Here is a 115059-nt window from a genome sequence, read left to right as displayed (position 1 = left end):
TGAAATTTGTGATTAAGGAGGCTGATAAGGAGAGTAGATGAGATTCAATTCCTAGGAATTGTAATTGACCATAAGTTAAGATGGCCAAGTTAGCAAATAGTACAAAAAACAGCAAGGAGTACTAAGCAAGGTTACATATATTATCAATTGATAGTATTGCAATGTGCTATAGTACTGCCCTACCTCTACTATGGTATTGAGTAATGAAGAAATGCCTACAAAGGCACCCTACAGCCACTATTAATATGACAAAAATGAGCCATTAGATTAATTCATAAAGTGGGATATTATGTTTTATTCTATAAATGACTAGAGGTTACAGATGTAATAAAATATAGTCTATACAATGCAAATAATTATAAAGCTAAAAAAACCCTCTTCCAAAAAACATACAAAACTGTTTTGAAAAGAGAAGGCGAATATTTACTAAGAAAGAAAAATCTAAAGAACAAGACAAAAAAGTGTATTTCTGTCTGTGAGATGATGTGGAATAATGTGGCAGAAAGTATCCCAATGAGTAAACCTGAAGTGCAATTTAAAAAATTCTAATTAAAAATTTGGGAAATACATTAATTAGAAAATAGGAGGCCTAATGGGACAATTCAGGAACAGTCATGATGTTTTTTTGTTTTTTTTCAGTATCTTGATACTTTTTTCTTTAATTTGAATAATATTATATGTAATATAAAATATTGTATTATATGTAAGATAAAATATTGTAAGATTGGAGGTGGGAGTAAAAAGAATTTGTTTCCTACCCGCTCATTTTCAAGAACCTAAATCCCTTTATGTTTGTCATGTTTATCCTAATATTTAACTATTTTATTTCATTTAAAAAAAGGAAATCAAATAAAAACCTCTGATGTTCGATGATTTAGTAACTTTATAAGAGTTTACAGATGGGAAAAATGCAAGCGTTCATTCAAAATGTGTATTATAAGTATAGCTACACAAATCCTGGAGAAAATACAAAATCTAAACAAACAATATAAACTAACCCCGATGCTATTTTTATTGAAGTTGGACCAAAAAAGCCAAATGAAATGGCCATCAGAGTGGTGACGTCTTACACCCTGTAGATGGCGCTGTTGTGTTTACTGCTCCATGTTTCTGCTTTCCTCGACTGTTTGGCGGAAAGCGGCGTCTCGGTTTCCCTGGCAACAAGCGACAACAAACGTGAGTCAAAATTAACAACTACTTGTCAAGTGACTGTCACGGCAGATTAATGAAGACAGATAATGGGGTAACTCTATTGTTTTACATCTAAATTCGTCACCTTTAAGACTCAAAAAAAACAAATTATAGTTTTTTTTTTTTTGTTTTTTTTTTTTTTTTTTTTTTTTTTAAAAAACAAATTATAGTTTGATGTGACACGCGGTCAGAAAGACGGCTGTCATGACGGAAGAGTGCGTCTGTGTGGCGGTCCGTGTCCGGCCGCTTCTCGCCAGAGAAGTCCTCCACCGTCACCAGGTGTGCGTGCGAGTGGTTCCGGGCTCGGCTCAGGTGATGCTCGGCTCGGACAGACTCTTCTCCTTTGACCATGCGTTCGGACCGACAGCCAGCCAGGATGAGGTGTATGAGTCCTGCGTCCAGCCCCTGGTGGAGTCCTGCGTCCAGGGCTCCAACGCAACTGTGTTTTGTTACGGGCAAACTGGGTCAGGCAAGACGTACACGCTGGGAGGAGGAAACCAAGGTCAGGTCGTCAGGGACCCTTGCTGAACATCTTTTCACTTGTCCATTACATAGTTTTTCTTTTGGTTTGGTTTGACAGCACATTTCCTCAGTTTGCTCTCATTGTCATCTACACTATACCCCCAATAAGTTGTTATAACATGCTTTTCCTTATTTGGTCTGAATCTTAATGACATATGTAAAATTTCCCTTTAGTGTTATTGATAATGAATGGCAATTGTCATTAGTTTGATATTTATTTTACCCCAAATTAAGACAATAACAAAGATAGCCCAAAATAACAAAAGTTGGCCGTGTCAATAGCAGGAATTTTCATCATTCTCCGCAGTGACAGCTTGACAGCGACGTCTCCTACTATTGTTTTATTTTTTGTCTTAAATCAGTGTTTTCCTCTGCTTCTTGGACACCAGCACAACAGATGCTCCCTCTTTCTGCTTCTGTCTTTCTATTATTCCTCATTTTTTTATTCCAAATTACGTACATCAACTGTAATGATTCTATTTGTTTTATTATTTTTCTTGTCTTTTGTCTCCAAGACATCCTTATTGTGAACCGATGCTTGAAATGAAATGAATCAACTTGTACCTATAATTGCATCTCTTTTTCTCGCTCTTCCTCAGATGACGAGGGCGGGATTATTGATCGTGTGGTGCAGGAGGTGTTCCGACTGCTCCAGGAAAAAAAGAAAAACAATGAGGGCCTGGACACCAGAGTGAGAGTCTCATATGTGGAGCTGTACATGGAAGAACTCAGAGACCTGCTGGAGCTCCAAAACATCCACAAAGAACTTCACATCAGAGAAGACGAGAGGGGAAACACAGGTCATTCAAATTTGGTTGGGACAAACTACCCAGTTATTAGCTGATGGTAGATTTCAAGGATAGTGTGAAGCCTAATTACAACACAGCACATTTATTTTACTGTTTTTTACTGTAAAAAAGGGATAACAGTTAGGGTTTTTCATTTTTATTTTACTGATCTGTGTGGTGTTTGTGTGCTTCTAGTGGTGGTAGGAGTCAAAGAGTTGGTTGTCACTTCAACAGAGGAGCTGCTCAGCTTTGTAGAGATGGGAAATGCCCTGCGCCACACGGGCACCACGGGAATGAATGAACACTCCAGTCGCTCTCACACCGTTCTCACACTTCACGTCAACATCTGTCGCCGTGGCACCAGCACCCCTCCCATAAACTACAGCCAAACTTCTAAACTTTGCTTGGTGGACCTTGCCGGCTCTGAACGGGCTGGGAAAACTGGAAACACTGGGACGCGGCTCAAAGAGACTGCTCACATCAACACAGGCCTGCTTGCTCTGGGAAACGTCATCCGTGCTCTCACTGACAGTCGAAGTCGCCGTGGCAGCAGCTGCACTAGTGCCTATATTCCATACCGTGATGCCAAGATCACTCGCCTGCTTCGGGATTCACTGGGAGGCACAGCCCACACGCTGATGGTGGCATGCGTTAGCCCCTCCCACCACTATGTTGCTGAGACGCTGAATGTTCTCCAGTTTGCATCCAAGGCTCGACACATCCACAACCGTCCAGGAGCCATAACTCCTGAAAGTAAATCATGTCACACAGCCTGGCATCCTGATGAGGCTCGACTAGAAGAGCTGAAGTATGAAGTCCAAACACTGAGAGGGCTCCTGGAGGAGAAGGAGAGGGATATTAAGGTAGAAAAGCAGAAAACAGGAGAAAAAGACAGTTTTAAGGAGTCAGATCAGATACAAATGCCTGAACCAGATAAGGTGAGCCCAGAGGAAGGAATGACGTACTACCTCTTGGCTCAGGAAGCTGCAGACATCCTTCCAAAGCTCTCTAGTGTTTCTTCAAGTCTTTCATTCAAGCAGAGACTAGAAGATTGGCAGGAAAGATTCAAAGCTGTGAGTCTACCATGTCAAACAGATGATGGAGACCGTGCACTGAGAACTAAGGTGGATAAGGCGGAAGAACACCACAAAAACATATCAAAACTCAGAAAAGAACTCTACAAATGCAAGGTAATTACAGTAAATAGAATGACCATCAAAAGCCTGAGAGAATTTTAGCAAATATTTTACATTTTAAATTTTTTGTAAACAAGCCATAGAAAATTATCAAAAGTGATCTGGAAGACTGCAAGTAAATATTTTGAAATATCAAAGTGATACTTTAGACGGCATTGTCTTCATTGTCTTTTGGAGTGAATTGTATATCAGAGAAAATACTATATAGTTTAGCAAAAAAACAGTCCATCAAAGTACAAGCACTAATACAGTGTTTTATGCACAACTTTTTAATTAATTTACACTGATGATGAAAAATTCTTTGAGTATAACTGAAAGCATACATGAGCTGGATCCAATAAGATACATTATTTGATGGAAAAAGTTAGTCTGACGATTTCAACTACCTTACCCTTAGGAATTACTTCACACAAAAGAGCAGCTTATTCAACAAAAAGATGCCAAACAAATGGAGGTGCAGCAAAAGGTTGAGGAACTTCTTCATGAAAATAAAGCCCACCAGATGGCCCTTGAGGAAGAAAAGGAGCGTTCCAGAATAAAGGTAAAGAAGGTGAAACCCCAGTTGGACACCCAAAGTCTTACAGTTTTTTTCTGTTTTTGTTTTATTAATAATGAGTATTTGTGTGAAATTGACCAGACAGAACAACTCGTGAACCAGGAAATTTTGATCAACCAGCTTCGCAGTAACCTCATGACCCATCTTAGGGGAGTTTCAGGAGCCTCTGCAGAAGAACAATCTCCTGCATGTTCAGGCAAAAGACCGCACAGTGTCCCTCCGGTCAGACACAGCTGTTTGAATGGTCCTCCCAGAAAGGTAGGTACACTAGTTATATAGCTTTTGTTTTGGGTGTAAATATGTTTATGTTACCCATTTATTCTCACAAATACAATTTTTATACCCCCCCCCCCCCCAAGTTCAATTATCATGAGGGCCCAAAGCAGAAGAATTCCACACTGTTATTTTCTTCTGATGATATTTCTGAATTTTTATATCTTTAGATTCATTCCAGTCCTCCGGGTTATTCCCTGGAGAGGGTGATGGCAGCTTTTAAGATGCGCGGCCATCTTCTGCTGGCCGAGGTAGAGGAGAAGGATGAAGTGTACTGTCCGTTCCTTAAGAAAGAGGAAGAGGAGGAAGAAGAAAATGGCATTCTTACTGGCAGAGAGAGAGTCAGGTGAGTGTTTTTTTGTCAAGTCTCCGTCTTTTACGGTTATCAGTGAAAAAAATGTGTCAAAAAAATTTTAAAAAGAGTCCATAGCTTTTCACTTTGAAATTTGTCTTGATCATGAGAAATGTTAATAACAAGAGTTCTTGTATTACAGGTGGTACGTGCTTGGTTTTACTGTTAGTATTATATTTAAAAGCTGCTTCAAAACTTTGCATACATTAAGTTTATTACATACATTAAGTTTATTGCATTGGCCTTGTAAAGAACAAGTTGTTTTTGATTTGCTTACTGTAGACGGCCGACATTTCATTCCTATTAAAAAAACGGTCTCATCAAAATTGAACTTAATCTCTTCTAACTCTTTAAATCCGTTATTGGTTTAATTCAACTAAATGAAATATTAATGCAGTGGATTGGGTGTTTTTGTTTTTGTTAACAGCCAGAATATTAACATTAAGCAGGTTGGTTATGTTTTCCACCTAGATTTGAGCTTTCGTTCACTTGGAGCTGCCAGAAATAACAGTGTTTTCCTTCCAACACTCTAAAGGCATATCTTTGCTCAGATGACTATTTTTTAAGTTATGATTGTGGACACAAGACATTGGGAACATGACTTTAAAGAGCAGATACCCAAAGTGGTTGTTAAAGATGATAGCTCACAATAATCAATAGTATTGTGTTAATATTAGCTTTTTTAATTTAGTAAACTTTCTTTTCACAGCTATTCTTCAAATGTAACTGAAACACAATTTTTTTTATCTTAAACCTGCTATAAAACAGCTTAAACACACACACAATTTTAAGTTATTTCATATTTTTTCCTTTAGTTATTTTTAAGTTAAATACATTTAATTTTCCAAATCCTTTTGCATGTCTTCTTCCTTCATGCTGTCTGTCCACGACTCACTGTTTTCAAGTAATAAGATATAAAATAATAATGATTTTCCTAAATGTTATGTTACTTTAGTCATTCCTTAAATAAAACATGGACCAGCAATCTGAGCAAATCAGCTCTAACAGAAAAAAGCTCAATCCGAGCTCAAACAAATGATGGAGACCCAGACGTACAGCAGCCTCAGGCGACCACAGGTACATTTTGCATTTCATTTTCCTATTTTCCATAGGCAGTGAATAATCATGTATGTGAAACTCAAGGCTTAATACTCAGTAAGTTGGAAATTCATTGCAGACATAGTGGAAGGCATCAATAAAAGCAACATGAGGAGGGCAAGAAGAGCCGGTGCCACTGAGAGAAGGATACACGATTTGTCTGTCAGCATGCGAATGAAGGAGGAACTCATCAAAGAACTTCAGAAAACTCGTGCGTCTGCTGTCACTTCAATTAAATTAAAATCAAGCCAGTTACAAAATGCCAATCTGAGTCTAAATAGTCTGAAGGTGTTTTGATTGTTCCATGAATTTTCCTATTATTTCTGCTGATAATGGTTCTGAAATATTTAGCTGGTTTCTGTAAGCCAATTTATTCAAACCAATGACGGAGTAATAAACTTCCACAGGCTTCAATAGAATATACACATATATAAATCAGTATTTGCACTCTTAAATGTGCTTGTTGTCGTGCAGAAAAGGGAGCGCTTGCATTGCGCAGACATGGCCAGCACAGCGGTGAGGGGAGAGAAGTGGACGTGCTTGCAAGACTTTCTATGCAAAACCAGCAGGTGTGCTCAGAGATGTACCACAGCCTGCAGCACATGAGGCTGCAGAGAGCTCAGCTTCAGAGCAGCCTCAGGGAGCTGGGAAAGACCGCTGACACTAACAAAGAGGTGCAACAAAACGGGGTGAGTTGTCCAAATACTAAACAAACATTTCCTATTAGACATATTCAGAAAAAATATGAATATTTACAAGTAGTCTCAGTCTACCTCTGCCGGTTCCAAGCCCAGTTTGAGAAGGTTGCGTCAGGAAGGGCATCCGGCGTAAAACATTGCCAAATTAACCATGCGACTCGTTCGCTGTGGCGACCCCTGATGGGAGAAGCCGAAGGTGGAAGAAGTCTCAGTCTTGCTGGATTTAAATGTGTCCACTCTGTTGTCTCCAGTTATTACGTTTGCAACAGATGAATGGTAAAGATGACAGAAAACAAGATAACCGATTGATAATTACTTTTATTCAGCAGTAAATTTAATGAAGAAAGTTAAAAAAAAAAACAGCAGTGGTAAGATTGTGAATTACATTTTGAGGCCAAACTTAAGTGTTTTTGCTATATTTTGTTGCTGTTTCTTCATTTTTGTTTTTCTTCTTGTCACTTGATGGAAATAAACAGAATCAATATATCGTTTAATGCATAAACATGGGCGTTTGCACAATTGCAGAACTGTGGCAGCTAAGTTAAAGTTTGGGTAGATTAATACCTGTATAAAAAGGGGCTTTTTTGTGTCACAGGAAAAAGGTTCAAAGACTTTGAATATTTTCAAAAATGATCAAAAGATAGAATCCCAACAAATGGTAAGAATGACTGAAATATTCTCTTTTAAGTATTTTCCTTTCCAATTACAGAACCTAACTTTTTCTTGTGATCTTTCCGTCACCCTTGCCTGCTTTCCCACCTTGACTCCTTTTTCCGTTTTTTTTTCTTGCATGTTTTCATGGAAGCTGCAAGAGATAAGTTGGCTGGAGGAGGAGGAAGAGCGAGTCCTTCAGAAAAAAGCAGAGATGCAGGAGCTGGAAGAAGAGTTGAAGAGGAGAGAGGAGGTGGTGCAACAGCGGGAAACCTGTCTTCAACAGAAAAAAAGTCTGGAAACCAAGATGCTGCGTTCCAGTCAGGTCTGTCCATATTTCTGTTAGAAGTGAATTTTAAAGATTGTAATATGACACTTTCTGATCAGCTGCTATCAAAGCTGAAATGTGCGTGTCCAGGGTATGAGTCGGGACTTGCTAAGTGTGTCCCTGAGGTTGGAATGTGTGGAGGAGCAACTCCAGAGCAGCGGCTTTATGAGGGAGAGTGGAGGAGATACTCTAGAGGAACTAGTGAAAGAAAGAGACATGCTTAAAAAGAAGAGAGACATTCTGGATGCCCAGCTTAGAGACAACAGAGTACTCCCTGTGGAGGTCAGAAAATACATGAGGCATATATTTTTCATGGCTATTTCAAACCTTAAAGCATTTCAACATCTTTTCCTCCCTTGGATTTAAACCTTTAGGAGGAATATTCCCTTCTACAGCTGGAGGAAGCAATTGAAGCTCTGGATGCAGCTCTGGAGTTTAAAAACAAGTCAATCCAGAGCAGGCAGGACCAGCTCTCATCTTTGCATCCGTCTCAAAGCTCCGAACCTGCCCAACTCTGCAGTGTCGTCGGAAAGCTCAAGAAGCTTTCAGCTCCTGAGGCTGTGGAGCTTCTCATTCTTTATTTCAACAAGGTGTGATGAAAACATTTAAACATTTTTTTTCTTGATTTACTTTCCCTGCTTCTCTCTGCACATAAATCATGTAAAAACGTAAAAATGTGGGGAACTGTTTTTATTTAAGCCATTGTAAATGTTCACCTCTTTTGCCTTTTTGTATTTTTTCCTTTGGTTACTAATGCCAAAAACTGCATTGTCATAATGATCTCATGTTTTTTTTAACTCTTTTTTTACTCTATTTGCCCACTTTTGTTTTCACGTGAAGGTTGTTAGCCTGCGAGAGGCAGAACGCCATTTACGTCTGCGCTGTGAAGAACTGGAGTTGCATGCTGGGGAACAAGAGATAGCGCTTAAGCAGTTGGAGGCTGGCATGCAGCGCCTGGCCCTTGATACAGACCGCAGGCTTACAGAGCAGCAAAAAGATCACCAGAACAACCTTCAGGAACTACTACAAAAACTGAACGGTGAGAAAAGAGAGCAAGCTGACTTATCTTGCTCTAAACTGTTAAGCACATTTTAATTTTCCATTCACATTTGTCTTTTTGTGGTGTTGCTTTGAAGGTTCTCATGGAGAGATGCCACAGGCAACACAAGACAGACTGCAGTTCTTGGAGAAAGAGCTGTTTTTCTACAAAAGTTCCAGCCGTCAGCTGAAGAAGAAACTCAAAGAGCTTTTTGTTGATGGCCAAGCTGCAAATACTCAACCTTCATCTGAGGAGGACCACAGGAAAATCAATCTGACACAAATGCAGAAAAATGATTTCAACCCCCTTAATCATTTAGATATGGGACAGTCAGGAGCACAGGTTGGAGCAACATACACAAAAATAAACTCTGAGCAAAAGGACTCTGGGATGCATGAAGATTCTGATATAAACAGAAGTGCACACCAAAATGAAGTGTACACAAAAACTCAAAATCCCTTTTCATCTCCTGACTGCAAAGATCTCACTAAACCCAAAATAACGGAACATGATCAGATTCCCACAGGTTCCAAAATAAGGAGGGCAAGAGGTAAATCGGATGAAAGTTCAAAATTGATTCCTGTCCGATTACATCGCAGAGAGCTGAGGCAGATTTGTACCCCTGATCAGCGGCTTTCTGGTGCTGCTACAGGAGGACTCCAATCTGTTAGCAGTAGCAAAGAGTCGATGTTAGAAGATTCCATAGAAATGCTCAGAAAAACACACAGTTAAAAAAAAAATTAGAAGTGAAACTAGTGGAAGAATATAAGTCAATAGCATTAATTAGAAGTAGGCAAAAAAGTTGACTCTGATTACTAGAGTAGTATTTATTGAAGAGTGAATATGTTGTTATGCAAAATACAAACTCTACAACCTGACATCTATTTTGGGAATAGTGGATGAAGTCGCACTTTTAGTTGGCATTTTGATTGATTCTTTCCATTCCTTATTATAAAAGTTGAAATAATTTTGCAAAGTTCTACAATAAACTTTGACTTTGTCAATTGAGCAGGTGTTTGTCTTTAATTACGGTAGTATTTTCTAAGTCCTTATCCAGGCATGTCCAAAGTCTGGCCTGTAGGCCAAAAGTGGCCGGCATATAAATTTCCATCGAGCTACAGGTTCCTGTCATAAAATCAATAATATGCTAGTCCAGGCTGTCTAAAAACTATGTGTACCATTTATTGATTGTGATTGGCTATTTGTAAACCTGTGGTTACTTGGCCTTCAGAGCCTTTGGGGCCAAACGAGAAGAACAGATTTGTTTCGGTGGTCAAAACCACAATGGTTTGCATTTCTGAATAAGATAACTATTTGTGTTAATTTCCTGTTTACGTGATTTAAATTTATTGGCTTAGAGTGAGCATTTAATTGTGAATAATGTAACATTTTGTGTGAACCCAGATTTAATGTTGACATAAAGGTTTTTTATCCCCAGACAGACTTTTTCTTTATTTTATGTCTGATGTTCAAACCAGAAATTCGCAGCAGCCTGATTTGGGTAAAAATATAATTATATGGATTTGTGTTTTATGTGAATAGACAAGAAGTAGCTCATTGCAAAAAAAAAAAAAGTTTACTAAAGACACTAATTCATTTTATTATTAGGGTTCAAAGAATGCAAGCCAAATGATTGGCCCTGACACATTTTTACTTCACCAAATCTGTCCCTCTTGTCAAAATTTCGGACATCCCTGTAATACTCTATTTCACATCTAAAACCGGACATGCGCAGTTGTCTTATGGTGGTACCTACCGGCTTCCGTACACACTCCGGTCATTGCTAGTAGCAAACTAACGGCTCGCTTCGCAAACAGGTGAAAGTCTTTTTTGCAAAGTTTCCCTGTAAGTATTTTTTGTTTTCTTCGACACCCCTTACCGACTGCAATAACAACAAAGCCTCAACGCGGGGTTCTGGTTCTGATTTCGTTCAGCATGTCTGACAACTTTTGCACTTAAGGAGCACCAAACTGAATCTATCTTGTAGCTAAGCTATGGCAGGTCGGTGCTATTCATGAAACTAGCCTAGCAGCGAACAGCACCGTCTAAAACACACCAGCTTTACAGACATTTTAGGGCCACGGGGGTCATTTTAAGTAAAATAATATTTTGGACGGCTGTTTTAATCAATGTATTTGTCTTCATTTGACCGAAATCTAGCCTCAAAGCGCCAACGTGTTACATTATGTCATAATTAATGGACTGAAACGAGCCATCTCTGTTTTGTAGTTTCTTTCTCGGCTCGCCATGGCATCCTCAGCAATGATCACCGTCCCGACCACCGCCTCCCGGTTCGCCCTGCTTCAAATAGACTCGGATTCAGATTCCGAGGTCTCTGAGTCGGGGAAGTCGAACACTAAAAACCTGCGGGAGTCCTCTGGAAAGCCCCGGCAAGGTAAAGCAGGAGGCGCAGGTAAAACTGCTCAGGGCAGCGACAAGAAGAAAGACAAGAAAAAGAAGAGAAAGGAACAGCAGCAGAGTGAGGCCAATGAGGTGAATAACTGGAAAAGCGACAAACCCTTCAGATTAGGACTTAGTTTCTACATCATGATTGATTGTGTGCGTGACTTGGTGATGTGACACAAACCGTTCCACTTTCTTTTCACCAGAAATGAAAGCATAGATGCAGGTGCACAAAGAAAGAAGGGTGCAGATATTAATTGTATGTTTACTAAAAACAAAAGGCTGAATGCTAATGTACTGTTGTTGAATAGACTAAAATAGTGGGTTTTTTTTAATATATATAAATAGTGTAACTTTTAGTGAACATGGCTTGACCTTTTGACCCCTCCCTAATGCTTCAGAATCAGAATCAGACCCTGCATTTGTTGCCGGGTTTGAACCCTTGACTGTATATGAGAACTGGGAAAAAGTGACAGGAAGTAGCTCCAAGAAACCAGAATCCCATAGACTTCTATAGAGAAATAAACAGCTGTTACTCAGTCATTCTTTTGGTCAGAATAACCATTCTTGACCTGCTACCTTCTTTTAAACATGTTCTAGCTAATCCTAAAAAACTTTTACATGTTATTTTGTCTTTTTTGCATGTAATTCAAGTTATAAACTGACCAATCAGATGCCTTAGTAGAAGCATGTGGTGCCTGCTGGCCCCCTACCTCGAACGTCTTATTGACAGATTCTCCCGAGCCTGCTTTCAGTGGAAGGGGTGTGGACTTCGAACATGCTCACTCCTGATTGGCGACAGTAGTTGCCATAGAAATGGTGATGTCCGTTTCACAGAGAAATGCTGACTCAATCGGCTTGATTTCGAGGGAGCTGGAACTAAGGCGTTTTCTATGGAGGACGGCACACGCGCTCAGCCCAGTTCTGTCTTGTACAATCAATGGTTTGGACACATTAACAACTGATCCACGCAGGCGGACGTCCTAAGAGGCATAGATAGTCAATTGAGAGAACAAAAAGAGAAGTTTATACCCCTCTGGGCCACTCTGTCTGTTCCTTAAGAGAGACATTGGTTTGGTGCAGCGTTCCCTTTGGTAAACTTATTCTCATAGCTAATAACTCATATTTTTAAGTTTGATCCTTGATTAAATATTGGAAACCTTACTCACATTCTTGTTCCTCTTCAAAAACAGGGAAACATTATCTGTATCCAAGCAAGGAGACACGCAGAAAGAGCTGCCACATGGGACATTTTTTTGTTTTTGTTATCCAAGTCTTGATTTAGTGTATTTGTGATTCACGTCTTCATTTTACAAACACACATTTTACAAATTTGTGCCTAAAGAGCCCCTGAAAATGATTCATTCTTACAAAAGCTGCAGATTTTTGGTTCAGCGGACGTTCCTGCATGTGCAAATTTTTTGTGGGTTTGCTTAAAATAACCAGAAGCTAGGAATGCCTCCTTGTTATTCACTCTTGCATTATTAAATCATTTGGTGCAACATTTTTTTTTCCTCTCAGCTGCGTAATCTGGCCTTCAAAAAGATTCCTCAGAAGTCTTGTGCCCCGCCGCCCAATATGAGCCTGTCAGGAATAGCCAATGAACTTCTTAACCCTGCAATAGGGGACCACAGCACACATTCAGAGGGATGGCAGCAGTGGAAACAGAGAGATGAACAGGTAAATGAAATAAAACCTGCCTACATCACAAATATCCTTTGATTGTTCAGAGGTCAAGGATGGAGGAGTGGCTGCAGCTTTATCTCCCAGGATATGCAGAATGTTTTATAAGGACTAAACAAGACAAGATAAAAAATAGTCTGTTTTCTGTTCCTGGTAAAATAACAATTAGATCCAGAATTATTGGAATTATTTCTGTTTTTTTTCCATAGATGACGACAGAACTGTATGAGGCAGATTTGGAGAAGGCTTTGATTTTGAGTAAACTGGAGTATGAACAACAAAAACAGGTACCCAAAGCACATGTACACATAGCAGATCCAGTTCTAGTTACAACTGAGTTATAGTATTGTTGTATAACATTATTTTTTCCAAACATTTGTCTGAAATGTTCAGTAATGAACTGTGTTCAAGTATTTTAAGTTTCTCAGCCTTGATGGGAACAAATGGACTGCTGCCACCTTCTGGCAGCAGTGAGACATAACTGTCTGGGACAAGTTTGAAATAAGATTTTTGCAAATCACGACAAAACAGTTCAGCTATTTCCATCGTGTTGTTTGTTAGTATGAGAATAATGAACATTTAGTCTGAATACTTGACAAGTGAAACGGTGAGCTGTCATCCCGCAGAACAACACAAACACAACCTCACCAAAATCTCGAGGGGGAAAAGAGAGCGGAGGGAAGAAGGACAAAAAGAAGAACCAGCAAGCAAAAGACAAAAAGACTGTCTCTCTGCAGGACTTTCAGGCTGACGGCAGCACAGGTGACAAGTTCTTTCATTTAAGACCCATATGTGTGGTTTCAATTCAGTGTGGTTACATTTTTTTAATCTTATTTTCCCTTTTGTGTCTTGCAGAACATTTGAGTAGGAGACAAGAGGTGAGCTCAAAGTTGGCATATACTAAATAATGTAATCATTTTTTCCACTTAAATTCAACCATTGGTTTTAATCTTATTGTTTAATGATGAATACTGACATTATTGTTAAAGAGCAAAACAAAAACCTTTATTTTCATTGGATACCTCAATACAACTATCTGTAACTGTTTCTTTAGTGTACAGTCTTTCAGAAAATAATTGGATTCTCTCACTATTTACCTTTTTAAATGTGTAAAAATACTGTTGAATGCTGCCTTGATTTCGGAGAGAATTGTGTTTGAAGTGTACTTTGACTACAATGTTCACCAACTCCCCTCCCAGGACACCAGAGTGGCAAACCCAGCACTGGGAGTCGGTCAGGAGGAGCGTTTCTTTAACAAACTGGAAGATGATGTAAGTCGTATCGTACAAAGAGAGAAGAGACGCGACCAATTCACCGGCAGCCAAGGACAGGAAGTCAGCACCTCCACAGAACACGAACCGGTGAGGCCACAGGCTAGGTTTTAGCATGTTAGCATTGTTAGCATTCATGTCAGAGCTTTATCTTTTTCTTCATTTTTGTTTTCTTGTGGTGTTTTTCTTTTTTAATCTAATGCAAACAAGCAATCTTTTACCCAAGTGTCTGACTTGTTCTTCCTTCTGTTAGGACCCACGAGCAGAACAGCTAAAATACGAGCTGGAGAAGAAAGACCAGGAGATCGACGAGCTAAAGAAAACCATCTCACAGTGGGAGGTAGAACTAAATATGATCACATTATTATGAAGGTCATTTTCTAACTGCACTTAGGCACATGACTACTGACTCAAATAGGTAGGATTGCCATTAACTAGTATTGTTGAAGAGTGACCTGTGTGGTCTTCTGCTTCTTTAGCCTGTCACCCTCTCTGCTCTTGTAAACGTTCTCGTCCTGCTTTAGAATCGATAATACTGAGCACATCAGAGCGCCATTATCAGACTCTTTTGAAGTGTTCTCCAATCATCTTTTAATCTATTCTAAACGTGTTCCTTCTTAATTATGATTATGACTTTTTTTTTTAGCCAAAATCAAAACCAGTTTTCTAGGACATAGTTTCTGTAGTCGTTCATTAGAAATTCTCCTTTGAGCAACCCCACCCCTCTTCCTCTCCCCATCACTGAGAACTTTCTGTTTACATGCTCTCCTGCTAGCTTACAGCCCCTCACAACCCCAACCTAATTTTATCGGTGCAACAAAAATGATGAGCTGTATTTGAGCTCTCCAGCCGTACACTTGTGAGCCAGATGTCAGCTCAGACGAGGAAAACCAAGACATTCATGGATCTATTCATCTCCAGGTGGATGCATCAGAATGGAGCGGAGTGGCGAGCTTGTGGCCTCCCAGTTTATTTTCTGCATGACAAATACGCTCTTTTCTTTCTCCAAATGTCATGTTTTCATCTGCTCCTGGTTCAAAACAATTTAACTAAAGAAATACCCACAAATGCAGTTTTAAGCTTGTTTTTTTCATTTTATTTGGCTTCCATTATGAGAAAAATGACACAAGAACAAGTTAGAAAAACCAAAAATCTTCTGAGTCGGTCTTTAACTACTTTAGGGGGTTCATCTCTGAATTTTAAAAATATTTGTTGGCTTGTACGCATTCTTTATTTTCCTTTAAAGCTACAGCTAAAAGCCAGTGTTTTAAAAAGGGGAAGCAGAGTAAATCAAAGTCAAGTTTACCTCTTAAATCTGCAGGTAAAATATAAAGAGGTGAAAGCAAGAAACGCTCAACTACTTAAGATGCTACAACAAGGAGAGAGTGAGTCTACTATTTAAATTGGTTTCCATCTAAAGCCTCTGAGTTCTCTGATGTTTATGAGGTTTTACTCTCTTCTACAGTGAAAGATAAAGCAGAAATTCTCCTACAGGTGGAAGAACTTATGCATATTAAAGAAGAACTGTCATCACAGGTGTGTATGGCCGTTTCTTTTTTTTTAGATAATGGTCAATTTGTGGCACATAATGACCAATTTGCATGCTGTCTCTTTTCTAAGGTATCACTATTACATGCTGCTCTTGAACAAGAAAGATCTAAAGTTAAAGGGCTCCAATCAGATCAACCAAAACATCAGGTGAGAGGACAAATCCATTTTTCCATTTACCGTCTTCTCTGAGTAAATGCGCCTTGTTAAAGACTGAATTATTGAAAAAGATCACCAAAAATTTGAGTTTGTTGACATCTTTCTGTAATTGAAATAAAAGTTTGAAGATTGCGCATGAAAAAGTATTTTCTTTAACTTTAATAACTTATGTTTTCATCCCTTTTTTGGCAGGGTAACAAGAGGGGGAAAAGAGGCTCTGAGGCAGAATCATAAAAGTTACTGAAGGAAAAATGTCTGAAAAGAAATTCACATAAATGAATGAAGAAACTGTAAAACGCAAGTGATCATAACAAAGTTTTTTTTTTTTTTTTAAATGTTCGAGTCTGCATGTCCCCTTTAACACACTGGCATACGCACAAATAATTTAGGTTTGGCATGATGTGTTACATCAAGATTAGCCAAAAGTTGAAAAGAATTTGGGTTTAAATGTTGTTTTGAAAATAGTTGTGCTGCCCTCTGCTGGCATCAAAGTGCCACAGCATTCCAAGTGCTTCAAATTTGATTTCAATGCCAGAAAGCCAGAATGACGTGTATTTTGCCCTCACTGTTAGTTGAATAAAACATCTTTTCAGTGAATTTCCTTTGTATATTTTCTTTATAGTGTTGTTTTATGAACAGACTGTGTTTTTAAATGCAAACTGTGGCTGAGCAGCCTGGAGTAAATGTCACTAGTGCATTCTTCCATTAAATAAAAATGCACTTATTGTATCAGTTGTATGGAGAATCAGTAGTCCCAGAGTAGACACAGCTTTGTTTTCTGTCAGCCTAAAGTTATGGCTAAAACATCCCAGACTGCACCAGGATGTCAACTATATGCGTAAAGGTTCCACTTTGTGTTGGCGCATCATTATAGGTTGTAGATACAGAGCTTAACATCTGTTAAAGGTCTACCACGAAAAAACAAAAACAAAGAAAAGGGTAAATTAGTCACATGGCATTGGAACTGATATTAAGACGTTTGTTTTCGTGTGCGCGCACGCAGCGGTGCGCAGTCAGGCTACAAATCACAACAATCTGCACAGTCATCCTGACGCACTCCAGGTCTACCCCAGAGTCAGGACGGAGATGTCTGATGCGGTTCCAGATGAGCAGAGAGCAGCTTTGGACTCCCTGGAACCCGAAGCCATCCACATAGCTATAGGAGCTCTTGCTGAAGGCAGAGGCTTCTCTGTAGGAGGAGGCTGCACCGTCGCAGAGGTCAGACTGGACTCTGGAGCAGCAGCGGCGGGAGTTGGTTGTGTTTTTTGTGATCCCTGCTTTGTTTCTGATGTGCGTCTGTGTTCAGCTCAAACTGGCTCTGTCACAGCGGCTGGCGGCCTCTGCAGAGCAGCTGGAGCTGATGCACTCCGGACGGCTCCTCACAGAATCAGAACTTATTGGTCACCTTGAGGGACATAACCGGTGCGTCAGGCTCCAGGTGATCCAAAGGTACTCCGACATACAGGAATGCTGCATCAGCTGTTTTTTTTTTTTTTTTTCATTCCAAAAAAATGATTTAGAGAAGAAAACTGAACTGTGGAGCTGGAGTTATATCTTGATTCTGTCTATTTAACCAGATTTTTAACAAAAAAAAAAGTTTAGACTCATCCCATAATTCCCAGGGTGTTAAAAATGCGACTCCAATATAATTTTAGTTGTTCACCTGAGAGAGTTTGTATGAGATTTTTAATAACAAACTATACTTGCTCTGTGGATTGCCTGTACAGTAGTGTCCATACAGGCTTCATAAGAAGAATCTCAGGGGTTAGGAGGGCGAGAAAAACTTTAACTATAGCTTCGCACATGCGCGGCGGGAGCGTCAGGATTACTTTTGGTCAAATGTCCAGTAGCGCATTTGAGGCGGGTCTGTACAGAACCGGGTCCCCCCGTAGTAGCTTCTCGCGGGATCCGGTGTCAGACCGTGTAAAAAAAGTGAATAAAACAATGAAGCTCAGAGACGTGAGTCACCACTGCTTTTCACTACATCTCCCATGAGGCATTGGATTAATGTGACGGTCGTCTCTTACTGCGCTGCTGTTAAGTTAACTGTCATGAAGCACAATAAATGCAAACATCTGTTCTACCAGTCTGCGAAGTGTCTTGATGAAAATCAGAGATAAACCGTTGATTTCTAATTCAAGTTTTTTTTGGAGAACAAAGGAATTAAAGCCAGAGATTTCAGTGTTTGGTCCGAATCATCTATATAAAAGAAACTGCTGCCTTCTGATATATAGTCTGTTTGAAGGACAAATTCGATTTCAGACTTCAAACACTTTTGAAAAATTTTGAAGTGAAGTTTAAATATAAGTAAAACAAAATCAACAAAACGGCATTAAGGCGAAGTTGTCATCAGTCACATTTAACTGAAATGAAACAATGTTATCACCCCAAAAAGAAATAAACATTTTTGTTAAAGTTACCATTTTTAATTTAGACAAAAGAAAAACGAATAAAACTTCAGCGTGTTCACTTTTTTTGTGTAGTTACAATTAAACTTCTAAATATGAATATAATGTTGCTCTTTTTTGTCTTAAATTAATGCTGCGATAGTGTTTGTTTAAAATTTGCTCTTACACAACCTAAAAAATCTTTTAAAATAAATTACAGTTTGGAAAGAATGTCATTTTATTTGGTTTTTGTGTCGTTACTACCTAGGCAAATTTTTAACTTTACTTTACAATCATTATCAAAAACTATTGCAACTTTTAAGAAAAACCACTGCAACCTCAAATTTTTGTGTTTTTGCACACAAAAAAATGCGCACGAGACTATGGATCTGTACATCTATACAAAACAGAATTGAACTTTTTTTATTTTTGGTTGCTGGTGTGATCTTTGTCAAGGAAAAAGCATTCCTTGGCTCACAAAAGGTTGAAAAACACTGCTTTAATCCCTTTTAATACCAAACATTAAATGCAAATGAAGTATTTTTATTTTATGCAATGGGATACATTTAATTTTTTTACATAGAAAAGAGTTATATCTACATTTTTACTGAAACTGCTGGGAATTTCATGTTTGATGTTAAGAAATAAAATTAAGAAAAAGTCTGGAGAAAAAAAATCTTTTGGGAGCCCTTTTTGCCCATGGGTCAGATCCAGAACAGAGGTCACTGAGGCGTTCAGGCCATGAGTAATGATGAGATCCAGAGTGTGACCTTTGTTGTGGGTGGGTACATTCACATGCTGAACAAAATCCATAGCTGTTAAAATGTTCTCAAAATTATGGACATACATTTCTAAAGGATTATCAACGTATACGTTATATTCACCTAGAACCATTATTTTTCTAAAATCCATGTATACTAAAGAAAGCAGTTTAGTGAAATCAGAAATAAAAGCTGAATTATATATTAGGAGGTCTGTACAATATCAAAAACAGCATGACAGGATTATTAAATACAATGGCCTGATATTCAAAAAAAGAATATTCGTTAAACATGGTGTCTCTAAAACCAATACCTGCAGATGAAATTGCAGCTGTTCCACCAGCCCTGCCTGGTTTTCTGTCCTTGTTTGTGAAGTTATAAAGGGGGGGTGTTGCTTCTGACAGAGAGATTGGTGGACCAGAGTTCCAAGTTTCTGTTAAAAACAGGCCAATAAGATTGTAATCTAAAATAAAGTCATGAATAAGAAATGATTTGTTTGAGAGTGATTCAGTGCCAAATTCAGTTCGATGGATTTATTGCCGTGACTGGACGAGTTCTTGATGTGCACTGTTTTAAGATTATTATAGTTACTGTTGCGTTTCCTATAGTCAATAGATCGTGTGGATATAACGGATGGTATGGTGGAGATGACAGTTGGTGGTGATGGTTCTAAGGGAGTATTGAGAGTTAATAGTCAGTCCTCTTTAAAACAATGCATGTTAACAGTTAAAATATTGGTTCCGAGAGGGCTTGGGTGAAGACTGTCAGGTAGATAAAAAGAGGGGCGGTTCCAAAAAAGATTAAAATTATCAATAAAACCAAACCTGAACTTGCAAGAGGCGGACTGCAGCCAGGTGTTTAGGGAGAGGATCTTACTGAATCTAGTGGATCCTCGGGAGAGTGTGGGGATGGGTCGGGAAATGAAGACCGTTTTCCCAGTGGTGTTTAAAAAGAGAAAAAAGGTCCAGAAAATCCAGTTTTGTTACCTCTGACTGCTGCAGTGTGGTGTCGTTGGTCCCAACATGGACTATAATCTGGGTGATGGTGGATGGGAGGGAAGGCAGAAGGTCTGGGAGTTTTTGGAGAATGTCGTTCACGTTGGCTCCTGGAAAGCATCTGGTAACTGCGTTAAAGTATCTTATATTCCTGGTGATGGAGTCTCCGATGATCAAGGCTGTTGGGGTGAAGAGTGGTAGAGGTGGGGAAGAGTGGGTCTCCACAGGTGTGGATACATCATTATACAATTATTATTGTATAATGATGTTTAGTTTGAACTACCAGTATTTGCATGGCTGAAAAAAAGAAGAAGCTTGGAATAAATCTGTGAGAAAGAACCGGTTGCAGATCTCTGTGAGGCATATTCATTGTCAAAGAGATGGACCGATTTGGTGCTAAATTGTATCGTGCTTTCACAACATTTACAAGAGATCTGAAACTTTGGTTTGAAGTCGAGTACTTCCTTCTCAGGGTCCAGCCCACTGAAGATCAGTCCTCAGAAGCAGACGGATCAGAACTCCCAGCACCTCCAGATTCGGACCTCAGCTTTCCCTCAACCACCACATCTCCTCTCCATCTGGGTGAGACCTGCACAACTTAACTTGTTACTCAGAGTTACTTATAATTCAGCTCAGCTGTGTATTTTACATCCCTGTCATTTTTTCAGGAAATAGTAAAGAAGCTCTGGACTTGGATAACAATGACCCAGGCTTCTGTCCTGCACCCCACCAACCGATGGATCAACAGCTGCTTGCTGACCAAGAGAGTCACTGTGATCCATTTACGCAGAGTGCAGTCTCCTCGTCTGAATTAACTGCTCAGCTTCTTCACGCAGACCTAGAGGTGGGAAATAAGCGCTCTCATTTTATGAAAGGGTTTTCCAAAACAAAAAGCCCCATACACATCCAAAAAAACGCAGCCCATGGGAAATAGTTATGTTTTACAAACTTTACTCTTAGTTCTAATATATCTTTTCCAGCCTTAAAGATTTCTTTAAATATTTTTCTAGTTATTGAACGGACTGTGTGCATTTATTTTGTTGAAGGTTTGATTCTGCTTCCTCTTGTAGATAAAGAACGCAAATGCATCATTTAAATTTGTGTACTCTGGAGAACAAAAAAGCAATCCAACATCACTCCTCTCCAGCCATGCCACAAGTGTCCTCAAAGAGCTCACTGTCATTCCTACAGCGACTCCAAGCTCCCAGAGCTCTGTTAATGCAGGCAAGACAAAGGACTTCTGTGAATAAACCTGCAGTGGTGCACATCTGTGTTCTTATTATGTTGATTATACTGAAGAATATTAACATTTTACAACAGAACATAATTAAAAAGTCAACTTTTTGAAATTTCATATCGTTGCCTGTTTGGTCTTGCTTTAGGTATGCAATCTCTGCTGGAGGAGATCATGGCCAATCCCAGTTTGATGGACAGTTTGCTGTCTGGGCCGCATGTCAGCAGCCTTTTACATTGCCTCAGTCAGTACCCAGACCTGGGAGCACAGGTGACACATGTTTATGTATCTTGTATTTAAATGTACACTTGGGAACCCCTGCATCTTGAAATGGAGCATCTACTTGGATTTTCAAAATGCACCGGGCCTGCTCGGTGGCGCAGTGGTTAGTGCTCTTGCCTTACAGCAAGAAGGCCCCCGGTTCAAAGAGCTGAAACAGAACACCAATGGGGGACCTTTCTGTGTGGAGTTTGCATGTTTTTCCCCGTGCAGGCGTGGATTTTCTCAGGGGACTCCAGCTTCCTTCCACCGTCCAAAAACATACTTTATAGATTAGTTGGTTACTTTAAATTGTCCCCAAGTGTGAGTGTGCATGGGCGTGTAATTTATGACCCTGCGACCTGTCCAGGATGTCCCCTGCCTTTGCCCACGAATGGCCGGGATAGGCTCTGGCAGCCCCGTGATTAAGAAGATGAATGATGGCCGTGGTGCAGAGCAGTTGACCTCTGATCAAAGGTTTGGTTCTCGCCCTGCCCGCCCATACATCAAACAATTCTTGGGCAAGATTGCTCCTGGTGGGTACAGGTTGGCACCAGCGTTTGGTAGCACAGTCGCCATTAGTGAGCATGGGTGACTGTAAAACACCTTGGGCCTTCTAAGAAGGCAGTAAAGTGCTGTATACACCATGTATTCATTTACCATATCTGTTTCAGATTTTGCCAAGTCACCCTTTTCTGACAGGAAACCCTCTGTTACAGCAGCAAATGAGACAGCAACTTTCTTTATTTCTGCAACAGGTCTGTTGTGTATTTTACTTTTGCTCTCCTCCATATGATCGTACATATCTTAATTGAAAAAAAATGTTCTGTTTTCCGTAAGCAAAACTTTTGTTTAAGAATTTGTTGAAGGTTATCAGTGATCTAATAGCACTAGTTTTCTCCAGGCCAACGCTCCTACAACATTCAGCTATCCAGAATGTTATCTGCAGGGTGTTTATTAATAACTTCTTATGAATCAATTATCACTAATATAAAGATGCAGAGTCCAGAGCTGCTGCTGTCCATGTTTAGCCCCAAAGCGATGAAAGCCCTTCTACAGATCCAACAGGGCCTGCAGACTCTGGCTGAAGAAGCTCCCTTCCTCATACCTGTGTGAGCACAAACGATTTGTACATGTCAGCTTCTTATCCTGTGCTAATGAGGTCACAGTGTACTGAGTAACTATGTTAAACTGACTGCGTCCTACAGTGCTTCCTATGACTCTACTGATGCTGACGTTGCTGTCGACAACCAATCAGGAAGGAGTCCTCCGGCAGTGTCAGTGACAGAACAGCAGCAGCAGTTTGTGCACCAGATGCTGCAGTCACTGGCTAATATTCAGGTATGTTTCTGCATCTTTCTTTGTTGTTTTCCTTATTGCATTGGAAGCCACACTCATACAGTACTTAGTCTATACATCATTTTTTAAATTTCCCTTGTATTATGTAATGATTAAGAATCAAACATCCGACTCTTTAAGTTTACAGTTACATATAAAACTGTCAGATTTGGGAGTCAGTGCCCCAGTCTGCCTCCAAAACATGCATAGTGTTGTCAGAACACCACGCATTTTTTCAAAAATAGAAAACAAAAAATCTGTTTTTCTTTGTGCATCAGATCAGTCAAGAGGAGGAGGATCTTTAGGAGTTAGAGCAGCTGAGCTGAACGGGCTTTAAAGACAGACGGGCAAACCTTCAGGTCCTCACAGCACAGCTGGAGACCGGAACACTGCGACAGATCTGCTCAGCCTCCGACACACACACTAGCACACAGGAAGTTCAAAACTACCATATTTAAATAATCATGAAGCATCTTTGGTCTCATCAAAAACTCAAATTAACCCATGACTCCAACCTATATTAATGGTTGCAATTGTAGAATGATGTTACGCCTTAAAAGGAAGCTTGTAATTTGTCATGTCTGGATGACTATGCTTTATTACTCCATGGTGTTTTTTCTTAACCAGGAGAGCCAATTTAAAAAGGTTGTTAAAAATATATATGTATATATATATATACATTTATAAATATGTTTTAAATTATAATTTTAGACATACAAAAAGATCAGGAAGAAATTGTAAAACATCAAGTTGTTAAAAGCAGGATTTTTAGTGGTTTTTAATGGAATAAAATCTGCTGTAAAACAGCAACATAGAATAAAAATAAAATTTAAAAAAAACAGTGATTTTTAATTACTTGGGAGACTGACACACCCATGCACAGGCATTTCTAAATCCAGTCAAAGTGCTACTGCACAATGAATCAACATTCAGAATTAGGTCAAATCATAATCTTTTTACACTCATGCAGTGTCTGAAACTGGAGGACGCTTTCATTTTTTGGAAGCTCAGAGTTGATCTTTTCTCAGTCTCTGGCAAAGGATTAAGCCAAGATGGTAACATGTTAGATGTTTAAGGAATGAACATAGGAAGAAAAATGAAGGCAAGTAAATCTGTAAAGAAATAGATGTGACTAAATGAGCTATAATGATTAACACAATGTTTTATTCAGAAGCAAGCTTGTAATTAGAAATCTCATCTGATTGTAATTATTTTTTCATACAAAAGTGAGTGCATATTTTATGTTTCGGTTTAGATTTTTCTTTGTATTTGCAAAATGTTTCAGCTTTTACTAGGTGAATTTCAAAAATATTTGAAAACGTATCTATGATGAAGAGGTGGTGTAGTGTGCGTTGTTGAACACTAGGTGGCCTTTGAACTGAACATTCAAGTGCCTCAAGTCATATATTTTTGTTTAAAACTAAACGGTTTAGAATTTCAAACTTAGACAAGCTAATTAATCATTTTAAGACATTATTTAATAATTTATGGCAAACCCTACAATGATACAGACAAACATCCTAATGTGTGTGACTACATGTTCTCAATGTCAGAGGTGAACCACAGGTGACAAAGCCCAACCTCTGACATTTGTATGCATGCATGCGATCAGCATGACAACCTGTGTGTTTTGTTTGTTGCTGCCAGGCTGAGGAGAAGTAATCTGCAGCAGCATGTGTGACTGCATGTGTGAGATATGGGAGTAGCTGACGGGGTTTTCTGGATTAAGAGCTCCAAAAATATTCGGGTTGAGGTTTGAAGATGAGTCACGCTTTGTGGGGGGAGAAAAAAAGCATTTTAGGTGGGGAATGCGTGTTTGCCTGTTTCTTCTTAAGTCATCAGTGGATCTGAAAACAGGAATGATGAAGCTTTGACCTGATCCGACCCAAATTGAGAGCAGTGATGTCTGCTTTCTTCTTGCATTTGTAGAAAAAGGACAGTTCTGGTAGGAAGTATAATTGTTAAGACATGAATTCAATAAATAAATACATGATCTGTACTTGTTTGATATTTATTTCATTTTTATTTTTGAATTGCGTTCGATGCAACAGTCGATGGTAAAAATTAAAAATATTTGTTGCACACAAACTTTAAATTAATCAGTAGGTCATTCGGTTTTAACCCATAAGGACCCAGACCCATTTTTTTTCCCTTAAAAATAAAATTATGTATATTTTATCACAAACCACAAGTGGACCACAGAAACCATTTCTGATATTTTTCACTGATGTCACCATGAGTTCTTATGGGTTAATGAGCTAAAAACGAAAATGCAGAAATAGTTCCACAAAACAAATCCCAATCCAAACCTTTTGCAAATTAAAATCTTTATTTTGACTGAATAGTTTCAGAACTAAAGCAGATTATGTAGACTGCTTTAGGCTCCTCTGAGGCGACAAAAATCAGCACGAGCTTCAATGTGGATCTGCATTTGAAATAAAACAGGAATGTATTTCTCACCTTAATTCAACCAATTATGTTCTACTCAGGATCGCTGAATCTTTGAGCAAAATATCATTGCATATAGATAAATACAGGTATGTAATGAACTACGTTCATTGTGTTAAATTGGTTTCAATTACATGCTGATTAAAGCCTACTGCTCCAGGGCAAAATCCATCACAGAAGATAATGGGAATGTCCACAGTTTGCAGGGGTTTGATTCAGCTATGAACCACAGCAGCATCCGTCTCAGCATGCAGGATCACAGCTTTTCTGTTGAGGGCTTCACACTCATGATGTGCTTTTCAACCTCCACAGCCATTTCACTAACACCCTTCCTGATGTCCAGAGTGAGCACATTCTCCTCATTTAAGGGAGGCTCTAAAGCATCGAACTGGGAACGGAGCAGGTCGGCCCTCATGTAGTGACCTTGCCGGGTCACCAGCCGCTGGTAAATGAAGTCGTAGTCACCGTGCAGATAGATAAAAAAGACATCAGGTGAAGAAGAGGAGATGTCCAGGTGGGATCCGGGCGAAGAAGCAGACAGGGCTCTGGAGCCGTGGAGGAGGATCTGCCTGTACTGGCGCTTCAGAGCAGAACATGCCACAAGAGCATCACAGCCCGAACACTTTTCCCTGAAACAACAACACACAAATAGTGCAGGTATTTAGGACGGAAAGGAGAAAGACTGTGTAAAAACTGGGTACCGGCAATATAAAAAAGGGGAGAAAGAAAACCAAAACAATCCTACTGAAAAAAAACGTACAAAGAAAAGATTGGAGGGTTTTTAATCTTTCAGGGAAATCTGTGTCATGCAGGTGAACATCCTTTAGAGAGATGTTTTTTTTCATTGGCTGTACTCCTGACATGTTCTGTGTGAATGCAGAAAAAAAGTGCTGCTTATAGTTACCAATGTTCACACATGAACAGGAAGTTGCATGAATGCAACACACTGAAATGTAATCAAGTAATCTGTCATACTATCTTTAATGCTGCTGCTATATTGGAATTTCCCCATTGTGGAACGACTAAATGATTATCTTGTCTTATTTTAAAGCACTTTGCAAAACCCAATTAAGTCTTAAATGGAACAGTTGAGCAGATATCATGGATACAGTTGGATTTTCTCACCTCTGGATGACTTCATGAACTTTGAGAAGCCAAGGAAATCTGTCCTAAGGGAACAAAGCAAATCACCATTTTTAAGGTTTAATTTCTCTGTTTTTGTTTATTATTGAGTTGGATCATTGAATTTTTGTAATATTTCATTATGTGTTCTTAAAAAAAAACCATGAGACTGATCTTCTTCCTTGGTCAGTGTGCCATTTTGGATTGTTCTTTTCCTCATATTTTACACTGCAGATAATTTGAAGTTAAAAAATAGGAATCTATAATATATATATATATATTATATATATATATATATATATATATATATATATATATATATATATATATATATATATATATATATATATATATATATATATATATATATATATATATATATATATATATATGCACCAGATGTACAAAGTAAGGGGTTCATTCTGCTGTGGTTGACCTCTCTTTTGGTGCAAAGTGTTGCTGCAGGTTAAGACCATAAAAAAAAAAAGCTACAATAGCTACTATTGTAGCTTTTTTTTTTAACTTGTCCTTTCCAACAGCTGAGCAAACAAATGAGAACTGAAGGCCTCTTGTGTTGGACATATTTTACTGTTACAATGTGGGTTTTGAATCTAATGATACAAAAGGTGTATATTTGAATAAACTACTTTGAAATATATGGAATATTTTAAAAATGAAACACAATGACAAACTGGAAAAAGTAGGTAGTATGGGAAGTTGTTGATCGGATGATGATGTTTGAAAATTTTCAAGTGCATCTTCAATGTCCGCATACTAATAAAGGTTTTATAGTTGGTACGGAGCATTTCCAGTAGGGGTGTGTATTGGCAAGAGTCTGGTGACACGGTACGTATCCCCACATTGTACTGGAACACATTTTGTTTTCTTTTGTTTTTTTAGAGTATGACTTAGACAAAACTATACCTGAATATTAATATGTCCTTCATTGTAGTAAAATTGCAAAATTTTGTTTATTTAATGATCACAATGTTAAGCCCTGAGACTGTACCTCATCCTCATTTACAATTTGTTTTTACCCAAGCAAATTCATAGTGCTTTATTTTGGTAACCTAAAATATACCTTATTTTAACCACCATAAAGGGCGTACTGGGTTATAGGCTGCAGTCTCAGTTATGGGTGATTTTTCAGTATTTGACACAAACAAAAGGGTTAGGGTTAGGTACTATGGGACATCACTGTGTGACCAGTCTGGGTCTTGGTTTGTTTGGAGTTAACTGTTTTGTTTTTCATAGTCCAACATTTTCTCAATAACCAACTCCATCCACCTTGTCCTTACTGAGCAAACACCTCTGCTTATATAGCCTCGCCCCGATTGGTTCAAAACCTTACAGAAGGGATGTGGGGGTTAACAGCTAAACACCCCTTTCAAAATGGTTTTAGCTGAACATTCAAATTAGCTGCCAAGCAGCTTAACAAACATTTGTCCAAACATGCCCTGGTGAGGAAGAAGGTGAGCAGAAAAACAGGTGAAATCAAGTAGACACAGACAATTAACAAATGCAACTTTGTTACACACTGATTGGATGATGACATTAGTCCATCGTTTCAACTAAAAGTTATTTGGCATGAAGAGGTACTGGATGTCATCATCCAATCAGCGATGTCCCATTGCATCTACTTTTTCAGATTTCTTACCATGTGTCGCTTTTAAACGTTTCATTTTGGTTTTTGCAAATTGCTTTTGCTTTCCAAAACGTTTCATTTTTTTTTTTTTGGCATTCAGTTCATTTGTATTTGTTGTGATCTTTAATACTTTTGTGCGTTTTATCGATGTAATTCTAACTTCAGGGCCGCCATTCAAAAACCATGCTTTTTTTTTTTTTTTTTTTTTTTTTTATACCTTTTAGTGCAAAAAGTAAACTGCCCTATTGGCCGCTGTGACATAATGCAGCAGAAAGAGAATCGAATGCCTCTTCAGCCTCTTTGCATGTCTACACTCGGAGATCACAAGCAGCATGTGTAACAACGCATCCACATTTTTTATTAGGATATTTCCCAACACTCTCCTCTCCGCTCATGCCAGCACCCTCCCTGCCAAGACTTACCACATGGCACAGGCTGACACTAATCCCACATTCACACATTTCTTCTTCAGAACACCGTTTGATCTCAGACTGCAAACTGTTGATTGTTTTTGAAATATGCCGGAGAGATAATCAGAGCAGGTGCCCGAGCGATTCTCCACAGCGCTGAGAGGAAACCTGAGTGGGAGGTTATCAATTGAAGCGCAGCTACCAGCAGACTGCTGCCAAATGTTTGCAGACGCTGCTCTGCCTGCAGGTTTGAACGTTCAGCTTTGGAGAGAAGCCAGTCAATTGTTTGGAGCTTTTCAGCTCTTACAAATGTCGGCAGGGGCAGAGAGAACAACCTTATGATGAAGGATTAAACGGAAAAGAGGAGCAGTGAGCTAGGAGGACAAGCATTGATGGTCGTAGTGAAGTATCTTTGAAGATATTCGCTGCGGCGAAACGTTTTAAGGAGGAAGATTTTAAGTCACAGCAACTCAGGTTTGGAGAAACCTCAATGAATGACAGGGTTTGTGTTGCTGCACACCTGACACGAGAATGATTCACTCGTGACTGTGTGAAAATATGAGCTCCATAAAAGACATGCATGCATTCTCCAACCATAAAATTTGTAAAAGCACACATAAGAGACTGACCTGGTCTGTGAGTGGCTCACCACGAGCCATCTTCTCGATGTTCTCCTTCGAATGGAAGCTGTCTCCTTCGTGAAAAGGCCAGTTCAGCTGATGGTGCAACACAGCGGGACAAGTTAGTGTGAAAACACCAGTGATTGGAAACAGAAAGAAGCAGCAAAACGGTGTGAAAACAAAATCTACTTTCGTTTGTTTACCTTTTTAGACAGGAAAATCCCCAATGTGCTTCTGTTTGTCGGAAATAAAAAAAATCCTTGGAAAGCAGTTCACAAACTAGTCACAGACATGAGAGTTGACAATTGAGGCTAGGAACTGAATGATTTAGTAATTATATTTTAAGCTGGAGGAACCACTTTTACAAGAGCAAATGTCAAAACATTTGAAAGCTTCAGGGAAATGTCAATGCTTTCCGGAGAAAAATGCTGAACAGATTGTATTTACACTGAAGCTGTTAAAGACCCACTCCGATCATTTCTGATCTATTTTTAAAGCCTTCCCAGTGGTCTTTTCATTATGATGATGTTGGGTCGCTTTTTAGGATATAGTATTTGCAGGGTGGCAGTAGTTCATTAGAAATTTGCCTCTGAATGTGGGCGAGACCGATAGAGGGGAGCAACCCCGCCCCACTTACCCTCCCCGTTGCTGTGAAGAGGAGGGTATTTTTTATACGTCACATATACGCTCTTTTTCAAACTGCTTTGTTTTTTCATTTGCTCCTGATTCACAATGACTTGAATAAAGAGATACTCAGAAATGCAATTTTTAGCTTAATTTTCTTTGAATGGAAGTGGCGTTAAATGTAAAATATAAGAACAAATTTAAGATGTATAGGAAAACTATGAAGGACATCAGCAGATAAATACAAATCAAAACTTTAACGTTTAAAAAAAAAAAGGGAAAAACACAACTGTGCGTGTGGGTGTTTATAAATTTGCTAAACTGGTCTGATACACTTTAATGACAACATAACTGTGCACATACTTTCCAGAGCCAGAGACTCCCATAATGATGTAGATCATCCTGTCTGTGAATGCTCAGACACCTCCAGCCAGGTCCTCAGCAGACTTTAAAAGAACAAAAAATAAAATCTGATTATAGCAAGGATTTGTGGTTTTCAATCAGGTAATCTCACGAGGAAAGACAGTCCTATCAAAAAGAAAAGGCCCCTTAAATTGTTTCTTGGTTGTTTAAAACTTTTGTGTGCTTTCAGCTTTGTATTTTTTATTAAATAAGCAGATTGTGGAGGCGATATAAGATACATTCTCGTCTATTTAAACCAATTTCTATAAGTATAATGAATTTCTCTCACTATAAAGTTAACTTGTTGTGTCATAGAGAAGCCTCAGCTGAAGAGTCCTGCAGAAAACTGGAAAAATGGCTCCAAATATGATAATATTCCATGTAGATTTGTAAAAACCTACAACAGGTGTAATTTAATGGCGTTTTAAAAACAATATGTACATTTAAACATCACAATAGAAGCAGAGAGTCAGTATAACCTGGTGGCGGTGATCAAATTAAGAGACAAAACTCTCCGCTGCACATCCTGCATTCAACAGCGGGACCAAGGCTGCAGGCTGTCACGTGACGTGATGACGCACGTCCGTTACGCTCACGTTTAAAGGGACCGCGTTCAGGCCAAACACAGTCACACTATAATATATATAACTTTTTTTTCTATTTTTATTTTTTAAATATTAACTATGAACGTAACACTATTTATAGCGATCTTTAGTTGTATTTTGATTATTTTTTTCAGTTACAGTCATTTTTTTCTTATTTTAAATGAAAAAAACGTGTATTATCGTAAATTTTCAATATTTTTTAATAATTCTTTATAATTTAATGTGCTAATTTGAAAAAAATAATACTTATTTATTTATTTATTTATTTATTTATTTATTTATTTATTTATTTATTTATTTATTTCAGATTTGTGGTGAGATGGTTTGTCTCCACGCCCCGTAGAGGCGGGTGTTTCTCCTCCAGCATCATGGCTTACAGCCTCTCCAAAGTGCTTTGAACTGACGGCGGGGTTGAGTCAGACAGAGAGAGCCCTCCTGTGCAGATCCACCAGTGGGAAAGCAGCAGACGGATGCAAGCCCTCCTCCTCCTCCTCTCTCACTGTCGCATCCATCCATTCTCTTATCCAACTATCCACCTATCCATCCACCCATTCGCCTCCAAGGGCGTCTGAAGAGGCGTCAGAGACCCGCCGGGAACGCGCCATGCGTGAGGACGAGTGAGTCCTTGGTGAATTTTACGCCTGCTGCCTCTGGTCTGTTTGGAGCGGCTAACAGCTGAACCTGAACCGACTCAAGGATGAAAATGCTCCGGTTTCGCAGCCCCAGCATCCGCTCCCTGGATCAGGAGATCCTTTGCACGATCAGGTTGTTGGACGACTCCGAGCTCTCCTGCAGCATCCAGGTAAAGGAAACCGGCTGTTTGATGCTCCTGTTGCAGTCCACAATTCGCCTTCATCTTCCACAAAGATAGATCAAATCAGCCTCATGTGGTTGATTATTATTCTGGTCGTATCATCATGTCTGCAGAGAAAACACCACATAGTGTGCATTGTTCTTCCCCCTTGTTATCCATCTCTGAACATCCTTGCTTTGAAGCTATGGAAGAATATAATGATGACAATGATACAAACATTTAGCCCTATTTTTGTAATCGTGAACCACGTGGAAAGAAGTTAGGATCAACTTCATCTTCATTGAAAAGAAGAGCTCCATGACTGTAATGATATCAAAGACAGACAGAAATTTAGGTTATAGACTGCAATGAGTGGAGCAGTCATACTGTCGTTATAAACTTATTAATTGTTATTATTATTAAACTGATAAAATTACAATTAAAAACAAATAACACCATGAATAAAAGGGCTTTGGATGAAGTTTAACAACTTATAAAGATGGATAGGTGGATAGTATATAATATCGAGATTTCAAATACAAACAGTAATTTTTATAGAATTACAAGAAATAAACACATACGCTGAGAACAAGCAATTATGGTCCATAAAATAATAAAATAAACCAAAAATACAATGTATTTTGTTGAGTCTATTAGATTTTATGATCACTATACATTTTTTAAGGACTGATGATTTCCATGTGGAGATTACAGTGAAGTTTAGCATTTGTTCTCACAGCTGGTTTCTTAAACATAGGCTTTTTGATGTCTTAAATATTTAAAATTTTGATGATTTTAAGCTGTTAAACAGTGAGTTAGTCAGTATTATGTAAGATTATCTGTTGATAATTCCTTGTTTGTTAAGAAAAAGAAGAAATACAGGGTTTACTGTTGTTTTGCATGTTTTTTCCCCACACCTCAATAGATCATGTATGGAAGGATGAAGGAACAATATGAAGTGTGTAGTGAAGACAGATTTAAAAAATGTTGAATTTTGTGAAGAACAAATAGTGAATAGAGTTGAATAAGTATTATAATTATTATTATTATTATTTCTAAGTTAGCAAATCAAAAGGTGAGAAGAAACATAGCAATTATTGAAAATGCTGGAACTGTGGTGCAGCCTCACAATAAACACATCATTGATCTGTCTTCCAAATAGCTGAGACAACTGCGTTCCATCCGCCTCTAATGTGTTACGCCCTTTGATGATGACTTCTATTCATCAAGTCAAAATGATGACTGTTATAAAAGGAAAATAACTTCCAAATATTGTCAAGGAACATTTCCATTTTTTTCCCCAGCAGTCTTGTGTGTTGAAGTCGGAATCGCTCTGCAGAACAGAGACAGCAGGAGGCAAAGCTGATTTGTTAGAAAGTCGATGGTCTAATCGCTTGACAGTCAATATGTGGTGAAGGGCTCATGAGCAACAACAAAAAATAAATTAATAACAGCACATTAGTGAGAAAAACCACAAAAGTTGCTTGTTGCATGAAAGTGTGTGAACAACAGCTCTAGAGGTCAGTGTTTAGGAGCTACATGTATTTTTAGTTTTCAAAGCCGCCTCTGTATAGGCAGAAGCTTGACAAATTCCCAAAATAAAACACAACTACGAACAAGCAGTGAGCTTAAATAGAGTTAGAGGGGGATCTCTCACTGTGCTGTGGATGAGACCAACAATCTCACTGGTACTGTACTCAATTAATGATTTAAAACACTCAACTCTGCACATGAAGAGAGCACTATAGATGCAGAAGTTGTGTTTGTTCCTTTGAAGGTGTGTTAAACTGGTCATGTCAGGGAATATTAACGTTTTTGTAACCGTATGCTTAAAAATAAAGGGCACAGCCCTGTCTGTGCTTTTAGTGGTGCATCTGTTTCTTTCTGCACCACAAGGAAATGGACATTTATTTTTCCAGCTGACTGCATTTTCCAGGTCTTTCTTTAATGGGTTTGTGTTCCGGCGCTGCGCTACTCCTTCCTACATATTTCATGATATCCTGTTCTTCTCATGCTTCACCTCTTAACAACAGAAATCCTCATCTTATTTCAACTTCTGCTCTCTATCTCTATATTCACGTCAATTCAAAATCCAATTTTTTATTCTGTTTTTTTTTTTTTAGATGGGGATCAGATGCAAAGAAAGACACTAAACTAAGAGTGTGTATGTTTGAGTGTATTGGTGGTCAGTCCTTTTTATGAATCTTTTTTTCCCTTTAAATATTTCATAGCATACAAGTTCCTCACTTTCAATAAAATATTTGACCAATTTAGTATTGTTTGAGATAGTAATAATGGTTCAAAAATAATTCTAAACATTAAAATCCATCAAAAATTTAAAGACATGGTGTTCATAAAAAGAGAAAAGAAAAAAAAACATGTTTTTTTGACACACCCTTATTTCTATGTTGTGTTTTTTTCAAGACTCAGCTCTATGGAATTGACAGTCTTTAGGAAATAAATGTTATTCTGTAAAAATATGAAACAACAAATCATATTTTTCTAAAAAAAAAAAAAAAAAGCTTTCCTGTAACACTGATGCCAATTTCAAACAACTTTTAATTTCAATGACTTAAAGGCTGGCCTTCAATAACCTCTATTCCAGAGATATCAATTATTAATATGAAGTGTAAAAAGTCTGTGTAGGTTGATGGTGAATGAAGAATTGCAGGTAAAATAATAAACTTTAGTTAAATAAATAACATAGAAGCATCAGACTGTGAGAACTGTAAGTATCACATGCAGGTTTAAAAAAACGAAGTTAACAGGGATCTAAATTTATATTACCAAAAAAAAATGATTATGACAAACACACTTAATGATCATTTATATGTTCAAATCAAAACCATGATTTTAAGAAATTGTTTTTTTTTCTAACAGAGCAGGAAAGCCTCCACATTGTCAACACTGTCTACAAAAGCTGAGGGACTATGTCAACTACAATAAAAATAAATAGAGCGTCAGGTTTGTCAGCTGTTTTTATTTAAATTAAAACTTTTACTTGATGTCATAGAAAACATTTTTTCAAGGTGAGTTTAACAGTGAACTGCCCCTATGTATTTCACTTTATCAAAGAGCAATCTTTTTTTACCTAATACAGTTAGCACAAACATTTCCATGTCAAATAATACTTCATTATAAACTTTTCTGTGAATATTTCTTTTTTTTATTCCAAACCTTTTAAAAGTCTGATAATTTTTCCCCAATTTTCCTAAATTCCAAAACCTTTCCATGCTTTGGTGACATCCAGCATTCCCTTTTTATCTAACTTTCTGTCTTTTTGTTTTTGGGATGTGCATGCCTATTCCTGTTTTTGTGTTTTTAAGGCACTTATTGTAGCTCAGCAGCAGGAAATGAGGCAGGTGCTGAGGATACCATGAGGTGTCTGCGTGCACTGAACATTTATTCATTGTGTCCGGCCCTCTGGGCCTAAGTGCGCTCAGCCTTCTGCATCCATGTTCAGTGAAAATGTTAAGGCAGACCTGCTGTAGTAAACACACACACACAAGGATCAAAACCCTCTGACCTTTTCTGTTTGCAGCTCTTGTCCTCATCATCACTTCTCTTCCCATCTGTTCTTTTCCTCTCCTCCTTCATCTCCTTGAGCCTCCCTTACTTGTTCTCCGATCTGCCTTTCACCCCACTTATCCCCTGCTCCATTTTCAGCTGCACATTTACCCCTCTGACCACCTTTTCTCACTTTCTATATTTATACTGCTTGTCTGTCCCCCTTCTGTCCCGCCCCCCCTCCCTCTCTCTTCTGTGTAACACATCATGTATAATTAAGTTAGATCACTGATCTTCATGAGGCTAACATCAGTCATCTGCCAGTGATGCTGACTTGTATAATGAATGTGTTCAGAATTATGATAAAATATTCAAAAGTAGTGACGAAGATATGAACTGTGTGAGATATTTTCATTGGCATCTACAGAAGAGAACCAGTATTAGTTAGGGGTGTTATAAGTAATTGACTCAATTGATGAACCGATTTCTATTCCTATGATCCAACCAGGTTGAGACAAGTTTTTAGTTGAATTGACCTATACCACTATAAAATTGTTTCAAAATGAAATAAATCGAGAATTCATATTGGGAAAAACCATCTGGATTGAGACAGTGAGTTTATTTTTCTATGATAAAAAAACGACCATGTGCCATCACAGCATGTGATGGCAGCAGAAAATTATTAAGCCATCATTAAAGTCCAATGTGTGGAAACATTTGGCATTTTGCTGACGTGATCATGGAGTGTGGTAGAATAGTCTAGTATTATCCCTTTTGTATCCCATTTTTATGTGGAAAAATAACAGTGAGCTAAACTTTATAAAACTAAAATATGAAAGGATTTACCATGAATTCTTGTTTATTCATTTGTTTATACACATATTTAATTTACACTTGATTGTCTTGCAAGAAATTTGAAGAATTTGGAAAACTTCACCTGCACTCTTCAGTACCCAGGTATTTATCTCTGAGTAACACTGGTTGAAGTTTTGGCAGAAGATGTCCTGGATCGATTTATAGTCAGTGAATTGGATCGAATTGGATCGTTCAAAATGAACCAATATCGACTGTCGTCTTGTAACTATCATAATTGTCAACCACAAATTATGATATGAATGGAATCGTTGTTTCAATGAATTGTTATGCCCCTAATACTTGTGTTCAGAAGTTTTCAGCAAATCGTTTAGTCTATTTTAACAGGGATCTTTAGGATGCTATTGTTTTTCACTGTTATCCTTTGGTCAAGGGAAGGTGTGTGAGGCTAAGATTATTCTGTGTGTGTGAGCGCATGTGTTTGCCTGTGTTCAGACAGAATCCAAACTGATCTTGTGCTCCTGTTTCAACTTGAATGCATTCTTTAAAGCCTGCTATAAATAGCATCTGTTTTCTATTCTTGTTCCGTTCCAGATGTCTGTGAACCTTTGATGCGCTATAAAAGATGGCTAAAAAGAAATAATCCCTTTTCTGATTGGTGCTTGTAGCTGAGAGAAAGCAGTGTAAGATGAGTCAGTGCGATGAAAGGGAGGGAGGAATGGATGCATTAAACCGTCACTAAAATGAGAAACAAAGTTAGACGGCTGAAATCAGGAAACATGGGAAGGGATAGATGCTTGGAAAATGCGATCTGAGAAGATCAAAATGAAAACTAACAGCCTGAACGAGGAGGAAATGAGGTAGAGCAGTTATGGAAAAAAGATAAGAATTATTGAAGTGATTTAGAAAGTAACTCAAAAGGATTCTGAAAGGTGGTTCTTTAAGAAGAGGAAAGTGTACAAAGACTTACAAATAAGAAAAGTCTCTAAAACTTGAAGAAATGATTTGAAACTTTGTAAAAAAGTTTGTTAAATCGATTTCCTACGACACATGAGAAGCTTGGTCACAGTGACTGCAGTGTACTTTCTGATCAGGCGTAAATTACTGTAAGATAGCACAAAATGAGGCCACAGATGGCAAGAGGAGAACATAACTGCTGTGTTTGAACCTTTCAGTGAACATGACAGGCATGAATTTTTCACAAAAAGCAGATCTGCCATCTAATGTGCGTCTTACTTTCCACATTCAAGCCAAAACTAAAGTTTTATAGCTGTCATAAACCTTTTATTCAGTGTCCTTTACTTTAGCACTACTGGTACACACATTCTGTATAGCGGCTGGTTTAGATTCTTTTTGCTGAAGTAAAAGAAAAAGAAGTTAAAAAAAAGAAATGAACTCTGAGCTCCTGATGTTTCTAAGGCCTTAAAATGCATCCAAACTTAACATTTGAATAGTCTATTTACTAGCAAGAGTTAAGTTATAAACTGCATTTAGAATTTAAGAAAATATCTCACTAATCAAACTCGTGTGAACCGGTTCTGATCTTCATTAACCTTTAATTTTATTCATACCCATTGCAAAAATAAAATTGTAAAACCACAGGTTTAGCTTATATTTTATCATACTTTTGACCTAAACCAATCTCAAGTTAAATGATTCATGTGTTTGTTGATTAATTTTAAAGACCCGCTCCCATGAAAATAAATTTTTTTGGTGTTTTTAACATGTTTCTGTAGCAATTTTTTCATGATGGAGGACATATATAAAGAAAATTCAGATAAAAACTGCATTTGAGTATTTTTTTTCTTCAAATCGTTGTGTGAATCAACAGCAAATGGGAAAAAAAATGAGGTTTAAAAAAGCTTGTAGATTCAAGGATTCAAGGAGTATTTATTGCCATTTTCAGTGTACAGATTAGTTTCACAGAATGGGAATTTGCTGCGGTGCTAATGTGCGACATAAAACACTTAAGAATATAAAAAATGAACAAAAGTAAGAAAGAAATAAAAATTGGTCAAAACAAAAAATAGGAATAAATTGTGCAAACAGGTCAAACTGTGGATGATCAAGGTGCGGGTAGTGGACTGGTAACTGGACATATAGGTGAAAAGGTTTAACGGGAAAGGAGTTAAAAAGTGTTCATGACTGCAGAGGGAAAGAAACTGTTCTTGTGTCGTGAGGTTCTGGTCCTGATGGACCTTAGCCTCCTGCCCGAAGGGAGTAGTTCAAGTAGACTGTGTCCAGGGTGAGAAGGGTTGGTCGCTATCCCACCTACACGTCCCTGGGTTCTGGAGGCGCATAGGTCTTGGACAGATGGAAGGTTGCAGCCAATCACCTTCTCAGCTGAGCGCACAATACACTGCAGTCTGTTTATGTCCCTGGTTGTAGCTCCGGTGTACCACACTGTGATGGAGGAGTTGATGATGGATTCTATGATGGCCGTGTAGAACTGCACCATCATCTGGGCCGGTAGCTTGGCTTTCTTCAACTTTCGCAGGAAGTACATCCTCTGCTGGGCCTTTTTGAGCAGAGAGCTGATGGACGGCTCCCACTTGAGGTCCTGAGTAATGGTGGTGCCAAGGAAACGGGCAGAGTCCACTATGGTGATGGGAGAGTCTGTCAGGATGAGAGGGGGTGAGAGGGCTGTGACTTTCCTGAAGTCCACTATCATCTCCACTGTCTTCTGGGTGTTCAGCTCCAGGTTGTTGATGCTGCACCACAACACCAGCCGGTCCACCTCCCTCCTGTAGGCAGACTCATCATAGTTAGAGATGAGCCCGATGAGGGTGGTGTCATCTGCAAACTTAATCAATTTGGTAGAGTCATCGCTGGAGGTGCAGCAGTTGGTGTACAGGGAGAAGAGCAGAGGAGAAAGTACACAGCCCTGTGGAGATCCTGTGCTGATAGATTGGGTGGTGTAGATATTCTTCCCTAGCTGCACACACTGCCTCCGGTCCATTAGGAAGTCAGTGAGCCACCCTCAGGTGGAGTCAGGCAGGTTGAGCTGGAGGAGATTTTCCTGGAGCAGAGAGGAGAGGATGGTGTTGAAAGCCCAGCTGAAGTCCACAAACAGGATCCTAGCATAAGTACCCAGGGAGTCCAGATGCTGCAGGATGAAGTGAAGGGCCAGGCTGATAGCGTCGTCTACAGACCTGTTGGCTCTGTAGGCGAACTGCAGAGGGTCCAGGAGGGGGGAGGTGAAGGACTTGAAGTGGGGGAAGACCAGGCGCTCGAACGACTTCAAGACTACAGACTTAAGTGCCACAGGCCTGTAGTCATTACGACCAGTTCTGCGGGGCTTCTTGGGGACAGGGACAATGGTGGATGCATTCATTCTGATGCATGGCTGGATAGCTCGCCAGATTGCTTGCCATTTCTGTTGCACCGCCTACGTTGGGTAGGGGTTGTGAGGTGTGGTAAGAATGCAGGGGAGAGTTTTAACACAGGGATGATGGGTAGTGAACACTCCTGTCCACAACTCAGAAGCAAATTTCTGATGAAGTCCTGCCGCTTTGCAGAAATTGTCCTAGAAAACAACTCAGGCTTTTGATTTTGTTTGCTGGAGGTCCTTATTTAGTCGTTTAAAGATTTCATTATTTTTTTCTGAACCAAACAAACAGTGTTCAGATGCTGCTTTCTGAAGCTGCTGCTCTTTTTCAAATATTAAAATCCTGACACTCAGAAGAGGCTGCTCCCCCTTGTGCAGAAATTCACAGATTCATTCCCAGATCTACTTCAAAATTATATATGCTGTGTGCCCAACCGTGAAACTCTTTGTGTTCATGAAAGTGCACACTAAATGCATTTATCAGTCTCCATTGAATCACGTGTAATCATGTGATCATGCCTTTGTGCGTCCCTGAGGCATGGTCGCTGATGATAAGGAAATAGGTTTTCCTCCATTCACTGTGTAACAAGGTCAAAGTCATGATGCTGTAAGTGACCGTCACAGAGATGCAGAGTATTGCCTGCTACTTATGATGGTAAAACAATGCACTACATACATTTGCAACTAATTTATTTATACAAATATTTATTAAGAACTATTTGAACAAAGTCGTGTTGTAGTAAAAATTGTGCACGAGGAGTCAAAGAGAGAATAGGGTTGAGGGAAAAATGGATTAGATTTATGGATGCACATAAATCTAAAACACAAATAAAAAACAATAAAAAAAAGTTAGAAAACAATAATTAATTTATAAATTATATACAATCTAAATTGTGTATAGAAACATGACAAACTAGAAAACGAATGAACTTTCAGAAAAAACAAGGAGAGACAAAAAAACTGGTCAGACAGCGGAAATCAGTCAGGAGGAGGCAGACTGCACAGAAAGTAAGCTCTAAAATTCCACTTCAATTTTCTATTGATCTATTTTAAAAGTGTTCCCAGTTATGATTATGCCATTTTTAGCCCAAATCAAAAAGAAGTGTCATTTTCTAGGACATAGTCTCTGCAGAGTGAAAGTAGTTCTGAGATCTATGTTTACATGCTCTCCCACTAGCTTACGGCCCCTTACACCCCAACGAAACAACTACGATCTTTTTTGAACTGCATAACTTCATCTGCTCCCGATTTGAATAAAGAAAACTCAGCAACGCATTTTGAGTTTAATTTACTTTATATACCGCAAGTCCTCCAACATCAGAAAAATGCCACACCTTAAAAAAACTAAAACACAATTTTCATCAGAGTGGGTCTTTAAGCATTTTCTGAATAAAACAAAAAATGATCAAAACATGAAAGTAAGGGAAACCTTTCTTTAATCTCCCCTAATACATAAATTAACTGTACATCAATCATTATGGAGGCAAAGAGTTCCTCTAAAACAGGGGTCGGGAACCTATGGCTCGCGAGCCATATATGGCTCTTTTGATGGTCACATGTGGCTCGCAGACAAATCTTTAATTATACTTTTTTTTTTCATTAGACCAGTCCTTCTCGGGCGCGATGCGATGCCAGAGGCGCGCAGTAGTAGCAGTGCTTAGAGAGAGAAATCTGCGCCAGCGCTATCAGTTACTATTATCTATTATTTCACAGAGTTTGTAGCAGCTGGAAACCTGTGAATTGGCGTGCCTAAAACTACGCGCTCCCGTCTCTGAGAAGAGCGCGCAGATGCGGGGACGGGATGTGTGAGGGAGAAAGCAGAGGGTGGGGGGTTGTGGGGACAGGCAGCAGGTGAATCGCGCAGGGATTGTAAAAACGTAAAACCCGCTTCCCGTCACTCACTGCAGCGTGTGAGTGTGAGTTTGGCTCCCCGTCTGCATGTGAGCAGTCTTTGTCACATCTAAAGAACATTCAGACCTACGATCACGTTTGAAGTCTCAACGCCTGCACGAAGCAGAAACTCACCACGTATCAACCAGACTAGACCATCAGCAAAACTACCACGAGAAATACTCATCATTTATTAGCAACAGAATAACAATGTTATTAAAAAGAATCCACAGACTTATTGTACTTTAAAAATGTTGAAATTAAATCAAATGCACACATTCATTTGTATATTTAGTTTTAAACAAATTGTCGCGGACTGAGTTGGGTGGCTGTTGGGCCGCGTTAAAAGTTCTGGAGTTCATTGAACGCGTCAAGCAGGATCTGATTGGCTCTCAGTTCTGTCGCTCAGCCTGTTGTTAGGTAGTTTGGACCAATGGGGTTCAGCTATGGGCCGAATAAGGGAAATGGGAGGGCTGCAGCGGGAGCAGGGGAATATAAAGTTGGGAGAAGCGCTCTCGTCTCGGCGGGAGAGATTCAGGAGTTGATGAATTAATTGAACGGCGTTTGTTGCGGTCTGCAGTAACCAGAATAAAGAACTTTAAAAGAGGTTAAGTCTCCGTGCCTCAGTGTGGGGAAGGGACACTACATTATTGTATGGCTCTTTCGAAATTACATTTCAAAATATGTGGCATTTATGGCTCTCTTGGCCAAAAAGGTTCCCGACCCCTGCTCTAAAACCATGTTCACCTAAGGGCCTGGTTGTCCAACAAAACATTTCACTGAAAGAAATACTTTTTGGGTAGCAGCTCTCCATTGTTTGTCCTTGTTAGCTCATAGGTTTTAGAAGAGTTATTTGTGGGTACAGGAGGTGTATCATTGTCTTCAAGTCCCTGGTCCCCCTCTACTCCTGTTTCAGTCTGTACTGATCAACCTTGACCCTAAGTGAGCAGTGAGAATTGGTAGGGATTGCAGGACTTTAAAGCTGCTCCTAACACAGCATGTAAGCTTAATTAGGTATGCTGCATCAAGAAGTGAAGTGTGTCACAGTTGATTTAGAACACTTGTAGTTGAGCTTGCATGCATAATGATAAAACACAAGCAGCATTTAACCGAGCCAGGATCTTACACAAGACATCATGGTAAAAGGACCAGTTCTAAATAAAAAAAAATAATTCGCCTGTGTTGAATAGCATCCTTAAGGCCCGTACACACCGGGACGAATTTCGCCGGCGATTTTCGCAAACGTTTAACGCCTCGTGACTAAACAAAGGGCACCAATGAGAGTGTGCACACCGACGCGAAAAAACGCCACGCGTCAAAGCGTCAAAAAAAAAAACGCATCGGGTTCGTTTTTTTTTTTTTGACGCCTCGCGTCGAAATCTATTCGACCAATGAGAATGGCGCTTTTGCACACGTGTCTGGAGCTTCTGAAGTTACAGTAAAACACAACTTGGGGGCGCTCAAACACAAAACTGCCTTGCTAAGCACACATATCAGCGAAGAAGATAGACGCCAAGTAGCGTCTACACTGCCGCGAAGAAATAATGACGGACATTCTGAAATATCCCCGAACCAAGCACCAGTTGGAGCAACTGGTGCTTGAAATATTCATGTTTTCTTTGTATGATTCTGACAAGCGCGTAAATACTTGCTCTCTTCTTCTGAGTGAAAAGCGACTTTAAGAAGCGTAAAGTTGCGCAGCGCCACCTTGTGTACAGGAGTATTTCTGTTTTACATTAATCTAATGTCAGGGAATGAAATTGCATGTTCGCTCGGCTCATCGTCAGCGAAAATCGCCTGGGTGTGAACACAAAAAACGTGGCGAAAAACGCTGGCGAATAACGCCTGGCGAATATTCGTCTCGGTGTGTACGGGCCTTTAGTGGGACAGTGTTGGCATTAGTCATTCAAAAAATTCAAATCACAAATGCGCTTCTGTCAGGTAAAAGCAAACTGCATCCACTGCTGAGAGGTCAAAAATATCTACTGTATTCATTCTTCTTAACCAAAACGTCCTCAAGAAGAAACACGCCAAATCAAAAGGGGATAATTAGAGGATAATTGGTTTAATCTCTTTCCTGTGAGTTTGTCTTTTTCCATGAACTCACATAGAGGATTAAATATTTTTTTTAATATTAAAGTTGAGAACGGTTTTCTATTTTTGCTGCTGTGGTCTTGTTGGACCCAGATGGCTGGCTCTAAGGGATTTAGCTTTCTCCTTAAAAAAGAGCTACATATAATAGAACAAACATGTCAAAGTGCACTTTGTCTGTGATAAACTGAACACATTCCTCTCTGAGCCTCTCTTTAAACTGCATGCACACGTCTGTGCGATCCAGTGAGGCCCAGAGAGCAGCACTTTGCTGTCATTTGGTAAGATCATGCTGAGACAGGATGACCCTGTAAATTCTTAATGCCCAGCCTTTGGAAATATAAAATATGCATTCGGACCTTGTTGGACATGACATAGACTCTTTACATCTCTCTTTCTGCTCGTTCTATCTCTCTTTTATTCACTCCTTTCTTTTTTAGCTGAGTCTTTTTTTGCAGCCTTTCAGCATGTTCCACTCTGTCTGGACTGGTTCCTTTTCTTGTTTCTTGGCTTCTGTCCACCTCTCTTCTCATCATAAGCTTCTGCCCTGAGAACCAGACATAGGAGAGGTATCGTTTAATGATCTGGACAGAAACACCTCCCAGCGCAGCAGTTTTCACCCTTTTTGAGCTATTTTACTCCTCTCTCTCTCTGTCTGTATCTGTTTGCTCTTCTGATTTAACAGCTTAGTAACACCGTTGTCACGGATCAGAAGAAAATCCTTAAAAGATGGAGACAGATATAGACCAACACACATGCTGTTGCTCTTGAGCGGCTTAGGCAGACACAAGCATCCCGTTTATGATGTATATGTGAAGCACAACATAAAGAAAGTACCGTAATTGAGGTGCGGCAATAGTTTAAGATACAGTAGGTGAGACCAATTGACGAGGTTGCAGAATGTAATCCAAACTATTCATTTCACATGAATATATTTAAAGCTTTCACATTTCAGCGGAACTTTTTGTATTTAAAAAAAACAAACACTGGTAGATCAAATAGTAAAGTAGATAGTTATAATACAAGAGGTAGATACAAACAACAGGTTATCATGCTGTTTTTAATTCTTGCTGCCAAGTTTTAGTCTATTCTTACTACTGTTGGGTGAGTGCAAGCTTAATACCAGTTTGTGCAACTATAAAAAGTCTTCTGGGCTTGTTTTTGGAAACAAACTTTAAAAGTGAAAAATGGGACTACATTATTTGCAGATAGAACAAAGAACAAAATATCTTGGAAATAAAGATACACAAAGAATTATGAAGAAATTTAGCCCACCGTTAAACTCAGAGACATGATGTTTTTAAGAGAGGCAAAGCAAATATGAGAATGAAGAAAATTTGTAACTGCAATGTTGTAAGTAAATTTAAAGTAAATGGACAAAGCAAAGATTCTGAGAACCAGTATGATTTTGTTAAACAAAAATTAATAGAATTCATCAAAGTTGAAGATAAGTTTAGATTTTTGACTGAGGTGGTGATGGCAAGATGTCAGTTTGGTCTTTTAACAGAGATGAAAAGATCTACAGAAAACACACACATCCATAAACTTGAATTGACCCACATGGAAATGAGTTGAATTGCATTCACCTGAAACCACTCACTGATTTTGAGATCAGGGTCTTCTTCAGCGCTGACATCTAACCAAGCTCAGTAGACTCAGAAAGCAGAAATGTAGAAATGTCTTCGTGTTTGACAGTCTTCTGTAAAAATGTCTGTACTAAGAATGGTGGTCAATCAAATATTGACTTAATAATGTTCAGCCTGTAGAGTTTTGATGAGATCAGGCTGGATGTAAATTCTGCTCCTTCTTCGTTTCTGGGGCTTTATTAGATTCATTGACCTGAAAACATATTTAACTGTGGGTCCTGTTTGGATTTCCAACCTTTGTTTTTGCGCTGTCTCTCTATCATTTGTAATTCATTCAGAATACAACATACACAATCAAACAAACCCTTTCTACTCCCTATGCTGATTTTTTTAAACACTTTTTGCAGCCTTTGACTTATTTGAGATTGTTCTGTTAACACGTCTGCTTCTGCTCGTAACACTGTACTTACGAAAGTGACTCACCACCAAATTTATGGTGTTGCCTTGGCAAGAAATTGACACATTTACTCTGCTGACTGTAAGAATTTATGCATCAAAGATCAAAGATGGATACAATAAAAGAACACCAAGCTAACAATATCATAAAAAAACATTAAATCACAAAATTAAGATTATATGGTTTGATTGTGTAGAACTTGTTCCACTATGTATGCTATGTGCTCAATGTGATTGCATGACTGTTCAACCTGAAAATAGGTCATTTTTCATGCTTTCTGCCGTCAGGAGACACATGTAATATTCAACACAATTGAGAGACTGTGTGTGCTTAAAAAACTGCAGAATGGAGACTTGTAGAGATTTAGGCAAAAAAATATTAGAGTGTATGAAATGAGGACAGTTCACTATTAGGAAAATACCCAAAGAAAGCTTTTAGTTTCATGGTAATTAAGACAACTCTTGCTGGTGGCAAACATGAGAATCGACGACCTACAACTGGCTGAGAGGCTTAACACCTTTTATGCCAGGTTTGAGGTCCCACAACCCTCCTCCTCCCCCCTCACTGAACAGGTTTCCTCAACAACTCTGGTGCCACTTTCCTCCCCCACCACTATCACTGAGGACAGTATGACCCCCCCAGACCACCTCTCCCCCACCACTGTCCTCTCAGTGACAGAAGAGGAGGTGCATAAGCTTTTCCGGAAGCAAAACCCACGGAAGGCTCCGGGTCCGGACGGCATCTCGCCTGCCACCCTGAAACACTGCGCAGACAAACTGGCAGCGGTCTTCACAGACATTTTCAACACCTCCCTGGAGTCCTGCCACGTCCCGGCCTGCTTCAAACGGTCCACCATCGTCCCTGTCCCCAAGAACTGGCCCGCATAACTGGCCTCAATGACTACAGGCCTGTGGCACTTACGTCTGTAGTCATGAAGTCATTCGAGCGTCTGGTCCTCCCCCACCTCAAATCCTTCACCTCCCCCCTCCTGGACCCTCTGCAGTTCGCCTACAGAGCCAATGGGTCTGTAGACGACGCTATCAACCTGGCCCTCCACTTCATCCTGCAGCACCTGGACTCCCCGGGAACCTATGCTATGATCCTGTTCGTGGACTTCAGCTCTGCGTTCAATACCATCCTCCCCTCTCTGCTCCAGGAAAAGCTCCTCCAGCTCAACGTGCCTGACTCCACCTGTAGGTGGATTAGTGACTTCCTTATGGACCGGAGGCAGTGTGTGCGGCTGGGAAAGAATGTCTCCACCACCCAATGCATCAGCACAGGAACTCCACAGGGCTGTGTACTTTCCCCTCTGCTCTTCTCCCTGTACACTAACTGCTGCACTTCCAGCCATGACTCTGTCAAACTGATCAAGTTTGCAGATGACACCACCCTCATCGGACTCATCTCTAATGATGATGAGTCTGCCTACAGGAGGGAGGTGGACCGGCTGGTGTTGTGGTGCAGCATCAACAACCTGGAGCTGAACACTCAGAAGACAGTGGAGATGATAGTGGACTTCAGGAAAGTCACAGCCCCCTCACCCCCTCTCACCCTGTCAGACTCTCCCATCACCCTAGTGGACTCTGTGCGTTTCCTCGGCACCACCATCACGCAGGACCTCAAGTGGGAGCCGTCCATCTGCTCTCTCCTCAAAAAGGCCCAGCAGAGGATGTACTTCCTGCGGCAGTTGAAGAAAGCCCGCTGCCGGCCCAGATGATGGTGCAGTTCTACACGGCCATCATTGAGTCCATCCTCACCTCCTCCATCACCGTGTGGTACACTAGTGCCACAACCAGGGACATTAATAGGCTACAGCGTATTGTGCACTCAGCAGAGAAGGTGATCGGCTGCAGCCTCCCATCTGTCCAGGAACTATATGTCTCCAGAACCCGGGGACGTGCAGGCCGGATAGCTGCCGACCCTTCTCACCCTGGACATTCCCTACTGAAACTACTCCCTTCAGGCAGGAGGCTAAGGTCCATCAGGACCAGAACCTCCAGACACAAGAACAGTTTCTTTCCCTCTGCAGTCAGACTCTTAAATGCCCTGTAACCCCCCCCCCCCCCCCCCCCCCCCCAAATTTCACGTCAATGTCCAACCAGTCACCAGCCCACTACCTGCACCTTGAACATTCTCAGTTTGCACTGTTTTGACACTCCTTGCACTACTGACTCTATTTATATTTTTTGTGTTCTGTCCATTGTGTAAAAATTTTGTTGCTTACTGTTCTTCTGTTTTATGTTGCACATTTGCACCGAAACAAATTCCTACTCTGTGTAGCTACACAGAATATGGCAATAAAAAAACAAAAAAACAAAAACCAAACCAATCACCAATGGAAGCAATGAAGATAAAAGGACAAAACTTAATCCCAAATTCAGATTTTGTCCCATTTTGTCTGTTTCTTTCACAGAAATTGTTACAGTTTGTTTTAGTCAATCCCACTGAACAGAGATTCTGCATATAGCACTTTAGCCAGAACCAGAGTCAGCAGATGTCAGTCACTTTACGATGCATTTCAGGTGAGGGTGTAATGTGCAAAGCTGATGACTTAAACCAATGTCCTTAGCTTGTTTGCTGACAAGGACCTGAACCTGCTAAGTGCTGCTGATGCGGCAGGCAGGAGAGTATAGTGAAAAATGTGGTGCTTCCGTTGCTGAAAAAAATTGCTCCTAAAATGAACATAAAATGACTGGCTGGGCAAAAAGGCCCTAAAGAGGAGGAGAAATAATCAATACAAATGTCATGAGCTGAATGCTCCTACAGAAGAAACAAACTAAAATTATTTTTGGGCATAGACTTTGTTACTTTATGGGGCAATCTTTAGTGACTTGCAAGGAAATGCAAAGTAGTGCATCCTGACTCTAAAATTCTTCTCTGATCTGTGCTCTATTTGATATTTTGCTTATTTTTAGATCTCATTATCTCACACTAAAGTAAAATCTTTTGTTTAGTGGCAAAAAAACTGAGATCATACTTTTACTTTTTAAGAGAAATTTCTTGCTAAGAAGAAACGAGGAAAGAAAATATGCAGAGTTTTGAGAGTAGGCCAAATAATGCTAAATAGGATGAGTGTTGCGTTGCGTTGATCTGAACCCTTTACACTTAAATCGGACTGTCATTATGTTGACTGTGGAGCAGGCGATGAAAACAGAGCTGGTATTGATTACGCACCAAAACTGCTCATTTACTGGCACATTTGGAAGCTGAGTCAACAAAGTAACCTAAGATGCTTTTTTTGCATTGAGAGGCCAAGAAATTAGAGGCATGGACTTTTAAACAAAAAGGTAGATGCTTGTTGAAAGGAAAATTTATTTTGAAATATTTTCCAACAAAGGGTAGGCACTTTTTTTCATTTGGATACAGTTGTTTCTGAGTCTCGTTAGTGCTGCTGGGAAAAAAGGCAAATGCTTATAGATGACAACACACTCATCTAATGTGTTTTGTCGCTTCGCAGAAAGACACCAAAGGCCAGTTCCTGTTGGACCACGTGTGCAATCATTACAACCTGCTGGAAAAGGACTATTTTGGTATTCGATATGTAGATCCTGAGAAGCAAAGGGTAAGCAGAACTCACACACCTATGGACATGTTCATAGTTGTAAATCCTGATTATCCATCCTTCCAGACATCCAAGACAAGCCAAACCGCTGAATGGATTTGAATACAACAACAATAAGTCAAAATTTGATTCAGTTTCGAATTCAACAGGATTTAATTACATGTCATTTGTCAAATCTACATTGTAAATTTTTTTATGGTTATAGGAAAAATTGTACATAATGTTTTTTTTTAAATGAACAAAGGTGAAACTTTCATAAATAAAATGACAAATTGTAATACCATAAACCAACAGTTAAGCCGCTTTATAAGACTATTCATTCATGGATTTGATGAACTTGTTCATTACTGAGTGAAGATTGCCTTTATTTTGTCTTCAAACACAGTCGTAGTATTTAATATGAAAGTGCACAGCGTTTAATACTTGAGGCTCATTTAGCCAAATGTGATTAAGATAATGCAAAAGAAAACAACAACAACAAAATGTGTATTTAGTTAGTAAAAATTGTGTCTGAGATAATCACAGTCAGTGTTGCCCATAAAAAACATTTTTTTAGTGTTGTGAAACAGTTGAAAAACAGATAAGTTACACTATGGGAGCTGTTTTATGAAGCTTTCATGCATTGTTTTTTTTCCTGCAATGTCCTACTACAGAAGCTAAAGGCTGTAAAAGGATTTTGTTGTTTCCATAGGTATTGTAGGTCAGACAGATTTCTGTGAGTGCTTTGCACGCTGCTTTATTCTTGTTTTTCCACCTCTAATTTCACAAGTCCCTGCTCTTTAAGCTGTATAAACATAAGCTAATTTGCTGTCTCTGCATGCTTGTGTTTTTGTTTGCTTGTTTGTTTTTTGACATGAGTTTTAATGCCAAGAAACTGAAGAGAAGCATTGCATAGAGTCACACACAGACTATAACATAAGATGCTGCTACACTCAGGTTTTTGCTCTGAAGATGAGTTATGGGTATTCATCTGCTATCAGAATGTTATACGCACAGCAATAACGTCTTCTTGTTGGCCTTGTTGTCACAGACTATAGATTTGATTGGCTATAGTTTTATTTTATTTTATATTTTCTTTATGTAAAAATGACATAGATGATATAAGAATGAATAAAAGACCACTGGGAACACTTTCAAAATGGATCAAAAGAGGATTAAAGTGTGTCTTTAAGCAGATTTGATAGAATCTGACAACACAAGGTAGTTAAAATGTGATTGGATAAAAACTCATCAATAAAAACCAATAATGTACAAACTGAAGCAAGTGGGTACAATGTTGACTTGAAGAAAGCAAAAAACAACTTTTGTTTTTTATAAAAGATAGTCATTTTAATTACATTTTTATTTAAAACCAGAAGGATTATTGTACTTTCTACAGAAGAAGCGCTCGCCACTGTATACAAATATCAATGATATCTCTTTGAAAGGATATTACTTCTATCTGAGTTTCTGTCACATAGCTGATTAAAGGCTTGCTGATTCATACAAACATCTCAAAGAATCACTTGAAGCTTTTCATTAGTTTTGCTTGTGGAATTATTCTGCCTCATTTTGTTGACTGTGTTTCCCTCCATCAGCACTGGCTGGAGCCCAATAAGCCTGTTGTGAGGCAGATGAAATGTAAGTGTTCCTTTTGTTCCCCCTGGTCATATCTCTGTTTGCGTGTGTCAATAACGAGTGAATGCACGTTAGTGTTTGTGTGTAAATGTATTCATCTGTGCTTTATTGTGAAAGACTCAAGCTATACGACCAGCAGACAAAGCCACAGGGGCTTCCTCGCAGCTGAAGTCCTCTGCAGGCTGCAGCGATCAAGTGTTTTGAACGTGCACAAAATGATCCCTTAAATTAACAGCGCATGAAAGGAGAGCTTATGATCTGACGTGAAAATTACTCGACCAAGAAAACTGCTGGGATTGAGGAAAGAACTAACACTTTAATGTTAAGTTTTTCTGCATCTTTCCCAAACTCAAGATTTGGTTTGATTGCTAGGATTTAAAATACATGGGACAAAGAGATAATAGTTTAAAAGGTTTCCAGGTCATGAAGAAGCAACTGAGGAAAAAATACAAGAACAAAATGTAACTGAACACAACGTTAGAAAGATCTAAAAGCGTCAGAGTGAAACAAAGGAACTATAGGAGGCTTTCTTAGAGGTGAGAGAATAGCTGAAGGCCCATATGTTCATAGAAGAGTAGCCAAAGACTTGCTTTTAGAGGATATGCACTTAAATATTTAAAGCTTTATGGAACAGATGACGGGAAGCCACTTTTAAATTTTGGGAAATTATCCACCTGAACAGCTCGTTCATGAACGCAACAGATGCAAATTTGATCTGAGCCCTGGAGAAGCTGACAGTTCCTCTGAGGTGTTGTTGTGCTCGAGATGCAGTGGGAGTCAGGGAGAAGCCTGGCTCCTTCCTGAATATCTCACAGTTTGATATTAATCATTGTTGATGTTGGTAAATATTTACAGTCTAGGAAAACCTTAGTAGAACTCCACATGAGTGTTGGTGATGCATTTTCTTAACTGAATCATTGCACTTCAGTTCAACACCAAAGCCTGTCATTTCAAATGAAAGAGATCAGTTTGCCGAAGCTACTGCAGGTTTTATAACAAAACAGAACACTAATTTTCCATTTACGTACTATTTCACAACTTTTTAAATCATAATTTATACTTATTTTAAAGTATTCTTCAGGTCTTTACAGTATTTATTCACATTATTGAATAAAAACAAAAAACAAACAGGAAAATGCTTTTTTTTTATTACATTAAAAATTCCAGTTTTACTGAAATATGTTTCCGCCAAACACATTTTCATCTGCTATTCATGCTCATTCACAGTTTCTAGAAATAAATAGTGGCTTTGTGATTCTGCGTTGCCTTGGAAACATGATGAACATCTCAGTTTTGAATTGTTTAATGCTGCAACTCTTTGTGTTCTGGTGAACCGGGCCTCACCTAGTTCTTAAAGGCTTTCATGAAGCAGAGGCTTGGTGAAGAACAACCTTTGGAGGACTAACGCTTTCTTTACACAAGATAAAATTAAAAACCAAACATTTCCCCAAAATGTATGTTGTTTTTGTTTTTGTTTTACTTAATTCTGATTTTGCACCTTTTTTTAATCATTTTTCTTTCTCATCCTTCTTCAAGTCTGTGCACTCCACTCTGTCTTTCATTAACTTTACCGTTCCGTCTTTCTTGTTATAAATTAATAAACAGCTTTTAGGGGTATGTTTATCTTTTGCGAGTAGACCTCAGCAAAAACTGGATTGAGAGAGGGACTAAAGAGGAACAAAGTAAAAAACAGGAAACATTTGGGCTTGTGCTGCGTAATGATGAATGAAAGAGATGGATAACGTTGTTAAAGTAGGAGACAAAGACGGGCAAAATGGAGAGACTACGGAGACGGTCTGAGATAAGAGAAGCTGACAGAGCAATAGATAGAAAGGAGAGGGGGATGAATGGATTTGAGCTGCTCTGACACATCAGCTCTCCCTATGGCAGGATTCACTCTTAAAGTAGATTTTAAGTAGTGTTGGTGCGTCCTTATGACGTGCACCAGCACACGTCACACTTCTCATGACTCTTTCCACACAGCTGTGTGTTTTTCCAACTGCTCTATCCCTTAAGCTTGACGAAATAAGGAGTTGATGTTCACTGGGAACGGGTGGGAGGATTACGTCTTTCATAGTGCTTTGCATGTATTATGGGGCTGTTTATTCATGGCAAGATGATACAACAGAGGGTCCTTCAATTCACAGCCAACCGTTGAGGGCACACTGCCATGATAACCGGTTAGAAGATAGCCAGTTTTATTGTTTGCAACTTCTTGCTGGCATCTCATTTGAAACTAACCTGAATAAAATCAATAGTTTTGTAAATTTAGAATCCATGTTTGTTATAAATGAACAGCTAATGCAAGACATTGAATAATAATTAAATGCCAGTAATCTGCATCCTCTTTTTTGTTTTTGCAAATAGTGTGCTTGTTTTGTTGTGATGTGCAGATTTTTGTCTCCAAGAACCTTTAAAGAATTTAAAGACATTAAAAAAAAAGAATTTGTTGATTGGTTTAAGTTCTCAAAATAGAAACATAGAGTAATACATTTCAATTTAGACAATTCATAATCTAATTCTGGGGTGAGCAAGCTTTTTTTTTCAAGATTGTGTTGTAAGGAATGACACACAATCAGCATTTTGCTTGTAAAGCTCTGGAGATAAAAAGGAAAAGTAGTTTTAGCCATCTGACAGAAAAAAATAATCAACCAGCTTTATAAAGTGGTAAATCACTTTTTCAAATATTTGTGAGGTTCCAGCCTTTGATAATGTTTTAAATCCTAAAGCTTACCGTAATGTTTTCATGTGTTTCAGCACTTATGCAACTGAATGTTACTGTGCATATTTAAACACCATGCAGAGCTTAAATCCTCCCTGACACACATAAGAGGAAAAAGAAAATGAAATGCTGTAGGAATCAGATCGAAGAAAAGAAGCTGACCCCTCTTTGGGTCTGTGAGTTGGTGTCTGGGTAATTACTGTAATTATCAAGGGACTAATCTGTGCGATCCATGCTTTGTTTTTTATGTTTCTGTCTTTTCTGCTCACTTATTTTTTGGATCTAAAATTCCTTACCTGTCCTGAGTTCACGCCTCATATCTCCCGCATTCCCCCTCACGATTTTCTCCTCCAAAAGGTCACAGTCCTCATCTTACCTCTATTTTCCTACTTTGAACCTCAAATCTAACTGAAGGGTCTCTGCTTTTGCTTCAGCAGCCCACCAGCCGTACATGATGTGCTTCCGGGTCAAATTCTATCCCCACGAGCCCATGAAAATCAAGGAGGAGCTCACCAGGTAAACACAAGACAAATACAGAAGAAAGCCCCCTTTTACAAAGATAGTCTGAAAGGGGGAAAAAAGGTTCTTTCTAGCAACAGAACTAGGGCACAACAAGGTTAAATGGGAATTTTGAGAAACTTTCAGACTGATCTTAACTTGATAATTAAGACAGTATATCGTGTTGTGTCAAACAGTCAGTAAAGTTGACCTAATAAGATAAATAGAGATTTTGAAGAAGAAAAATGCATTTTCACCCTTTTTTTGACCACCCATCATGTTAAAGCTAACATTTAAATCTGCACAAAAATAGATTCTCCTAAATTTCACTGTCGTAAAGTTTTAGTCTCAAAGGCTTTGTATATAGTTCTACATGGAAACACCTAGAAATGATTGGTACAAGTATTCTTGGAAAATATTTTGCTTTTCTTTCTTCAGAAATATTCAAAATAAATGTATTTTAAATCAAGACCCTCTGAATTTTTTCATTAATTTTAAATGCTGGTTTAAAAAAAATGCTTATTATTTTTGTCCCCCCATTTTTGCTTCGTTGGCAAGTTTTTCACTTGCTGGTCATGACAGGAAGTTGTGCAGATAAGCCCATAAAAACAGATCTTTCTTTAGATTACCAGTTGAACAAAAGTGCAAAACTGTACACATAACCGTAGTTACAACTGATGTTTAGTGTTTAAATAAAGTATTTCATCCAGTTTGTGGTCTTTACCTTCAACGACGAGTTCTAAGAAAATGGTCTTTGCTGCTAAAGCTTCTTGGGTATGGTGAAGTAAGAAAAGTGCCTTGTCTTTAGACCATTGAACAGACTGAACTATTTGTTTTTTTTAAAAAAAAGAAAAACAAAACAAAGTGCAGTTTCTGTTAGATTTTATGATTAAAAGCATTGTACTGCTTTGCAAATTGAGTGTCTTGGTTTGCAATAAATAGATGTAATGTTATAAATATCATCAGTGTTTGCAGGTGACTGCAACTTTTTGAAAAAAAATTCATTCATGCGTTTATGGTAATGTCTTTCCAGTTTTGTTGGCGTTGTGTTTTGTTTTCATGTAAACACCAGAAACAGCATCAGGCTAAATTTGCTTTTAATGATGTTGTTTCCATAGTAACTACAGTAACCACTCTGCTGTATAGATGTCACTGTGGCACTTCTACTGCCTAAATAACTGCTATTGCAACACAGTTCGATGATAATTCCATCATCGATTGTCTCTGTAATATTTATTACTATAACTAAAGTGCATTATGGCGAAATTGATGTTAATCATTTGCTCTAATGCAATAAGAACAGCTATACTAAAGTTCTATTGAAACAAATTAATGTATTAATCAAAGGGTTTCAGTTTCAATTTAAAGCCAGTATTGAGCATGTTTTTTTTCTGTGTGTGTTTTGTTTCCACATTCAGGTATCTTCTGTATCTCCAGCTGAAGAGGGACATCTACCATGGTCGTCTGCTCTGCCCATTTGTTGAGGCTGCATATCTAGGGGCCTGCATTGTACAGGGTGACATCTACACTGCAATTTTGACAGAATCACTAGAGAAAATTAATTCAAGTGTCCAATGTTTAAACTCCCAATCATTAATCATCCAGTTTAACTTTTAAGAATTTGCATAGAAATACAAGCTTATAAAAGCCTGAAAACGGATTTCTGTGATGTAGCAATTTTTTGTCTCTAGATCATTCCCAATGATCAACAATCTTCAATTTATCTTACTTAATGATATCAAATTCCACAAAATAAGACTTAAAGAATATTACAACAATCTGCATAATACTTGACTTGAAATACAAGGAGATGCATGTATGCTTTATTGTAAATAGTAATAGAGATTTTTTGTCTGTATAAGGATAGCATAAACATCACATTACGATGCACGGCCACTTGCTTTTAAATAAGTTGGGAAAATAACAAGCGGATGCATGTTAATGGAGATTTCAGGCTGACTCATGGGCCGCAAAGCGATGCTAACATCCTGTGATTGGCTCTATGCCTCAGGGAGTTGAGTGTGACCGGCTGAGTAATCTGAGCTCACAGTGTGTCTGCAGAATATCACGGGCAGCTTTCATTAACGAGGACAGGTCCCTGTCCCACACGGTCAGCCCGCTCATAAGAGTGCTGATGAACAGTTAAAGGATTATTATTTAATTAAACTTCAGCTGCGTTTTTTTTCTTCTTCGACCTTTATTATCTTTGTTAATTAAGAATTGGATTAAAGAACAAATTAGTGTCGGTTGGCACTGGATTTTACAGGGAAAGCATTATTTAGGTATAGCATACTGCTACGTGCAAATAGTCTAATCAGGCTGTTGACTTACATCTGTTAGAGTAAACTTTACTGTAGGAAGAGGAACTGTGCAGATTTGTTGAACAGAGGGAGACTACCCATGAATTTTTTATGTCAAAAATATGTTTTACTTTACATGCATGGATTAAGTTTAACAAAACTACAACAAAACTGTTTTTCTTAATTCATTTATTTAAAATATCTGGATAAATCTTCTACTGTACAATTCTTTAAAGACCCACTCCGATGAAAATTTTGTTTTTGGTGTTTTTGACATGTTCTTGTGTCATTTTTCTGATGATGGAGGACATATATTAAGAAAATTAAACTCAAAATTGCGTTTCTTATTATTTGTTTATTCAAATCGTTGTCAACCAAGTACAGACAAAGAAATGCTGTTGGAAAAAAGGGTATTTGTGCAGTAGAAATGTCTGCATGTTTGTCTTTGTTTTCTTGTCCGAGCTATCTGGCTCAAACCTGTACAGCTGAATAGCTCCAATAATGCTCACCATTTTTGTTGCACTGATAATGTTAGGTTGGGGTTGTGAGGGGCTGTAAGGTTGCTGAAGAGCATGTAAACAGAGAGCTCTCAGCAAAGGGGGAAGAGGGGGGTTGCCCCTTGCCAATGGTATTACTCACCACTCTAATGAGCTACTGCCACTCTGCAGAAACTATGTCCTAGACTCTGACACAGGTGTTTTGATTTTGGCTAAAAGCAGCATAATCACTTTTAAAATGGATCAAAAGATGATCAGTGTGGGTCTTTAAAAGTACTTCTTGTTACACAGTGTTAGATGAAGTCAATCTTAATATTAGCCGATTTTAAGCTGGAGGAACCAACTGCCAGTTTAGTTGCACAATATGTGTCATGTGTCCAAAAAAAACACATATATACTGTTTACTCATATATTTGTCACCTACAATGTTGTATTCTTTCTTCTTTACAGCTGAACTTGGAGATTATGATGCAGAAGAGCATCCATGCGACTACATCAGAGACTTCAAACTGTTCCCTAAACAATCCCTCAAACTAGAGAGGAAGATCATGGAAATACACAAGAATGAGCTCAGGTACAAACAATATTTTGTTTTTTGAAGTGAACTGATCAGGTGTGCTCAGCCAATAAGGAGCTTCAATGGCAGGTTGGCTGGAAAACATGTAGGACACTGGCCCTTGAAGCCCGGAATTGCCCCCCCCCCCTGCTTTTGAGCAACCAATTAGTTTATGAAGCATGTTTTTGAACTGTGGAAGGAAGCCAGAGTGCCCACACATGCACGGGGAGAACATGCAAACTCCAGACAGAAAGGTCCCAGCCAGAATTTGAACCAAGGCCCTTTTACGGTTAGGCAAGAGGGCTAACCGCTGCACCACCAACAATCAGAAGTTAAAGATTCCAGATTCTTTTTTTTTTTTTTTTATATATCAATGCAGAATATATTAAATAGAATTTTATAGAATTAATTCAAGATCAATTCAAACAAATATTACTGAACCTAAGAAAGATGGCATTTCCACTTTTCATTTTTTGCTGAAGTCAGAGTTTGCTGGGCTAGTTGACATTTTTTTTGTTTTTATTTATAATTTTTAAAAGTGGTCAAAACTTGAGAAGCACCTCCTGGAGCTTTGTACAACACAGTAGAGCACAATTCTTTCTCTTCTTTGTCCTTTGAAAGCGACTCAGCCACAACAAACTCAAACTAGATACAAAAATGTGTTAATGTGACCTTTAATTTAACATAAATTGATGGAAAAGTGTGTTAACAGACATTAACAGACATTAAGTGTGTCAACGTAAAAAATAAAAGAAAAAACTTCTTTGTTTGGAAGGATTAAGACCCCAAATCAAAAGATCACGTTATATAAAGTACCGGTATGTCAATCCCCTCCCAAGGGCAGATTGTGAGTCTCTGCTGAGATGACATAAATTTGAGGCTTGTGATCGTCACTGTTACCGCGATTACCCAACATCAAAGACGGTGACCTCTTTCTGCCCCGATGGGTCGGACTGCAGGATTAACAGCGTGTGGATTAATGAGTTCTGGAGATTGAGCCAGGGACAGTTGGGACCATTTGTAATGGAATTACATGTAAGGTTTTGTGTTGTTACGTTTAACTGGATGCCATATTCATTTGTATGCTGTGTAACATTTCAAGTTTTGTGACTTCAAGTACACAATGATTTGTGTTAATCAATATTTCAACACGCGTACAATTTTGGTGATTCTAGATTAGAGTAGGAGCATCATGCTAATTTTAAAGTCAGTCAAATAACAAAACAGTTATTTTTGTCTTTTTGCCTTTCAGGGGCCAGAGTGCTGCACTAGCTGAGCTGAACATGCTCCAAAGGGCTCACAGTCTTGAAACGTATGGAGTTGACCCACATCCATGTAAGGTAAATTCAGAAATGCATCCTCACTGACAAGGTTCCACTGGTGTGATGGATACAAAAGCCCTCCTCAAAGGACATTATATTATGATTATAATCTCATGTCACACTGTTTATTTTTGGCCTTATTTGCAGAAAGTATTTATTTTCTAGCAACACTCCAAAGCTGTGATGCTGAATGAACTGCAATCTTTAGGGCAAACTTGTTGAAGTTCGTTATTTTGGAATCTTTCAGCCCCCTCTTTGATCATCGTTGGCCCAGGCAGGCAGAGTGAGAAATGAGGACACTGTTTCATGAAGATTCATACCAACACTGATTAGCAAGATATTTAAATTATGTTAACCGAGAGGGCTTCCCTCCCTCATCTCTGGTGCACAGTGGTTTTTTTTTCCGAAAGCTGGAAATGTTGCAGGAAGCAAATTCATATCAGAGAAAATCATTTAAAATGTGTTAATGTAAAATATAAGCTATTATAAAGATACAACAGAAAAGTAAGGGAAATACTGCGAAATATAGAGACCCACACAAAAATGTCACTGCTGGTCAATAAGAATTTGATTGATTTAGTTTTAGTCATTTATGAATATTTTTTGGATATAAATCAAGCAGTCTGTGCAATACTGTGTCATCCATGGATTACAGGATGACACATGGATGACTTAAGTAATGACAACCTGGACTGTTGCATCTATGTGTTGATATTTCTCTATATTTCAAATATGATTTGTACTGCTGTATATTTATTTATATCTATATTTATCGATAGGTTGCTTCATGTTGAGGGAAACACTTGATAGCTCAATGTAAACTATGGCCTATGTGTAAAAGATAGAGTCTCAGGGCTGCAGAAACCATATGAGGTTTTTAGGAGAAGGCTTAAGACCCATCCTTTTCATATCACTTTTGAATCATCTTTCTTGCTTACTTATTGTTTTTTTAATTATACTAAATTTTATTAAATAACTTTATTCTAAGTATTTAATTTATTTTAGGTATTGAATTCTATTTTATTTTAAAATACATTTTAAATATTTAGTTTTGACTTTCTTATTATTACGATTTTAGCCCCAGTGTTTCCTTATGGGAATCTTTTGTTCCAGGACTTGCCAGCTTGATCTTTGGTTGTTGCCGCGGTGCTCGCCCACACTGTGGCGGCTGGGGTCCAGCATTGTCGCCTCACGGCAGTGGAGTGGACCCTGATGCTGTGCGGGTGTGGGTGGGCACTGTGGCGATGTTCCTGTGGCTGAGCTGGCTTCTAGTAAAAATAGATTCCTAATATACTGTTTTTCCTCATAGCAGAGACAAGTCTTTTATAAAAGTGTCTGTTAACACATTATTTTATAGTTAATTAATGCTTAATTATGCATTAACTAATATTTAGAAAAGGTCTCTTATTATAAAGTATTCGTGTGTGGGATCATAGAGTGTATGGTTGGAAAAAACAAAGGAAATTTAACATAAATGTAAGAAGAAAAAGACAATGTTATTACCGGTACTCATGATCATATAAAGAGATTTTTGCAATGATGTATGAAATACTTACTCAAGTCGCATTAGATTCATTTAATATGACGAGTAGATTTGGATGTATTGCTTGAAAGGGAGTGGAAGGAATCAATCTTATTCTGCATAGGGGTGGGATTTATTTATTTTATTTTATATTTTGCATAGTTGTCATGATCTGGTTTTGATCAAATCAGATTTTTTTGTCAAGTAACAAAATGGTATGCTTATTAAGACGTGTGATAATCATGCTTTTCAGCGTCCATTTGAATGACATCATCTTTATGAGCTCTGTCATGCTTCTATTTAATTTTTTTAATGGTGTGCTGTTTTAAACGTTATTTCGTGTGTGCTCCATTACCATGGAAACCAGTGATGCCTCATTTGCCCCCCTGCTGGTCACACCACCTGTGTAACACTGGCGTGCATGTGTGTTCCCAGGACTTCACAGGCGCCACAGCTTTTCTTGGGTTCACAGCCACAGGGTTTGTGGTTTTCCAGGGAAACAAGAGAATTCACCTCCTCAAATGGTTTGTTTTGAATGTACCATTCAAATATGTCAATCAAATGTGTACATTAGAATCTGCAGTGAAGCAGAATTACCAGGAAGCATGTTTTAAGATCTTTTAACATGCATGGACATCAGATTTTTGGTTATAGCACCACAATCGTTAATCCTCCTTAACTGTCAAAGAGAATTTATAAGCCCTATTAAACAAGAGCTCCGGTCTTAAGAGGGTAAGATATTTTTTTTGCAAAACTTGATTTTGTAGATTTGTAATACTCATTGTTTACGCAAAGTGGATATTTTAAGACAATAGACTAAAAACTAAACTTAATACTACAAGCCAAAGAACAAATATGAGCTCACATGAGAGATAAACAAAATCCTCTTTGCATCTCAAATGCATATTTCTCCTGTATTATAAACTTAAAAAATATGTCATATCATTCTTTATAGGGAAACACAAAGATGTGTTGAAAATATATATTCCGTTGTTTGCAGGATGGATGTTAGTAAGCTGAAGTTTGAAGGGAAAACCTTTTACGTCATCGGGATCCAGAAAGAGGTGAGTACAGTGTTTAAAGGTTAAAACTAGTCGGTATATATAAATTCCATGTTCTCCTTTAGTGAGTTGCAATTTTTTGCATTAAATTCTTCCCTTTCCTTTGACATTTGTACCCCTGTGAAATGAGACAGATGCAAAAATCTTTTATTCTTTCTTCCTTTTCTTCCTTCCTCCCTTTATCCGTCTAAAGATGAACTGTCATTTTTGTCATCCTTTCCACCGTCACGCACACTGTACAAATGTGTCGCTGTTTCACATCTCCTTAGCAGGCAGGACTCACTGCAGCGGGATGGTGTTACCAACAGTCTTCTCACTCACACATCATGTGTTGTTTGTGGTCCAAACAAGAATCTGGTTGATGCTGTTCCATCTCAGAGAAATAAAAACGATAAACTGATTTTACGACAGGTTTTGGACGCTTGCTTTACTTGTTTGCTTCATCCAGCAAAACTGTGGTAGATACTGAGCAAACCCTTTGGTTTCTAGTTGGAAGACTGATGGTTTGCACTTTAATCAAGCAGCCAAAGGTTTTTAAGCGTCCTCATAACTGCTCTCTGTATTGTAGCCTTACTCAACTCTTTCATTGCTGCTTAACTTATCAGCTTGTTCTGTCAAACTCATGACGACCTTGAGATTCAGTTTTTTTCTTTGTTTGTGTCTCTTCTTTTCGTGTTTAAACATAGTCATCAATGGTGAGTACATTAAATGTGTGTCATTATAGCAAAGCAGTCTTGTCCTCACCTCACTTTAGAATCAGAGCAAATGTCAGCATTTTTCCATTTTTTTAGTTGTTATTTGTTGTCACTGTCTTTTTGTAAATGTCATTGTTTCTGTTTGTCACTGGCTTCAGTTTAAGGTTTGTTGTTGCATTCCCTCACATTTACTTTTTGTCTGTTTGGCAACACGGTCACAGTCACCCTTCAGATTTCAATCATTGTTATATTTTGCAATATAATCCATGTATGTCATGCCAGACTGTTTTGAATTAGAGAGGGCTGTTTCTTTTAATATTACATTTTTTTAAGATAAATTATGTGTATCAGGATTATATTTTTCCCCATGTGACTGATCATATATGATGTCTTCACATCCTGCCCTCAATCACTTGCATTTCCTTTCCCCACCTTGAGCTGATGATAATATTTTATTGTTTTATGGTGTCCTAAAATAACAAAGGCATGCAACTAAAAATAATCTATTTTAGCATACATGAAGAGAAAGTCAGTGTTTCTTTGTTTTTACCTAAAGTTGGGCCGATACCACCCTCTTTATAAGAGTTTTATTAGCTAACTTGCAGAAAAATTACTCAAAAGACTAGAATGCTGTTCATGTAAAAAAAAAAAGTGTTCTTTACATCACATAATCACCTGTACATCATAGGATTTGTAAAGTGAGAGACCACAACTATGAAAATGATTTGATAGGAACAAGTACTGACGTTGCAGTGTAGCTTTCATGAACACAACAAAAGGAAACAAAGCGAGGTTTGTTCCAGATCTCACTGGATGATTCTCAGACTTTTGTACCAGGACAAATGCGTAACTTTAGTTCATGTTACACGGATGTTAAATAAGAGCTTTTTTTTCTCTTAAAACACAAAAAATTGTTGAAACATTATTACTTCAATTGGATCCTTGTTTATACCAACTTGTATTTACTACGTTCTCAATAAAAACTGCCTTTTGAATGTTTTAGTCTGTGCATTGGAGAAAGTTATGAATCTGGCACAATCACGACAGAAACCTGCATTTCCAAACATCCTAAAGCTAGATTTAAGTTTTGTGCTCAAAAACGCTTATTATTCCCAAGACCCAGCTTGGTCTCCTAATGGAAGTCAATAAATGTAAATGGAGCTGCATGGGAATTTAGAGGTGAATATCATCACTTTACAGTAACAAGTTCATGGTTTTTTAATTTGTGGTTCTGTGGATCTGTTAGAGGAAAGACTCACAACTATTGTGTTTTATTTTCCATGTTAGATTGCGTCCAGTTTATATCTATAACTGCTATGTCATGTAACTACGATTATAAAAGATTATGCAGTCGTTTTACATTTATGAAATGATCACAAAACATGCTTAAAACCCCCCCTGCATGTCACCCAAAGTAGGAAGAAAGATAGAAAGAAATTTTTCACTGATTGTTCCACCATGAGATCTGTGCACACACATGGCACCTGCAGCACATGTGTGTAGGTGTGCACAACTGAGACCCTCATGTAACTGATGCATGACAAAAGAGGGAGCTGTGCATTTAAGTGCGAAGCTTTAAATTTTGCATTGAAGCTGCCTGGGCTGCATTAGACATTTATAGCCATGACACATGCCCGATATTATGTTGCAGCAGTTCATTCCCATGTTATTGATTTCCGTGTTTCCTCCTTGCTGCTTTCTATCCCTCTAACCCCGTCTTTGAGCCACATCGATCTGGTTTCTCATGTTACCAGGTTTGCAGCGTAGAAAACTCAACGTCTACAAGGATAAATCCTCACACTAAGTTTATAAAGCTGGTGTTTTTCAAGATATAAGCACCTTTTCTTCTTGACAGAAGCACCAAATCTTGTCGGGTTTACAGCTTCTGTTGGTGGACATTTTGCGCAGCTCCCTCACATTTGTGTCCTTTACTGCTCCTTTATGTTTTTGCTGATAAATCCTCACCCTTTCTTTTTCTTTGATTGTATTTTCTGTGCAGAAGAAACTGGTCCTGACCTTCCACACCTCGACTCCTGCAGCATGCAAACACCTCTGGAAATGTGGGGTGGAGAACCAAGCCTTTTACAAGTGTGTCTACACACAAGCACTCACAAATCTTACATGAAATTAGTTTGCAAATTAACTTCCACAACAAAAAGAAACACAACACACAAATAACAAATATTATCTGGAGCAGTTAGGTTTTTTCTTATAGCTACAGTGATCCTCCCCATCCCAATATCAGATTTCCTCCTTACCTCCCTCATGTTCATGCAGCAGCAACGTTTCACAGCAGCTATTATAAAAGATGCAGTATAAAAAAAACTCTGAAGTCATGTGAGATATTTCCAACAGGACGTTGGAAGAGATGAGATCTTCTAAAGGTCAGACAGAAGTGAAGGCCACTTCTTGATGGATCTCTTTATGGTGCCCATCAGCCTTCAAATTGTGAATCATTCTCAAGGTCCTTGTCACCCTGTGTACAGTAGTCACGCTGTTTAAGTCCCACTCCGATCGTCTTTTGATTTATTGTAAAATCGTTTCCAGCTGACTTTTAGTTATGAATATGCTGTTTTTAGCCAAAATCAAAAAAACCTGCGTCGTTTTCTAGGACATAGGAGTTCATTAGACATTTGCCCCTGAGTTGTAGGCAGGACTGTTAGAGCAGAGTGAGCCTATCCTCAGTTCCCATCATCCCTTTATTTACACTCTCTCCAGCTAGCTTACAGCCCCTTACATTACCGGTGCAATAAAAATGGTGAGAAATATCAGAGCCATCCAGTCTTTATATATTTCCTCCATCATGAAAAAAATACTACAACATGTTAAGAACACCAAAAACACATTTTTCATTGGAGTGGGTCTTTAACGTGGGCTTTTTTATGGTGGGCAATATTTTTTCTACATGTTTTCTGCATTAATACATACATTTGAATGTTAGATAAAATCTCAATAACAATTTCTGTGAAGTGATTTGCAGCAGGAACAGCTTTTATAATGGCACCTGTCTGTAGCCGTGGAAACTAATATCTTCACTCCAGCAGCCTGAGGGTCTCTAGGAGTTACATGGTGGATGTCAGATGTCTCAGATGTCAGGAAAGCAACACAGCTCTAAATCAAATTAGAGCAAATTGAGTTTGTGTGAGTTACAGTCATGGCTGCCAAGTGGAGTTTAGTGAACACTTGCTCATGAAGAGGAAAGGGAATGACTGCACCCTGACACCGCCTCTACTGACCTGGAGTATAGTTTCAGATTAAATGTCAACCGTATCCTCATCACAAAATGACATTCAGAAATATTATAAATTGCAATAAAGGGTCAAGACAAAAAAGCATAAAACAAACTTTTTCTCCGAATTACAAATACTATGGACTTCTTAAAACAACGTCTGCCTTTTTTAGGATTCTAGGAATCTGTTCACTGTTCGAAGTTCATTGTAAAAAGCAGAAAGATCTCTAACAGCTCAGATCACACTAACATAAAACCTTTTGGACAAGTGATATAGGTAACAAAAATAATACATTAATTGAAAATCATTTTTAAAACATGCAAAAAAATAGCCCTTCTTTTATTCCTGGTGACACGTCCAAATTGCAGAACTGATGTTTCCAAAGAAATTTCACGATTCGATGACTGTATTTCTTCTCTGTTTGTATATTTTTCTCCATCTGGCTGACAGATGTGCGAAGTCAAGTCAGATAAAGACTGTTTCCAGTAGCAACATCTTCTTCAAAGGCAGCAGGTTCAGATACAGGTGAGACAAATGATGCAGTTTACATGAAAATAAACTGTGTACAATTTATGATATGTAATTTGCACAACTCTTTTTTTTAAATGCAATGAAAGAGAAATAAAACAAAACAAAATATTTACTCATTTATAATTGAATACAAATTTGTGAGCCACTTCCTTTGTTGTCAAAATTATAATTTATATGAAAGCAGACAATCATTCGATTCCGTACAGTTGTTTAATTTCTTGATGGGTTCCTGTTGCTGTTAATGCTGCTTTGAAATCTCTCCGAAGTCACAATTACAGCAAAAACTTGTAGATATGTTAACTTTGATCACTTTTACACAAAGTTTCAGTTTGTTAGCCTGCTAATACATTCGGTTAACACATAACTAATACCACAATGACATTATAAACATTACATGTCAATCCAAAACTGGAACAAGATTCATACTCCACAAAAAAAGCAAATGTGCATTGAACAAATCAAGCATCTAAAATCTCTAAACAATACTTTTATGGAAAGTGTAAATGTTCTGATGCTTTTTTAATTATTCAGTCTAATTTACCATTTCCCCATTAGTGTGCACAAAATGAGTGAAGAAAAAGATTTCAGGTCTGCTTTGCCCTGAAATGCACAAATAGCTTTTTGCCTCTCAAATCCAACTAATGGAGCTTTTGACGGTAAACTGTTAGCTAATGGAGTGTTAAGCAGATCCAACACATTTGTTTTATTGCTCTTTTTTCCATTAATTAATATTTTTATTTTGATATCAAAAATATATTTTCATAGATTTAGAGAATATCACATGTGCTTGCTGTTCTCAAAATGCATATCTGTCTCTGTTAGTGGAAGGGTAGCAAAGGAGGTGATTGAAGCCAGCTCAAAAATTCAGAGGGATGCTCCAGAGGTGCGCAGGTAAGAATACTAATGCAATATTTCTGCAGCTGTGCACAGATTATTAACATAGATAGAATATTCAGATTTTGCTTTAACTTCTGTGGTTACAGGAGTCAAAGTATACCAAAGGATTTCATGATGTATGTCAGTTAACTGTTGTTTGGTGTTTTTCAGAGCTCAATTTGGTCAGAGTCGAAGTTTCAACTCTCTGAGTCACAAAAATCTCATCATGAACATGGAGCCTCTGGTACCTGCACTGCCCTCCACCAATGAGTACGAAGAGACGGCAGCAGACAGTGGTACGAGGATTCTGCTTTTTATGTACACAACAGGTTTTAGTTTGACGCCATCCTGAAATGAATGCTTGGAGAGTCACAGGGGTGTTCCCTTGCGTAGGAGGGGGCTCATCTGCCCCACCCATAGTGAGAGGGAGTTAACTGGGCATCTAATACTCTGATCTCTTCGTCAGCCTCGTCTCCCTGGAGACACCAATTGCAGCACGCTAAAAACACTCCTCCCGAGATCCTGCCTGAGAAAGCTATCGTGCCTCTGAGCATCTGTGAGCTCTCACAGTTTCAGAGGCACTCTGACATTAGACCAACACTCACAAATGCTTCTAAGTAGTATGGAGGGAAACTCGAACTGCGATTAGCAAGTGAAGGAGGAATTATCCTCATTTTGCTTGGTTATTTTTCTATGGATAGTAATGTTCATTTTTTGCTTGTTTTTAATGATTGGGTGGCCGTAAATCACATACTTAAATACAGTTTTTAAATAAAAAGATGAGTGACAGATTGAGGAAAAACGGATGGATGGAGGGATAGATGGATGGAAAAGAAAACGAAGAACCCAACATTAAAACATGGATCCTGTTTACTCTACATTATTTTAGTCTTAAGCTACGCTCACACCGCCCTCTTCAACGCAAATTCATGTGACCAAATGTGACAAATTTCAACCAAGGACTTGTATTGAATAGTGACGTATGGATGGCATTCCTGTCATGAGGAATAAATTAATAATTCTAGTTCGTGGAATTGTAGGTCTTTGGAATTATAAGACATCAAGGCTTTCATAAATAAAAATAGAGCTGTGAAAGAAAATGTCTGGATAAATATTCACGAGATTTGCACTGCTTCAACATTTTGCACTTAGCTTCCTCCAACTGGAGGTGGCAGACATGCGCTAATAAACAGTAGAAAAGAGGAGAAGAGGCCATCCCTGCTTGTCGAGTGTGAACACTATGGGCTAAAGGTGCTTTCAATAATGCACATTCTTCAAGTTCTTGAACGCACATCACATTCCTGGTATGAATGTAGCATTATAGGTTTCTTGAAAGGACCCAGTAATCAAATATCTAGAACACTTTTGTATTTATTTATTTATTTTAACCGAAAAACTGTTGGGAGTATTGTTTGTTTGTTATATTATTTACTTAAAGAGGGAATGTTATTTCTAATTATATAAATGTGTGCAAAAGCATGACTTTTATACTGTTTTTGCCTTTGACTACACCTTCTCCAGCCTGTCAGCTGTGTGTGACGGCTTGTCCCCAATGACACCAGGGTGTAATTTAATCTGAAAATTACCCAGAGGACCACATACTGTAATTTAAGGATTTTTAATTGGCTCTCTAAATGTGGAGACATGACACAACTTATCTCCATGCACAGAAACACCTCTGGGTGAGGGAAAATTGGTCAACTAATTGGAAGGATTTAAGGCTTGGCCTGTGTGATACTAAAAACTGCAGTTATTGGATCTTAGGCTATTGTTTGTTTGGAGCAGTATAGTGAAATGATCAGTGATTGCTGCCTGTATTTATCAAGCTGCCTTTATGTTTATTAATGAAAGTCAGTTTTTTTTGTTTTTTTGTTTTTTTCCAGCAGCAATATAACCTTTTGGAGTTATAGAGAAAGAGCATTTCACTTGGATTACAGTAACTGGAAAAACATGAATGGATCCAGTGCTGCCTGGTATTAATATCTTGTGTTTGAGAACAATAATAAACTCCACCATCCTTCACAGCCCAAAGCACACTTGTTGGTTATCTTGATAAATTGAAGGAGTCCTGGTGTGACACTTTAAACTTTGTTGTGTAACTGCTGAAACAACCAAACCTGGCGCCTGCTACTATAATGCCATCATGTTACTTTGTCTTGTTGGCGTTTTCAGTCATCAGGAGATTTGAGTATTCTCTGGCTAAACAAAGCATTTTTCAGGGGAGGCTGTAGCAAAGTCATTCCCAGAAACTCAGCAAACTTTGATTTTTATATTTACATTATTTTTTATTGTAAATACAAAAAGTTATAAATACATGTATATATCTGACATATGTGGCGGTTCTTTCTCTGATAGAAATTCTCAGTTTTGTGTCTTAAAACATATTTGTTCTTGTTGCTTTTTATTCAGTTCTGATGCTGGTTTTAGTATTTTACACATTTTCATTTCTTTTTTTATTTCTTGCCTAAACTAATTAACATTTAATCTGCACCAATGACCAGTATTTGAGTCAACAGTTTTATTTACAAAGTGCTGTTTTGAAGACACCTAGCTAAAAAAAAAAAAAAATTTAAAGTTTCCTTTTCAGCACTTTGGGTTTCCTTTTTTAGAAAATCTTTTAGAAATTGTTATCAAATAGTGGGGAATGCCAAAAAATCCTGGCCATCAGAATTTTTCCCCCAAATTTATTAGATTAGTTAATTTTCCCTTGGCAGGATTAAAAATATCTTCCTTTTAGCCTTATGACCTAATATGGCAAAGCCAAGAAAAAGCGATGAAGCAGGCTTTTTTTCCTTGAGACAACCTTTGCACAGCAGATTTATAGACCCCATAAAAAGTACTCACAACACTGGATTTTTTTTTTTAGTTTGCCCATGACATTTTTGCATGTTCTCATCATTCTCTGTCCTTTCCCTCTCAGTATTTCTAACGCTTGCAGCGTTGAGCTGTTATCTGATTGAAGCATAAATCAGGTTAAAGGCTTGGTGATAAAGAGAGAAAGTTGAATCAAAGAGGGGACAAGGAAAAAGAAGGAAAGAAAAAAACTGAAATGACATAATACATGGAATGTATTGAGAAGATAGAAAGATCTCAGAGACATTACAAGTAAGAAAGAAGATGGCTTGAAAAAGGATTATTTGATGGATTTAAAGGTTTAAAAACAGGGAATTGGGTGCTTGAGACTTTTTTGTGAACTAAATATTATTATACATTATATATTATACATTATATTATTAAGTTGCTTCAAATCCCAAACAGATACTTTGTTTATGGGTTAAGTTCGATGTTTCAGGTCCATAATCCCTACAAGATACACTGGAAAATTATCCGTTAGCTTTAGCTATTTAGATTATTTCTCTGCCTCGCCTGAGAAAGCTGGAAGGACATTGCTGTCTTATGGAAATCCTCCTTCCTCTGGGTCCAGAAATCCTGCTTTTTTGCTTGAAAAAATTATTTGAGTTAACAAAAATTCCTTTTCTCTTATTTTGTTTCCATTAACAATCAGCAAGCATGAGAGGAACTGTTCGGACATGCACACAGAGGACACAGGAACTGGGATTTTATTTTAGGAGTCCAACTAATAGGAGGCTACAAAATGCCATAAGTAAATATTTAAATGATTGTAATACCATTGAATGAAACTAAAGCAAAGATCAGAAAGCCTTACATTAATGAAAACATAAACATATTTGGAGCCTGGATGGGAAATTGACATCTAAAATGGTTTTAACGGTTCAAAAGCTATTTTGATTTATGGTTCTGCTACAGACAACAGCTTGAAGCGACAGCTATTCCGCTTGATTATTTTGTTTTTAGTCTGAATTTTTAGCACTAATTCTAGCATATTTTAAACTTTTAATAAAATCTCTTGATTGATGTTAAGGTTGGTTTTTGTTACTAATTTTTGCAATATTTTTTGTGAGCATAAATGTAGTATTTGTAGCTTGTTCCTGTGGAAGCCATTTCGGAATTTTGTGTCAGGTTTGTATTGGCTTACAATCAACTGGAGCAGAGGGAGGATCTTGTAAGAGCCACTTTTTGAAATTAAATTCCCTTTATTTGAACATGTAAATACTAATTTTAAAATTTAACCAACAAACAAAGACACAATCTAAGACATAATATTTAATGATAGTATGGAAAAAGTCACAAAGAGGCTAGTTTGATTTGACATAGCCCAAACACAAATCCCGACTTTCTTTTTTGGTTTTTATCAAGCCCAACTCTTTTTTATTGTGTCAGTGTTTTCACTCCATATTTTACAACTTTTCTTTTTTATCATCTTCATTAGCTAATATTTACCTGGATCTTTTGTCTTGTCAGCATTACCATGCCGTTGCACCTGCCCTCTCTTAAAGCAGTAGACCTTCCTCCTTGTCTCCATTGCTTTTAGTATCAGAATTTACTGCCACCTCATCGGCTTAATCTGCTCCTCATTTTTGCTCCTGCTCTCCTTACCTGTCTCTTCATCTCAACTCAACCAGCACAAATCCCTTCTTTCTTGGCCCAAAGTCAGTGACCAATCTTTAGTTCCTTGTGCAAATGCATGATTTGTCTAAAATATCAACCTTATGGCCCCCGCTACAGGAAATAAAGAAAGAAAGAAAAAGAAAAAGAAAAAGGACAAAGTGGAAAAACTAAAAAAAAATTAAGAAAAAAAATAATTAAGAAAAATCTTAAATATAAATACCTAATACTTAATGAGACAATAGGCAGCAAACCTATTGCATGTACTAATAAACCAGAACTTCTACAAGGGTACCAGAAAATCCAAAGTGAAATTTCTATTTCACTAAAACAAAAGTAGCTGCAATTGATAATTGACAAACTAAAAGATTTAAATAAAATGTTGACTCTTAAGAAAGCGTTGGAAGGACTCTGGGATAAAGTGTCCTTTGGACCATCTATATTCAGAGCTTTAATCTCAGCTCTTGACAGAGGAAACAGGAAGCTGATGCAAGGTCATAGTTGACCTTGTTGAGTTTGTACAGTGTGTTCCCTTCCTAAAATCCATACACAAATACACACATGTGCTTTATTTTGGTTAGCATCATGAATGATTAGTTCGTATTAGACTTCATATTCATTCATTTCTTGTGTAGGCTGCATAACCCTGACGAACACATCTGATAGACACATTGAAACATTAATTTAACAGTTTTGACATTTAGTCAGATTTAGGAACAGATATTTCTCTCTCAGGGGGAGCAACTAAAGAACTTGCTGAAAGGAAAGGAAAGGCGGAAAAAATCCCTCCCCTATCATGGTTTGGGCCTGCCCCTCTGTAATCAGAGTTAGATTAGCTGCCACTCTGAAGTTAGGAGCACCTGGTTATATATAGAAACTGAAGCTTTGGGCTGATCCTTCTCTAATGCCCCCTCCATTCTGTGTTAATATCACTGACATTCACAGAAGGGCCCACCATGTCTACGTATGAGAAACGGTATGTGTCTGGTGTATGTCTTGCGGCATCTGTCTCTGAGTGCATGTACAGGAGCGGGCATTTGAGCCCAGCTGGCGACCCAATCAGGCGAGCCATTGGGGTTTGTCTGCAGACAGCTGGCCTAAGGTTGTTCGTCCTAGTGAGTGATGGAGCTTCTTGAGCACAGACAAAGCAACGATGTTGGAAGCAGCATCCTGCAAAGTAACTTTGAAACGGGAGCAAGTAAGCATCCACATGTAGGTGACATCAGCAGCTACGGAAGCCAGGGCAGTGCAGGAGAGATTTGTCAGAACAAAACAGCTGAGAGTGTAGACGGAGAGCGGATGGAGGATGGAGAGACCGGTCCTGTTCAAGTATTCCAACCAGGGGAAGCTGCAGATGAACCAGACACGTCAATAGTGGTGACTGAAGCCTTGAGGTGCCAGGTTAAAATCACAACACGCAGGAGCCTCCACCTGCGTATAGCCAATCACACGACTCGGGATGTGTATGTGCGACTTGTGGGGCATGGGGAACGGATTGCTGGAATCAGTACTGGATGTGGAAGATACACCCTGAAGCAGGGTAAGATGAAGGGCAGCAATACTTTAAATTTAATTATCTATTTTGTGCAAAGTTTTAAAATTTTATTGTAGAAGTTTGACATAATGTGTCTGGAAATTACTATGTATTTAAATAACTAGATGGAAAAATGCAAAGCTGGTAGGACAGCACGCAGTCTGCATATATGCCAAATGTGGAGTAAAAAGATCAATGGAGATTTTTGATGGGCTATTCTGAAATACACGTAACAAACGAAACCTAATAAATGTCATTTAGTGTGAGTTGTTGCTCAAGTTTTTTTTTTTACTGTGCCACTGATAAAATACACAGAACGGACAATATCCAACCTGTTTAATGCAGACTAGATAGAAACATTTAGTTGAAATTAAACAGGATGATTTTTTTTTTTTACTCAAAGAAAGCATGACTTTCTGTATGGTCTAGACAGTATTAACCATGTGTGTAAGTTTGTGTGTGTCATATTTGTTGGCACTATGGAGACTACAGGCTTTACAGGTACATTTGACCAGTTTTATGCAAAGACATAAGATATCTCGGCTCTTTGTAAAGTTAAGGGTTAAGATATGATAGAGGTTAGATTAATATTAGGGTTTGAAATTAACAGTTGATGATTAATATTATGGGTAGGGCTAATCATGTGAATAGTTTAATCAAATACAGGCTTGTATGAACAAAAGCAGAAACATAAGCACACAATTTCAAAAATGTTATGAAAGTCGTGATAGTTGGACTTTATTTCGGTAAAAGTCAGAACTCAAATTTTTCTTTAGCTTCTCACTGCCAAAGTATACTGTTTCTTTCCTTTATGAACTCTCATTTCTGTTTTGTTTTTTTTAAAACGGAGAAGTTGCTGACTGTTGTGCTGTTACTATTTGTCATCAGTTGATATCATGATTCTATTTCCTTCCCTTTCTTTTTGTGAGTTTGTGTGTAGTTCTTATGACGGTCCCCAATTCCATAGTTTTCTCCCCTAACATTGTATTGCGTCTTGAAGTTTTCACTCCATGACCCTCTTTCTTTTCTTGAACTTTTAATTTCCTTCCATTTTTTTTTCATAGTAATAGGTCTGCTTGTTTTTGTTAGGTTAAAGTTACCTTAATTTCTACTGACAGTAACAACTAACAAAAATGTATGACCGTCATCAGTTTGGTTGCAAACAACCATAATATTGGAGATGCCAGAACAAAGTCTGGACCAGAGGTTTTGACCAGATGAGGTCATGAAGCTCTGGGCATTTGCCGTCCACTTCCCATTTGTGATAATCCACCACAGGAAGACAGCTGGCCTTATTTTTAACAGTCCTTAGGCGGATACACATATAATATCAGAGAGTCGGATTGACTTTGAGGCATCGCTGTTGTCTTAACACTCATCATTAAGTCAACACCTCCGAGTCTTTGTATCCACATGCAGCTGCTCTCTTGTCAGGCTGCGTCACATCAGTCAGAGGAGTGACGTCCAAAGAAGTTTCTGGTTTATTTAAACTGATTATAAACTGCACCAACACAGGTGGCATAATTAAACTGTTGATAGCTGCAGGTCTTTCTGTATGATGGCAGGGAAACATCCAGAAATTTAAGGCTGTGAGACGCACCTGCAGCAAACCATTTAGATGTTGGCTGCTGTTAAATCTCTAGATTATGGGCAAGGCAAAGGTCTAAATTCTTCTTTTGTCTGTATGTTTGTAATGTATGTGACCCCTGCTTCATTCTTATGTGAAGCAGTAACACCATCATGTGGTCGAAGTGCTGAACTACAAAACTTGGAGATCGTGTCAGAGGTCTCACCCAGGCTGTGGTGTCTTTTTGTCTGTAGGTGCTGTTGCTGTGAAGGACTCTGTCCCCCTGTCTTCCCTTGAACATCCAGCAGAGCCAGCTGCTGCAGAGCATCGAAGTGTCAAAGGAGATACCTCTGCTTCCAGCAATGACCTGCAGCCTCCCTGTGTTTCTACAGAAAACTCTAACCTCCGACCTCAAGCACTGAAAGATGAAGATGGATTTGAAGAGGAGGAAGAAGCTGGTGGCGCACTCACCATTTCTGAAACTGCATACAGGTTTATACAAAGTTATTGTATAAATAATGCCTAAAGATGCCTCTGAATTGTTTTTCCCTTTTAGGTTACTTTGTTAAAAGTAATTTTAACTAAAGCAGTCAACCATTTAACCCTTGTGCTATCTTAGATGACCCCACCCTTACATTGACGTGTTCTCCCTACCATGACAAAGGTGGATAAAGGTGGAAAGATTTCATGTAATTTATGGACACCAGTGAGGTTCACTAATCATTGAAGAAAAAATACCCAGCTGTTGAAAGACAGTTAAACAGTATATAGATAGGAAAAAACCAAGGTAACTTAAAGCTATCAGAAGATAATGTGCAAAAATTAATATATAATTCCTAATTTGTACTTGAAACTGAACATGGTGAAAACTACAGGCAGAACTCATCCGTTGCTGATGCAGTAAATCCCGTATTTTACATAAAATAGTAGGTGTGAGTTACAACCAAGAATTTTCTTCTAAAGAGGCCCAGTCTCCTTTTCAATGTCCTAATAGCTACAGCAATAGACCTTTGACTCTCTAAAAGACTTAGTATTTCCCTATTTGTGAAAGCAATGCTGAAGCAAGCACTGACTATGCGCTCTACGCCTCTCATATTGAAACACAATATTGCTTCTATTTTTCTATAGTTAACAGCCTTTTGGCTCATGAATTTAATGTAAATTCTCAACTTATAACTTATGGAATAAAAACTTTATTCTTGTGAAATACTTTTGTACTCATAACTTTATAAGTTTATTTTTGCAAAAGTTTGTCTTTTTTCCTGATAATTTGTGCGACTTTATTCTGGTACAGTTTTGACTTTACTCTTATATATTTCCTTTTCTTTTTATGGTGGCCCTAATACTCCATCTTAGTGAGAGCATAAACTTAAAAGACTACTTTGAATGTTTCCTTTCCTGTTTCCAGCCCCTGTGCCAGCATGCTTCCCAGCCCGGTGGATGACAGTCAGGGAGGCGTTGACCTGCTCTTCTCTCCGGTTCAAAGTCCAGCCAGGCTGTTGAGGGAGCTGCACGCAGACCCTGACATTCAGGCCCAGCTAGAGGCTGAAAGGGCGCGAGACCGCGCCTATGAACGCACCCGTCTGGCTGCAAGAAGTCAAATGAGCGGAGTCCTGACCAACAGTCTCCGCTTGCTTTCCTCCAATGAGAGAGTCAACGCATGCATGCTGAGCGTGGTCCGCTTCGTTTCTGTGGTGGTAGGCGTTCTGCTCGTCACTGTGCCCGCCCTGCTGCTTCTCCTGGAGTCAGACATCAACTGGTCATTCCTTCACGAGATCCGACAGACACCAGAGTTTGAGCAGTTCCACTACGAGTATTACTGCCCGCTCCGGCGCTGGATCCTTTGCAGGATCAGCATGGCCATGGAGAACCTGTGGTCAGACTGAAGAAAAGAAGTTCCCGTTGGAAAACAAGCGTCCGGTTGTCTGTCTTAATTGTTTGATTTATTTGATGTGTGTTCAGTCTTAACTAACTTACGTCAAAAGAGTTAATCAGTCAGTGAGGTGAAATAATTCTACTTTCACTGTCTTGTCCAACGGCGCATTACTTATTTATGATGGCTGACAAAACTGTAGCAAAGTGCTTGTTATAAATGTATATCCAACGAGGTAGTTCTGTGGAACTTACATCCATTTCTGCAGGACACGCTCTCCCCTTTGCCAGTATGAATGACTGCAGGAGCATAACACCAACTATGATCCTGACCCCAAGAGTCAGATACTGTTAAGATGGACACTTGGCCAACGTAACTAAATGAAGGAGCAAAAAAAAGGATGGTAATAAGCAAGAAATAGGTTAAAAAAATTACAAATACACATTAAGAAGTAAATAAAAAACAACAACAGTAATTGTTGTTTTGTTGTTTTTATGGAATCCAATAGTAGTCTGACCACACCTGATGCTGACAAGTGGGTACAAATTTTCCCTGAAACATTTATGATGTGTTGTCCTCCCTCAGTTCACGATGCTAAATTGGTCACACCCTGTCAGTGGTGACAGAGTGGGGGGGGGGGGGGGGGGGGGGGGTTGTCAAAATGACTTATTTGCAGTGTACACAAACCACAGTCAGAGATACATTATTTATATCTAAATGAACAAATATATTAAAAAGTACTGTTAAATACATTGTTTTTAAGGTTTTTTACATTTTTATGTGATCTTTCAAGAGTTTTTCAATCAGAGGATGTACTTTAAGATTATTTTCAAATTAAGAGTTTACAAAAGATGTATTTAAAAAAAAAAAGAACACCCATTTGCTGCAGTGTCTGGGTGACGGGTGTTGAGAAACATAGTTTTAAGACTACCGCTGGCATTTGTTGACGTGGTAGTCCCTTGGGCTTTTCGTGCCGAGGTTAGAGCACAAGACATTTCAGATTAGAGCTGTTTGTGACGATGTCCTTTTGAAAGCAGGAGAGGGAAAGGAGATGCGAGTACCTGATAAATGTTGTGTTTTGATGGACTTTCAAATGTATTTTGCACTACATCTTAGCTTGTATGTTAGAACATCTTTCAGCATTGTGGTTGACGAGAAGTGTTTCAAATGTGAATGCAAGGGGAGAAGAAAAAAAGGGAAAAAAAGAAAGTTACAAGGTTTGTCATTAATGAGGGCTTCTGCTGACCCCACAGAAACAAAATATGTTTTACTTAGTGGCACAAATAAAAAAATAATTTATACCCAAATACATTTTTCTGAAATGTTTCCTGGAACATATATAAAGTCTTAATCAAATCAAGAAGGAAAAGACAAAAACTGCATTTTTAACGGAAATTGATAGCTAAAAAACCAAGGTATGGCATGGAGTTGTTTTCTGTAATACTGCGAATTAGTTCATGCAACTTAAAACTAAAAGATATTTATTTGTGTGATTTGTCTTGGAACATAAAGCCATCAAAACCTTGTAAGTTTGTCACACAGAGGGCTTCTTCAGTGTAGTGTTGTTGCTTTGAATTGTAGAAGTTAAAACATGCAAACAGTGAGAAAAAAAATCTTCAGGCACAATAACAGTTGTCTAATAAAAACAAAAAACTAAGTTTCATTCAAAATGTTGCTCAGTTTGGATGAACACCTCAGGAAAGGGCATTAGCAATTTCTGTCAAAATCAAAGTATGTCTAAAAACCTGCATGCAACATGTGCATCTTAACATATTCTAATCATGTATTTTACTCTTCAGGCATTAAGCTTTCATCAATATCCAAGCTTTATATGTGTATGCTCGAATATTGCTTTAATTTTATCAAGAAAGAGTGTGTCATTTTGTATATCACAAAACCCGTCTCGGTTGAGTTTTACAATGCAAAGGCCAACACCTTCTATCAGGCTCATTTAAAAGATGAGTTGTGCTTTAAAACTCAGATACTATGATATGATCATTTACCACATGGATGATATACGTTAAAATCACATTTGTTTTCTTTTTTTGAAGCGTTAGTGCTGGATTTGAGAGAATACAGATTTGTACAGCATCATTTTTGTGTAATATACTCCTGTAACAGAAAATACATGTGAAATTGTTGTGTCATATATGCAGACTTTCATCATTGCATCATTGAGCATTTGTCAAAGTATTTTCAGTTCCAAAAAAAGATTTAAAAAAAACTTTGCAAAACTGAGATAAGATCAACTTTAATGCAGCAAATGAAACAAATACATAGTCTATCTACCCCATAATTTCCCTCAGTCTCCATTTGTAAGCATTAATACTCTTTGATGCAATGCGACAACTAACCAGCAGCTTCATCTCTAAAAACAAAAATCAGTATTGCCTTAGAAACACAGCTCCATCCTGGTATAACTTCTTTCCTAGCACTTTGCTGTGCTTCATCTGCTTCCAGCCAAACTAGAAAAAGTCATGTCTGCCCCTTTTTCTCATCGGTCAGTGCAAAGAGCATGCCCTCATTTGTAAATATTGTGTTTATATTTGTGGCAAAGGCAAAAAAAAAAAAAAAAAAAAAAAAATAGAAAAAGTAAAAGCTGTCCTTTCTTTCTACCCTCTCTTTGTCTTCTCAGTGTAAGGTAGTGTAGATATAGGCTTGGCTGTCTCAACCACCTTAGACTTCTGCATGTGTTTTGAACATTTGGGAGAGTCTAAAGGATTTTTAGAAAAGCCTTATCCAGGAAAATTGTTTGAATTCAACACTTTATTTTTTGGCTCAGAAAGACTGGCAAAATTTGGTTTTTAATTTTGTTGTTGAGATAAAAAAAACAATTGCGACAGAAAATGTAATTCTATCATCCCATAAACAGCATTTCAGTTAGATGCATTATGATGCTATCACTGCGTGTCTGTACAATGTTCAATAGCTTTTTGCTTCAGTAATAACAGGAATGCATATTAACTAAATGAAACATTGTTGGAAATTTGTCCATTTTTATAAAAAAAGAAAATTTGAACCAAATTTCAGCCATCAAACTAACTGAATACTGAAAGTTCATGTGTTTATTAGTTTATGATCAATGTAAACCATTTCTTAAATAATAGAGTTGTTTTTTGAGTGAAGTAAAAAGTCTGAATGACCTGTGGTAACAAAGACCATTACCCCATTAGTCACTGTAGCATTACATGACATTGTAGCCCATCTATGATGTCCTCAGTAGCTGTTTTAAACTAACTTCTTTGTTTTTATGTTACAAAAAGCTTTCTCTCTTTTTGTTTTAAAAGCAACAAATGTTAAACTGTGATTACCTAATTGATGTCAGATTATTTCAATGCAAAGTTACAATTTCCTGACATGAGTCAAGTATTTATAAACCTTAAATTTGATGACTGCGCTGTGGAGACGAGTTAAACTCAACTAACATAACCATTTAAAAGTAATACGTGCTTTGAACTCGTTTATTTAAGATTTTAAATATTTGAACTCAGGTCTACTTTATGCAAAACTGATAAAAAATAAATTTTGAAAGAAATAATGTATATTCTTTCAGTGTTATGTGGGCATGCAAAGTGGTAAATTCTATTGCACGGTTTGGATTTCGTTTTCAGCTGTCAATCAAACCTCTTGTTTATTGGTGTGGTTGTTGTTTTTTTATTTTTTTATTTTGTTTTACTTGTTATGTTCTTTCTGCCTATTTGTTTATATTTTGTTTTCTGTGTTTTAAAAAGAACACAATTAGAGATTTTACTTAAGTAAAAAAAAAAAAAAGAAAAAGAAACTCTAGTACTGACCCTCCTCTTCTGGGACAACCAAGCCTTATAAACTTTGTGAAGTGAAAATTTTGAATGTTTCTATGTTCTAAAAGCAAAACAAATGAGTTGTTTTATATGTTAATACTGCCACAATAAATCTCAATGAATATATATTGGTCTTAGTTGTGTGGAACAATTATTTATTTTTAAACATGTCACCAGAGTACACAATTTTAACAAATCATTTTTAGATTTTCTGTGAGCTTTTGTCTCCACCTGGTGTTAGAAAAGTAGTTATTGCAGTTTGTCATTCTTGGTAATAGCTTTGTTTGTATAAGTCATGTTCAAATATTTATGCAGGCACTGATCCAATGGTTTGTGCGTAACAAACCTTCACAGTTGCTTTGGAATTAAGAAAATAGAAAAATGTGAGATTTTTGTCCAGTGTAATAGGCCAACTTGTTTTCCAAAACATTTAGAAAAGTTCTCACATTAAACAGAAAACATGTCAACCTAAAACACACTGGTTAATGTATCCTTTCTATAATTATTTTATTTATAAGATAATTACAATACTTTTTTAGCTCATGCTGAAGTCTTCATTTAGTTTTACATAATGAATCCATGAAAAGGCAAAGAACTTACGGACGCATTTTATGTTAAGTAAACCACAAAATCATTGGAATGAGAAGACAGATAAATAGAGAATAAAGAAATCCGAAGTGAAATTCCCACTCAGATATTTGTGCATTATTTAAGCAAAATCCATAGCATTCTTTTTGACAGCTAAAGGGTTGCAAATCCCAGTTTAACCCCTTCATGTCTGACTTTCTATTTATATAAATTAATATTCTTCAATCTTTTTTCAGTTCAAGGTGATGCTAAATTAAGTGGAGTCCTGTATTTAATGCTATATTCCGAATTAGCGGCACGTGAAGGGGTTAATTTCGCTCTCTTTTTTTTCTTTAAACAATAAAATTAAGTTGTATCAACTAAATGTGGATCTACCAGATCAGAAAAAAACACCACTAATGTCACTATTATAGCTGCATTTACATAAGTAATCGGAAAGAATGCCTGATCGGAAGAAATATGCGTTGTGTAAACAAGCTGTTCGTAATAGTCTGCCCCGATCAGACTCCTGATCAAAATTTCTTTCGAGATAGGTGGGTCATGCCGATTGTTGATCCGATCGTTGTTCATGTAAACAGTTCATTCCGATCGTGTGTCACTGCTGCTCTGGTTTAACGTCATGCATAGGCGGATGTTTCGCTCCAGAGCGAACCGTGACTCTGAGCAGAACAGCCGGACTTATAGCTTTGTGTTTGAGGGAAGGAGAGGATGCTTTGTTACGTGTGGGAGGCTTCGGACTGCCATCCGTCCCGCAGCTCTGTGTCAACGACCAGCCGAATTCAGGAGAACCATGTCTCCCGTCTCTGAGCAGAGCTCGGGCCGCCAGCTTTTCATATCAGCTTTTCAAAGCAGAAATGCGGCTCAGTCCTTAGAAAAATTACGTGGTCTGTTACATATATGCATGTGGAAGCTCGGCTTGTTTACAGCGGGACTCATTTCCTCTTCCGGTGTTTTAAACAGAACTGCGCATGTGGGAATGATTTATTCCGACAGAAAGTGCTGCGCATGTTAACGTTTGTTCTAATCGGAAAAGGTTTTCTGGGCCCACGTACACGGTTGAATTCTAATCCGACCATTGATCCGATCGAGATATTTTGCACATGGGTTCTTCTGGGTTAAAATCTATGTTTTACTGAATTGACCATGAATCTAAACAGGCTGACATTACAAAGAGGATTTTTATAACAACAGCGGAAAACCTAAACGAGTCAGTAGACTAGACTAGTGCAAGTTAACTCTTTTGAAATGAATAACATTAAATTCACAAATTTTTTTAATATAAATAACTTAATCTAACACACATGCTTGATTTGATAAAAGTGCTATTTTTATGGAATTTACACGACATAAAACAGAGGGGTCTTCATCAAAGATGATTTTTAACCCTTGTGCTATCCAAGGCACTTTAACATTGGGAGTTGGGTCATCTAGACCCACTAGACAGTGCTCTGAACCTTTTTTCTTCAATGATTTGTGATCTTCACTGGTGTCCATGGATTACATGAAATCTTTCCACCTTTATCCACCTTTGTCATGGTAGGGAGAACACGTCAAAGTAAGGGTGGGGTCATCTAAAACAGCACAAGGGTTAATTGCTTCAATTTTAATCTTCTACCCTTAACTAGCCCACCAGAAGGACTTCTACCTTTATGGACAACTTGTTTTTGTAAATTGCGATTTTTTTCCCTCCTCAAAAAAACACTTTTCTCTTTTCTTGTCTTGCATTAGTCAGTCGACAGATGTCAATCCTGCATGTTTCCTGTTTGTTTCCCTCTGATTTGTTGGGGGGGGGGTTTTTGGATAAAGTTTGAAACACAGCGGTGGGACTTCCCAAACTTTGTCCAGGGAGCCTATAGAGTCCCAAACTGTCCATAATTATATAAATAAATATGACCTTGTGCAATCACACAATCAACCAATAAATCTCTCATAACAATAAATAAATAAGTCATTCTGAAAAACAGCAATGTGAAATAAAAACAAAGCTACTTTGTAAAATATTGATTTTGAAATCCGAGGTTCTGAAAAAAGCCATAGAATTCTAATAATATTCAACTTGATTAAAAATGAATATTTTAAAATGCTGTTTTAAAATAATGAACAGGTTTTTAAAGCAAAATGAAATATATTTAATAATATAACGGCTAATTTAAAATCTGTGTGCAGGTTTTTCACGATTTCATGATCTTTTTATATATTTATGAGATATATATTGGTTGATTGTGTATTTGCACAATGTCATATTTATTAATTAAATTATGAACAGTTTAGGACTCCATAGGCAGCAGCATATGGTGTGTTCTCATGAAGTAAGCTCTTACAGCACTTTCATGTGCTAATAAACCCCTCCCTGGACAAACAGCAGTTATACTAGAATTACACTCAGACTCACACAGGTTAGAAACAACCTCAATGAACCACAGCAACAAACATTAAAATGAAGAAGACTTGTGGGTTTCCCACTCCTCTTTAAAAACAAAGAAAACTCAACCAAAGCTACTGGCTGTAGAAGAGATGCTGATACAGCAAAAGCCAAAAAAAGTCTGTGTGAAACTTTGGCATATGGAAAATATGCATCAAAGTGCAGTGCATTAAGGAAAATCAACGTAAGAACATTTATTAATTCTTTGATACAGCTAGTTCGACCTGTGCATTTTATGCCATGAACTGAATAAATTGCTATGAATTAGCGAATACACAACACAGAATTTAGAATCAGCAAAATATTCACTTTTTTTTCTCAAAAAAACAAATCAAGGTCACAAGTTTCCCTTGTCCCAGTTTTCATGGTAACCACATGCCATCACTGACTGGTCAAATGGGTGATCATGTGATCACTGCAGGATGTGGCAGATGGATCGGAGAAACTGTAAAAGTTGAAGAACTTATTTTCCTCTGTAACAACTCTTTTTTTCCTTCTCATTTAAAAATGGATAAAACCAACTGAAAGTCCTTACAATAACCAATATCATACTCAATTTAAAGTGTGAAAAAAATGATTCAAGATGAATTCTTTAAATAGACAAGATTTAATAATTTTAGGATGAATTTTATGTTATACAATTTTTTCCCACAAATCAAGGTTGTTGTAAAAGCCTGTTTGGTGGTTTGGACTTGCTAGAAGGAGACGCAGGTCTGAGATGAATGTCATTAAATTCTTCGCTTGCATAAGATGTGACTGTTGCAAAACATACAAGAGTTGCTTCTTTCTTGTGATGAGCGCGCAGTGAAATCCATCCAAGACCATAAAAATAAAGCATAGCGGAGGAACACAACACTTCACTGTCTGAAAGCACCACTTGGAAAGTATAAAACAAATCAGCTGCTTGTGGTGTCAAGAAATGGAAAAATACCAGAGTGAAAAATAGAATTAAAGGATTTTTTTAAAGTACATTAGCTAACACAAGTTATCTATCAATGAAAAATATAAAAACTTTTAAAATACAAAATATCTTCCACTTGTCGTCATGCTTTCATTGCTATGAATGTTAATGAAACGTTCAACTACTTTTTTAAACATGAGGCTTTACTTTCTGTTCATGGTTGATAAAACACACTTGCATTTGGGAATTATGTCTTTAATATCATTAGAAACAATGTTTGTTTTTTTTAGATTGGGTTTATCAAGCTGTTATCAAAAAATGATTGAATGTTACTTTTTTTTTTAACACACTGTCCTCTTCTTTGCCTTTCAGCTGCTCCTTTTAGGACCCTCTTCCATATCTATAATTTATGAGTAACTGAGTTGAAAAAAACAGAAACAATAACTGTCTAACTGTTGAAAATACGGAGTAAATATGGCATTCTAATAAACTGGTACTAAAGATTCTTCTATTTGAAAGGAAAAGTAACGTTTATTTTAATGCATTTTCTCAAGTTTCTGGAGAAATCTCTTTCTGTTATGGCCGTCATGGTTTAACACTATTAGCAACACCATTTTTAGCAAGCATAAATCATTTTTTATCAAGACTACGGGCATAAAAATGTGGTAAAAAGTGGGTGGGGATGTGAAAGTCAAATTGTGCATACTCTTAGAAGTGAAGCTATTTTGCTAAACAGGAGGCAACCTGTCCCACCATCTCCTGAATTCTTCTTAAAGAAAAGTACAACTTAGGTGTCGGTTGAGTTTTGTTTGGTTCAACGGACTCCTGCTTTCAGAGTCATTTGTAGATGAATTAAATGCAAAACGATGGCATTGAAGAGAAACAGTCAGGAGGAACAGAACCGCCTGAGTTTGCTCTTTCACGCCTACGATGTGGACAACTCGGGACGGATTGAAAAGAGTGAATTCTCTGCCATATGTCGAGATCTTTGTGTCCCCTCCCAAGAGGCAGAGGGCATTTTCAACCGGCTGGACACTGACAAAGACGGCACGGTGACTTTGGAAGAGCTCCTCGATGGCTTCACAGAGCGGCACAAGAAGAACACAGATGATGATGGGGATAAAGAGGAAGATGAGAACCTGCCAGCTGTGGAAGAATTTTCCATCACCAAAGAACAGGTTATAAGCAGGTGAGACATGAAAAGCTCTACATATCACCATTTGTCGTTGGTTCTGTACGGCATGTTAGGTGACATCCTCTTTCAAGCTGAAATGGTTGAAGTTCATGTAACAGAGTATTAACAAAAGCTCAGTTTAGGACATATCAGTAATGGTTCCTTTACCTCTTCCAATATCACTTTTCCAATCAATTCAATAAGATAATAATAAATTATGTTAAGTGTAACTTTCAAAACTTTTATGTCTGAAACATAATTTAAAGGGAACAAAATGGGGGAAAAAGAGATGTGATTCAAGAAATTTGGTGAATTTAGATGTTTTTTAAGCTGCAACTATTTGGGGGGATTATTCACATAACTAAAGCTTTGACAGCTGAAATGCTTTATTTTTACAGTTAACTATTACCGTTAATGTAGACTTGTATGCAGGAGCGTGTTGTTGCTGGTTCATACACCCAATTTTTCAATGGGTTTTGTCATCAGATGGGGTGCAGATCCAGCTACAAATGTTCTTTAACAGCACAGAGCAGTAATGTAAGCTAAGCTCAGACGAAAGTTGAAGGATCACAGCATCCTTTTGAGAGGGGGGGGTCACTAAGTATCTTATGATTAGGCCTGCAACCAATCATCAACGTCATTGCTTATGTCGAAAATCAATTTTGTGTTGCAAAGATCTTTGGTCAAAACACTGAATTGTGAAAAGCGTCCAATTTAAAAACTATTTTACATATAATGGATTTCTTGCTAATTCTAACATGTGCACAACAGTGAAAAATCACACCAATTAACCATACAACAGAACTCCCCCCCACTATTTATCAGTACATAGCGTTACAGGAAATTGAAACTGATTACAATTTTGAGGGGGAAAAAAGTAAGTTTTAGTTGCAGCAACAAGAAAAGAGGACCTCTGGTGATCAACTATAGCAACAGTGACCACTGATGAGGGAGGTTAAAGTCAATATCAAGAACCATATTTACATATTTAACCCTTGTGCTATCTTAGGCACTTTAATGTTGGGAGTTGGGTCATCTAGACCCCACAAGACAATTTTTTATTTTTTTGTGCAAAAAAATACTACTTCTGAAATAAACCTCCACAATTAATGTTCATTCAAAAAAAAAAAGAAATACTATAATGATGTAAAAAGTAAAAACCCTTTGTTCAAATGAATCAAAAATATATTTTTAAAATATGTTTAAGCTTGATCCTTTCCGCAGCAGCCTCAGAAAAGATGCTTGAACTATCACAAAAACATAATATTTTTTGGTTTAAAAAATAAAAAAACAAAGCTTAAGGTGCTGTCAAATAAAAACTATGTGGTTGTTCAACTAAATTAATATTTTGCTAGAGTTATATTTGTTTTAAAGGGCACAATCCTTGGCTTTTGATACTGAAACTATTACATCAACTCTGTCAAATGTTAGGCAAAGCTTAAAGGGATCATTGGAACAAGTCCAAGCTGGTTCCAAAAGTTGCTGGTGCAGATGTGGAGCTTCATACATTTACAGTATGTTCCTGTTAACTTCCTCTTTCTATGAGCATTTGCTGTCAACAAATATGCTTTGAGCAACACAAGGACGTGTAAACAAGATGGAAGAAAGAAAATACTTTAGTTCCTTGTTCTACCAGAAGTTCAATATTTGAGCATAGATGACAAAGTCTTGCACTTTTAAAGCTCTCATGAAGTTTTTGCAGCTGTAAATAAAGTGTAAAGCTACATTTAAAGTCTCACATTAATCCTTTTTTCTCAGTGGTCTTTTATGATTATACCAAAATTCATTTCTCAGACAAAGTTTCTGCAGATCAGCAGTGAGGTAGTAGGGGGCACTGTTGGTGCATAGCAAGCCCTCCCCTCATTATGCATCATCCATCTGTTTACATGCTCTCTCAACAGCTTACAGCCCCTCACAACTCCAAGCCACCAAAAATGGCGAGCAATATTGTATCTATCGAGCCGTACAGTTTAGGGCCAGATGCCAGCTTGAACGACGAAAACAAAGACATAGATCGATGTAGTCGTCTACAAGCAGATGCAGCAGAATAGAGTGGAGCAGGGAGCTTGGGGCTTGCCGTACTATTTTCCCCGTCACTGTTCCAAGGATTTCCAAAGGCATTATTTTGTCTGCTCATGATTCACAACAATTGAATCAGTTAGTTGAAAAGGGGTCCAAGTCCACAAGTTTTTTTCAAAATAGAGATATTAGATCTTCTATGGTCTTCAAGGGAAAAGCTATCTGATTATGTGCAAAAAAAGTCCTAAGTCTGTTGTAATGTATTGTCTATGCTTGACATTTAAAATGCATTAAGTGCAAAATTCCTGGACCTGTATTGGTTTTGCTTTATCCCATAGATGGCAACACTAGTTATCCAATATTGGAGTGCCCCTGTTTAATTCAAGAAGGGCCCAAGTCCAGAAACTTTAGTTTGCTAGTCATCTGAAATTATAAAAGTGAGGTGCTTCATATTATATCATTTGTAGTCTATGAAATGGAACTAAATCTTGGTAAAGTATTAATCATTTGGTGTAGCCTCCCTTTAAGCTATGCAATTCAAATAATTTCCTGGAAAAACAAACCTCTTGGACTTGGGCCCCTTTTGAACTAACCGATTTAATTTGAATAAAGACATACCGGTACTCATAAATGCCAATTTAAACGTAATTTTCTTTAAACATGTGCCCTCTATAATCAGAAAAATTACACAAGAACATATAAAAAACGACAAAAACACAATTCTTATTGGAGAGGATCTTCAAAACCAAGTTGGTTAATTATGCAGTTCAAGAGGATGGTATGGGAGGACTTTTCATCCCTTATATCTGAGGCTTTGTTTAGAGTAGAACCATTTCTAAGGTGTGTGGAACTGTTCTGCCTCTTGACCAGGACTCCCTTGGAAAAGAAGAATTTACAAAGTAAAAGTCAGCCCCCCAAGACACCAAAGATAGAAACTGATCTAATTGCTATATGCATAGCCATGATGCATTTCTAATAAGTGGATTACCTGTTTATACAAGCTGCAGTTCAGGTTTTCTCCGCTGTAAGGTGGCCTGAAGTTCACACCTCTGGACTAAAGAGGAGGAGTAACGCATAGGTAAACTGATGACAGGAGCGCTGCTTGTCCTTCTCCCAGGTTTTTAAAAAAGAGGAAACCTTAAGGAAGGAAGCATGTCGGGGTTTGACTTGTTGACTGGACAGGAGCGGCTGTAGTCCAGCAGAAAAGAGTAAGACTTTATTTTTTCTTCGTGATCACCTTTGTGTCCACTAGCCAGCCGGCCATCAGAGGGATGAGCTCGGGGGAGCAGGACCGGCTGCGCACGCTCTTCCGCGCCTACGACGTGGACAACTCCGGGCGCATCGAGAGGAACGAGTTCCTCACCATCTGCTCGGAGCTACAGGTGTCTGCGGATGAGGCCGGCAGGATCTTTGAGCGGCTGGACGTGGACCAGGACGGAACAGTCAACCTGGAGGAGTTCATCCACGGCTTCCACGACCGTTACGCAGAGGAGATGGACGTTGACGGGGGAGAGGTGTCCATAGCGTGGGAGAACTTCGAGCTGAAGCTGGGCGAGCAGGCAAAGTACATCCCCAGGTGAGAGCTGCGCGCTGTCATGGTGGAGATAGACTGCAGGCATGTGGTTAATGTATGAAAATGTCCCGAAGATATGCAGGCGCTCAACAGAACAGAAGCCACCGGATGAGCAAGGATGATAAAGAAACACCTTAGTTTTGCTTGCTTTCATAAAAATATTTGACTTAAATCCTCTATCGTTTTTTTAAAAAAAAAACTTTTTAATTTGTTGTCAGTTGTCATAGGCTCACGGATAAGCCTGTATATTTCCACACGATTACACTTACTAATTTACTTAAGTAGATTTGGCAAAACTGTAAATAACGTCCTTTTTTTACTGTTACCTAAAACTTTTATGGCTCTAGTACTTTTACTAAATGTTACATAATCATCCAATAATACCACAATTATAATACTCAATATCTAAACGCATTATTTCATGTACAAAGTCTAACAATAAGGGGTCAGTTTCTCCTGTAACAAAATTCCTCATGTTGGAGACACAAAGGTGTGTTGAAATCTACATATGCATAACTGATTAAAATACTCAAAGAAGAAAGGGAAACTGATAAATAACAGAGTCTTTGTGTATTTTTTTTATCAAAATGAAATTCATTAAGTTTGAGATGCTATTACAATCAGTTTGTCACTATCAGTATGTCTGATATTGGCAAAATTCAGTGTTTGTAATATTTCTGTTCATTCAGTTAATCCAACGTTTTGTATTAGTATACCCCTTGTGCTATCCTATGGAGTCGAGATGACCATTGACATGTTATCCCTACAATGACAAAGGTGGATAAAGGTGGAGAGGATTTCATGTTATCCATGGACACCAGTGAGGTTCACAAATCATTGAAGAAAAAAGGTTCAGCACACTGTCTAGTGGGTCTAGATGACCTCACTCCCAATGTCAAAGTGCTTAGGATAGCACAAGGGATACAGAAGTAGCAGATTTTGTCTGTTAGTCCTTTAATCTTATTTATTGCCTGATTCATTAACTTTTAGATCCCGCTATAAATCATATGTATTGATCCAGACCTACATTATTAGAATTTTTTGATTCTCCTCATGCCTCTGGAGATTTGTTGAAGTGTGTGAAAAAAACCTGAAGTTTGGTCTTGAATGCTTCAACCTGCTTCATGTTGCTCACATTTACTACAAATCCATTCTTGTTGTCATTATTTTCACTTGTGTTTTTGAGTCACTTTGCTTTTGTTTCTGTGCATTCTTTGAGTTCTTGTCTTTTTGTAAGTCAGATTTGTTTCTGTTGTTTCTTCATGACATTTACATGACTGTTCTTTTATAAGGTCATTTGTTTTGGGAAGTTCGTGCTCTTCATGCAGTTAGTTTTCTGTCTGGATGAGTCTCTGGGCCTTTATACCAGTGTCAACCAGACTCGTTTTTTCCCCTCAGTCAGCTCACACAGACATGTTGTGGAAAGTGGGAGCAATGTGGAAATAGCCTAATTGGCCATCTTGGGCAACTGAAATGACCAATCAAAAGCTGTCCAAAGTGCAGTCTTGTTTCCGTTCAGTGAATTCTTCTTGCTCCTGTAAAGCTATGCCTTTTCCAACAACTGACGCTGAGCTGAATGGGTTCCTAACCCAGTCAGCCCAACCCATCCTCACAGAGCACTCCCACAGAACGCCATGGGAGATGTGGTCAAACGCTTTCTCCAAATCCACAAAACACTGAATGAATGAACTTCAACAAACCCTCCAAGAAATGCCACCTTAATGCCGTGGAGAGGTTTGAGAGCTCGAGTGATTTGTGGAGCTAAGCTGTCCGGAGCTAATGCTATTGGTAGTGTCTCCCATGACAGACAGACTCAAATGACGAGTCAGACAGTAAGGGGTTGAGAATCTCCAAATTAGTTGGTAAAATCAAGATTTTGTTATGTTGCTTGGATTAGTGTCATAAGCCGCGGTCACATGGGCAGAATATCTTGATCGGATCAATGGTCGGGTTAAAATTCACCCGTGCACATGGGCACAGAAAACCTTTTTCCGATTAGAACAAACGTTCCCATGGCTCATACTCTCGTTCGGAATGAATCATTTGGGCATGCGCAGTAGTGTAAAAATCACCCGGATGCGGATATAGGTCCCGTTGTAAACAAACCGCTGCCACAGACATTTATGCAGCAGCTCGGTAACATACGAGACGATCTTCCAAACGTGCTTTTATTAATGTCATGAATATTATGAATTGCCTGTTCGCTCATCGTTATATTTAATCTGTGTGGTCAGTGCTTTTTTGTGGAAGAATTAAGCTGGACGAAAGCTTAGGACAGACTAACACGGGCTAACATTAGCCTGATGGATGGACACAAAATCCAGGACCGTGCGAGAAACGCAGCAATCTGCAGCTTTCTAAGGACTGAGCGACATTTATTTCTGCTCTGAAATTTCACACAGACCGCCCCAAAGCCACTCTGTGAGCTAGCGGCCCGAGCTCTGTTCGAACACGGTTCCTCCTGAGTCCTGCAGCCGCTAACCCAGAGCGGCGGGACGGCTCGCAGTCTGAATTCTCCCACACATAACAAAACAACAAAACGCACACGTAAAAAAGCCCCCCCCCCGACACAAAATTATTAATCCAGCTGCTCTGCTCACTCGGGTGCCAGTGGACCGAGTGAGCGTCAGGGGGCACGAAGCGCTCCTCCTCCTAATCTCCCCCGTGAGGGGTGTAAGAGAGGGGAGAGCCAGCGGGGCGAGAGCGGAGCGGCGCTTTTCACGGGGCGTCCGCAGAGCTGGTCGGTCCCGTATGCGCTCCAAAGCTTTCTCTCAGCGAAACACCGTCTATGCGTGACGTAAACCAGAGCAGCAGTGACACACGATCGGAATGACCGTTTACATGCTCCACGATCGGATAAACGATCGGTATAACCCACCTATCTCGATCGGAAAGAAATTCTGATCCGAATGAGTCTGACCGGGGCAGAGTATTCCGAACGACGCGTTTACATGACGCATTTTCTTTCCGATCAGGCGTTCATTCCGATTACTTTTGTCCATGTAAACGCGGCTAGAGGCCCCACCTTGGAGTCAGGACTCGGGTTGGCAAAGGCCTGGCAGCTGAGGCACTTTCCTGGTTGGGTCAAACCCTAATGAATGATGTGGGATCACTCTTCTGAGAGCCCACAACCTACAGGAGAGCTCCTGTGGTGCTGGGTGGCAGCCCTGTTATATTACATGAAGAGGAATCCTATTGCATAGAAAATTATTGGATTACTCAGAATGTAATCAGATTACATGTGTAGTTATAGGGACACACATAAAGTAATTAGATATTATTAAAGTAATGGTGTTGCAGGAATCTGATTACTTTAAAAATTATATTTAAAGTTAGGAGATTAGTAAAATTTGACTAAAGTATATTTAATAATTTAGACTTTGTGTTGTAGTTTGATTACAACACAAATAATTTTACCTTTTTTCAAATATTACACATTTGTTTTGTTTATTTTTATCTTTGTCTTTTTTAATTTTGGTCTTAAAAATTAGGACACACAGATAAAATAAATGGGGTTGATCCAAAGGCTTAAATACATAGGGTACTGCTAATTTTAACAGTTGTGTTTCGATTTAAAGTATCTAGTTTGTTGGTTGTTGTGCTTTGTTCACTTTGATGACAATGTTTTATATGATGCCTGTTTGTAAAAGTTATGAGTATGAAAAATGACCTAGTTTTGGAGAGACCAAGTTCAAGATGGGAAAATACAGGAAAACATTAGTTACTATTTTATTTGCAGGTAGAATCCGCTAAAAAATGTTGATAAAATCTAGCCTTTCCATTGGCACATCAGATGATGTCCTTGGAGGCTAAGAGACCATTTAGTACTCCATAACTACTAAACTATATATTGCGGGATTCTCTAGAGCCCTGGAACTGTTTTAATTCTTTTCAAACGTCACCGATTTCCCAAAGTAAAAACCTAATATAATTAAATTATTACAAAGACTATCTATGAACCCACTGTTCTGATGATAAAAATTTGTATGGTTTCTAAAATAAAAAAGTACAACAAAATTTATTTTTTTCTCCAGAAAAAAATGCAGTGTGTTGTGGTCTATATTCACCAATTTAGTGAGCATCGATGCACACTGGTTTTTCACAGAGACTTCTGGGAAATTTCTAGGGCACTCGATTTTGGATTTGAAGATTTGGACAGTACTACAAAATGGCAAACGTCCTATATAGTTCACCATGTAGAAAGTAGTGAAGGAATTCTTACACAATAGATTTGTTTCCCACCATTCCACAAGTGACTTAGTGAAAACAGAACAGCCACATAATCTCTGAGATCTCCTATTGGCTCCATATGAAGTTATTTGTACAGCAGTGAAAGCTACTGGTTTGGATTTATACATTTGTATGCAGTTGCAAAGCTTTCATGTCTCCAAAAACTGTTAATATTTCTCTATTTGTCCTACTGCAAACACAGATCTAACGGTGAACAGTAGATCTAAAGCTTATTTCCTTTTTTGGCACAAGCCTTTCACAGTCAGTAAAGTAATTTACTATTATTTGTAAATTGTTTTAAAGGTAAATCTAAACAAACATGGCTTTGTGAAAAACTCTTAAAATGTAATGCTGGCCAAATTTACAATACCAAACAGATGTACTTTCAGCTTAGTTGGTTTTATGTGAAAGTATCAATAAAGATGCTCAATTGTCCAGGTGTTATCATGAAGTTGAGTCATGGCTGCAGGTGACGTTGGAAGTGACTCAACTTCAAGACACTAAAGTAGCTCAAGTTCAACAATCCATTTCAATCATCTATCAGCACATTTTTATAAATCTTTGTCTGTGCTCTAGTGAGTCCTCGAGCACTGCATGGGACTCTTCCTCGCGCTGCTGTGCTGTGCCATCAGGACATTGATTGTCACAGCGGCGTTGTCCACTGAAAGTACTCCCTTTATCTTCAAACAGTCACAAATCCCAGTCAGTTAGTCAGCTGAGAGATGACACTGACAATTTAGTACACAGCTCCCATTGGTTTTTCTCAAGATGAATGAGTGTTCTGTGTAAGAGGAATACTCCCAACAAGAGTCAAAACAACGTTTTGGTCTTTGCTCCCTGTCATCCAAGATCCAAGAGTGTATATGGAGGGGTTTGCAGATATCAGTATTCGGTTATGCTAAGTCAGAGGTGGGCACTGAGGGCCGCATTCCTGCATGTTTTCCAGCATACCCTGCTCTGGCATGTTCTAATTGGCTGGACACACCTGAACCAGGTAATCAGCCATGAGTAGGGCAAGACTATCTGGAAATCATGCAGACACACCGGCCCTCGAGGCCTGGAATTGCCCACCCCTGTGCTAAGTTAATAGAGAATGGCCACAGCTGCATGTAATGTAATGCATGGAGACATCCGACAGCATTCTCCAGTTCTTATACCAATTTCCAGCAAATTTGCAATGCAGGGGAATAGATCAGCACGCAACAGGCCACAATCACCTGATAGGCTCGATGCGTGCAGTTTGAGGCTATATTGGTCACACCAGAAACTGATACTGAAAAGTACTGTACTGATACAGTAATTTTTGTGTCCAAATAACAATTTAGTGTTTTTTTTAGTTGATCAAGAAGTTGCTAAATTCTAAAATCACAAAATGAGCTTTGTGCTAAATGTGCTTCATTCCAGTTTTTGTGTCACATGCAGGCTAAAATAACTTAGAATCACACTTAAAAGTTTGTATGATTATACAAGCAAAGCATATACTAGTGTGATTTCTTTTTGTAATATAAACTAGTGGGACTGTCTTAGTTAAACCTTCACAGACGTGCATTTTTTTTGCGCATCGGAGCAACTTCAAGAAAAACTGTCCATGTTACAGCAACTAAGCGAGCTCCCCAACCTTATAACAAAGTAACATAGAGAGAAAATTGAAGTGGTTAAAGACCCACTCAGGTGATAATTGAGTTTTTGGTGTTTTTAACATGATTTTTTGGTATTTTTTTGATATAATGGAGGACATTTTAAAACATTTTGGATTAAACTTGCATTTCTGAGTATTTCTTTATTTAAATGTTTGTGAATTAGGGGCAAATAAAAAAACATTGAAGAAGTTGTATTTGTAATCTAGTAAATACGCTGGGGAGGACACAAGGTTTCTCATACATCCACTTAGGACAACTAGATCTACGTACCCCTTTATAATCCTCGTCTGAGAACAAAGGGACAAATAAGTCCAAGATCTAAAATGAAGGAGGATGGAAACAGCATCCTCTCATTTACATCTGTTAGAGTAACATTTTTAATAAGAGGTTTCGTACTCACTTTTGTTTCATACCTCATCTCCGTTTTCATATTTGTTTAGTACGGATCAAACTGTTGCCTGGCAACTCCTTGAGTTTATGTCTGTTTACGTGTGTGCAGGTCTGATGCTGAAGGGTTTGTGTAAACTTTGACAAAAGCATCATAGTATTTAAGTTAGCAGTGTTTCTCTGGAAGCCTCTGGACGGAGAGATATCTATGTCTGTATGCAAAGGATTATATGTTTGTTAGTTCTCACTTAACAAACAAGCATATTACACATGCATACACTGTTTTTTGATGACTTTAACACAACAAACAGGGTTTTAACAGCAGATATTGATTAGAACTCGACACATCTTGTGGGGATTACTATTTAAAATGCATTCAAATTTAGTTTTTAGTGTAGGCTGAAATGTATGTTCCCAACAGCTGTGTGTATGAAAAAAGATATAGAAGCATAATGTCAATTGATCTTTAACGCAGGACATGACAGTACTGATTAATTATTCAAATCCCTTTTTAACTATTGTTTGTATTTTTCAAGAAAGCAGATAAGTATTCTAATGGTTTTTTTTCTAAGATATATCATTGACATAATGAAAGTTGGAAAGACTGTAATCCTAAATTTCTATATATCTAAATGCATTCAGTATTTTGGCTGTGGTTCCCAGCCTTAGAGAGGACTAGAGGATCAAGTCTATAAGTACGAAGCTAAACTTTTTCTTTTTTTTTTTTCTTCAGGCATGAACAAGCAGCGACTTTGTACCAAAACATCAGCCTGACTGAGCCCAGGTTGATTCCTCAGTATGAGAAAGTTATCATGAACTTCACCAAGGAGATAAAACAGCAGAACTCAGAGATGGAGAACCTGGCACTCGCTATTAAACGGTGAGACACAAAAAGCATGAAGAACAATAAAGAGATAATGGAATCTTTCTTAGGATGTTCATGTTGAAGAATCTTTTGTGAGTACTTGTTTTACTGGTTTTCAGAGCACAGGACCAAGCATCAATGCAGCTCAGTGAGATGGAGGAGGAGATGGATCAACGTATACATGGTGCAGAGAGAAAAACACGAGAGCAGGTGGGACACACTTGACACCACAGCAGATCCACATGCACACAAGTAGTGCAGCCAGGTTTTAGCACAAAGCAACATTTTCTGCTGGAGTTTGTGTAGATAAAGTGATAAGCAGAGCTCATTTGTTCAGCTCTTCCCTCCTGTCAAACAAACAAACGCAGGCCTATCAGGTTACTGATCCAAACCCTCTGATCAGAGGGATTTCATGAATCTGAGGAGATAAAGCAGACAGATGGAGACGCTGAAGCATGCTTTATCCCTCAGTTGGAAATGATAAAACTCTACATGTTTGCAGTGATATGTTTGGGTGGCGTCTGGCTTGGAATGATACTGTAGAAATAATCTTTACTGTGTATGGGGTCACGGTGTAGATAAGAGTTTAAAACTTTGATGAAATTTCAGGAGAAATTCCAACCGTTTGTTGTTGTGATCATACTAGATTGATAATGCTTTATTTGTCATAGTCACAGGTACAACAAATTTAAAAAGTGCTCTGTGGTCAGTTCACCATTCATTCATTAAAACAATAAGAAATGATAAACTTTACAACTGAAAAATAAAAAGTGCATCATTTGCTCACTGAAAACCATTTATATGCATCTACATAAAAAGCGCATCTGTCAATTGAGCAAGAATATAAAATTATTAAGTGTTAAAATTGTTAAATCGGAATTGAAATATATCTAAACAAGCATCATGTGACCTCAGCACAGCTAATTTAAAAAAACGGCACCATTATATATATATATATATATATATATATATATATATATATATATATATATATACTTTTTTGCAATGTTTAAAATATTTATTGCAGTAGAAAAAACAATTTTTTTTTGACCTTAACAAATGTATTATTCTAGATATAATAATTAAAAATCTGTGCATTAGAGTTAACTCCACCTGCTAAGAAGCCTGAAGTTCTTCGGAGTTTACAGGAAACTGTTAGAGGTTTTTTTTTATGATGGGGTTGTTGCATCTGCCCTCTTCTATGGAGTGTGTTGCTGGGGGGGGGGGCTTTTGCAAAGAGCACTTTTGCAGATCTTTTCTCCCATCAGCAATTAGACTTCACAACACCTCATAGACACTCTACACTTCATTCATGTTATTCATTGTATATTTTTATGCCCTTTATCATATATTTTTCTTTATTTTTGTCCTGTTTTTTAAGGTAACAATTCAATTTCCCTGTTGTGGGATCAATTAATTAAATACATCTGTCTATCGCCTTTTTAATATTTTCATACCAACTCTACGTTTGGTTCATTTTTGTCAAGTTGCTTTTCAAAGATTTTATTTCCAGATAACTTATTTTTAGTGTGATAATAAATTTGAATATTATTCGAATTATTATAATTTGAATATTTAGACTGAATGAGAATGACTGCCAGAAAGGTAAAAAAAAAATTTCTTCAAGAAAATAATTTCTTGAAACATTCTACTTTGCCTAAATCCTCTCTGTGAAATGTTTGATACACTAAAAGCTACGTTCTAACATAACATACATAACATAACATAACATATATAATATTATATATTGTGAAAGGACATGACTGGCACTCTAGAGTCTTGGTTAAAAAGAAATCTGCTAATCAATGTTAAAGTTGTAGAACTAAAGTAAATTCTAGAAACTTTGGTATTTTATTAAAGCTTTCCGTATCATGGCATAAATTTTGAAATAAAAGAAATTATTAAACATTCACAATCTGCTAAATCCGTCATCCAAGTTTTTGCTCATGTACTTTCATTTTGGATTTTGAAAGGAAGCATGAGGTTTGTCTTATCTTCAGGGTGATGTCTTATGTAAGTGTTCTCCGTAACTCAGGAGCTAATGTTTGCTTTGTCTTAAAATAGCAGACGGAACGGGATGGGGCTCACCTGTGTTCCTCGTGATCCAAATGTCCTGACACCTGTTAGAGAAAAGTGTATCTCAATGCTGACGGAAACTTTTTTTTTTTAGTTTTGAAGCAGATCCTCAAAAAAAAGCATTTACTTGGACTGTAAAGTGTCAAACTGCCTGTTTAGGAAATTCAAATGTTCTTTTTTTGTAGGAAAAGAGGCGAGCAGAGACGGCCCTGAATGAATTACGAAGAACTTATGAGACGGAAGTCTATGAGCTGCAGTGTAAGGTCCAGAGAATGCAGATGGTAATTTCCACTCACTTTACATTCAACAAACATCATGAAAGCAGGACTGGTTTATGTGCTGTATTTTACAATAAGAGAATAAAATAAAAACCTCAGAAAAAACAGTCCTAAACTGTAAAACACTGCCGAAGAGCTTCTGATGATACCAAACCTAACAGCAAAAATCTCTTCATTAGATTGAAGAGAAGTACAAGAACATCACAGTCAAAGACGAGAGCTCAGCTCTGAAGAAGAAGATCAATGAGCTGACGCTGGTGGGACTAAAAGTTCTTCAAGTTTTATAAAATCTGAAATAAAAAAAGTCAGTTTTTCCTCACATTTTACTCTTTATATTTTCAGGAGAACCAGAGGTTAAAACAAGAGCTGCTGAAGTCCCAAACTGAAGTGGCTTTTCTGCAGAGTGAGATGGACTCGCTGAAGACGGAGCTGACCGATCAAAGCATGAACTCTGAACGGTGAAAAGACTGTAAAATTGCTTTTTGCTGCTTTTGTTGGTGCCAATTTCTTGGGATACTAATCTTTTCCTTTTCAAAATGATCGTATTGTATTTGCTGAATCATGATGAAAAAAATTATTAAATTTCTTTGCATTTAAATTAAGTCAATTAGTGGCAGCATTAAGCACTTTTTTGTTTTTGATTTTCTGTAACTGAAATAATATTTCATAAAAATTACAATTCTGTCAGTCAGAAGTCTAAAAAGGTTAAGTTAAGGAGTCAGTGGTTTGGAAAAATGCCAAGTTATTTGTTCATATACTCATTAAGCTCTAAAAAAGTGGAAAAGTGGGGATGTTAGCTTGCAGACTCAGCTTCCAGTTGGCCTCTACAGGGCAGAGCTGTCTAACAGAAATTGAGTAAGAAGTAACATTTTCAGAGTCTCACATACATGTATCTAGATTTTTTTGGTAAAAAATAAGTAGAAACAAATTGAGAAGAGCTTTGACCAGAAAAAAAAACGTTTTTTTTACACTTTACATTTCTTCTTAAAAAAAAACCCTTCACATTTTCTGTAAAAAAAGAAAAAGAAAGAAAGGGAAAAAAAAGTTAAATCCTTCAATCTGATGGCTACAACTTGCAGAACAGGTTGTGCTCCTGTTTCTGAACTCAAGAGTATTGTTGACTTGTTCTCTGAGTTCAGCTCTAATGATTCAACACATACATTTTATGTAATAACATTTGGAGCCATAAATGGCCTTGCTTATTGGATTATGGATATTAGATTACTTTTATTGCGAAGGGCTAGAGACTCACAGAGAGAGGAAGACACCATTTGTATGGGATAGGGTTGGTCTCTGGAGGTTTTATTTGCCAGGGTTGAAACAGGATATCCTGGAGTGACTTCACACACACAATCACTTCTTCAGAGCGGTTGCCTAGCAACAGAAACAACAGAGAAGGAGGCAAGAAGAGGCACCGTGGATCAGCTGTTGACTCTGTCATTTTGCCATCTTTTGTTGCCATAAGTTACCCATAATTGAAAGAGTCTAGTATAAGCATAGTTTAAACACAATTACAAATGCAAAATGACAAATCATGAAACGTTCTTGTTATTTTACATTTCTTTTCCCTGTAATGATCATTGTTGTTCCTCTATCTTAACTCAAATGCAGCAAAACATTACTTCACTTTTATCTTCACTCATTTGGCTTCTGTGCATTTTCATGTTGATTTTAAAATAACTGTATTTTTTTAATAGCATCATGGTCTCACTCCACAGTATTTCTGTGACCTCACTGCCCCACAAACTCCCTTTCACATTTTGAAGTCAGCAGATGAGACACCATTCAATTCTGAAAACTAATGTAAATTCGAGCTGCTTTTGCAGTTGCTGGTTTGAGACTTTTCTTCCACTGTGAAGGTTTTTAACACAGTAAGATGACAGCTTTACTATGGGGCTATTTCTATTTCAAAGAGTCTATTTTTCTAATTTTGAAATTTGTTGTTTCTTATATTTCCATCTATATCCACCACTTTTGTCAACTGTGTTGTTTTTAAAGTGCTATACAACTGATTAATTGATGCATCTAATGTTAAAGATAGATAAAACTGATTAATATACAGAGACGTTTTTTGTTGATAAGGTTGACATATCTGATGACATTACTGTGATTCTGCTTTAGAGACGAGGAGCTCATGAAACAGTTCTCTGATGAACGAGACATCCTGGAGAGTCAGATTGAAATTCTGCAGTAAGTTAGACTACACAACATCGCTGAAACCCAGCACCTGGGTGCTGGGTTTCAGCACCATTTTTTAAAACATTAAGTCATGGTATTTTAAATTTACTTTGCTTCAGGACAGCTAACAGGAAGCTCCATGACAGCAATGATGGTCTGAGGAGTGCTCTGGAGAAAGTAACAAGAGTAAGTCTGCACCGTTTACTTGAACTGTTTTCTGTCTGTTTGATCCAAAGCAGTTATTGAAAAATAAAAGTCTTTTGATAACAAAGTAGATTCTAAATAAAGGTAAAAATTAGGGATACAACGTTTCACTTGCCCCACAATTCAACTCAAATTTAGAATTTTAGGTGACAGTTTTGTTTTGGTTCAAATATGATTTGTGTATGACAGCACAACAAAATATTCAGAAAAATCCTTTTAGATTTGCTAATGAGCAGTAACAATGAAGAGAAACCTTCCAGCTGGCTTAAACTAAACATGGAGTAATGTCATACAACAATATTAAATATATTAGATCTAGTACAACACGTCTTTGACACATTAAATGTAAACCTATGGAAAAGTATTAATTTTCCCCTTGGTTTGTTTCAATGGTGTGACATACGGTTCAGTTTTAAACTGAAAATGGTGGCATCCTGAGTAGAAATAGATACATAAGAAAACTGCAGTATTTTTTGTGTTTCTTTCAGTCCGGTAGTGGTGGTTCACCAGGAGAAATCCGAGAGAGATTCAGAAGTAAAAGCATCTGCTATTCATCACCACATGCTTTACTAGAAAGGTGAGAAAGCAAACAACACAAAATAGATTTTTTTAAATGTTCTTTGTGAATTATTTTTAATCAGCCGGCATGACTTTACTTGTAAACCTATGTTTTTTTAAACAACTTTAAACACAGATTTTTTTTTTATTATAAATTAGTAGTTTATCCATCCATCATTACCTAAGAAGTTTCCAGTGGGCATAAAACTTCTGCCTCACAATCCTTGTCCTAAGGGTCAGTGAGCGCATCAACGACTTATCTCCATTCAGCCGTCAGCCCAGCAGTGACACTCTGGCTCTGGCCATCTGTGACCCGGGCCTGAGGCGCAGACACAGCAGTGACTGTGAGGAAGACAGCCTGCCGGAGGTCTCTGTGGACAGCGGCCTGTCGACTCTCAAACGCTCCCATGAAGGCTACGACTCAGAGCAGGAGGTCAAGGGTCAGGAAGAGGAGAAAAAGGAGGAGATGAAGTCGGTAGAGGATGACAACAATGATAGTTTGATGGGAGAAAACTCGGACACGGAGGTGAGATTCTCTGCAGTAATGTTTCAGTCAGACATTTAATGTGACGCCTTCTTAGCGCTGAGAAGTTGTGCTCAGACGTTTGTGTCACAGTCAGTCCATCTGCCTCTGCGTGTCAACATTGTAGCAGGCAGAGACGGTGGATGCCGAGTCGGCGATCGGGTCGGATACCAGCTCCATGTTGGAATGGAAGCTGACACAGTCAATAACCATCCCTTCGTCAAGCACACCAACAACAAGGAAAACGCTGAGCGCCATCAGTGTTCAGGTGGGTAAAGGAGTTTATGATGGAGGAATGAACTCAACGGAAGCTTGTTGCTTATAGATAGCGCAAGATTTCTGCTTACAAATAAAATAATGATGGGAGTTTGGGAAGTACAGCTCTAGTCAACAGAAATATTTTCAAGTCAACATTTTAGACATTCAAAACCACTGGGATTTAATGAGGGTAGCAAACACGCTCATACTCTTGGGCTTTCAGAGCTCACACTTTCCTAATCTTCACTCGGCCTTTCTGCTCCTCTGCAGAGGCAGGACACTGACGGTGCTGACCTGGGCTACATGACATCAGAGAAGGCCTACAGGATTGTATTAGCTGGAGATGCAGCTGTGGGAAAATCCAGCTTTCTGCTCCGCCTCTGCAAAAATGAATTCCAACTCAATTCGAGCGCTACACTGGGTGAGTACAGGAAAAATTTAACCAACATATTATGATTTTTCCTTTGAGACCCATAAAGAATTTAGACAAAGAAAAATTTGAGGATTGATTTAATCTCTGCACTTGATAGTTAGTAGATTTTAAAAATAAACATGCTGTAAATCTAAGGGCCTGCAAACCAACAGTTCATATATGTTGTAATAAAAGATTTTTGGGAAATTACAATGTTTTGCCTCCTATGTAAGGTCTTTGCTGGAATACTGGAAAAAAATTGTCTGGGAAGATTTTTGGTCATACAAGTCATGTCATCAGAGCGAATGGACTTTAAAACTTGTTGATGTTTTGTCTTGGGGTCTTCTAACTGCTGTTGAAGAGGGCTTTTCATGGGCCGACTGCTTTAAAAAGTGTGGCAAAAAAGTGAAATAAATAGATTTAATGTTAGCAGCAAATGTCAACGATCCTACTCCTGCCTGACAAGTCGGCTAAGGTCTTATGACTTGGTGGGGGTCTTACTGTGGCCCAGAGGTATAAGAGCAGCAAAATGACTTTAGGATCAACTTTTAAGGTCAAGTATCCCAGGAAAACAGAATTGTAGTTAATTTTTGATCTTCAGATTCAGGAAAAACAATGTGGTTCGGCTTTTTACCTTTTCCAGTTTTCTCCTGAAATTTTGGGAGTTTCAACACTTAGGCTCTTTTTACTTTGAAATAAGTCAATAGTTTTTACTCCATTGGTGGATTTTTTTTAAAAATGCAAAAAAAAAATCTGCCAAAGGGATAAGAAAAAAGGTCTTCTCCAAATTCAAAAAAAATTCTTGTCACAAAGAAATGTTTTCTCAAACTAATATTATGCTATTCAAACTTTTTCTTCAAAAGATTATATTTCTTGCAAGGCATAAAGTAGACAAATTTTCTTGAAATAATAGTATTTTTTACTTTCTTAAGATTCAGCTTTTCTGTGTTTTTATTACTTTGAGAAGATTCTTTACCAAATGCCTCAGCATTTTCTATGAGAAGAGTTCTGGGAGTATGGATGGCCCACAGTGGGGGTTCCTTCAATCACTGAACAAATAAATCAGGGGCTTGGTTTGCTGCTTTTATCAACAGAATCAGAATTTCTCAGTGCAAAGGGGTTTGCTTAGAGAGCCTTCAGTGTGTGAAGCAGCTAGGATGAGAATCAACACTTGCCTCATCTCTTGTCAGGTGTGGATTTTCACATGAAGACGCTCATTGTGGACGGAGAACCTGTTTTGTTACAGCTGTGGGACACAGCTGGTCAGGAGAGGTACAGTCATATTTAAAGATACTCAATCTAATTTAAAAAAAAATCCATGCACAACTTCCTACATAAAAACGTAATGTTTGAGTGAACTTTCATTCATACTGTCCTCCCAGATTCCGCAGTATTGCCAAGTCATACTTCCGGCGTGCAGACGGCGTGCTGCTGCTTTACGACGTCACTTGTGAGAAGAGCTTTCTTAATATCAGAGAATGGGTGGACATGATTGAGGTAAAAGACTGTTCATATTGAACACAGCATATTCCATAACACCTTTTGCACGGTTTATATGAATGTCAGAGTAAGTTGATGTTTGTCTTTCTTCTTCCTCATGCAGCAGATATGTAAGTGTTGGATGTAAAGCCTGCTCTGTTTGTGTCCGTCAATGCTGTTTATGTTTTTAAATCAAGTTCGTCTCAAACTGTTGTGAAAAGTGAAAGTGCTGCCTTAAATTTGCTGATGTCTCCTCTATTCGTTCAACTGATCATCACCTCTCTAATGCTCTGCTCTCTAGGATGTCTCGCACGAAGATATTCCCATCATGCTCGTGGGCAACAAATGTGATATGCGAAAAGAAGAATTTAACTGTGTTCCCATTAGCTATGGAGAAAAGCTGGCCATGGTAAATAATTGTTGGGAATAAAAACACCATTGGTTCTGACATTTGAAGCATTCTCCTCACATTGTGTTCCTGTAAATCCAGCTCACTGTTCAGCTACATTCACACCGCCATCGTCAAGCGGCCACTTTCAAGGAAAATTCTGTGTAAACACACGTAAACGCACGTTTTGGGCATCCGCTTCAAGACTAACGTTCACGTGTAGCTTTGCAAGTTTCTATGATCAGTTTCGATCTCAACGTGCAGAACACGTGACCATTGAACGCCCATGATTAAACATTGACCTTTCAGTGATTTGGATTTGGTACTGACGAATGAATGACGTCCCCCTCACACTAATTCACAGACGTTCCGACTGTTTGAAAATTTATCATGATGAATAAAATAAATAGTTGGGGTTTGTGCCAAAATATGACACCAAGACTTTAATATATTGGAACAGATAGAGCTGTCAAAGAAAAAAAGGCTGCAAGATTGATAAGATTTGCACCACTTCAACTTTTCAGACCAAGCCTCTTCCAACTGTAGGTCGCGGACGTGCGCTAGTAAACAGTAGAAAAACAGCAGAAAAAGAAATAAGAGAAGAAGCCCCTTTCTTGTCCAGTGTGAACACCATATGCTGAAAGCACATTTAACCCTTGTGCTATCTTAGATGACCCCACCCTTACATTGACGTGTTCTTCCTACCATGACAAAGGTGGATAAAGGTGGAAAGATTTCATGTAATCCATGGACACCAGTGAGGATCACAAATCATTGAAGGAAAAAGGTTTAGCACACTGTCTAGTGGGTCTAGATGACCCAACTCCCAATGTTAAAGTGCCGAGGATAGCACAAGGGTTAAGAATGCATGTTGCGTCACATGCCCGGTGTGAATGTAGTTTTGGAGCTTACAGAGTTTAAGGGTGAAAGTTGAATATACTTTGTCTATTTTTCACAGACATACAACACTCTGTTCTGTGAAACCAGTGCTAAAGATGGCTCTAACATCCTTGAAGCTGTGCTGCATCTGGCCAGGTGAAATAAATATTTAGAACATTTTTGTGCCATGAAGGGGTTGCAGTAACTATAGCTAAAGTAACACATTTGCTTTTAAATAAAAGACTGTACTTCGAGGATGTACTTTGGTAACGTTTTTGCGGATTTATTAGTTCCGCCCTCCCAAAATGTGTTCATTTTTGCTTTAATTTGTTTAATTTGTCTAAAGATAAGATATCTGAAGTAAAGACAATAAAAGTAAAATTAATTGAATGTAAAATGTGGCAAACAACCACTCAAGAACAAGATAAATGTTTGGGTTTCTTTTTTTTCTCTCTCTCTTGTTTTGCACTGGACAGGCTGGTAAAAAAGCATGCCACTTTTGAGGAAAAACGTCGTGGTCAGTCACTGCCCAGCTTAGACGCTCCGAGGACTAAACCGAAGCACCTCTGCTGCACCTGATCACACTCACCAGACCTGGACCTCAAAAGGTGGACCATCCCCATCAACTCAGCACAGGATTAAGAAAGACCACAAATAGAGAAAACTGGAAAATCAGATAAATAAACTTTTAAATGACATGATTTAATATGAACGTTTTCATCAGTATGAACTTTAGAATATGTGAATTCTGTTTATCAAGCATATTTTTGCCTCTTTCACATCTGGTTAAAAACTATAATGTATGTCAGACTGCTTTTAGAAAAAATTGTTAAGCTTAGTAAAAAGTGAATCATGCAAATACAACGATTTCTGTGGCCGTGAAGTTTACAAAGGGAGTTTAAAAAGTGTATGAAAAAAATTGCACAGGATGAAAGTCATGAGGTAAGCTAATCATGTTATTACTGTGGAAATAGAAGGCAGGTGATACAAGATCAATCTCTCTTGTGATATAAAGTGGAGTAACTGCTTGTGAGTTCTGCCGTTTGAGGACATTTGTTGAAATTTGTGATGTTTGGAAGGAATCAGAGTGTAACTATTGCTGTAATAGAGGCTGAGGATCATGGGAAAACTAGACACCGAGACAGTATTACTTTTTTTAACGTAGAGTTTGTACATCTGAACAGTTAGTAGATCATTTGAGTTGAAAAAGAAGTAACAAATATGACACATAAATAAGAATTCTAATGTAATATTTTTCTTCCGACAAAAATTGTTTGTTAAAATGTGTGAATGAGTTTAAACATGAGTTCTAACCGATGTTATATATGTTAACCATGTTAAATATGTATTTAATGAAAGACAATGAAGGTTCAGTGGGCTTTAAATAAATAATGAGGATTTACATCATATTTTGAACTCACAATACAATAATAAAATAAAAGTTCTGAATAAAAGCAAAAATAAATACACTATATAAAATAGATTGTGATTTTCTTATTTTTGACCACAGGGAGGGAAACTAGGTGAAACTTATATTTGTCTTGCTTTGTTTTAAAAACATTTTTTTTTTTATCTGAGGCATGCCTAATGGTAATGAATAAATATACTTTTTTTTTAATTTGCTGTCTTGTTTTTGTCAGTAGGGAAAGTTAATAATGCTGGATGTTAGAAGTACAGATTTAGATTTATTTAAATCATTCGTTTAATTCTGAACCTCCACTGAACGTCATGTCATAAAACAGGCATTTTTCCCTTGGTGGTTGCTCTGAAAGACACCCCACCCCCCATCAGCCGTGGTTCCAGGGCGTCGGGCGACGTCTTCAAACGCAGCAGTTTGAATTACTACCGCATATGTTTGGGTTTTTTTTTCCCAGAGTGTGTATATGTTTAGAGCTGGCACAAGTGCCTGTCTGTTCCTCCCATCTGTTTACATTGTCGTGTGCTCGATGAAGCGAGACCACTCATTTGTCAACCAGCATGTGGGACAGTGGAGACGGGAACGGCGTCTGAGGAGAAGCAACAGAGAGCTGTCTGTTAGAGAGTGTGTGTTCTCCGCTAGTAATAAGGGGATAATTAGATGAGTGGACTGTGCTGTCAAAAGGTTAATGACAGTAATGAACATATTAGTGTGGAGGACCTGCAGTAGGCTCTTTTTGCTGTTGTTGTTCAGAAACTACAAAAACCTGTATTTAATTTATTAACTTCTGCACATGAGTGGTTTATTCTCAACCAAAGTTAAGAGCAAAAGTGTGTCTGTGCATGCCTGGCAGATGAGCAAAGCTCTTCAAACATACGTCATTCATTCCTGTGAAAGAGAAGGATGGATGAAAAGTCTTCCATCAATATTTCTCCAAACAAAGCCTTGAAAAGAGCTGAAATTAATTTAGGTCCTTGTGGCTCATTTGTCAAACCTCATCAGCAAAGAAACACTCACATGAGGTGCTTCTGGTAGGGCGCCGTTTATTGAGCGAGGGGGTTTGTCACCATCTGGTGAGGTCAGAGGTCAAAACAGACCATTTCCAATCTGGGACAGCTGACTCCAAACCCAGCGCCAGGTCAGACACGCGCAGACGCTCACATGGTTATTTCTTACGCCTCTTCTCACCCCACTCTGTCTGGGACACTTCCGTGATGTGATTTCCACTATCCCAAGACCCCCAAAAAATATTACAAGTATAATCTTATTTTTTAACCTATACATAAAATATGAACATTATAATTTAAATTAGCATGTTTTTGTCCTCATGAATGTCAGACAGCTGAACAAAACCAGGGAAATTCTTCTGTTTGTATTACGTGAGCATCAGTCCAAAGACAAAAGAGACTTTAGTGTTAATCTCTATGTCTGTTTAATCAACTCCTTTAAAGGATGGGTTGGATTAAAACCCATTTTATGTGTGTTAATCTAACAGATTAGTTTAGCTTCCCCCTGGGGAGGGCAGAGCATTTGCGTTTGTGTTCCTTCATACAAAAGTCCAGACACACAACTGTGGACTGGAACATGTTAAATCTCTTCTCTTTCATTATTTCATGCTTTTGTAATCAAGGGAAGTTTTGGCATATTTTTTTAAATAGGAAGATCAGTTGTTTCTCCTTTCATTGCACCTTGGGCTGCTGCCACTTTCACTCTAATGCTTTCATTCATCCATCATCTAGCTCCCTTCATTGGTCTAAAAGCCATTCAGAATGCATTTTCCAGCCATATATGTTTCCTTTCCCTTAAATTCCATCCTCCTTTGTGTTCCCACGTTGCAGGCCGCTAACACAAGTCCTCATTCTTCTCTTTTTGAGAGGCATCATCACTTCCATTGGCCTTTAGGTACATCACATACTTGTCAGGCCGCTTTTCAAAGTCCATATAGAAAAATACTTTTATTATAGGAATAAAATTAATATTCCAACTCCTAGTGTCTCTTGCTAAAAATTGCTCTTTCAGCAATTTTAGAGAACTCTCCTTTTCAAACTGGCTTCAACTTTTCACATTTGCAGCAACAAAACTTAAACGTTGAGAGCTGTAGCGTGAACTTGGGTAAAGCATTTCCTCTGTGATCTCATCTGTTCCAAGTAAAGATTTTGTGAAAGTTTGCATTTAGACCAGCAACTTGTCAATCCTATCCTATCCTAGGCACTTTAACGTTGGGAGTTGGGTCATCTACACACAGGTGCGCTGAACCTTTTTTCTTCAATGATTTGTGATCTTCACTGGTGTCCATGGATTACAGAAAATCTTTCCACCTTTATCCACCTTTTTCATAGTAGGGAGAACACTTAAATGTAAGGGGGGGGGGCATCTAAGATAGCACAAGGGTTACTATGGTTCAGCTTTTATGTCACTGCTTTAAGCTCATATTACCATGAAAAAATGTCTGCTTTCTTACAACATCTAAAATGAAAATTTTCATAAGTGAAATGGGACATAGGGTCTCTTTTACATAATCATGGAGTCATTGATGAAACATGAGGGTAATCCACTGTTACGTGTTCATGTGAGTGTCTGGGGACACCCACAGACTTAATGACGGATACAGCATAAAGACCTCATATACCTGCATCGACATATCGAGCAATGTCACAGATGAGAACAATCAATATTGACCTGTTGCTCAAACAGCAGGAAGCTGGATTGGGCTGGGATCACTGGTCATGCTCTTTAGCTTTAGAATTCAACAATGGTTAATAAAGTATGCAAAACAGGAAAAGATCCAAATGTTTTAGATATTTTTTTCAGTTCTTTAGGCAATTCAAAATGTTTTCCAAAAAGAAACAAAATTGGAGGTAAAGTTATAGTTAAATCTTAGAATACCACCTGAAATTTATGCAACAAACCAACAAAACGTTATTTATAAGACAAAAAAGGCAGCGCTCTGCCCAACTTTATGTGAAAAGAAATATCTGAAGTTCAGATTTAGTGACATGTTTACTCAGTTGCTCTAAAGAGATTACCATTTTTGCACACACTTGCTACCACACAGACACACAAAGAGAGAACTAGTAGTACAGTGAAGCTCACATAACACAATTATCAAATGATTAACTGTCAAACTGCACCTCCAGAGTTCAGCTAAGGTCAGGATTGATTTACATCGACAGATGGAGAGCCCTATTAGTGATGTGTGTCTGTGCTCATATGTGTGCATGGCCTTCATTAATTGAGCCCCACAAACGCACGTAACACACCCACACATGAACTCTCCCCCCTGTGGCTTGCTCGGTGCAGCTAGCTCATGTTACCATGGAGATGATGTGCTTGCTGTACATCATCACGATGGGGTCGTGGCACCAGTTAAAGGGTAAAGGTCAGGGGTGGAATGGGGTGCTGGAGTGTATCAGTCTATACAAGTTGCTGTGTTGAGGGAAAGATCCGGCAGTGTGAGCACAATTCCTTCGGAATCCGCCCCGAAGCTGTCACTTATGATGTAAATGTACAGTATAAAAGGAGACAGGCTTTCCACATGCTTTTATTACACTGAAGGAATTCTGAAGTTGTTGTACCCCTTAGCTGAGACTGTGTAGACACTGAAGGCATTGATCAGTGGAAGCAACACTATAAAGAGTAGTGGGCCTAAACAGTTCTGACATTCTGGGGGTTTTAGGGTTTGTTGCACAAAGGCACTTCAGTTGTAAATACAGAGAAACAACACGGTTTTGAGCTGAAGGAACTGTCCATATTCTTACGGGGAAGTCAAAACATTTTCTTTACAAAAAAAATAAATATATATGTATTAATTATTATATTGTGAGGATAGAATAAAAGGATTTGATTTAAAAATTCATCAGTCGCTGAAATTTCAATCTTCTTTTTACTTTTCAGGATGAAAATAGATCTCTTAAAGTTGTAAAGTCCCCTTTTTTCTCTAACAAATAAAACATGCAAGATATATACAAATTTTAGACTATAAATATGCTTTGTACTTAATTGTAACCCAAAAAATATTTTTTAAAAGAGGCGTCCTACCCTAAAAGGTCAACTCAAAGGTTAAATACTAATGATTACCCTTGTGATTCTCAAAAAAAATAGTATTACAATGTTTTATGTTTGGATAGAGGTCAAATTATTGACGATAAAGTTGGATATCCAACGTAAAAGGGCTTTAGTTTGTTTCTATGTTAAAACAATTCGCTTTATTGGAAAAAATGCTAATAATTGGAAAAAGTGCTTATTATCTTCCAAAATACCCATTATTTCAACAGTTTTTAAGTTTCTTACAGTCCTTGTCAAGCTGTTATCTTGTTTTATCATTCATCATGTCATTTTCCAAGTGTTTTTATGATGAGCTGATGTGTGAGTTGGGATGTTGACATTCCTTAAAAGCATGCTAAACTACAAGCTCCATGAAAAGTGCTGAAGAAATAAAGCTGATTTATCTGCCAATACCAAAACGTTTTTTTTTTTTTTATATATATATAAGGCCTTTCAGTCTGTTCCTTTCAGTCCTAATTCTGCCCACTGCAGTTGGCACTCGGGTCAAAATGCGTTTTGGTGGAGGCAACGTGATGGGAAGAGGAAGCAGCTTTCTCAGGAAATTGTCAACACTGGAGGCAATCTCAGTGCCGATAGATATCAAGATAAGATTCTGCATAGTTCAAAATTCCTTTTCTCACAGTTTGTCCTTTACGATAAATTAGGAATTGTAGATTTAAAAATAAAAAAATGGAAGTCCTTATAACCAACAGACCAACACAAGGAGGGGTACCCATGCTGTTAGAGTCATTTATTAAATACATAAACTGTTAAATTGCAAACATTCTTGTTTCCTCTATACTCATTCCTCCAAACCAGCAAACAACCTCAAGAAAGACTCAAGAGCAGGATAAGTCTTTTAGTATTAGTGGTTCCATTAAAAATGGAAATTAGAAGATACACACGTGCACAAATCGTATTCAATTAGGCAGTATACATTCCTGTGGCAGGAGCATCTTGCGGTTCGACAGTAAACACTCTGATGCTGATGTGACTTTTGTGTGTGTGGGTGTGTGCGTGTGTGTGTGTGTCTGTGTGTGTGTGTGCACTTAATGGTGCAGATAGAAGGAGAGCGCGGGAGGAAGAGAGATAAATGCTGCAGTCGTGCTGTGCGGCGCGCTCTGTCACTTTGATAAATCTCACAGCGAGGGCCGATGACACCTGCTGACAGCAGACTTAAATGTGATTGGCCGGGACAGCTCCAGGTCAGGAGGATGCTAATGGATATGATGTGGACAACAAATTGTGCACAGTTTTGCCGAGGCACATACAAGGACACACAAGGGGAAATAGGTCACAAACCAACATACTGTATGAGGGAGTACAGCACACACACGAGAGATCACGTTCTCCATGACTTTGTGTGCTTTTTTAGCATAGTGATCATCTATAATGATGTGGAAGTCCAAATATAACTCAATTAGCTCATTTGCACACATTTAATAGCATAAAGCTTTTAAAGAAATGATTCCTGCACACAAAAAAGGACATAATGCATCCAGGAACTTCAAAGATTTAATTTTAACACGCCATTTGTCTACATCCGGCACAAACACTATGCTTTCAAGCATTGCAGCCCTCTCTGATCTCTGTATGATTTGCAGTTTATCTTGCAGGTCAGGAAAGTGAATGCGCTCCTACTCATCTCCTTGTATGTGCTCTCTTTATGCTTCCCGTGAGCATCACAACCTTGTCCCAGAGCATTGAGAATTATGCGTGTTCTTCTGACTGTGACTCGATTCAATAGAAATCATTACCGACAGACTCAGAGCTCGACAAGAGAGATGAACAGAGAGAATGCGATGTGAGTTAAACATCAGTGGGAGCAGAGAGGAGATGGAGAAGGACACGGCGAGGGTGGGGCTGGAGTGATGAAACGCAGTTGCAGACTGACCTTTGAAGAGCTGGTGGAAAATGTAGAGCCAACTTCAAAAGAGCACCATGAAATATACAACACACCGTTGCGGCTGTCGCCTAAAATCCTGATACCTCCAGGTGTTTTTATTTATTTTATTTATTTCTTTTTTTTACATCAGGCTGTTTTCTGCTTGGGCTCACCTTTGATATTCAGGATAAGGTTGGATAAACAACCCAGCCTAATAGTTTTATTTTTCACAGGCTGGGTTGCAAAAACTAAACTATTAGGATAGAATTTGTTTCTTTGTGTGCTTGTTTCCATTTTTACTAAAATTTTAACTCAATGCAGAACCAAAGCATTGTTTTTCTCTTCCTCTATTCACTGTGTAGTCCAATGCGACTCACATTTTTTCATTCCTCTTTGGGCCCCGCGTTTCCCTCCATTTCTGCCAATGCTTCTCATCTTTTACTTGCCGTATCTGCAATTTCCTCACAGTTGCTGTCTTCTTCTCTACTGCTGTGTGTACTGCAGGGTAGGTGCATGTCCTCTCTTTTGATCTTTCCATCTGACTGTCTGTCACTACTTGCTTTCCTGTGTTTGTCTGTCTGTCTAGTTGATTCAGATGAGGCAGTGATACATGATTTACTGCAAGTCTTCCTGTCAGAGGACATCAGATCATCAACCACATGCACGCACCCACACACTTGCAGGCACACACGCCTACGTACACATGGCGTCTGAGGAGATAAGGGAGTCTTTGAAGGTGGAAATTAGTTTTGGCGCCTGGCTGCTCCTGTCTTGCAGGTCATGTGACTAAATCCTCCAGTCACACCAACACAAACTGATAAGACAGCTACTCTGCAAGTGTGTTATACGCGAGTGTGAGTTTGGCTCGGTGTCACTGTGCCCATTTACCTGAGTGTACACACTCAGTGAGCGCGCATGTGTGTTTATAGAGCCCATTTATCTAGTGTGCATCTCTTGTGGCAGGGCGAGGTAATTGGTGGCAGATAAACAGCGGTTAACACAAACACACACACACAAATACACACATAGGGTAATCAGAGGGGATTTACTATGTGTAGTTTGGAGCCTAATTGCTCTTCAGGTCCCTGTGCAGTGCTGCCAAAGCCATTAGCCGCTGCTGTTCTCAGAATTCAGTATGTCACTTGAGTGTGTGTTTTTGCTCTCTTGAAAATGAGCGTGCACGTCACTTCAGTGTGTGTGTGAGCTTGTTTTTTTATGTGGTGTGTGTGCAACCTTGCTTCCCTTTGGTGTGCACTTCCTCACAGCTTTAGTGTTTTTCTCAGGGACTTGGCTTCTATCCAAGCCCGAAGAGCTAATTGGAATTAGAATAACATTCCTCAAAGGCCGCTCGTTTAGTGCTGAAGCTGAGTGCTAACGATGGAGTGGTGGGTGAGGGAGAGGAGGGAGTGAAGCACCCTAACGATCTGCGCTAACAATGTTTTATTCTGATTTTTAATGAGGGGTAATCACTCAGCTGGATAAGAAGAGTTGCAAAAAAAATAAAAAGGGAGAGTTGAGGGAGGGATAGAAGGGCGGAGGGGTGGAGAGAGGAGAGGTGAGGAGGAAACATTAATTATCTTCTCTCCTAGCTGTGAATCAAATCCCGTGTTGAGGTATCTCACAGGGCAATTACAGATGCACACTAACTGCCTTTATTTCAGGGCCAATGCTACCTGACAGCACATAGATAACAAAGCAGAGGCCTTTCTGCTGCTGCAGCCGCAAAACAACAAAGACTGCAGCTATTACAGCTTGCTTTTTCTTACCTGTAATGTCACTTCTGATATAGTTTTTAGAAAAGTTTAAAATCAACAAAAGTGTATACTCGATGAAAGGATCCAACTTGATGGAAAAGTATTAATAATTTTCATCTAAAGATGTTAAATTCTTGCAGCTTTTAACCCTTTTGCTATCCTAGGCACTTTAACGTTGGGAGTTGGGTCATCTAGACCCACTAGACAGTGCGCTGAACCTTTTTTCTTCAATGATTTGTGATCTTCACTGGTGTCCATGGATTACATGAAATCCTCTCCACCTTTATCCACCTTTGTCATGGTAGGGAGAACATGTCAATGTAAGGGTGGAGTCATCTAAGCTAGCACAAGGGTTAAATCTAAATTTCCATTCATGGATTAAACAAAAGCTTCAAAACTGGTGGTGTAGAGATTAATCGACGTAATCGAGTATTTAATTTTTATTCCTAGAATCCAACCAGATCCATCTATTTGAGGAAATTTGTTAATTGAGTCGACCTGTACCATTATAAAATCCTTTCAAAATGGAATAAATCAATTGTAATAATTATTGAAAAATGCCATTTGATTTTATGACAGTGAAAAATAGTCAAGCCATCATTCCAGTCCAATATGTGGAAACACTTTCAATTTCGCAAAAACAGTGTGGTAGAATGTTCCAATGTTTATACAGCTAAACTCTCTGAACGTTTAATTCTTGATTACTTGTTTTTTTGTAAGCATATTTCATTTAAACTTGATCATCTTGCAAGAAATACAAAGAATCTGAACAACCATGCCTGCACTGTTCAGTAGCCAGGTATTTATCTCTGAGTCACACTTGCTGAAGTTTTGGCTAAAGATGACCTGGATCTATTTTTGGTCATTGGATCGGATTGTTCAAAATGAACCAACATCCGCTGTGAACCGTATCATAGTTAGGATATGAATCAAATCATTAAAATGAATCATTACACCCCTACTTAAGTTGTTACCCTGAATCCAACAGTGCGTTTTTCCTGTAGCTTGATGTACCTGCCCCTCCACTTATTTGTCTACCTGTCTACTCTGATTTTCTCAAAAATAAAACACCTGTGAAACAGGGGTTGGTGAGATGTGATCAGCAAATCTCTCTTTTTTTTAGAGCCAGTTTGTTTTTGTTTTTTAGCTCTGCCACAAGTAACACGCAACAGTTTTGAAACTCGTGTATAACGCTAACTCTGTTAACTGAATGGCGAGCAGGATCCAGCTGAGATGATGCAACACTTTGTCCCCCTTCGTGAAGGTAAGTTTTCTATTATGACTGGTTAGTCTGAGGACAGGAAAGTGGCACCCTGTTGACAGTAGTTTCAGGACAGAAAAGGGTTTGAATTTTTAGTGAGGTTTTAGAATCAAAAGGCTAAAGATGGTGGCATCCTATCGCATTATTTTGTATCACATCACAGAGTTATGTTATCACATTGCAATGTATATTTTTGTATATTGTTGCATGTTATTACATTGATTTGTATCAAATGTGAATGCAACAAAAGCAAAAAATAGTGATGATAGTTGGAGGAAAAGGAGCTCCTAACTGTTTCAAGAATGCAGCAGAAAGCTTGGAGGTTATAGCCCATCGCTAAAGCTGTGATGCTTAAGGATTGCACGG

General features: G+C 38.2%; 6 protein-coding genes across 18 annotated transcripts; 5 read left to right on the top strand and 1 right to left on the bottom strand.

The window, feature by feature from the left end:
- Positions 1-1154: 1154 nt before the first annotated feature.
- kif27 (kinesin family member 27) lies at positions 1155-9704 on the top strand. Of its 2 annotated transcripts, XM_020705839.2 has the most exons (16): positions 1155-1243; positions 1362-1693; positions 2313-2513; positions 2697-3691; positions 4095-4238; positions 4335-4511; positions 4697-4872; positions 5834-5955; positions 6056-6187; positions 6451-6665; positions 7270-7332; positions 7480-7650; positions 7744-7935; positions 8028-8243; positions 8494-8692; positions 8790-9704. In XM_020705839.2, exons 2-16 carry the CDS (start codon positions 1396-1398, stop codon positions 9422-9424), a joined length of 3936 nt encoding a protein of 1311 aa, XP_020561498.1. In that variant the 5' UTR covers positions 1155-1243; positions 1362-1395; the 3' UTR covers positions 9425-9704. The 2 variants fall into 2 exon arrangements, with proteins under 2 accessions (XP_020561498.1, XP_011477369.2); XM_011479067.3 differs by lacking the exon at positions 7270-7332.
- Positions 9705-10422: 718 nt separating this feature from the next.
- gkap1 (G kinase anchoring protein 1) lies at positions 10423-16353 on the top strand. Of its 3 annotated transcripts, none has more exons than XM_023958380.1 (12): positions 10423-10509; positions 10922-11185; positions 12617-12775; positions 12988-13065; positions 13405-13540; positions 13634-13656; positions 13978-14139; positions 14303-14389; positions 15371-15434; positions 15515-15585; positions 15670-15747; positions 15949-16353. In XM_023958380.1, the coding sequence occupies exons 2-12, from the start codon at positions 10940-10942 to the stop codon at positions 15988-15990; spliced, it is 1146 nt and encodes a 381-aa protein (XP_023814148.1). In that variant the 5' UTR covers positions 10423-10509; positions 10922-10939; the 3' UTR covers positions 15991-16353. The 3 variants fall into 3 exon arrangements, with proteins under 3 accessions (XP_023814148.1, XP_023814147.1, XP_023814150.1); XM_023958379.1 differs by having other exon boundaries at positions 10438-10537; XM_023958382.1 differs by having other exon boundaries at positions 10475-10537; positions 10926-11185.
- A 125-nt stretch (positions 16354-16478) lies between these two features.
- On the top strand, positions 16479-24728 carry ubqln1 (ubiquilin 1). Of its 3 annotated transcripts, XM_020705842.1 has the most exons (10): positions 16479-16974; positions 17063-17205; positions 20372-20481; positions 20568-20743; positions 20970-21123; positions 21282-21403; positions 22066-22149; positions 22388-22503; positions 22600-22732; positions 23008-24728. In XM_020705842.1, the coding sequence occupies exons 1-10, from the start codon at positions 16843-16845 to the stop codon at positions 23032-23034; spliced, it is 1197 nt and encodes a 398-aa protein (XP_020561501.1). In that variant the 5' UTR covers positions 16479-16842; the 3' UTR covers positions 23035-24728. The 3 variants fall into 3 exon arrangements, with proteins under 3 accessions (XP_020561501.1, XP_020561502.1, XP_011477367.2); XM_020705843.1 differs by lacking the exon at positions 22066-22149; XM_011479065.2 differs by lacking the exon at positions 23008-24728 and having other exon boundaries at positions 22423-22503; positions 22600-22716.
- Positions 24729-25039: 311 nt separating this feature from the next.
- idnk (IDNK, gluconokinase) lies at positions 25040-34944 on the bottom strand. 3 transcript variants are annotated; one of them, XM_020705838.2, is made up of 7 exons: positions 30480-30551; positions 30290-30346; positions 29962-30044; positions 29178-29208; positions 28984-29070; positions 26303-26346; positions 25040-25806 (listed from the first exon to the last, which is right to left on the bottom strand). In XM_020705838.2, the coding sequence occupies exons 3-7, from the start codon at positions 29997-29999 to the stop codon at positions 25434-25436; spliced, it is 573 nt and encodes a 190-aa protein (XP_020561497.1). In that variant the 5' UTR covers positions 30000-30044; positions 30290-30346; positions 30480-30551; the 3' UTR covers positions 25040-25433. The 3 variants fall into 3 exon arrangements, with proteins under 3 accessions (XP_020561497.1, XP_023814151.1, XP_004072291.1); XM_023958383.1 differs by lacking the exons at positions 30290-30346; positions 30480-30551 and adding an exon at positions 34925-34944; XM_004072243.3 differs by lacking the exon at positions 30290-30346 and having other exon boundaries at positions 30480-30605.
- Positions 30954-79428, top strand: frmd3 (FERM domain containing 3). 5 transcript variants are annotated; one of them, XM_020705837.2, is made up of 16 exons: positions 30954-31407; positions 48528-48632; positions 50210-50252; positions 53406-53487; positions 54888-54985; positions 56717-56840; positions 58075-58162; positions 60102-60190; positions 60667-60730; positions 61414-61422; positions 63422-63510; positions 65103-65177; positions 66006-66074; positions 66231-66355; positions 74020-74119; positions 75036-79428. In XM_020705837.2, exons 1-16 carry the CDS (start codon positions 31303-31305, stop codon positions 75511-75513), a joined length of 1743 nt encoding a protein of 580 aa, XP_020561496.1. In that variant the 5' UTR covers positions 30954-31302; the 3' UTR covers positions 75514-79428. The 5 variants fall into 5 exon arrangements, with proteins under 5 accessions (XP_020561496.1, XP_020561495.1, XP_020561494.1 ...); XM_020705836.2 differs by having other exon boundaries at positions 30956-31407; positions 53409-53487; positions 73882-74119; XM_020705835.2 differs by having other exon boundaries at positions 30956-31407; positions 73882-74119.
- Positions 79429-83876: 4448 nt separating this feature from the next.
- Positions 83877-105813, top strand: rasef (RAS and EF-hand domain containing). Of its 2 annotated transcripts, none has more exons than XM_011479014.3 (18): positions 83877-84400; positions 87657-87980; positions 94968-95114; positions 95219-95309; positions 97361-97456; positions 97633-97710; positions 97796-97911; positions 99575-99643; positions 99751-99817; positions 100324-100412; positions 100664-100919; positions 101044-101184; positions 101445-101595; positions 102777-102858; positions 102969-103083; positions 103367-103474; positions 104412-104488; positions 104809-105813. In XM_011479014.3, exons 1-18 carry the CDS (start codon positions 84078-84080, stop codon positions 104909-104911), a joined length of 2433 nt encoding a protein of 810 aa, XP_011477316.2. In that variant the 5' UTR covers positions 83877-84077; the 3' UTR covers positions 104912-105813. The 2 variants fall into 2 exon arrangements, with proteins under 2 accessions (XP_011477316.2, XP_004072379.2); XM_004072331.4 differs by having other exon boundaries at positions 83881-84400; positions 100628-100919.
- Positions 105814-115059: the final 9246 nt, after the last annotated feature.

The sequence above is a fragment of the Oryzias latipes genome, chromosome 9 (genome assembly GCF_002234675.1).
Source record: "Oryzias latipes chromosome 9, ASM223467v1".
Taxonomy (NCBI): Eukaryota; Metazoa; Chordata; class Actinopteri; order Beloniformes; family Adrianichthyidae; genus Oryzias; species Oryzias latipes.
This window is presented reverse-complemented; position numbering and strand designations above follow the sequence as displayed.

Bases quoted from the DNA above. Each gene is read 5' to 3' on its own strand.
- idnk (XM_023958383.1), bottom strand. From the start codon at position 29,999: ATGATCTACATCATTATGGGAGTCTCTGGCTCTGGAAA. The intron at 29,209-29,961 runs GTATGTGCACAG...TCCGACAAACAG, and splicing joins GGAGTCTCTGGCTCTGGAAA to AAGCACATTGGGGATTTTCC. The intron at 26,347-28,983 runs GTCAGTCTCTTA...TTGTTCCCTTAG, and splicing joins GTGAGCCACTCACAGACCAG to GACAGATTTCCTTGGCTTCT.
- ubqln1 (XM_020705842.1), top strand. From the start codon at position 16,843: ATGTCTGATGCGGTTCCAGATGAGCAGAGAGCAGCTTTGGACTCCCTG. The intron at 21,404-22,065 runs GTGACACATGTT...TATCTGTTTCAG, and splicing joins ACCCAGACCTGGGAGCACAG to ATTTTGCCAAGTCACCCTTT. The intron at 22,733-23,007 runs GTATGTTTCTGC...TTTGTGCATCAG, and splicing joins AGTCACTGGCTAATATTCAG to ATCAGTCAAGAGGAGGAGGA.
- gkap1 (XM_023958380.1), top strand. From the start codon at position 10,940: ATGGCATCCTCAGCAATGATCACCGTCCCGACCACCGCCTCCCGGTTC. The intron at 15,435-15,514 runs GTGAGTCTACTA...TCTCTTCTACAG, and splicing joins GATGCTACAACAAGGAGAGA to TGAAAGATAAAGCAGAAATT. The intron at 15,586-15,669 runs GTGTGTATGGCC...CTCTTTTCTAAG, and splicing joins AAGAAGAACTGTCATCACAG to GTATCACTATTACATGCTGC.
- kif27 (XM_020705839.2), top strand. From the start codon at position 1,396: ATGACGGAAGAGTGCGTCTGTGTGGCGGTCCGTGTCCGGCCGCTTCTC. The intron at 4,512-4,696 runs GTAGGTACACTA...TTATATCTTTAG, and splicing joins TGAATGGTCCTCCCAGAAAG to ATTCATTCCAGTCCTCCGGG. The intron at 7,651-7,743 runs GTCTGTCCATAT...GTGCGTGTCCAG, and splicing joins AGATGCTGCGTTCCAGTCAG to GGTATGAGTCGGGACTTGCT.
- rasef (XM_004072331.4), top strand. From the start codon at position 84,078: ATGGCATTGAAGAGAAACAGTCAGGAGGAACAGAACCGCCTGAGTTTG. The intron at 100,920-101,043 runs GTGAGATTCTCT...TCAACATTGTAG, and splicing joins GAGAAAACTCGGACACGGAG to CAGGCAGAGACGGTGGATGC. The intron at 103,084-103,366 runs GTAAAAGACTGT...TCTGCTCTCTAG, and splicing joins AATGGGTGGACATGATTGAG to GATGTCTCGCACGAAGATAT.
- frmd3 (XM_020705835.2), top strand. From the start codon at position 31,303: ATGAAAATGCTCCGGTTTCGCAGCCCCAGCATCCGCTCCCTGGATCAG. The intron at 53,488-54,887 runs GTAAACACAAGA...TTCCACATTCAG, and splicing joins ATCAAGGAGGAGCTCACCAG to GTATCTTCTGTATCTCCAGC. The intron at 63,511-65,102 runs GTGTGTCTACAC...TCTGGCTGACAG, and splicing joins GAGAACCAAGCCTTTTACAA to ATGTGCGAAGTCAAGTCAGA.